This window comes from Podarcis melisellensis (genome assembly GCF_964234715.1).
Source record: "Podarcis melisellensis genome assembly, chromosome: 6".
NCBI classification, from domain to species: domain Eukaryota; kingdom Metazoa; phylum Chordata; class Lepidosauria; order Squamata; family Lacertidae; genus Podarcis; species Podarcis melisellensis.
Genome location: NC_138538.1, coordinates 97,143,139 through 97,285,583, shown reverse-complemented (window position 1 = coordinate 97,285,583; position 142,445 = coordinate 97,143,139). Strand labels below are relative to the sequence as shown.

General features: G+C 45.3%; 5 protein-coding genes and 1 long non-coding RNA gene across 24 annotated transcripts in view; 4 read left to right on the top strand and 2 right to left on the bottom strand.

Moving 5' to 3' along the window:
* RGS8 (regulator of G protein signaling 8) overlaps window positions 1–24,050 on the top strand; it is a 73,500-nt gene extending 49,450 nt beyond the window's left edge. For 4 of the 9 annotated variants that reach the window (XM_081915156.1, XM_081915155.1, XM_081915154.1 and 1 more), the window contains exons 2-6: window positions 1,349–1,407; window positions 9,385–9,486; window positions 11,169–11,233; window positions 21,054–21,220; window positions 22,765–24,050. In XM_081915156.1, coding sequence (XP_081771282.1) covers window positions 1,349–1,407; window positions 9,385–9,486; window positions 11,169–11,233; window positions 21,054–21,220; window positions 22,765–22,947 — 576 coding nt within the window. In that variant the 3' untranslated portion in view covers window positions 22,948–24,050. Of the gene's footprint in view, window positions 1–772; window positions 1,118–1,348; window positions 1,408–9,356; window positions 9,487–11,168; window positions 11,234–21,053; window positions 21,221–22,764 lie in introns of those variants that run through there. The other 5 variants (XM_081915158.1, XM_081915162.1, XM_081915157.1 and 2 more) reach the window with 4 other exon arrangements.
* Window positions 9,493–39,149, bottom strand: LOC309372030. Of its 4 annotated transcripts, none has more exons than XR_014169377.1 (4): window positions 36,544–39,149; window positions 18,335–18,482; window positions 10,852–10,985; window positions 9,493–9,607 (listed from the first exon to the last, which is right to left on the bottom strand). It is a non-coding gene; the product is annotated as an uncharacterized lncRNA (long non-coding RNA). The 4 variants fall into 4 exon arrangements; XR_014169378.1 differs by lacking the exon at window positions 36,544–39,149 and adding an exon at window positions 19,478–19,582; XR_014169379.1 differs by lacking the exon at window positions 36,544–39,149 and adding an exon at window positions 19,478–19,582 and having other exon boundaries at window positions 18,335–18,479.
* An 18,804-nt stretch (window positions 39,150–57,953) lies between these two features.
* Window positions 57,954–65,328, top strand: RGS16 (regulator of G protein signaling 16). The gene is made up of 5 exons (XM_081914355.1): window positions 57,954–58,228; window positions 61,314–61,406; window positions 62,423–62,484; window positions 63,245–63,411; window positions 64,035–65,328. The coding sequence occupies exons 1-5, from the start codon at window positions 57,969–57,971 to the stop codon at window positions 64,233–64,235; spliced, it is 783 nt and encodes a 260-aa protein (XP_081770481.1). The 5' UTR covers window positions 57,954–57,968; the 3' UTR covers window positions 64,236–65,328.
* Window positions 65,329–69,000: 3,672 nt separating this feature from the next.
* RNASEL (ribonuclease L) lies at window positions 69,001–79,968 on the top strand. Its single transcript, XM_081917489.1, has 7 exons — window positions 69,001–69,077; window positions 70,566–72,051; window positions 74,166–74,254; window positions 76,189–76,391; window positions 77,827–77,962; window positions 78,714–78,862; window positions 79,337–79,968. The coding sequence occupies exons 2-7, from the start codon at window positions 70,638–70,640 to the stop codon at window positions 79,473–79,475; spliced, it is 2,130 nt and encodes a 709-aa protein (XP_081773615.1). The 5' UTR covers window positions 69,001–69,077; window positions 70,566–70,637; the 3' UTR covers window positions 79,476–79,968.
* On the bottom strand, window positions 79,368–121,290 carry RGSL1 (regulator of G protein signaling like 1). 7 transcript variants are annotated; one of them, XM_081917486.1, is made up of 25 exons: window positions 121,152–121,290; window positions 120,830–120,970; window positions 115,323–115,477; window positions 110,897–110,979; window positions 110,397–110,471; window positions 108,941–109,070; window positions 108,471–108,575; window positions 106,818–106,979; window positions 104,698–105,680; window positions 102,835–102,897; window positions 99,095–99,317; window positions 97,737–97,844; window positions 96,298–96,406; window positions 95,382–95,575; window positions 94,195–94,312; window positions 92,350–92,443; window positions 91,129–91,258; window positions 90,408–90,576; window positions 88,362–88,500; window positions 87,122–87,246; window positions 86,489–86,604; window positions 84,752–84,844; window positions 83,060–83,123; window positions 82,063–82,184; window positions 79,368–79,930 (listed from the first exon to the last, which is right to left on the bottom strand). In XM_081917486.1, the coding sequence occupies exons 4-24, from the start codon at window positions 110,945–110,947 to the stop codon at window positions 82,148–82,150; spliced, it is 3,288 nt and encodes a 1,095-aa protein (XP_081773612.1). In that variant the 5' UTR covers window positions 110,948–110,979; window positions 115,323–115,477; window positions 120,830–120,970; window positions 121,152–121,290; the 3' UTR covers window positions 79,368–79,930; window positions 82,063–82,147. The 7 variants fall into 7 exon arrangements, with proteins under 7 accessions (XP_081773612.1, XP_081773609.1, XP_081773608.1 ...); XM_081917483.1 differs by lacking the exons at window positions 115,323–115,477; window positions 120,830–120,970; window positions 121,152–121,290 and adding an exon at window positions 112,782–112,903 and having other exon boundaries at window positions 79,368–79,732; window positions 79,883–79,930; XM_081917482.1 differs by lacking the exons at window positions 115,323–115,477; window positions 120,830–120,970; window positions 121,152–121,290 and adding an exon at window positions 112,782–112,903.
* GLUL (glutamate-ammonia ligase) lies at window positions 121,264–136,207 on the top strand. 2 transcript variants are annotated; one of them, XM_081917490.1, is made up of 7 exons: window positions 121,264–121,464; window positions 126,783–126,973; window positions 129,535–129,696; window positions 131,989–132,135; window positions 133,081–133,208; window positions 133,380–133,579; window positions 134,321–136,207. In XM_081917490.1, exons 1-7 carry the CDS (start codon window positions 121,328–121,330, stop codon window positions 134,637–134,639), a joined length of 1,284 nt encoding a protein of 427 aa, XP_081773616.1. In that variant the 5' UTR covers window positions 121,264–121,327; the 3' UTR covers window positions 134,640–136,207. The 2 variants fall into 2 exon arrangements, with proteins under 2 accessions (XP_081773616.1, XP_081773617.1); XM_081917491.1 differs by lacking the exon at window positions 121,264–121,464 and adding an exon at window positions 121,973–122,086.
* Window positions 136,208–142,445: the final 6,238 nt, after the last annotated feature.

Below are 142,445 nucleotides of genomic sequence, written 5' to 3'. Positions count from 1 at the left end.
TATAACTAGGTCTTGTCAGGCTGAAGCAATGGTCTGCCTGGGGGTGGAACCATTCTGAAGCCAATAGTACCCGTATGGTCCTTCACTATGCAACTCTGAATGGTTTCACAAGAGCCGGAAGATCTCGGTCAAGTTGTGGCTGACCCTGATGTTTGGCAAGGTGTCAATACAGGAATCCCGGATGTTTGCCTTTGCCTGATCAAGTATCCTCCTGCTTGCTACACTCCCAATCCTGGCAACAGTTCTGGCTTTAGAATTTAACCCCAGGGACCCTGGCCAAGAGGACATCTGCTGCAGGGCTGGTCCTGAGTGTGGCTATCCTTGGACCCAAGTTCACCACTCATTTATCGACCAATAAATATGTGACCACCAAGTTGAGACGGTGAGAAGCCCCAGGCGACGTCTGTTGGGCACGGGCTACAACTAGGGAAATCCCTTCATTGCACAGGGCGGCATGTGATGGCCTTCAAAGCTCCTTCCACCTCTAGAGGAAAAGAGCGTGAGAGGAAGTGAGACAGAGGTGTGCCTGAGCTGGCAGGAGATCTGGACTGATGATGGGAGTCAGGTGAGAGGAAGCATAAGAAAGTGTGAGATCACACCCAGGCTGATGAACGGAGGAGGAACTCACACATTTCTATTTAGTTGACTCTGAATCACATCTTTTATTTTTAAAAAATGGCTGTGTATTTATCACACGAGTGCTCCCAATAAGAAACCCGCCTTGCTGTTTAATAGATGCAATTTGACTTGACTGGCACTGGCGCTCTTTAATGAAACTCGCTGATGTTATTTTCCTCAACCCCACTCCACCAGCTGCCTTGCACAGAAACCTCCATGGATTTACCATCCTATCCTAAACCCACCAAGGACTCATTTAAATACTTATTTAAATACAGGCTAGTGCTTTGTTCTAACTGCTGAAACAAGGACCAAATGGATGTTTACGGGGGGGACGGGACTCCCATCTGAATCCTCCCAGCAAACGTTTTATCAGACATTTACTGCGTACCCTGAGTGGTGGATTACTTTAATTTAGTAGAAGCAAAGGGATTTGAATGCCATCAGGTTAACAAGGAGGAGCGGGATGAAGGAGGATGCTTCGAAATGCTCCGATCAGGTGGGCACTTCTCAAATCCTACCAATGGAAATGTTGTGAGCCAGCTCTGCAGTGCCAGCCAAACCTCAAGCCTGCTCAGTTAGGCTGCTTTAGTGTTTACTGGATGTGACATGCAGAGAGGTTTCAGCAGAAGCGTTGCTTAGGGAAATAGGGGGAGGGGGAGGCAGGGAGGTGTGTCGCTGTCTGTGGGTTTTGCTCCCAGCTTAAGAGATTGCTCTCTTCTCTCCATAGAGCCTCTCTGACCACACAATTGGCAAAGACCTCCAGAGCGCGAGGACAGGGCAAAGGCAGTGAGTATCTTTGCTTGGTCTCTAGGGTTGTCTGTCTGGGTGCACGATCCATGTTGAATGTCTCTGCTCTCTCCTGAATGTTTGTATTTGATGGGCATTCTTACTGTCATTGCCCCCTCCACCACCTTTTTTAGACAGACATTTCTGTTCTTCCGTTTTGTCCTTTGCTGTTGTTTCCCCCATAGTTTCCCCCATCCAAATATATTAAACGATGCCTTTGGTGATGGTGCAATAACCTCTTGTCCAAGTTGGGAGTCACATAATGGGGAGACTTCTCCCACCCCTTCCCCCATCCGAGACCTCAAAATCTGCACCTGGGTGCCCTTGAAAGAGTTGCCTTTGCACCTGCTCCCTTTATTGCAAAGGGAAAAGGAGATTCCTTCATGGGGGAAAGCAAATGCCTAATAGATGGGACCACCCAAGTCGTTTTCCCTACAAAATAAACAACCTCTTTTTATAAAACAACAACAACCACCCTTTGTGCCATCCCTGTTGTTGTTAAGAACAGCGGTGGAATGGGACAGATGGGAGACTTTGCCGCAAATGCTTTTGCCTGTTACTGTGAAATCATGAATAGACTAAAACCCTTTTGGAATCCAGGAGGAGGGGAAGAGAATTTAAAACAAACCCTGGAGCTGTTTCACCTGTGCCCTGAGCGACAGGAGGTGCCTTGGCGGATAGGATGGAGGCAGACTGTGGAGGGGAGTGGGTCAGATCAGATGCACCCAAAATGAGGTCAGATAACACCAGGACAAAACTTTGATGTGCTTGCAGGTTTATGGTTGTCTGAAAGCTGCTATATTCTCTGCCTACCACCCTGTCTGTCCCAAGATTTTGCGGCACAGGGAATGTCAAATTATTGGTCAGCCACAGAGGCCTGTGCATGCGCAAAGACAGGGAGGAACAGAGGACCCAGTTTCTCACATGGGCAGCTCTAGCCAGGGGAATCCAGGGAAAGCATCCTCACGTGCTGCAGCCTCATGTGGCAATGGGGTGGGCGGGCTGAGAGTGTGCTAATGAGGAAATTCAATAGGGCTTAGGGAATTACAGGGGTTGATTTCAGCAAAAATACAGAACAAGGCAGACGGTTGGGATAAGGATTAAAATGAATGCACTTGCTGGCATTTAATGCAATCCCTACTCCATTAGTTAGAAGAGAAGAGGCTGTGTGTGTGTGTGTGTGTGTGTGTGTGTGTGTGTACATAATCAGATTTTTACGTGCATGCTGAGATTGGTCCCTGCTTGCCTACTTTGGATTTCTGAAGACCTTCAGGCCCATCTCCTTGCCTCTGCACTGTCAGTCTTTTCTGTCTGCTTTATGTTTATCCTTCCTGCTGAAGCACAAAAGGAGAGTTGTTTTGCAGATGATTCCACTTGTGCAGTGCCAAGTAAGATCTACCTAATAACTGCATCCATTTTCCAGTCTCTATTAGTTTCCATGGGGTGTTAGGGGAGGGGTAGTACCTCTGGTGGGGGGCATGATATGCTCCTTCTGGGGTAGTTTGTCCACCTTTGATTCTCACTCTGCACTCACCTCTCACCTGTGGCTCCTAGAAGCTGTCAGCAGGTGACTGCAGCCACAGGTGAGGGTAGCCAATGGGTCTCAAACCGTCAGTGAATTAAGGACTTCTCCTGCATCTGGCGGATTGAATGGACAAGACCAAGAGTGGGTCCAATGGCCAAGAAGGAGGTTTCTGCAGGTGCTGTAGAAGGAAGTGAGGGCCAGATGGAGCTTGTCAACCTGGGAAGGCAGCCCCTCTAGAAGGACAATTCTGATCCGAAACCTCCACTGCCTTGCCATGCAAAACAATGTGGGAGGTTTGGAGGAAGGCAACTTGAGAATGGGCCTTTTCAGTGTTGGCCCCATGCTTATGGAATGCTCTCCCCAGGGAGGCACACCCAGCACCACCTTTATCCAGTTTTGGGCACAAGGCCTTGGCTTTTGGGCCTTTATTTGAAAGGTGGCATTGTGGCATCTTTTAACGCAGTGAGACATGCAATCCTGCCCTTTATCTGTCTAGTTGTGTTTTTAGGTTTTCACTGTTATTATTAACTGGTTGTAATGTCTCTTTGGGCTATTTTGTAAGAAAAGCAACTAACAAATATCATTCATTCATACACAGTTGTCCCACTCCATTTGCTCCATGTTCCTCTGCCAGTATCATTTAAGTAGCATTTAAGTCACACATTTCAAGGCTACACAGTGCTTTGTATATATCATTCCAAAGGTCCTAAGGACACCAGCCCTGTAAGATGGGCGAATATTACATCCATGTTATGAAATGCCAAGGCTCAGAGAAGAGCAACTTGCCTAAGGCCACTGAAAGAGTTTGAGGCAGAGATGACACCTGAGCCGGTGTCTTCCTGTTTCTTACTCTTGGCCTTGACATCACCTCTCCTTTCCATTAACCCCCATATTGCAGATAGGAGGCTGAGGCAGAGAGATAGACGAGGCTTATTTAGGATCACAGATGCAGTTGCCTTCAGAATGTGGGCTCCTCTTTAACTCCAACCTGTAGCATGAACCTAACTCTTAATTGGGGGTTTTTTGGCCCATGGGACTTCAGGTCTCATCAACGCTGATTATGCTGGCTGGGGCTGATAGGAATTGGAGCCCAGTAACCTGTGGAGCAGATTTCCAATCCCTGACAGGGGCCCAATGTTCTCCTCTTGAGCACTTTGGTAACCACATGCAAACAGGGGTGGGCCTTGCTAATCTTTGGTAATATAGTGCCTGGAGCAAGGCCAACATTTGGCGTCTCCAAATGGATCTTCTCAGTTCTGTACCCTCTCAGCTCAGTGCGCTGTTTGGGGCAACCACCCGCAGGGCTTTAAATCGAAGGAGATGAAAAGATGCGCTTGATAAAATCTCACTTCCACACAAATATAAAACATGAAGGTGCTCTGTGCTAGGTGTCTGGCTGAGACTCTCCTCCTTGCAACTCTCTCATTTTCTTATGTAGAAAAGTGTGGTGCTGCACTAAGAAGTTTGTGTGAGGCAAGATTTGAATTGGAAACTTCCAGCCTTGTTCTCTTAAGACAAAACAAGATGCTACAGGGGAGCTGAAGTGTAGGTGGTTCCCATGAAGCAAGACACAGTGATAACAGCAAGAACCTTTATTGAACTAACCAGGGCTTTTTTCTAAAAAAAAAAATTATATGTTTAGGGGTACTCTCATTTTGACTCAAGAAAATCACGATTTTATAGTTCAAATCGGGGGAAATAAATACAGTAAATGGACAAAAGTACAAAGAGTCACAAAATGTTTAGGGGTGTGCGTACCTCTGCATCCTCCCAGAAAAAAAAGCACTGGAACTAACAGAACTGGACAACAGGGGTAAAGCAACTGGGCCACTCCCACTCTCAACGTGATTGGCTGTCTAAACTTCCAAGCTGTGAATCATAACTCAGAGTTTAAGGGCCAATGGCAGTGACCCAAATACTGAAATATTCAGTGACTGGATATCATGTATTAAATCTGAACACAAGGGCTCATAATCCTTAGTCCAGATTCAAGATCAGGCAAAAAAAAAGACCACTGAATACATAAAAGGAGGCATGTTGTAAAAGTCATATGTGAACTGAAGGGGAGTATATTCAGGGGCGAATTGGCAGGTGGTCTCTATTTAGCATTGGCCTGCTACTCTTGCTCCAATCTCTTTCCCCTTGACCTTGTGTGTGTTCTGCATAAATGCCCCAGGAGGTGGGGGGCTTGCTGTCAGATTCCTCAGTGCATGCATATAAACAACTGAGGCTGTTAAAGGATCTGCATCCATTCATGTCACATCAAGTCCTCCTGTTATTTCATTCTCAGGCCAGTTCAAATGCCAGCCAGCTTCTCCATGTTCCTGCCCAGCAACCTCACCTTGATGTCAAGGAGTAGCAAGGGCATAGAATCATAGAATTGTGGAGTTGGGAGGGACCTTGAGGGCCATCTAGTCCAACCTCCTGGAGGGGCTCAAACCTGCAACCTTGGTGTTATCAGTACCATGCTCTAACCAACTCCTTATCCAGTTCAGTCCTGAGCTGAGACTGCCTTGCTTGCTGAACAACATTGCACTGCAACCCCTCGGCGTCTCCTCCACGGGCCACCCAGGGGCATGGGTGTAGTGGGGGGGGGGCAGGAAGGCACAGCTGCCCCCTAAATCAATAAAAATACATAGCAAAGTGAGGTTCTGCCCTCCCCTAGCAAAAGGCCTGCCCCTCCTAACAAAAATCCTGGCTCCACCCATGCTCAGGGGAAGGGATAACGGCTTGCTACGGTCCTTACCAATTCTGTGTTCTGAAAAGCTACAAGGAATGTCAGCTGTGGCTTCCAGGAGGTGAGAGAGTTTGCTGTGTTGAGGACAGTTGCCCTCCTTTTGCAAAAAATGCTACAATTTGCAGTATCAGAACCCAGCATGGTTACTCTTTCTTCCCTGAAGTACTGCCTCCTGGAAACTGTGTTTGCCACTCTCACAAGTCAGTCGGGGAAGGAATTAACAAACGGAGATGGCCTGCGGTGCAACACTTCTGATGCCACAAAGAAATAACCTCTCTGGAAAGTTTCTCCCCCCAGCCAGAGAGAGATCTGATCTATCTTCTCATTGATGTGGCACCTCACTACTTTTTAAAGAATATGACCAGCACCACCCCATTCTGCTACCTTAGGGCTCTACCATTTTACGCTGCTGGTAAAATGGGACAGCCTTATTTCCAGATAATTCTGAATGGAAGCATGTCAAGCTCATTTCCCCCTGCCTTGTGCTCCCTCCCCCCTTTGGCTCCCCACATTTTCCCTGCCTTTCCCCCATCTTGGACATTGCCAGCCATGCTCCTTCCACCATAAGGTCCCACACAAGCTCTGTTTTGTCGCAGTCTCCCTGTCTGCTGTGCATTGTCATTGCCTTTCTCTCAGCCACCCGAGGAGTTTAAGCAGCATTGCAGAGATACATGTCATGTGCCTCAACTGAGAGAGATCTGTGAGATTTTCACAGTGCTTGCTAGAATGGGCCTTGTGAGGAAGGGCGGTGGTTGAGGAGCTCTGGGCAGAAGATACCCAAAGCATCTCCAATTGTGGAACAAGCCCAGGTTTGGAGAAAAACTACCAGGTCTTCATAACATAAGCCGGCCATTTGTACTCATTGTGCTTGCATCACTGTGCCTTGGTGCCCGTTGGCCTTTTGGCCACAGCTGGCTTATTTGGATTAGGGAACCTTGGAGCGTTTCTTCTTATAAAGGAGGGGTAATGGCTAAAGTTCCAGACCATGACTGGGAAGGGAGACACAGGTTCAAATCCTGCCTTGGCCATGAAGTCTGCTGTGTAGTTACTATCTCAGCCTAGCCTACCTCACAGGGTTGTTGTGAGGACACCATGTATGGGGAACTGTGTGTGCTACTTTCTTGCCAAAGGGAACAGGATGCATTAAGCCAGCAAGAGTTATTCAGCTTACCTGCCTACTTGGCTAGCAATGGCTCTCATTACTTTCATGATTGCCACTAAATGTTAACACTCTGTAAATGTCTGTGTTATTTTGCAGGACGCTATGAATTCACATGAAAGGGTCAGACTGAGTATACTGATATGCAGAAAAGGACTGCACACTTTAATCAGTGGTTAATCAGCAGATTAATCCACTGAAGTTTTGGCTGACTGGAAACACAGTTTTCATTGGGAAAGGCAGGTTTTAGTTTGTGGCGACTGGAATTAAGGATTTTTATTTTTTTATTTTGGGAGGCTGTTATTTCAGTGGTAGGGAACTGAAATAAAAACAGAACGCCTGCTGTCAAGGATCGGTAGTGTTTGTTTGAGTATTAGTTATTTTATCCCCTACATGTTGTATACACTACACATTGCTAATATGCAAATATTAATGTTTTTAATTAAAAGGCAGATAACAAACATTCTTTTTCTGAATCTTTAAAATTATATACTCAGAAGAAATGAGCACAAAGCAATATCAAACTTAAGTAGTATAGGATCAATATAGCCATCTGCGTATGACAGCAAAATATTGAATAACCTAGACGATTTGTTGGGAAGTACAGAGAGGTCAGTTGGGTTAGACAGCAAATTGAAAACTACCATTTTGATTTGTTACTGGTTTGTGCACTGTTAGTTTGGTAAACTAAATATTATTCAATTAGTTGAGAACTCTAAAAATATGCTTTTGTGGCTGATGAGAAACAAATTCTTTTTAATTACTATTTCAAAATTCTTTAGTGGGAAAGTGGGCTCAGATTGCATTGCTCATTCACTTGGGTCACATATTGTAAAACACAGGTGTTTCTTTCCCTCCATCATATGCCAGGGTGTGCTAAAGCGTCACCTATTTTTCAACTGGAGCTAAATGCTCTGGGGCAGACTGCACAGTGCCAAGCAGATAATCATTTTAATCAGCTAACATTTAGATTTGCTCTAAAATTACATTTAAAATGTTCAATAAATAGAAATCATGCAGGAGTGTTTATAACAGAAGGGAGAAGTGGGCACAGTGAAATTATCTTGGAGACAGTGCCAAAGCTTTCTGTAGAGGCTTCCCATATGGCATCGAGAAAGGTTATTTTATATTTAACTGTGCAGTCATGAAAAGCTCTTGCAGGCTGTTTCACAGTGAAGTTTACAGAAGCAAATTCCTCTGAGGCTCAGGGGAGGGTTAAGAGTGCAGGGTGAATTTTCATTAAGATTTTGGAGTTTGAGAATCAGGATGGCGTTCGTGCAGTGGCTTTCAAGCTGTTTTCTTAGCGAGCCCTTAGAAAGGAATGAGGACTTACTGGCCAAGATGATTCTCCTTCTTGACTGTGTTTATTTACGTGAAGCTTTCCCACAGTGACCCTGTGCCCAAAGCAGCTGACAACCAACGCCCACTTGTTGTAGATACAAATGGATCTTCTCAATTTTGTACCCCCTTGGCTCAGCGCCCTGGGCAGGGGAACTGCCTGCACACCCCAAATCCAGCAGTGCTATAGGTAAATGGGCAAGTGCGTGTTTAATAAACATGCACACATCCAGTCTGGCTTTCAGTAGAAAACTGGAGCTTGCCTCTACATTCACAGGCATGAAATGGCCTAATGGTTGTGCATCCAGTAAACTTTTGCAATAATAAACTTCAAAAGGCCTGTACTAAAAAAAAAATTAAAAAGCAAAATTGTTTATTCATCTTCTTTACCAAAGGGAGATCTCTCTTATAGTCTTGGAAAGTTAAAAAAAGTCAGTTTTAATAAGTTCTAATTAGCTCTTAATTCGTTGAAAATAGGCATACATGCAAATTAGCTCTCTATTTTCTGGTATTCTGTGCCAAACTGTGCCCCCTTCAAGGTCGTTTCTGGAATCGCAAAGATTAGAGAGGTGTGCATTCAGTCTGAAATTCCTTTGACCTTATTTTTGTTATGATGCTCAAGGGATTCCCAGCATAGTGCCTGTGGGCACCAGCACATTCGCTAGCATGTCCTCTGGTGCCTGTGAAAGGGCTCAGTAAATATCCCCTCCCAAATCCACAATGCATGAGAGGCTGTTCCCTTTTCCTCTTTGCCCTGGCTCCACCTTCCTGACAATGAAGACCCCTCATAAACAGGCCACATTTCAGGTCGGATGCCTACTCTCTCATCTGTTCTGAACAGAGGAAAGGTGCAAATGGCTTCTCTCTGTGAGCAAATGTGGTGGAAGTGATGTAGGTGCCTGCATCACTTTGTGGCCCTGTCTTTCCCCGCTCTCTGCACTTTTGGATGTGGCAGCCACTATGCCTTTCTCCTACGGTTGCCATTTTGTGACTGGCGCTCATGGAAGTCTCTTGAAGTTCCAGATGTGCCCCATGGCCCCAAAGGTTGGAAACCCCTCCATTGCACCACCCTGGCTCTCTGGGTAGCATCTTGCTGGCCAAAGCTTGAAAGAGGATGTTGAGTCAGGTGGACCCAGGGTCTGATCCCGCTGGGTTGCTAATTGTTATCCCTTCTCCTTTTCTCCCATTTGCTCCCCTGCCTTGTATGACTGACTGCAGAAACAGAGGAATGAGGACTCGCCTGGGATGTCTGTCTCACAAATCAGACTCGTGCAGCGACTTCACGGCTATCCTTCCAGACAAACCCAACCGGGCTTTAAAGTGAGTAGTGGTGAGGCAATCCACCTTCTTCCTTTTCTGTGTTGTTCTCCCCTTTCCTTTGTGGTGATTTTATAAATCCTTCTGTTCTCAATTTATGCACCTGGCAGGATGGATTTCAAACCTGTAAGAAAATGAATTGCACAGATTTTCTTCCGAAGGACTAAGTGAGCCCGAATCTTCACGGATTGCCTTCTTCTACCGGAACCAACTTAAATCCATTCAACAATAATAGAAAGCCTTTTATAAAATACTGTAATTAGGACAGGGATCAGGAAACTTTTTCAGCAGGGGGCTGGTCCACTGTCCCTCAGATCTTGTTGGGGACCGGACTATTTTTTTTTGGGGGGGGGGAAGGGGAAATGAATTAATTCCTATGCCCCACAAATAACCCAAAGATGCATTTTAAATAAAAGGACACATTCTACTCATGTAAAAACATGCTGATTCCATGGGCGATTGGGCCGGATTTGGCCCCCAGGCCTTAGTTTGCCTACCTATGAATTAGGATGTGCCTCGGTTAGAATGTTCTCTATTAGAAGTGAGCCACGTACAGCTGCGAAACAGTATAAATGAGATGCAAACAGTGTAGTGCTTAATTTGAAGTAGACTCTGGAAACCTCCTTCAAAAGAAGGTGGCAGTTGTCCAGAGCCTCGACCTCCTTTGCATCCGTATATCTCCACTCACATTTTGCATTTCTTTATGCGTGTGCCTCTAAGCATGCTTGCACAGAATCTCCTTCTCTCCGCACACTGCCATATGTTCGGTATGCTCTGCTGCAAGTGCCATACCACAGTGGCTGGTGAGGCTTGCTCCAGAAGCACAAGCCATGGTAGAAGGATGCTGGAGTCAGGCCAGTTAGAAGTCAGCCTGGCTGGACAGAGTAAGGAACGCTGCCGGAGACGGGGGAAAGGCCAATAACTGGCTGGGAGCAGGAAGAGGAGCAGTCTGGGAGTGCAGAGAGGTGGCTTTGGGGCTTCTCTAAAGAACAAACTGGATGTGACATGGGACAGTCAGCGTTAGAACCTCCCACATAAAACCCCCCCAATATTAATTGCAGTCTTGCTTTAGCCAAGAGCAGATCAGAATTATAGTGCTGAGGAGAAAGACTAAGTTTTCTCCCCATGCTGTTTTTAGGATTAAAATCTCCCTACCCCAGCTGCTACTTTCCCCATGGGACCCATAGGTTTTCCTTCATGGGGCAAACAACAGAGGGGAGGAATTTTCCATTAAGAAAACAGTGGGTGGGCATACCCTTTGCCCTATTACTGTGGTCCTGATTTGATCCCCCTCCCTTTTTAAAGTATTTTTAACAAAAGCACACATATTCACAAGAATGCCTGCTTGCACACTTAACTACAAGTTACCTGGAGTAGGGGAGTGCACCACCAGCACAGTTACCCCACCAGGAGGAAGGACGTCTGGTCTAAGATATCTGTATTTTGTCCCTTTCGCCAATCTATTCCAACATTCAACATACTTTTTAAAAGAACTCTAACGTCTGTACAAAGAAGGTGATACAGAACAGAAAATTAGCTGCTCTGTAATTTTCCACAAGTTGTTTAAGCCATATAATATTGCAAATTCTGCCAGGTTTGGGGCTGCCTTGGTATACACTCCTCAATCCCCATTTCTCACTTGCAGCAATACTCACTGACCCTAACTGCCCCCTACTTTGTCACAGGAGATTATCAACAGAAGAAGCTACAAGATGGGCAGATTCTTTTGATGTCCTTCTGTCCCATAAATGTGAGTAGAACTGCATTCCTCCTGGTATCTATTCCTTGCCCTCCAACCTTATCAATTTACTAATTATTTAATGACTGACAAGGTTTACTTGTTAACTGCTTTGTAACAGGCCTCCAGTGGGAGTGAGATCCAGTTCTCTTAAGAGCAGTGCTTTTTTTCTAAAAAAATATTTAGGGGCACTCTCATTTTCCTACTCATAGAAATACTGCCCCTCAATGAGGTCAAACTTAGATTCACAAAATGTTTAGGGGTATGCGTACCCCTACATCCCCCCCCAGAAAAAGCACTGCTTAAGAGGTATCCTGGGTTGTACACCTGGATGATTTTCACAGGAGAGTCTTCAATTGGCTTTTCCTTAGATCAACTCTTGTTATGTGAATATAAAGCAAGAAAATAAGTTTGACATTTATTTTGTATTATGTCCCATGCTGGCAGCATCTCCAAGTGGCAAAAATTGTGCATCTCCCTTGTGCATCTTCAAAGGCCTTGCACACCCCAAAAGAAACATGAGTGTTGGAAGTGACCTCTCATGTGATATATATCTGCTATAGCACTGCTCTAGCATCCTTGGTAGGTCACCAACCAGCCTCTGCTTTAAAAACAACCCTAACCAAAGAGTCTCTGCCACCACCTTCCGAGGCAAGTGTGTCTTCCACTGTCAAGCAAATTGTACTTTTTGGATGCTCTTCCCAATGTTTAGTTCAAGCCTCCTTTCTTGTAATTTGAACTCACTGGATTGGGTCCTACTCTGGGGAGCAGACCTTCTCAACGTTGGGTCCCCAGATGTTGGACTATAACTTCCATCATTTCTGACCACTGGTCCAGCAAGCTAGGGATGATGTGAGTTGTAGTCCAACAACACCTGGGGACCCAAGATTGAGAAAGGTTGTTCTTCAGCAACAGGAAACTAATTTGCTCCACCATTTACATGATAGTCCTTCAAATATTTAGAGATGGCTATCATGTCATCTCTTCTCCAAGCGTCTTCATGTAGTGTTAGATCTCTGCATATCTCGGGGGAGGCATACTATATGTGACAGTGGCAGCCAGATGTGTTAGCTCATGTATCTTGTAAAGTCGAGGGTGGGGAGAAAATTCCTGGGTGCTAATTCTGACAGGCATTACGGTAAAGGGAGTGGATCCTTCCCCAACTCCCATGCTTTACTTTCCCACACTTTAGATGCAATCTTTGCTCCCTAACTCAGACTGCTGCAGCAAGGTAGATGGAGATGTCCCTCAGCTGGCTGTGGGGGTTCAGTGTCCATAGGTCCCCTCTGCACCCGTCAAAAGCATGGTTGGTCAGAAAGCTACTGCTGATAGCATTCCTTCTGGCAGCAGCCAGCCTAAGCCCCCCAAAGTGTGTCATTGTGGGATGGAAGGGCTTTGGATGCAGCGGTGGGTCTGCCACTCCGTTCTGCCCTACTGCTCACTGGCCAGAGTTAGGATTGCTCTGCCCATCACTCTGAGTACTTTTCTCCTCAGAACATGTTCATATCTGGTATGCAGTGACTCATACGCTGGAAAGGAAGGGGAGGGTTTGGTTCTTCTCACTATCATGCCCCTTTAGCTATAAAAATTAGATCCACACATCCCTGCCCTGATTTATAGGAGAATAGGGTGAAGATATGTCTACTTTGGCATTATTAACTCTGCCCTCCCTTGCATTAGGGCTGAGTGATATATGGCTTTGAACATCACAATCCATCACCGGCTAAACATTGTGATATACCAATATATCATGATGTCTGAAATAAGGATGGATCTGCGTAGAGGCATTGGCTGGTTTCACAGTTTTTCCCACATTGTGATTTTTGCATAGCACACACACACACATATCATGATATATTGCCAGGTCAAAAATTATGAAACTGATATCATGATATAGACTTCAAACTAGTTTTGGACGATATATTGATATATCACCTAGCCCTACCTTGCATCGTGTTTAGTGAAATTCATTGTGTGACAGACACTGTGCAAGGAGATTTTCTGTGCCTTTCCAGTTTCACAGCGATTGACAGGACAGGGTGGCTCACAACATGATGACACCATGATATGCAACCAGTTTTGCTGGCCATTACAGGGGAGAGTTAGAAACAGGGACATCTTTTTCGCAGCTGTCTCATATCTGCTGCTATATCTGGTGAGAGTGGGGATCCTCCTGCAACCTGAGTCTGGCTTTCTGCAACAGTCCCTTCAATTCCAGCTTTAACGATGAGCTTTGAGATTTTTCAAAACTGCCTAACAAGTTAATTAAAACGAATGGGAATTGGGCATTCAAGTCTCTAATGTAGGCTGCAGATCTCCGCCCACACTGCTCAGTAAGAAAAAGCTACTTATTTCAGTTGTTATACAATATAATTTATGTTGGGGTGGGGAACCCACAATCTGCAATTTTCATATAAACTTTATATAAAATCTCCAACACCATATAATCAACATGCTTTCTCTCACTTATAACCAAGGAATTATCCCAGCTCTAGTCATGAAAATATTATTCTGTTTCACTGACATATCACACTGGGAATGTTCAGATTTCTCCTAATACAGGATATATCCTGTAGCTTTTACCTTTCAGAGCTTGCAGTATGTTGCTCTAGCTAGCTGCAGGGATTGTTTCTATATCACGCCTCCTTTCCAAAGCACACCCACATAATGGGAGAGGTGGGACCTTGCTGCAGAACAAATGCCCCTGCTGCGTGTTTCAAATGCAAGAGGTACACACCCTAGTGCACAGTACAGAGTGAAATTCCAAAGAAAAGAAAAACGGCTAAAATAGTGGAGTATTGCTCTAGGGGAGGAGGATACTTTGAGGGATTAAATAATCTCATGTAGCCAGACTGCTGGAGGTGGGGATGGATTTATTTCCTGAAGCTTTGGAAAGCTACAACCACAGGGTTAGAGAACCAGTAGGATGATTCCGTCTAAGCTAGCTTCTTATGAATTTTGCATGACTACACTCTCTTCCAGTAGGCTGGTCCAGTGGGATGCAATCAGCCGCAAATGATTACCAAACAAATATCCATTAAAAATGCGTGTAAAAATCCAGAGTGGGAAGCTATGGCGCAGAAAATAGTGACATCACAACAATAAGTGTCTGTGACAGTGGTGCAAAAAATGGCATTGCAACAGAGATTCCCAGGGCAGTCCAACATTCCAGGGGAAAACCCTTGGAGACTAATGATTCAAAACACTAATTTAGAACATAACCAAGATGAGGCAGCATTCTAGGGAACAATGTTAGGAGCCTGGTGTGATTCAAATAGTCTTTTAAAATGCAACCTTCAGCTGTGCTGAAATCTGTCCTCCAGTTAATCAAAAGCTTTCTTCCTCTTTGAAAGAGGCCTCCATTTTTCTGCCTCGTTCTCACAGCACTTTAGAATTTCATGAGATGCAGGGTTTTGAGCTTAGTTTATCATTTCGAGGTGGCTGCTGGTGGATTGGGTGTCCCGGTAAATGTTCCCCCAGTACTCTGTCATCTTCCTGGCTCCTGTACTGAAACATCCCCCTGAGAGGACACACCTCACTATGCCTCCCCCTGGACTTGGCTGAAGTGTGGGCATCTGGGAGGACTGCAGAGTACAGACCACTGGTGAGACATCATAATGGCCAGTGTGGTGGGGCAAAGCCATGGATCTGCTCTTCCAACACTGGCACTGCTACAGCTTAACTGAACAGGGCTGGGGTGGGGTGGGCAGTGGTGGGAGCACCGGATTGTTTCTGCCAGTGAGTGAAAGAAAGAAAGAAAGAAAGAAAGAAAGAAAGACAGAAAGAAAGAAAGAAAGGGTACTCACAAACACCCCTCAGCCCTCTCAAAAGTAAAGTAAGTGCATCAAAAACCCTGCACCCCACCCATGAGAATGCCTCTGAGGTTTTCTCTCCCCTTTTATAATACCTTATTTGGATGCAATTTCTTTTCTCACTAATTGATGGAGAATGGTTTTTTTGGGGGTGGGGTGGGTGGGAGAGAGAAGCAGTACTATTTTCCAGCATACTTATTCTCCACCTACGCTCCACAGGAAGCAATAAAATGAGTTGCATTTTCAGGCAGAGAGTATCTGCAAAGGAGCCTTTAAAAACCTCAATAGTGCTTTGCCAGGTCCATCCACACTGGACAGGTCAGTGCTGCAATTACCCTTTATTTCTAAAAATTGCCACAAATCAGGCCTAAAGAAAACATGGGAGGATGACACAGAAACTAGTGGGATACAGCAGGCTGACAACAGCATCATCTAGATGCTCCGTAAAATGTAGGTGTGGAAAGGATGTCCATTCCAGAGAAAGGGGCTAGAAAGAAAATCTCTTTTTGCTTGGCACTGCTGGATAGCATGACCCAGAACAGAATTGCATTTGAACTGATGATAAAGGTCTGTCCTTGGGGGTTGGCTTGTAAAGGCTGTTTCACACATGCTGGTCATCACTTGCTGCTGCAGTCATCAAGATGATCACGTCTCTGTGAGTTTATTCTCATGCTGTAATTTGTTATCTGTTCTGTGTTCATACATCTGAGGACAAATAATAGCTTCTTGGATGCTAAATCCTGGTCTGAGGAGTAAGGAAGAGGTAGGGGAGAAGAAGAGAGGGAGGTGACCATGAACAGAGGGAGAGGACTTGTTCTCCCTGTATATTTCTTGCCCAGGAGAGATGGTCTGGCTAGACAGATGAAGATGCCTTTTGACAGAATGCTGGAAGAGACACAAAACAAGAACATGTCTTGCACTGCATCCCTCACAGGGCTGGGTATGTGGTTTATCATTTGTCCAACATCTAGCAGGGTGGACTGTCCTTAAATCCTCAGTCTGATTGCAACTGTCAAGACATGGAAAAACCCTGCGTGCTTTCAATTGCCTTGGCTTGCTTTGGGAAGATTTCCTCCCCTTGCCCTCCCTCTCTCCCTCTGTCTCTGATGTGTGTATACGTGTCATGCGACTCCTATTCCCTTTTGGCAATTCCACTTTCTCTCTCCCACCCGTCAGATTCATTACTAAATCTCCCCATTAAAAACATTATTGGAAATTCCCGTTTTAGCCACAGATCTGATGATGCTAAAACTTTGTTAGTTTTGAGTGGCTGCCAGGATTCAAAATACCAATGCAAGTGTCATTGAAAAGTCAAATACTCATCCCAGTTTTTAAAGCACTGACTGGTTTACATGCCACATCCAACTGCAAGCTCAACCACTGAATGTCTGGGCTTGCCAAGTCCGGAGCAAAATGTAGGTTCGCACAGCTCCCCTGCTCCCCAGAGCTACACCTCTGGGTGGAATCACCATGATATGATTCAGCACAATGACACTGCATTACACATTTTGGACTATTAGATGTCACTGCAGGAGAGAGGAGGAGGTAGTCATGTGTGTGATGGGACATGCAACAGAGAGAGAGAGAGAGAGAGAGAGAGACCCGGGAGTTGAATGTCTGGGGATTAGCACCCAAGCATCACTCCCTTTCCCACAATTTAGTTTCTTTGCACAGCTACTGGGTTAACTGAGAGCAGGAGGCTAGTCAGAGCTCTGTGTGAGATCTTTTACCTCCAGCTGCTTATCTTGCCCCCTGCTTCCTCTAGGTTGCTTTCTGGGGCAAAGAGGTCTTTCTCAGCATATCCATCATGAGAAAACGCTCTTCTTTCATAAGAGCTTCTGGCCAAGTCTGCTCAGTTTCTCACGTCCTCTGGCAAGCAGCCTGTTTCCGGAAAAGTCAGTGTAAATAGTGAGGATGTCTGAGAGCAGACATTGGAAGAGAAGGGAAAGGAACACATGTGAACACATGATAAAAAGCTGCTTACATTTATTATGGGGGGGGGGCTCATTCCCAAAAGGCAAATGCTAAGAAAGCTATGGGATTGGAAAAACCAAGGCTAGTGAATAGCATAGCTCCCTAATGAAGTGAGGTTCTTGCTACTTTCCAGGTTGCCTCTGTAAACATTCAATGTGTGGGCTTTGTTTGCAGTGGATAGACCTTGAGATAAAAAAATTGAGAACTTGGATCATATGTAGGAAGAAAGCACAGGACTTAATGTTGGTTCTAAACCACAGTGTCTCAGAATATTAAAAGTGACCCATACCTATAATATCTTACAAGGAGTCACGGAATCTCAAAACAAACCAGCGATTCCAAAACACGAAAGGTTGAAAGAGAATTGTGGGGCAGATGAAGGGAGCATTCTCATGTTATCTGCTTGTCTTAATGCACAAGGGCATGCTAGCCTGCTACTACCATTAACAAAACTCCACACTATTCAGGCCATCAGACACACTCTGTGCTATATTGAGCTCAAGGTCACTACGTCAGGGAGCAGACAAGTGTTGGCAAATGATTCAGCCTGGAGCGGCTCAGGAACATATTTGGCACTTCCTAAATATCCACCAAGACCTTCCTTGACCTAAGACAGTGCCTACAACAACATATGCAGATTCCGTTTCTGGCTCTCATCCAGCCCATTGCCACTTTGAGGCACTGATACAGCACCAGTCCAGCTTCACTGGGTCCAGATGGCATAGAGAGTGAGTGAGCCCAGTGTCATCCACATAACGATGACACCAAACCCCAAATCCATTGGTGACAGCACTCAACAGCTTCATATGGGTGTTAAGAAGCACTGGGCGCAGGATGGGGCATTTGCAGCCCTTGGTACTGAGCCTTAGTCACCCAATGCAATTCTCTAGAGAAGGTAGGAGCAGAACCACTGCATCACCACGGCTCCAACCCCAGTCTTCTGAGCCAGGAGGATACCATGGTTAATGGTATCAAAAGCCACTGAGACATCAAGGAGAATAAACAGGGACACCATCTCCTGATACGAGTAATCAAGAAGAGGAACCAAAGCCATCCTCGTGCCAAAAGCAGAGTGGAAGATAACTGGTTTAATCCTTCCTCCAATACTCTTAATAGTTGCACTGGCCAGACACAGATTTACTACCTCTCTGGGAACCAGAGCTAACTTTAATTGGATCAGGGTCATCATATTTAGTGACTGCTGTAAAGAGGACAACAATTTGCATAAAATTTGAATGTGCTTATTTTATGCATAGATGCAGATTCAGACATAATTATTATAATTTAAATAGAAATACAATACATTTTCCCATAGCGACATGCATACCTGTCTACCGATGGGAAACGTCAACACTCTCCTTCTTAGGTTTCATTATCTTAATATAAGCCTCGGACCGGACAGCTCTTCAGATAAGAGGATTCTTCCAGGGGACTGTTCTCTTACAGAAGATTGTTGCCTCCAAAGTACTCTCCTACTGAGCAGCAAAAGCAAACAATAGTGTTAGCCGGCCTTCTCTCTATTTATAACATATAACCCAAGATACCCTGGCACAGTTACTAAGCACCGAAGAGATAAGGGCACTTTCACTAACTACCTAAAGCCAGCAGCAAGCGCATTGTGCTCTCCTCTGCCAATCTTTATGAAAGTGGTAATGATTAGAAAGAGGATGATCACCCTCATGCATAAATAGAGATTACAAATGTGTCCTAAATAGCTGATGGGTTGCAAATGGTATACCTGGGCATAAACTCCCATTCAACCAGAAGCTCATTCAGAGGCCTTGGAGATGTGGCTGTTTAAATACAATGAGAAATGTGTCCTTTGTCATGAGCTTATTATGAGCAGGACAGTTTAGTTCTATGGAGTGCAGAGAGCTGCTTCCCCAGTCCTCTCCTATGCTGCATTTCCATTCAAACCTTGAGGGGCAGTCATGGTTGCCTGGGCCTGCACGTGCCACACAACGTGATGGGATGCTGTGGCGATGGAGTGGACTATACAGTTTCTGAATACAGATGGGGAGAAGCAGTGGCGTAGCATGGGGGCACAGGGGTGGTTGCCCTGGGCACAAAATTGTTAGGTAAAAAGGTAAAGGTACCCCTGCCCGTACGGGCCAGTCTTGACAGACTCTGGGGTTGTGCGCCCATCTCACTTAAGAGGCCGGGGGCCAGCGCTGTCCGGAGACACTTCCGGGTCACGTGGCCAGCGTGACATCGCTGCTCTGGCGAGCCAGAGCCGCACACGGAAACGCCGTTTACCTTCCCGCTGGTAAGCGGTCCCTATTTATCTACTTGCACCCAGGGGTGCTTTCGAACTGCTAGGTGGGCAGGCGCTGGGACCGAGCAGCAGGAGCGCACCCCGCCGCAGGGATTCGAACCGCCGACCTTTCGATCGGCAAGTCCTAGGCACTGAGGCTTTAACCCACAGCGCCACCTGCGTTAGGGGGCGCAAAATTTGAGCAGCCAGTTCCGCCTCAGCATAGCTGAGTGCTTCTGTAAGCCTGGGTCCATTGAAAATGGCTTCTCCATGCAAATCAGGAAGTGACTTCTCCAGGCAATGAAACGACTCTTCTTATCTCTGCAGCTGCTGGGTGATACAGACACTGTTAGGCAGTTGAATGTGCATGTATACTCCACCCGTTTTACTCTCTCCCACCCACCCACCCACCCACCTGCTCTGTGCGGCCCAAGGCACCGGCAACCCATGCTATGGCGCTTAGGAGGAGATACCTTTTCTAAACACTCCCTTATTAAACTCCCCCCTACAGCACAAAACCCCTCTTTAGATGCACCTGTATGAAAAGTTCTAGTCTTGATTAAATTCTAACACTTGCTGGATCCAGGGTTTAGACCAAGAATGAATGAAGCTATTCGGTTCGCCACCCTTGTTCTGTAACAACGTGGACTCAAGGCAGCTCAACAGGTTTCTTGGGAGTTCCTCGGTGAGGTAGTAAAAATGGCACACAAGTCTCCTTGAAAGAGAGCTACCCCATCATTACTGTTATTGGTGATGAGACCAAAAGCTTAGCCGGAAGCCATGGTGTGAACGGAGGGCTAAACTGGACACGACACTAATCTCACTTAAAAATGCTCTCTTTTTACAAAATACATATGCAGTAGTGAACAGGTATACTGCAAAAGGGACTTCAATCCTTTCCACCCTTGACCCAAGCGGGAGCTCTCCTTGGGCTAGTAATGGGGTCCTATCAAAACTGCAGTGGAGAATGAGAAGCTTAATCCCACCCCAACACATTACAGTCTCAGTGAGAAGACAGTGGGATGGGGGTGAGAAACACCTATTAACTGGGGGGGGGGGAATAAAAGACAATTCCAGTGACGCGTTTAGTTTCATGTCTGCTTTGGCCCAAGTGTGTGATTAGCAATCACAATAAAATATTTTGCAAGCTCTTCTGCAACACATATGGGAATTCCTCGGCAGACAAGTTGCCTTGATGAGTTAATTGAAGAAAGGTGAATTACAGATGTTTTAAATACATGAGTAAATAATAGAAAGGGTTCCCTGATGGTACAAAGTTTTAAAATTACTGCACTCCCAGCATTTATTGCATTTGGTATTTGCATCGGATATGAATTGTTTATATATACAACTGTTGGAACTCTTTTTATATATGCACTTGTTTTATATATGTTTTCACTGGACTGTGAAATTGCTTCAAGATGCTTCATAGGAACAACAGTACATAAAAAGCTGGACCTGAAGTGTAGCGCTAGAAGTAGGAGCTGAATGACACTACAGTTCCCCACTCTCATACCAAATTTAAGTGTGTGTGTCTCCAGAATGCTCACACACCAACTGGGATTTCCATGATGCATTTATCTTCTTAAAAATATGCTGCACAAAATGAAATATTGAGGGGGGAAGCCCAAACATCATTTTGTAGATGAATTGCAAAATGTTGGTACCCTACCTATGGTTGTTAGGTGGAACCTATGGTTCCATTTCATTCGAATGGAACAACAGCAACAAACCCCTAAAAATTGAAAATGGTTCACACATTCAAGCCTTCAACAGTTTCCCCCTTTTTCAGATGGAGTGGCTGCGTTTCGTGCATTCCTAAAGACTGAGTTCAGTGAAGAGAACCTGGAATTCTGGCTGGCTTGCGAGGAGTTCAAAAAGACACGGTCCACTGCCAAGCTGGCTTCCAAGGCACACAGAATTTTTGAAGAATTTATTGATGTGCAAGCACCACGAGAGGTTAGTAGATACAAGAAACTGTTATTCTGGCAGGATGAATCTTGGAAACAAGGGTGGTGGAGAGCAGCAGAGAACCCACCACTCACCACTCTTCCTGGGACTGGGGGCCACTTGTGGAACCTCAGTCTATTTGCTTGTTTGTTTGTATCTATTTCTATACCACCCTTCATCGGAGGATCACAGGCCAGTTTACAGAATAAAAACACAAAATACATAACATAGGGCCACAGTTTATAACCGGGGCGATCAGGCAATGTGTGCTCACCCCTGGAATGTTTGCACATACCACTAAGCCATGGCTGGATGGATGTAGAAGCTAACAGCTATTCAGGGATCCCTCTCTGCTGAGAAGAAGGCTGCCCACAGTCTTTTCCACATGGGCGCCGTTAGAGGAAGCATTGATTTGAGCTCTGCGTCAGTCGTGCGTTTTTTATTAATTTTATCAGCTATTTATTAGCTTTTATCAGTTCTAGTATTTTATCGCTTGGTATTTTTTTCTTAATTACTATAATCACAAAGTTTAGGCTAAAAGTTTTAGAGAAAGCCCTGGAAAGTCTCGGAGAAAGCCTTAATTAGCTCCAGCTCAACTCAACCTACCAGCTACTTATCAGCAGGAGAGGAGATCAAACGCCCTAATCTTGGAAGGACTCCGAGTTTCCTGATTTACAGCAGAAAATAGTAGCGGCTGAATCTCTGTGAAAATGTCTAAGAAAAAGAAGCGATCAGCTTCATCTCCACAAGCGAGCCCACAGCACATGTCTTTCCCACATGACTATATAGTTGCAAGAACATTTGACTTCCCATCTTCTGGTGCAGCATAATACAGTGGGCATGAGCTACAGCCACTTGGGTTTAGATATGCACTCAGACCTAAAACTTGATAGATGGCAAGTTCCAAAAGATATTTGTAAGGGATAGAATGGAATAACATGGACACAGCAGGACTTGCTTCGCAGCAAATATGCACCAACATGCACAGAAATATGGTTCATATTTCAAATATGCACAGAAATATGGTTCATGACATTACAATAAAGGTTAGGCAATTCAGAAATTACTGTAATTCGCTGATCCAGAGAAGGATCCTAAAACTTGGGTTACCAGATGTCCAATATTTTAATGATCCTACTGCCTGTTTGTCAGGTGATCAGTATTAAAATATGAGAAGCCAATGCATCTCAGAGGTTGTCCAGCCTTGGTTCTTTCATTGCCTACTTACTCATCCAGCTTGCTGCATCTTTCACCTGGCAAGTTCCATCACTGCACTTGGCCCAATATGTTTCACCCTTATTTTGCCCCCAAATCTACCTCACCCCTTGGCCAGTTTGGTTAAAATTAAAAGTTGACAATGCCAGCTGAAATTCTACATGGCTGCGCATGTGTCATTGAGCCAAATGTACTCCAGGTTTGCTTTTCAGCTCAAAAGTGATGAATTAAATTTGACAGTGTGACAAAAATGCTGTATTTGATTGTGGATGGAGGGCGGGGGAAGTTAAGAATTGCCCCTGCTGCCTCACACAAATTACTTTTGTGTTCTTTCTCAGGTGAACATAGACTTCCAGACCCGAGAGGTGACTAGACGGAACATACAGGAGCCCTCACCAACGTGCTTTGACCAGGCCCAGGGCAAAATTCACAGCCTTATGGAAAAAGACTCTTACCCCAGGTTCCTAAGGTCAAAAATGTATACAGACCTGCTGTCTCAAACCCAGAGGAGGCTCAGCTAGAGCAGAGATGGAGACTCCCCTCCTTAGATACCATGAGTTTCCTGCACCAGCCAAATCCATTTCCGTATGTGAAATTAAGTTCATTGGTGTTACAACAGCAGTAGAATGAGAGGGGGAGCGGAAGACGCATGAAGAGTTGGGCTGTATGTGTGTGTGTAAAACATTTCTCAGCATGAGTCCAGTGCTCTCTTTGGATCCTTGTGTGTGTGCGTGTGTGAGCAGACACATATATTTTTAACTTTAGCAAATGCACACACACAACACTGAAACACTTCGTAGGTGGTGCTGTTTTCAGGAACATAACATCTGAACTACATTTTATGCTGAATTCACTGGTCATGAAGCCAGGCTTCCTGATTCCTTTACTACACTAGGCTAGTCGGTAAATGGTCATCTGTGCTGGACCACAAAGCAGATCCAGAAAGAGCATCTGCAGGGTCAGAGGCTGGCCTTGTCAAGAAGCGCCAGAAGCAAGCGGCCAGAGGTGCAAGGCACCATGCAGAAAGGACAGTCAAATTGCAGTAACCGGTCAGCCAGAAGGACATAGACCAGCAGGTAGCAGATGTATGCCTCAGCAGATGTTTTAAAAAGGGAGAGGCAAGACAGACAAGGCTCTAGACTTGGCCTGGAGTGATTTACAGCCTGGCCAAATAAAACCAAATCTGTTTTAGGGTGGGGCAAAGTGGAGGCTTGAGATGGATGGTACAACTGGTTTCCCCTTCGCTTTACCGCCCGGAATAGCTTATCACAAGGGGCAACCAGCCTGTTGATAAGAAAGTTTTGAATTCAAATCCAGGCAAACCCTGACAAGAAGGTTCTACATCTCTTTTCCCCTGTATGTTCAGGCAGTTGATTTATTTTCCTTACCTTACTCAATAGGTTTTCAGACTGCTTTTAAGGCAAAACTGTATCCCAAAGAGGTTCGCAATTCATAGCCATAATAAAATCCAACAATGAAACCCATTCAAACATAATATCCAGTACCACCAAAAGTTATATAGGCCAACCTACCACAGAAAAAAGAAAAATAACTCAGCCCTAAAAAGCAGTGTCCTAGATTAGCCTCCAATGTCCATGATAAAAAGATGACCCAAGGTCTATTTAAAATTAAGGAGAGATGGGCTTGCCTGATTTCACTTGGAATCAAGTTCTGTGACTGGGAAGCCACCACTGAAAAAACCTTCTTTGACAACACTCTGATAGGATGTTGGAGCTGGAGCATACGAGAGAGTTAAAGCTGTGGTTTAATGCACAGGACTCAGGCTAGCTCCTATGTGAAAAGAGAACAACACAGCTCCTTTTTACTTGGATTTGTATTGATGTGATCTTGAAACAGTCTCTGCCCCTTTAGTGTTATCCCTTGCCCCTCTATATACAGCCAGGTGGCGCTGTGGGTTAAAGCCTCAGCGCCTAAGACTTGCCGATCGAAAGGTCGGCGGTTCGAATCCCTGCGGCGGGGTGCGCTCCCGCTGCTCGGTCCCAGCGCCTGCCAACCTAGCAGTTCGAAAGCACCTCCGGGTGCAAGTAGATAAATAGGGACCGCTTACCAGTGGGAAGGTAAACGGCGTTTCCGTGTGCGGCTCTGGCTCGCCAGAGCAGCGATGTCACGCTGGCCACGTGACCTGGAAGTGTCTCCGGACAGCGCTGGCCCCTGGCCTCTTAAGTGAGATGGGCGCACAACCCCAGAGTCTGTCATGACTGGCCCGTAACGGGCAGGGGTACCTTTACCTTTACTAAGTTATACTGTCATTGTAAGTCTCAGATATTTTGCATTTTAAGCTCCTGCTCCCACTTTGTTCTGAAGACTGGTGGGTGGGTTTGGGGTTTTTTGAACAGCATGCAGAGATGGGAAATAGAAGCAGGGAGTGGGTAGTGTACTCCTTCTGAAATCTACTTCTTCTTGCTTCTTTATTGCCTGGATGGCCCTTTCAAAGAACTGTGAATACACTTGTCATATTGCCAGTATAAAGAAGCAAAGGTCATTCTCCAAGAAGCCAAAAACATGAAACCTCCATATATGGGTTGGGGTCCTCCTGCCCTTGAGTAATACAACTAGTTCTACAACTAGATCTGTTAGGATGCTAAAACTTATTGGCACCCTCACATATTACCGTAGTTCTTAGGTTCCCTCTGGGAAAGTCATAATGGTTCAAGTGTTGTAGATACAATTATCAGTTTGTGCTGTAGGAGTACCCCTGTGATACTGGTGGTAAGAGAAAGAAATAAAAGGATGGCCAATCTCCTGGTAAGATCGCCATCTCAGTATGCAGAATGGATTTATATTTTGTGAAAAGCTCCAGCTTTAAGCAGACCCAAGACGAGCTCAGATGACCTGGTGCATCTCCTCACTCCATTCACAATCCCTTCCTCCCCAGCAACTGCACTATGCAATATGATGTCTCTCGCACCAAAGTGGGTAAGAGAAGGAGGTAAATAAAGTGGTGCAGGAATGAGTGTGAGAAACTGAACCTGCAAAGCTTCTCCTAAAGAAACCGGAAGCCCATCTAAGTTCCAAAGTGGCAGCTGTACAAAACATGCCAGAGAATTATCATTTTCCTGCTTCCATGCGCCAATGGATAAAGGTGGCACTGAACTCCACCATAATGCTATTTATCATCCTTACCACTGACTGTTATTTATTATTCACTGATTGATGTTGGTGCTGTGTGAACAATAAGAGGACATATGGACCCTCTTTGAAGGGGACCTGTTTAGAGGAGAAAATCTATCCCAGATGAAAATCCTAGTCTTGGAGAGCTGTTTATGTATGTGAGTATATAGATATTAGACATTATGCAGCATATATTTTTCTTCTTCCAATACAGCAGCATGCTCAGTTTTATGTGTATATGCAGATGTTGTATTCTATTACCTAAGAAATACAGCTTAAAATAGACTATGTAGACACCCGCTTTGTCATGATATTGCGCTCTGCAGTGAGCAAATATTTCAGGTCAAACTTTGTACTGGGGGCTGGGTGGGCATGTAAGGAAGAATAAGGAAACAAGGTACTAATGATAAAAAGGAGCAAGGCTGAAAATGCATTTGAATCCGTGGTATCATGGGGTGCTGTGTCCTTCAAACACTGTGCACAGTACACAGCCGATTGCAAGCTCTGATGTGATGCTGTGGTGGTAGAGGGCGGGGGTGGCTTCCTGCAGTAGCGTTTTTTGGATTAAAAAATCTGTACTCTCCTTGCGTTTCAAGGTTTGCACAGACTCACCTGACAATGTCTCTGTAAAGCATACACTGCATTAAAATGGCATTGAGCATCTAGCATTGACCATGACAACAAGTGAATCATAAAGTAGAATGGATTTTGTCGCATTTGCTTTTCCAGCTTAGTGACAAAGGGTGAGTACATATTGGTTCCTGAAGCTTTAACTTCAGCAGAGGCACACAGTAAACCAGATGTTTGATAGCACAAGACATTTGAGGCCAATCAGAGGCAAAATTAAAAAATAAAAACCCAAACAGCATTCCATACGGTGGCATAGCACCAAACTAAATATATGACAATTTGCTGCCCTTTAATGGTACTCCCAAATCTGCTGCCTGACTCCCTTGACTAATGGTAAACAGGCTGTGTGTGGAATGACAGGCAAAACTGGAGGCAGTCGATCAAGATGAAGCACTAAGCAAATATGGACTCCAGGGACTGGAATGGAAATGCACTGGGGGCCTGTCTGGTCTCCTCAGAAACCGCTGTGCAGATGTGCTCCAACATGATTTAGTCAATTTGCCAACTCCTAAGCAATTTCATTTAATGGCAGAGGCAGCTTCAGACAACTGATAAGGTGGCTGGCGTGCCTTCACAGCTGAACCACACATGCAGCAGAATATTTATTTAACAACCCATGAAGCAGTTTACAAAGGAAAATGGGCAACTATATTTAATAATATAAAACACTGTAACTGATAAAATAATAATTCTACTCTCTCATTACATTTCTGCTCCCTCAGCGTTGTGATCTAAACCACTGAGCCTCTTGGGCCAATTGGTAGGTCAGCAGTTCGAATCCCTGTGACTGGGTCAGCTCCCATTGCTCTGTCCCAGCTCCTGCAGCCTAGCAGTTCAAAAGCATACCAGCGCAAGTAGATAAATAGGTACCACTGGGGCAGGAAGGTAAATGGCATTTCTGTGCGCTCTGGCTTCCGTCACAGTGTCCTGTTGCACCAGAAGTGGTTTAGTCATGCTGGCCACATGACCTGGAAATCTGTCTGTGGACAAACGCCGGCTCCCTCAGCCTGAAAGCGAGATGAGCGCTGCACCCCATAGTCGCCTTTGACTGGACTTAACTGTCCAGGGGTCCTTTACCTTCCACCTTAGCTGCCGGAACTCACCATGAACACCTCCCTTGTTCTCTTATAATGGCAATGGCACACACCTGAGAGGTGCCAGAACTGAGTTCTGGCGAGTTCCAGCTGAAAAACGGCCCTGCTACAATCTATATGATGCAGCTTTCCTTGGACTTTTACCACATCAGAATGAAGGAGCAGGGTGTACAGAAAAATTGAAAACTAAAGCACACAGACAACTAGCAGGTCAAGGAAAAATGGCAATCTACAAACCTCCCCTCCCCAGCATGCACAGGACATATTTAGAGGGGGGACGATTCAGGATTAGGCAGTTTCCATATAAAAGTTTTTGTGGATGCCACATGTGTTGATTTGGGCGTTTGACACCTGCAAGCCGAATGGCGGCTGCCTAGCAAATGCTGAGCAAAGCATTCTGAAGCAAATTTTTCAACCACTTAGTCTACACTTACGGTAAGCAAGCAGACATGCAATTTGCTCTTTATTTTCTTCCAGACTGTCAACATGTACCACAAATAGCTAATTTAGGTACATGTTGGGAGGTAGGCCGGTAAAAGTTGTGGACCAGAAAATTTTGTGGACTTGTTTGCGAAGCTGTTCCATAAGGCCTGGTGCCTTCTTTTCCTTCAGTGCTCTTTAATCTTGCAGCATTAAGCAGCAATCCTTTAACACTTAAAGGGAATACCTAATGAAGTCAACCTAGAATGGTTCATCGTTCAGTATAGGCACAACATTCACACTGCTGTTCTGGTAATGTAAACTTTTTGACCAAAAATTGCAGAACTTCAGCACAAGTTTTCTGTCTGCATGCTATTATCTCTCTTAGTCCCAGAGAGTTAGTCCCATGGCTCTAATTACAGGAAGGAGATTCAGTAATATTGATAACGTATAATGAAAGGAAACTTCTCATCTGAAAGCATTATAATTATTTTGGGTGACTGCTTTTCTGCAAGCAGCATCTCTCTCTTGGGAATGAAAATAGCCTAACAACCATTCAGAGTCCATTTTTAATGGGGGGAAATTGGCATCCACTGTGGGCTGTCATGCCAAAAGCACCGCCTCATATGTACTAAAATAGGCCTGTGATTAATGCTTTCCCCCTTGTATTAATAAATCAAGAGAAATGGGAGTTCAATTATTGCAATATTCTCTAATTTTCCATATTTTGTAAGAGATAAGTATCCTTTCTTTCATTCAGCTCTTATGGGCAACCCAAGGAGAAAATATTCTCCCAAGGCTGCTGTTGCCTAAAGACATTAAAAGAAAGCAATTAGATTATATTACACTTGCGTGCGCATCAGCCTCTGGTGTCACATGCAAGAACAGGTGACAGCCAGTTTATATAAAATGTGGGGCACACAGAGAGCAATCAGCTGTTCAGAGTTCTCTATGGCCTGGCATGTGTTCACAACCAGGCCACATGAAAACAGAACATGAAGTGGGGTAAGTTGAAAACTCTTTTAGTGAGCTGCCGCACCACGTGGAACCCTGCAGGTGTGAAATGCTTCTCATACACCTTCTGTCTCACGGAATTGACCTCAAGAAATAGGACTTGGGATGTGGCTATTTAGATGTACATATCCGGCATATGACTATGCAGAATGTAGCTCTGTAGGGTCTTAGTGGCACCCATCGCCACCTGGTGAACCAGACTGAAGCTTGACACAGAGCCTGACTCCCACACAAGGTATCAGGGTGAGCAGAGACAGGAGGAAGAATTAGTCCCCACCCGTTTACAATTAAAAAGAAGAAGAAGTAAAAACATAGAAAGCAGTTATCAGAAAAACGTCAAATACTGCCAGTGAATAAACTGATCCTTCTTGGAAGAAATAATATCTTTTTAAGAATCCAAGAAAGAGAAATAATATCTTTTTAAGAATCCAAGAAAATAAACAGTGGGTGGAATTCCACATCATGCTATTACAGACATTGTCAGCTTGGCAGATGGAACGCTTCTCCCCTCTCCTCCCTGTTGCTCAAGCAGAAGCCCTTGCACAGAGCCAGCAGTGCGGACTTGGGCCCTTGAAGGTGGGTGCCCTGCGCACAGGCGCCACGCTACAACGTCATGACATCACGGCACGCTGTGCCATGATGATAGTGTGGCCTGGCACTATCATGATGGTGTGGCAGCTGCAGACGCACTATCATGGTGCCACAGTGGTGACGGGGCTGGAGCCTGCACCTCCACCACGCCTCTTGAGGCCCCCTGCTGCCGCGGACACACCCTGCAAGCACACCCGTGGCCACAGCAGGCCACAACAGAGGTCCCACGGCAGAGGGACAAGCCCCGGATCACTCATGCCACGGTGCCAGTGTACCAGAGGTAAGGTGATGGCAGGGGGTGGGGGTGGGGGAGTGGCAGCAGCTGGACAGCCACAGCCACAAAATTGTGGGTGCCTGGGCCCCAGGAGTTGGTGCCAGTGCACAGAGCTTTGGCTAATGGGAGTGCCTGTCACTGGAAAATGTGTGAGACAGGGCAAGTGCCCCTGCTTTGAAGGACCTGGTCCACACCACCATGGAACACCTACCAGACAGTCCTGGACTTACAGAAGCCATCCAGGATTTGGATTTGATTTGATCCTGGAATGTCTCACTTTTCCTTCCTCTTTTCTTCGGATAAATGTTGGAGGGTATGGAGTTACGCAACCCCCCAAGCCAGGGAGATAAGTAACTCTATAACCTTTAGAAGACATCTAAAGGCAGCCCTGTATAGGGAAGTTTTTTTAATGTTTTATTGTGTTCTTATATATGTCAGAAGCCACCCAGAGCGGCTGAGGCAACACAGCCAGATGGGTGGAATATTTATTATTATTATTATTATTATTATTATTATTATTATTATTATTATTATTGGAATAGGACATCCCTATTTTCATCAAAGAAATATTGGAATTCAGTGTGCCATCCAGTTATGCCATCTCATTAAATCTGCATACTTCATAAGACCGATAAATGTCATTGATCAATACTAGCTGGTCACAAATGGTCTTATAATTGCTGCTGTGGTATTTTCATAATCCCACACATATAACAGGAAGCTCCATTGTCAGATATATATGTGGCAGAAACAGTACTCATTGCAGTTTACAATAAAATATAAAAATAAATGCATCTAAAAACAGAAGTAAACCATCTAAAATGAACCATTTAAAACACACAAACAACAGAGCAGGTGTCCAGTATAAGCAATATAAGTACAGTGGTGCCCCGCAAGACAAATGCATCGCAAGACGGAAAACCCGCTAGACGAAAGGGTTTTCCGTTTTGGAGGTGCTTCGCAAAACGAATTTCCTATGGGCTTGCTTTGCAAGACGAAAATGCCTTGCGAGTTCCTGCAGGGTTTTTTTCCTCCCCCCCTTTTCCCCAAGCTGCTAAGCCGCTTATCAGCTGATCCACTAAGCCGCTTAACAGCTGATCCGCTAAGCCGCTTATCAGCTGATCCGCTAAACCGCTTAACAGCTGATCCGCTAAGCCGCTTATCAGCTGATCCGCTAAGCCGCTTATCAGCTGATCCGCTAAACCGCTAATCAGCTGATCCGCTAAGCCGCTTATCAGCTGATCCGCTAAGCCCGCTAAGCCGCTAATAGCACTAATCCGCTAATCCGCTAATGGGCTTGCTTCGCAAGACGAAGAAACCGCAAGACGAAGAGACTCGCGGAACGGATTCTTTTCGTCTTACGAGGCACCACTGTATGACCAATCTAGTTATCAGTACTCAAGGCCTCTTGGGTCAGCCCTTACGCTGCCTTCCCACCCAGCCCTTACGCTGCCTTCCCAAAGCCAGGTAAATGAGGCTCGAGGCTCTGGCAGGATCCTAGAGCCCTCTCACCTTCTTCCCAAGCTGAGAAATGCTAACTAGGCTTTGAGAAGGAGGATGTAGATCTCTAGGACTCTGTCAGAGCAGCTCACTTAGCTGGCTTTGGGAAGGCAGCTCGAGGGCTGGGTGGGAATCAGATTTGGGCCTTATCGTCCCGCCCCCCCCCCCATGACAGGGAAGTGTGAGGCCCACAGGTTCTGTGTCAAAAGTATTCTTGCGGCCCACTTGGTATGAAAAGTTGGACCACCCTGACTTAGAGCTTTAAAGGAGGTAACCTACACTTCGAACTGGGCTCAAGTATGTATCAGGAGCCAATAGATTTTGTGTAATATTGGGTTAATCTGCTTTGAATAATGGATCGCTAAGAGTACCCTGGCATTCTCTGCCAACAACAGCTTCCTTGCACCCTTCAAAGGCAACGCCAACACAAAACACAGAGAGTACCTGGATGTGACCAGAGCATTTGTGACTGTGACCACATCTGCATTCTTCAGATGATGCATTCCTAAACGATGCAAAATACCGGTAATTCCTGGCCAAAGCTACAACCCACTCTCCAGTTGCCACCATACCCAGAACAGGCTGAATATCCTTTCCCAGATGATTTTTCCTTATCATCTAGCCCAAGTCCCAATTTGTTAGTTCAGAAATTATCACGAAATGAATATATGTATTCATATAAGGCCTGCCTGCCTGAAGCATGGTGGCAGGGAGGGGTCAGAATGGTGAATGCATCAGCATCAAAATTGCTAGTACTGTTTTTAAATAGCAAAGTGCAGGGGGGACCTGGCTCACCCTACAAGAGAAAAACCACAGCAACTAATATTTCAGTTGTATGCAACCTAAAATACCTCAGAGACCTATTTCACTGCTGAAGCATGTTTTGGGTTTGTGGGTGGGGATTTAGAAGCCTGTTGCCCAGGTGGTTCTGCAGTGAAAGAGTGTGCTCTTCAGTTACAAATTTGCTATTTATTTACAATGCACTCTTAATCTGCAAGATACTTTAATAAGTCACAATTACTACCATTTTACAGATTTGGAACTGAGGTTGAGGGACAGAGAGGGTGCATGGCAGCAGTAGCATAGGAAGGGGGATGGAGGGGGCGGGCTGCCCTGGGTGCCACTCTGGGAGAGGTGACAAGATGGCCCCTGCCTCCCCCCAGCTGTAGAGCGGCCGAGGGCGCCTGCAGTCCATATGGGCACCACTCACGCGACATCCATACGGGTTGCTGCTCTCACGTGCGGCGGCCGTATGGGCTGCCGCCTGTGCGCAGTCCGTACGGGCTGCCACTCGCACGGCAGCCTATACGGTCGCTGCACAAGCAGCAGCCTATACGGCCGCCATGTGTGAGCGGCATATTCCGTATGGAGTGCGCACGTGTGGGAATGGCAGAGTTAGGACCTCATCACAGGCTTCCTGAATCCAAGGACAATTGCAGGTTGGACTGGAACCATCACCCCTGAGACCTGCAGGTATAGGGTGGTATAAAAATTTAATAAATGATAAATAATAATAATCCAGTTCATGGCAATCTGGCAAGGTGCCGGATGAAAGATGAAGATGGGAGTGGGAGGATGGATTCTGCCCCAAATTCTTTTCATATCTGCTACTGTTGGGCTCATTTAGTGAGTCACACAAACCCAACAGATCAATAGCGACTCATGCAATTCACATTTTGTATGGCTGATGATGTCTTTGACATCATCTCTGGAATTGCCTTGTAATTTAAACTGGAATGTTGCCATTTGACTCTTACAGTAAAGACGTAATAGACATAAAATGAAAACCTCTTTATCTCTCTTGTGTGGGTGGGAATCCCTAAGATAAGGTAGTGCATTATCAGAAGTATGTTATAGTGATATGTGGGAAAGAAAACAGGAACCACTCTTTTTAGAAAGAGAAGCAACCTGTAAACATCAAAACAACAGATCCTCCAGAACTGGATGGTTGCCTCCGTCTGACTTTAGCATAGGATGAATGCCAAACAGAAACAACCTTTAAAAAAAATGCAGCCAGGCTACCTGACAATCATATAAAACAATGGTTTTCGCACTGTCTGCTTAGTAACTCTGTAGAAGCCTATCAGGGACTTCTCAAGCTGCAAATCAGATGGTGAAAGGCAGCTTGTCCGCTATTTCCGTCTTTCTCCTTTTTGCAGCTGCAGGGAGTATATTGAAGAAGAAGCGTTTGGATGAAGAAGAGTTTGGATTTGATATCCCGCTTTATCACTACCCGAAGGAGTCTCAAAGTGGCTAACAATCTCCTTTCCCTTCCTCCCCCACAACAAACACTCTGTGAGGTGAGAGGGGCTGAGAGACTGCAGAGAAGTGTGACTGGCCCAAGGTCACCCAGCAGCTGCATGTGGAGGAGCGGAGACGCGAACGCGGTTCCCCAGATTACGAGTCCACCGCTCTTAACCACTACACCACACTGGCTCTCATGTGCAGAGTTCGTGCAGGATGACGGTGAGGATCCAGCATTCAAACCCTTCCTCTGTAACACCAGCTGTGATATCAGGCTCACAAGGCCTGAAGGTAGAAATCTGCAAGCCACTGCAGATGTAGAAGGTAACAACAGATCTTTTCCTCACCTCTGCCAGCCTTTAAAGGAAGCACGAGCCAATTCACAGAACAGCTGACAAGTGGCATTGGGTAAACCGATAAGCCCCTGGTTACATGTAAATCACTGCAAAGCCTACATTCTCAGCCACAAATCAAGGCCTCTAGGAAGCAGGGAAAACAACAGCCGGCACTTTGTTTGCTTAGCTATATTTCATACCACACTGTGGCACGAAAGCTTGCCCAAGCAGGTAGAATGGATGCTTCTCCCTGATGTGCTACCGTGGGGAGCCCAGCAGAAAAGGCTGGATGTTACTCCAGAGACAATAATCAGAGAAGCAAATGAGGTGTTCAGGGAGCAATCCACTTTCACGGGCGAGCTAGTTCAGTCAGACATGGGATGAAATTGCTCACCATCAGTGCAGAGCCACCAGCATTTCACATGATCGCTATATGAGTCTCTTTATAAATCTGTTTTATGGACTTCCGCAGTATAATACATGTGGTAGTGTAGAGCAGCCTACTGAAAACACATAGGCATGGTGCAGACAGCTGCCTGCATTTTTATGCCACCTCATGCCACCCTTCTCCCATAGTACAATGGAAAGCTGAATCTTTCTACTCCAAGCCTGAGACTCTTGCTCTCCTCACCCTGCTCATTCTCACATGTACAATACATGTACAATATGGGTCGGGCGCAACAGGAAAATAAGGGGTTCATTTAGACAAGTCCCATTGAAAATTGCAAACACTATAAACAGCTCATTGTTCTTTTCTAATCAAGCACTTTTGTTCTGCCATCAGCAACTGACTGCACTTTCTCTCTACACTTCAAAATTGCTTCTTTTGAAGCATTGCAGCCCTTTCTGCTTTCTTCAGTGGGTTTTGCCAGGCAAAATTATGTTTCTCTGTCCAACTGAAGCGACTTATCTTTGCCATTTTTGTAAGTGAAAATGGATGGGATTCTGAGTCATATTTGTTTGCGTAGTAAGATACTGGAGGAAGCAATGTTTCATGCAGAAATGACCAATTTGCAGATGTGCCCACCAAAACTGGCAGTAAAGAAGCTGCCTCATAGTCAGAAATGATCCCTCTAGCCATTTGCTGTCAGTCCTGACTAGCAGCCCCAATCCAAGACCTCAGATGGGAGTCTTTCCTACTACTGTATTTGTAACTTACAACTGTTTTCTCAAGGAAGCTTGAGACCTTTTACAAACACAAAGCACATACATCCTGCCTGCCCTGAGTTACCCAGGTCAGACGTTTGGGGCACTTCCATATGGCAATCTTGGCTGCACACCCACAATACATTTAAAACCCCAAGAATCCTGAGAACTGTAGTTTGTTAAGATGCTGGGAGGGGTAAACTATAGTTCCCATGATTCTTTGGGGAAGTGCTTTGTATGTATGGTGCATGTGCTTAGTGCTGCTGATGCATTTAAGTTCTGTACAACATCCACACAATGTCATGCTCATCAAATTGCTGCCCTATATTATTTCCCCATTTAATCTGGATTTCCCATTTCTGTGGAAAATCAATGATTATGTTTAAAAAACCCCAACAACAACACACCCAAACCTGTGGAAATGGTAAATCCAGATTAAAAGGGGATGGAGTGGGATTTTGAAGAGGACGTCATTGTGTGGACGCTGTAAAAAACTTGCATGCAAGAGCAGCACCAGCTCCACAGTAAGTGGCTGCTTATTGCACCCTCTACATCTTGGACTCACTGTGCACTCTGTGTTGCTCACAGGCAAGTCGATGAAGAGACAAGCACACAGGAAGGACAGCACTGTAGATTTATTGAAACATAAAGCTGCCTTTGAAAGCTGTAGCCTTCTGTTGCCTTCCTCCCTTCTCCCTCCAGAACCCCTGGAACAGGTGTGGGGGATCTGTTTCACCCCGAGGGTGCGGAACCTTCTGGGAGCTCCATGCCTGTGGCAGATGTGGCCAGAGGCAAAACAGCAACAACATCCCAGCCACGCAAAAGCCAGATCCCAGCCCCTGCATCTCCCCACACAAGAGGCACAATCATTCTTCATGAGCGTGGCCTGTGGAGAGGCTGTGTTCTGGGGCAGATAAAAGGGCGCAGAGAGCTGTGCTTGGCCTCCAGGCCTGAAGCTTCCCACACTCCTGCTGTTTCCAGTCCCTGCTCCACGTTATAAGGCTCATGATTCCTCCGCAGCAGGGGGTTGGACTAGAGGACCCTCAGGGTTCCCCACCTCTACAGTTCTAAGATTCTCGAAGGCTGCATACACACCATGCATTTAATGCAAGCCGCCAATAACAATGGGAACTGTAGTTTCCCCCTCACGGCACCAGAATTCCACCACTCACCAACAAACTACAGTTCCCAGGATTCTGGGGTGGGGGGCTATGCCAGCTAATGCCCTCGCGAAAGTGCAGGCAATGTAGGTGGGGAAGGACTGCGATAGGATGGCTGGAAGCTAAAAATGCATCAGGGCCTCAGGCAGAGTCCTCCTTTTGGGGAGCAGCCTCCATGTTAGTTGACTCCTGACACTGATAACCTTCCTTAAGCATCTGGGTGCACAGGCGGCTTCCTGCTGTTCTTCTCTGGGCAACCTGCGCGCTCTGCTTTGTTCTCTTTGCAAAGTTCCCCCTTGCTTCTCAGAGAAGCTGGTGGTGCCATTTAGTATTCAGTTCACACATTTTCTTTCCTGTTTTTCTCTGGACTGAAATCATTAAACCAGAATTGGCCTGTCAGTCTTCTGCGGTTTCCTCCCCTCCCTTCCGCACCCTCTTTCATCTGTCAATTCCCCTTCAATTTATTCTCCTTTTTTGTGAGTGCATGTCTCTCCACTCACCTTAGATGACAGTTCACTCCTCTCTAAAGCATGAAACAGAAATCTTCCCCTTACTGTTCCCTAATTTTGCTCCTTACCTCCTTCAGTCCTGCAGGTATATCTGTTATACTGAGCAAGGAACAAGAGGTGATGGTTCTGAATTTGCTGAACATGGTGGCAGCCATTTTGTCCTGTCCGGACTCCATTTTGGGGGCCAAAACTTGCTCTCAGTAAAGTAGCATGAACTGGAGTAAGTGTATTCAGTGCTTCCTTCCCAGTATACGCAGGTTCAGTTTGTCACTTGCTGGGAGCCAGTTTATGGGTTTTATCGGTCTACCTGCCTGTCCTTATGCTTAAATTCTAATATGAGGTTTACGAAATGGTTATTTCACTTTGGTGTGTGATATTTTTATTATTATTTATTAAAGTTATACATTCTGAAGGAAATCAGCCCTGAGTGCTCACTGGAAGGACAGATCCTGAAGCTGAGGCTCCAAGACTTTGGCCACCTCACGAGAAGAGAAGACTCCCTGGAAAAGACCCTGATGTTGGGAAAGATGGAGGGCACAAGGAGAAGGGGACGACAGAGGACGAGATGGTGGGACAGCGTTCTCAAAGCGACCAGCATGAGTTTGACCAAACTGCGGGAGGCAGTGGAAGACAGGAGTGCCTGGCGTGCTCTGGTCCAGGGGGTCACGAAGAGCCAGACACGACTAAACGACTAAACAACAACAAAAATTATATGCCACCTTTCATCTGAAGACCTCAGGCAGGTCACAGCATAAAAATACAAAATGAAAACACAAAACTCATAATAAAAACAAGAACAAAAACAAAGCAACCCCCAACACATTTCAAAGGGTACTTAATGGACCCAAGGCCTGTTTGAAGAGGAACGTTTTGACCTGGCGCCTAAAGGCGTATAATGAAAGGCATTCCACTTTACTCAACTCTAACTGGCCCAGATATATTATCTTACTATGAAGAAGGAATTTCAGAGTTTTAAAAAGAGATAAGGCAATGTCACTGATACTTGATGGCTGCATACAATACAGTATACGTGGGCCAGTGTGGTTGGAATCATTTTGGATTTGATGAAGTGAACTTTTCCTAATATACAGGTTTGTGGTGCTGCGCTTCATAAAATCCCAATGTACCCAAAAATGGAATAAAGGCATCTAGCTCAGGCCAAACTACATGTTATGTTATTCATACTTTTTTTTAGAGTATGCTTGAAATGTCCAGATTTATTTTTAAGAAAAAGCAGCTGTAGGGCCTTGATCTGGAATCATACACTCCAAGTGAGCTGTTTTAAGTGGGGCATACCGGATCACAGAAGGCTTCTGTTTGGATCCCGGAATGGTTTTTTGGTCTGGTGCTCTGGTGCAAGCACTCGCTCGAGCGCAAGTCTGCAGCGCCTTCCTGGCCAGCACTCCGGGACGACCCTGCTGACAACTGCCAGAGTGCCAGATCGGAAGGTGTGTCTCTCCTGACGTCCCATAGGAAAAGGATTCGTGTGATTTAAAATAGACATATACTGTACTGTAAACACACACACACAGAGTGAAATTGCCTTGAGATACTTGGAGAGTGATTCCCTGCCCCCACTTTCACAGGGCCACTCTCAGAAGGAAATGACATGGTGGGGGAATGAGGTGTTCCTTACCTTTTAAATACAAGTCAAAGTGTTTAAGTCAAAAGACAGGAGGGGGTGGAGGGAGTGTTTTGTGTGAATACACCTAGCTTAAAGGCATTAAAAACTACTAGAAAGGCTTACATGCACTTTTGAAGCTTTGTTTGTAATTCTAACTTCAGCAAAATCTTCCGGGGTACCACAATAAGGTGACAGGGCAGAAGGAGGCATCTGTCTCAGAGACATGCAGCTAGAGCGTGCTCTTTTGTTTTCCATCAGTCAAATGGACCATAATAGAGCCTGATGGGCAACACTGTCACATAACCAAAGCAGCTCTGCTTTTAGGTTTGATCCAGGAAAAGCTCCTCACTGTTCACTTCCCCAGGAGGTCTGTGTAATATTTCAACAGACACTGCAAGGCTTAGGGATGGGAGATCTTCCACTTTTGGTCTCCTCAAATCTCTTCTGATGAGAGCAGCTTTTGCATCTCATTTGGAAACCAAGGACCCAGAGTCTGAAGGAAGAATGGGGAGGCACACAATGCCAGATGCTTGAAGTCCAGTGTGAAGTTTCCACAGTCTGTGTTGATTTGGGGAGCCATGTCATCAGCTGGTGTTGGTCCACTGTGCTTCACGAAGTCCAGGGTCAACACAGCCGTCCACCAGGAGATTTTGGAGCACTTTATGCTTCCTTCCGCAGATGAGCTTTATGGGGATGCTGACTTCATTTTCCAGCAGGACTTTGGCAGCTGCCCACACTGCCAAAAGTACCAAAACCTGGTTCAATTCCCATGGGATTACTGTGCTTGATTGGCCAGCAACCTCGCCAGACCTTAACCCCATAGAGAATCTATGGGGCATTGCCAAGAGAAAGATGAGAGACATGAGACCGAGCAATGCAGAAGAGCTGAAGGCTGCTATTGAAGCTTCCTGGTCTTCCATAACACCTCAGCAGTGCCACATGCCACGCCGCATTGAGGCAGTAATTGATGCAAAAGGGGCCCAAACCAAGTACTGAGTACATATGCATGCTTCTACTTCTCAGAGGTCCAATATTGCTCTATGTGCAGTCCTTGTTTTGCTGGTTTCATTTAATACTAATTTTCTGAGATTGTTAATTTGGGGTTTTCATCAGCTGTACGCCATGATCATCACAATTATAACAAATAAAGGCTTGACATATCTCGCTTTGCATGTCATGAGTCTATCTCATATATTAGTTTCACCTTTTAAGTTGAATTACGATATTCTAATTTTCTGAGTTTCACCTGTATATGCATATTTGTACGTATTGCTTTGCTGAAGACCTGCTCTGCAAAATCAGGAAAAGTGTGATTTTTGAAAAATGACTGCATTTCAGTTTGCATATTGTTTTGGGACGTGAGAACTAGATAGATACACCTTTAGATGTGAAATGAATTGAATTCCTCCATCCTTAGTGGGAATGTCCAGGTTGGAGGCCAGGTAGAATTCTCTGCATGCACCTCTATACTTCCATGATTGTTAAAGCATGCGGCAGACACATGGCACACAGCACCCTCTAGCTCTTTCACATACATACATACATACATACATGCTGTCACACACCAGACATGCAGGCATGTGTGCATGCACACACATACACCCACAAAATCAACATTTCCAGACCTCTCCATTCCCTCCCTAGGATCTCTAATGAGTAGGCAGAGTGATCTCTCATCTCCAGTCTGAGCGCTAAGCACCACAGCACTAAGATCAGACATGCCTGCTTTTTAGAGAAAGATCAGGCAGAGAGCTTATCTTTGATCTTAGCGCTGCTGTTGTACATAATGCTAAGATTAAAGATAAAGAGATCCATCTGCCTCCTCTTTAAGGGTAAAAGTCAGCATTTCAGCTCACACCCACCCCAGTGCTGGCTGGCGTGCAGGTGGGGAGGAAAGCCTCCCGGTGATCAGATGAAAAGGAGAGAAATAGTTGGGTCATCAACTTACTGATGTCCCCAACAGCCGGATCTCAGAATGACTTCATCTCACTTGATTCACTTGGATATTAAATAGCATGAGGGACATGGTGTTAACTGTGCAGATCTTTGGAGGTCATTGACTTAGTCAGTTTGTATGGGTCTTATGTTCAGAGTATGTCTCTTCAGTCACAAAAGTCTCTGTGAGAGGGAAAAGATCCTGGCTTCCTAAATACCTATTCATAGCAACAATATCCTTGCTCTGCTAGGGACCATTGGCTCCCTATGGCAACGGAACTATGTACTCAGCATGGAAGGAGAAATATGCTGGGGAGGGTCAATAGGACAAATACCCGTGAAAAAGCTACCTACCTCCTGAAGGATGAGGGACTCCATTAATTCCAGCAAGTTAATGTCAGGAACATAGAGAAATGAACCTCCTACTGTTATTTATACCCATCTCCTTTACCTATGTTTTTCTCATATTTTCCTTACATCCAGGATAGGATATTTCCACCTCTTCTGCCAGATGACATTCTCCTTCAAATCCCACAGTCGTTCTTCACACAATTTACCTTATATACCCCTGACTTTTGCTTACCCTGTCTCCCTTCTCCCAGTTCATTTCTACCTTGTGTAGCTTACTTTAAAGAGGAATTACCAGGACTTGCGTCACTTGATCTATAATATCATATCTCACATAATAAGATTCCCCCCCCCCACCTCCTCACTGCCCCGTCCTTGCTAACTCCTTCGCCTGCTTGGCTGGAAAGCTAGTGTGGCGCTGCTGATAACAGTATTTGCAGAAATAGTACCTCGGATTAAGAACTTTGCTTCAGGATGAGAACAGAAATCTTGCTGCGGTGGCGCGGTGGCAGCGAGAGGCCCCATTAGCTAAAGTGGTGCTTCAGGTTAGGAAGAGTTTCAGGTTAAGAACGGACCTCCGGAACGAATTAAGTTCTTAACCCAAGGTACCACTGTATATGAATGCAAACACACACACACACACACACACACACACACACACACAACCTTCCGGTTATTTCTATAATCAGATTTTCATTACAGCAACTGCCCAAAAAAGTTCAGTAAATCATGCCTCAAAGCATTTACCCTCTGAAAAAGATTATCTAAATCAAAGAAAGGGGTTGGAATAGATGATCCTTGGGCCCTTCCAACTCTGCAATTCTATGGTTCCATGATAAGATTAAAGCCCTGCCCAAGTTGGTTAACACACTGTTTTCCCTCTCATTTGTTTTCAACACTCCCCACACTTCAAGTCTATTGACACCAAATGATTAAACGTCTATTTTTGATCCTTTTTATTCTTTACACCATCTGTGCTGTCTTTCCCCGCCCCCCTCTAAAGCCCACACTTTCTCTCTTCTCCCTTCAGACTACTTTTTAAAGCCCCCTTGAAAGCTCTGGGCTGTCCTGCCAAGGGGAGTCGGCTGCCTCAGGCAGATGGATGTTTGGGGTGGTGGTGCGGCACCAGCTGCTCCCAGGACGTACGCCCAGTCTGAACCCTCTCAGCTACCTTCCTTGCACTCCCTAAGCGACACAGCTGCCTTCAGGCATGGTGAAGGATGCTGTCCCTCTTGCCAGAATACCAGAATAAGACTCAGTTGCCAGTCTGGTCAGAGGCTGTAAGTGGAAGGGGGACAGGAGCGCCATATTGCCCTTTGCCTGAGGATGCAAAATGTCTTAAGCCAATGCTGTGCCAAAATAACCCAAACTCTGAAGAAAGAAGTTCCAGCTTCTGATATCAGAATAAGCAATGTATGTGAATCAAACATATTTGAATATATTTGTGCTTGTTTTCGAGTCATCATTTGAAAAAGAACCTGGAATATTTTTGCTCTGAGACCAACAGACATATTAGTTTAGTATCCATAGCATGAAAAACCCAGACTCTACAACTACCAAATGACTAGGACTGCAATTGTATACCTGGGAGTAAGCCCCATTTATTTCAGTACTTGTGCATGGACATGTCTAGGCATTTGTGCTGTAAATTTTTAAAAACCACAAATTTGTATTCTGCGCTTCATTCAAAAATCAAAGCGTGCTTCACAGCATAAAAATACAAAATGGCAACACTAAATACATAATAAAAACAAGCAGACAAAAACCCTCCCCACAAGCACATTTAAAAGGCCACAGACAGTTTAATCATTCTGACAGTTTCCCTCAGCTGGCTCTCTTTTTGGTGTGAGAGGGGAAATGAATGGCAAAGCCTCCTGCCCTTGGCTGAAAATAGCCTCCCCTCAGAATCCATGTTGAAGCCTCTCTATTAGCTGCAGGAAGGTGAAACAAAGAATATGCACTCCCTGCTTGCTTCTTGAGGAATTATCTAATTTCTCTTCTAACCCTTTCCCCCTCCAAGATTGAAGAAAATTATAAATATGATGGAAGGCGGCCTGATCCTGAATCATGAACCTCTTGAGCTTCTCTGGGAACTAGATAGTAGTACTTGCTGTCAGCTACTGAAGCCCAATCCATGTTTATTTTGATATTCTAGCCCACTTATCTGTGTTAAAGACATACTCAAGTGGGCATACAGAATAAAAATATAACAACAAAGGGTAGCTAAGCTACCATTCTAAAAGCAGCAGCAAGAAATCCACAGCGGCAGCAGAACAGCACAACACACCAGGATAAACACACTCAGGATCAGTAGCGTAGCGTGGGTTGTCAGAACCCAGGGCAAGGCAAGTAATTTGCGCCCCCTAACCTATGGATTTGCACCCCCCAAACCCGTGGATTTGCGCCCCCTAACCCTAACCCCCAGGTGTTGCGCCCGGTGCGGCCAGCCCCCACTGCACCCCCCACGCTACGCCACTGCTCAGGATATATATATATATATATATATATATATATATATATATATATATATATATATATATATATATATATATATGTATGCATACCCTCCAACATTCCTCAGGTGAAAATAGGGACATTTCTCACTCCCCCCCCAACTGACCCTCCTTGAATCCCCATTTTTGTCCCAACCCCCCACCCCCGCATTTCCTACCCAAAGAACAGCGAGTGCCACAACCACTTCACCAGTGGGACATAGCACACATGCTCTCCGCCGTTCTGAGGAAACCCCTCAATCCTATTTTTATTTTATAATAGATTTTTTAAAAAAAATAATACACACTAACAAACACATTTTAGAAAGGGGCAAGATTGGAAGTGGACACACAAAGTATTTTTTTAAATCATGACTTCTTGCACTCCACTCCCCCTTTCGTCCTGCCCTCTGCCTGCCCCTCAGAGCTGGCACATCATGCAGGGCTGGGCCTCGGGGGCAGGATCTCTCCTCCTCCCCACCCACTCTCCAGCAGCCACTATGAGCTGCCCAAGTGAGGAGAGGCAACAGGATGCTTCCTCACTGCTGCCATCACTCAGGACACCGAATTTGGTGGTGGAAACACTGGCAGGGGAAATAGGGACATTCCAGGATAAAACCAGAAGCTGGGATGGCTTTCATAATTCCAGGACTCTCCCTGGAAAATCAGAACACTTGGAGGGTATGCTTATGTGTATGTATGTTAAGTTGTGGGTGAACATATCAGACGACACAGCGATTCTTCAAACAGCTCTTGTTTATTCACAGGCCAGAACAGAACAGAAGAGAACTGAAGGGTTCAGCCAGCCTGCTTATATGGAGCTCCACTAGAACGCAACAGTAACCATTTTCTGTAACTATCCGATCACTGAACGTCACTTTTGATCCCTTATTTGCATATGTGGACCTGAACTGTCTACAGTATCCCCCTGCTGGCCCAGGGTGAGAACTTCAGTACATAACAATGTATGTACAGTGATGCCCCGCAAGACGAATGCCTCGCAAGATGGAAAACTCGCTAGACGAAAGGATTTTCCGTTTTTTGAGCTGCTTCGCAAGACGAATTTCCCTATGGGCTTGCTTTGCAAGACGAAAAATTCGCTAGACGAAAAAATTCATGGAACGAATTAATTTCGTCTTGCGAGGCACCACTGTATTTATATATACACCACCATTCTGAGAAACAGTATATGAAGCAGCTAATAGCAAATTGAAATAGAAAAAGTACAGTGGATGCTTGGCTTGTGAACGTGATCCATGCGGGAGGTACGTTCGCAACCCGCAGTGTCCACAACTCGCAGCGGCGTGTCTGCACACATGCAGGTTGCAATTTGGCACTTCTGTGCATGCGCAAAGTGCGATTTAGCGCTTCTGCGCATGCACAACCCCCCAAACCCGGAAGTAACCCGTTCTGGTGCTTCCAGGTTTCAGCGGTCTGCAACCCGAAAAAACGCAACCTGAAGCGTCTGTAACCCGAGGTAAGACTGTATTGTGAAATCCATTAATCAATAGCAGATTGCAAAACTGTGGCGCTCAGAGCACATCTCAGCAAATGGGCAAATTAATATGGGATTCATAAGGGACTGCCAGTAGGAGCTGTATAGTTACTGTTTTTAGCTGGCTCCTATGCTGCTACAGTAATATTTGAATAGCATCGAGCTTACGTGATATGGCGTCTACTAAAACCAACTTTAGCACCCTCATTTTTGAGGAGAAGAAAGAAAGGCAGTGCTGTTGCTACCTACAAGATTTTCTGGCCCAATATCCCTTGTAGAATGTGATCCCATCTTTCAGACACCACCAGACAAGTGGTTTGGACCAGCCACTGGTGAAAAAGCAACCACAATGTTATAGCAACAAATTAAATCAGACTCAGATACAACATAAGCTACCTGGAGCCACCGCAGACATCTGTACAGCCTCTGTACACCAGCCTGGTTTGGCTAGAAAGGCTGGATCTCTGCCATCTGAACAATGGCTGAGGACCTGGATCCAGATCTACTTCCTGGCCCCGTATATCATTTTGTGGAAATCCTATTATGCTTGTTCGCCTGAACAGACCAAATTAAGGTTCACCAAGTGCTCCGATAGTAGAACCCTGTGCACTTGCATAACAGCCATTATCATCTCTTTCCCTCTGAACCTCCTTTAGCAGCCATTACTCAGAAATTATGAGGGTTATTATGGTTGTGGTAGTGGAGCAGTGCTTCTGAAAAGTTCAAAGAGTATCTCTGGGACACTCTGTGCATACAATCTTAAAAAAAGAAAGAAAAATATTGGAAAAATAACTCCCTAGCATTTCAGTGCTTAAAATCTTTCATTGCTTGTCACCACAAGAGACTGTTGCCCCAGTGTTGTCAAGGAAGAGCTTAAGGGAAGGGAACGTGGCCAGGAAATGTGAAATGCAAAACAACCTCTCTGCTCCAAATCTGCTATCAATAATGGATGGAGCGGCTAAGTGGGCGAGCAGATCTTGCCTGCTAGCACCAGGGCGCAGTAAACAGGCTGCTAAAAAAACAAGGCCTGGAGCAGCGCAAAGAGGTGTAGAGGGTACACAAAAGCAGGCAAACTTGGTGACATGGTGTAAACAGAGATTCGTAAGGGGAAAGGGTTGAACCAGATATAGGTCAGGCAGCAGAGAATGGTGGTCTTCCAACCCCTGTTTTTCCTTTAATGCTGCATCTGCTTTAATGTCAGAGCGCAGGATTAAAGTGTCTCTGGGAACAACTACATTTTGGTCAGTGGGGTGCAGCTTTCCTACCAGCCGTCAGACAGTGTGAGATTTTGGGTATTTTGTCTCCTCGTAAAGCACTGGCTAATTTCCAAAGAGAGAGGTGTCAGAGAACAGATGAGAGAGAGAGAGAGAGAGAGAGAGAGAGAGAGAGAGAGAGAGAGAGAGTCTATATGGGGTGGCGGTGATGTCCCCTCACTGCTGTCCTGATGAAAATCTCCCTCCATCAAGCGCATAGCTGTCAACTTTTATCTTGCAAGGAATCCTATTTGGAATGACAGCTATGATCAAGCAGCTATTTATCCTGGGAGGAAAGCTTCCATTGGCACAGGGTAAATTCCAGTGGCAAAGTGAATTTTCACAGGGACCACAGCAGAGACGGTGGGGGAGGGAAAGTAAAAAATTCTAGGCTTGGGAAGAGTTTTGAGGGAGCTGCGGGGCGGGGGGGGGGGAGAGGCACATCCAGCACTCAGGTCTAAGATCCCCCACCCCTAACCCACGGGCTCCCAAATCTCTTTGTACAAAGCAGGCAATACTGAGAAGTCAGCATGGTGGTAAGAGGCACATTTCTGAACTTCTGGCTGACAAAGAAGCTGGCAGTTGAACTTTGGTTGATGGGATGCTGGAGTCTATTAGTGTGTTTATGTTGCTCCCACAGTAGAGTCCGTTAGTACTACTAAGGCATTGCTTTTCACGACTAGCTAGAAGTGGACCTGAAATGGAGATTCCATGCAGGAACTTGATTTATTTCTGTCTTATCTAGCAATGTCCTTCCCCTCTGCCAAGATCCATCTTTAATGACTTCTCATAATTAAGTGCCATTCAGAAAATACAAGATGGGTGACACCTGGCTTGAGAGCAGTACATGTGAAAAGGATCTAGGAGTCTTGGTTGACCACAAACTTGACATGAGCCAACAGTGTGACGCGGCAGCTAAAAAAGCCAATGCAATTTTGGGCTGCATCAATAGGAGTATAGCATCTAGATCAAGGGAAGTAATAGTGCCACTGTATTCTGGTTCCTCTTCATCCTGGAGAAGAGTGACTAGTGGGGTGCCACAGGGTTCTGTCTTGTGCCCGGTCTTATTCAACATCTTTATCAACGACTTGGATGATGGACTCAAGGGCATCCTGATCAAATTTGCAGATGACACCAAACTGGGGTGGGGTGGCTAACACCCCAGAGGACAGGATCACACTTCAAAACGACCTTGACAGATTAGAGAACTGGGCCAAAACAAACAAGATGAATTTTAACAGGGAGAAATGTAAAGTATTGCACTTGGGCAAAAAAAAATGAGAGGCACAAATACAAGATGGGTGACACCTGGCTTGAGGGCAGTACATGTGAAAAGGATCTAGGAGTCTTGGTTGACCACAAACTTGACATGAGCCAACAGTGTGACATGGCAGCTAAAAAAGCCAATGCAATTATGGGCTGCATCAATAGGAGTATAGCATCTAGATCAAGGGAAATAATAGTGCCACTGTATTCTGCTCTGGTCAGACCTCACCTGGAGTACTGTGTCCAGTTCTGGGCACCACAGTTCAAGAAGGACACTGACAAACTGGAACGTGTCCAGAGGAGGGCAACCAAAATGGTCAAAGGCCTGGAAACGATGCCTTATGAGGAACGGCTAAGGGAGCTGGACATGTTTAGCCTGGAGAAGAGGAGGTTAAGGGGTGATATGATAGCCATGTTCAAATATATAAAAGGATGTCCCATAGAGGAGGGAGAAAGGTTGTTTTCTGCTGCTCCAGAGAAGCGGACACGGAGCAATGGATCCAAATTACAAGAAAGAAGATTCCACCTAAACATTAGGAAGAACTTCCTGACAGTAAGATCTGTTTGACAGTGGAATTTGCTGCCAAGGTGTGGTGGAGTCTCCTTCTTTGGAGGTCTTTAAGCAGAGGCTTGACAACCATATGTCAGGAGTGCTCTGATGGTGTTTCCTGCTTGGCAGGGGGTTGGACTCGATGGCCCTTGTGGTCTCTTTCAACTCTATGATTCTATGATTCATTGGAGATTCAGCCCACCCATTGCTTCCCTGCTGCAACCTGACTAGGAGATTAATGCTGAACTGACACTTCTGCTTGTCCTGCCGCTTTCCCCCCGGAAGTGGAACGAAGGTCAATAGGTTTTTTCTGCTAATTGATGTTCTGATTCAGCAGTAATGGGACGATGGGACAGCAATGAGTGGTCAGAGGGAGAAGACTGGGAAGAGGAGGTGACAGAAGCTGAAGAGGTAACAGGGTTTTGAACTGCTAGGTGGGCAGGAGCTGGAACCAAACAATGGGAGCTCACCCATCACGGGGATTCGAACCGAGAGCAGTCCAGAAGCAGAAACAGGAGAGGAGGGAGGCCAAGAGGCAGAGATGAGTCAGGCTGGTGAAGTGTCACAGTGTCTTCCCCTCCCGCTGCAACAAGCTCCCCTCCCCTCTTGTCTCCCAGAACCAGGAGAGGCATGAAAAGGGCGGAGGAGAGGTTGATTGCATGCAGCCACTCTTGCTTTCAGTCTCAGCCACTGATCCATGGGCCAAGACTTACCAGGGATGAGGTGCTGTGCTCATTAGGCCTGACACTCTGCCAAACCTGGGCTAATAAAGAGTTAACTCCAATTTGAAGAGTGCAATTTATTGCCGGTTTGCTCCTGTCAGCCTATAAAGCAGAAGACCTCTCGGAGCCATGCTTTGTAGCCATGGGACAAGTAGAAGTGTGGATGAGCCCTTATTCAGTTTAGACAAAAGTAAAAAGGATGGGCAGATAAACGACTAGTTTATTTTCAACTCCCCATCGCTTTGTAGAAGAATAGTGCTAGAATAGTACATTAGGCTGCCATGATTTGGACATCTACATCATCATGTGGATTCAGTGTTAAAACGTGAATGAATGACTGTTCCGGGGGGAAAGGGGCTATTATAGAAACAAGCTTAGCTGGAGGATGCTGAACAGCATCTGTGGAAGGGGGATGTATCCCAAAACATAACTGAAACAACAAAATCACTCCCCAAATCTCTCTTTCCCAACTCCTTCCTTCTAGCAACTGGATATGACAGAACCTGGTGTAGGGAAGGAAACTCTCCTCATCCAGTCCCCACTGAAGTCTCAAGGCAAAGCTCCTCACCTTCCCCTAACACTGAGGTCGGTCGCCTGCACAAGCTTTTACAATATCTCCTAAATGGGAATGCCACCTTGTGGGAAGATATTTGGGGTCCACATTACAGATTAGAAGCAAATGTACTGTGTACCTAAAATGTTATCTGAAAAGGCAACTAGATTATCCAGGTCTGCTGTGTTTTGGCCATTAAGCAGGAAAAGACACTCTGTGCATGTTCAGAGACACATGTACTCCTGGGGCATGGAACAGGGAGCTTCTTTGAGTGCTTCAATGGAACATCTAGTTCCAAAAAAAATCCCATTATTAAATTAAGTACTGGGATGGGGGGTGGTGGGAAGCATCAGCACAGAACATGTGTTTGACTGCCAACTGGAGTTTTCTCATCACTGAGCAACCATCCCCACCCCCATGTTTCTGGGATTAGGAAACGAGATTTCCAGTCATGCATAAGCCTTGTGCCCCTTTTCTTAGAAATTAACCACTAGATGCACCCAAAGGTGGACACCCTCTCACTAGAAGCAGGAAATCCTCAAGGACAATGTGATTAGCTGATGAGTAGGTAGCAGATGAGCCTTGCAAAATACAAACAGGTATGTAACTTGAGATGTCAGCAGCAGCCGCCCTTGGAGGCCTGTGGCCCCAAACAGCATTTGCAGAGCTGTTCATTGATGGTTTGGAAAGAAGCTATGTTAGGGTTTATAAGGGTAAGGTGGCCCCTGCTCCAGTGCCAACCTGCAGGGTAGCTTAGTAGCACCAGACATCCTGTAATTTTGTTCTCTCACTTTTGTTTCACCTAGGGCTAGGTGTGTGGGATTTCCACAGCCTTACAGTAGAGTGGTCTCCTCCAGAGTAGGGGAACAGCCAGCTAAATTCCCTCTAAATCTCCTGCTTGGCGACTTCAGTCCGCCTCCCCTCTGCTCTCTCAGGCACTTCAACAATTAGCAGCTTAGCTCCAAGCAGCCTAAGCCACATGGGAGGTTAACCAACCCTTGAGTCTGTTCAGAAACCAGTACAGCCCAGTACAACCCACTTCATAGCTATTCAGCAGCTCTGACAGAACCATGTACTATGGCCTCCTAAGGGCTTTCTAACCCTTTAGAAAGGATTAGATGAGATTCAGCTGACATCCTGTTTAGCCACACTATTTCTATCAAGGTAAATTCTCAATATATACACCCTTTCTTTGTCTATGTCACATGTAGATTAGACCAGATTTATTTCTCCCAGTTTTGCTCCTTTGTTCTGCTAGGAATCTGACTTTCTTCTATGTTTTGCCAACCACAGTTTCTTTGTATCTGCCTAATAAGCCTTATAATGTTGCCTCCACAATTTGCTTTCTAACTCTTTTCTAATTCTTCCAGCAGTAATTTGCTTCTATTTCTCTGTAGAATGAATGAGGGAGAGAGAGAACAACATGGCTCAGTTTATTGAAATAGTGTATGTTGGGACATGCTAATATGCCATGAGGAATAATATAATGAAATAATTAGCAGTCTTTCAAGAGCCCACCCACTGCAAATTTGAACCCTTACTCTACCCCAGGGGTCAGCAACCTTTTCCAGCCGTGGGCCAGTCCACTGTCCCTCAGACCTTGTGGGGGGGGCAGACTATTTTTTTTGGGGGGGGATGACCCAATTCCTATGCCCCACAAATAACCCTGAGATGCATTTTAAATAAAAGGACACATTTTACTCATGTAAAAACACACTGATTCCTGGACGGTCTGTGGGCCGGATTGAGAAGGTGATTGGGCCGCATCCGGCCCCCGGGCCTTAGGTTGTCTACCCCTGCCTCTGTATGAGTCTCACTGCATCTTCTGGGTTTACCCCTAGATGGGGTTCAGGCTTAATCAGCTCCTGAGCACACAATAATAATTACTACTTTAGTCTGACACAGCAATGGAAATGGCAACTGAAACATGTTAGGTGCTTTACCAGTACTTAACATTTCTACTGCCTTTACAACTCTGAGGAGGATGTCGGGGTTGAAGTGAAGATACCTTGGTGAGTCAGGCATCTGTGGACAAATGGCATGCAAAGTGTTGAATCAAAGGCTGCTGCTCTTGCAGCTGCTGACAATAGGCTGGATGATGTGGAAATGAGCTTTCCCTGTCATGTAAGCCCCAACTGTTGATCTTCTGTGCTAGGCTATTTGCCCACACAGGTTAGCAGTCATATGGTTGTATATATAACAGAGCTTCCCACATGTGCCCACATGTGAACGGATCTGTCACAAAGACGCCAGCTAGTGTCTCTCGGAGGCGCGCACACTCTCACACAGGAATAGTTCACAGAGCAATTTTTAGCACACTCAGCCATAAAAGCAAGATCAGATCTGAACAAGTGATCCTTGAGAATGCACACACCTTAAGCACACGTGTGAATGACTATATAAATAGTATTCCCTTGAGCGTTCATGAAACCTCCCTCCCTTTGCACGCTCACACACACACAGCATTTGTGCCTCGTGTCTGTAATCAGTGCTGTGCTGTCTTCAGCAGTTGCTCCTGTTTAGTTTCAGTGCTTATTTTCAATGATGGCCAGAAAGGAAAGAACACAAGAAGAACACACAAGTTATTGGGAACAAACATTACCATTTCAGATCCGGTGCTTTGGTTTTTTTCTAGTTCACCAGTGCAGAGGGGGGAGAGAGAAAGGAAAGCACCACACATTTACCTCCAATACAAACCCACATTTGTATTCACATTCTTCTTCAATCCCCTACATTTCACCTCCCCACTTTGCTATTCTCCTGAATTCCAGGCACTCAGTTCAGAACAGGAGACTTTTGACTACAGTATTTACAGCCTCCCCGACCCAATTTCACATGACCCAAGGGCTCACACACAGGTTATATAGGAGGTGACATTCTAATTGTTTGAAGGCTCCAAATGACCTATGAGATTAGCTAAATTGAAGAGGGCTGCAAGCAAAGTATCAGTGGAGGCTCCTCTGTTGGGCAGTTTTGCTATCAATCCATCAGTTCCTGGGAGCACAGAACTGAAACATTTCGACTGGAGACGTGTCCACATTTCCAGTGACCGAAAGGCCTCCTGGATGCTTCAGCGCATCTCCTCTGCTTAGCCAATCAATGTACTGCACTTTTCCATGTATAAGAGTAGGGTTTTTTTACTAATAAATAATGATAAAAGGGGGGGTGCTTGGCTTATACACTGGGCAATCTCCCCCCATTTTCTTAATTTTGAGTCCCCCAAAATAGGGGGTGTCTTATATTCCATCTGAAGAATGTGTATCTGAAGAAGTGTGCATGCACACGAAAGCTCATACCAAGAACTAACTTAGTTGGTCTTTAAGGTGCTACTGGAAGGAATTTTTTTTTTGTTTTTATATTCCATGTTATGCATGGAAAAATATGGTAATCACTATCAGCAGGTCCCTCCCTGGTCATTCCCCCTAGAAATGACTTGATTACCGTATTGGCCAGAATATAAGATGCACCCACAAATAAGCCACACTCTGAAAATTGAAGGGGGGGGAGAAAAAACACACAATACCAGGGCTGCTTCCTGGGGGGGGGGGGGGGAGTTGCACTGCTTTGCCAGCAGCATAAGGTGGTGAATATAAGCCACACTTTAACTTTTTACTGTCAGAACTTGGGGGGAAAGTGTGGCTTATGTTTGGGTCAGTACGGTAGGTGGTGGATTCTATTATCCTTTTCCTCCCTGTTTTTCTTTGCAAGAAGCCTTGGAGGAATTAAGCAAGCTGGAACAATAGAAGCAGCAGGTGAGAGTGAGGTTGCCCACCATGTCAATCTGCCAACCCGAGCCATGCATTCTTCCCGTGGGTGTTCATCTTTCTAAGCCTGCATTGTGTGTGAGGGGCAGAGAGAGAAAAATAAATTTTCCTCACAGTTAGATTGGAAAAGAAAAAGTGTTTTATATGTGTTGTATATGTGATGTAATGCTGTAACAGCAGATGGCGCTGTGGAGTCCCACCATTCCCAACCGGATTTCCCTGTATGAGTTACAACGTGTTTAACTGAAACTCTTCTTGGGTGTCTAGAGCAGCTTCCGTAGGAGAAACCAGGGAGCCAAGCTTGCAGCAGGAGGAGCAGTGTGTGTAGGTCAGCCTTTCTTTCTTTGCTAGAATCCTTCATTTCTCTCCACTCTGCCTTCCTCCAGGAAGCCTGCTCAGCTCCTCCCTCCCACTTTCTTGGGATCTTTCTCTCTGATAGCATTTTCACTCCCCTCAATTTTCAAACACCACAGCTCAAGCTAAAAAGCCCACCTCAGATTCTTTCCATGTTGTCTTAGGTTAAAGTTTACCCCTCCCTCATAGAGTTGCAATGCCCAGCACCCTGACCAAACCACAGCTGCCAGTTATTCCTTGGGGAAAGCTGTATGTTTTGTGTATGGTGTGAATGTGATGTGACACTGCTGAGGCATCTAATCATAGCCTGCATTTTTATCAAGGCTTATATTTTGATGAGGATCTGTATTTTAAAATGAGCTTAAAGATTTTCAAATGTTTTATGCCAGGCAGAAGACCAGCTGCCTAAGTACTTTGGCAAGATGTTTATCCTCCTGGACAAGGGGGCCCCCTGATTTATAGCAGAAAACAATTCTCAAAGTCGTAAAAAGGGAATTACAGGCTGAGAGCAAGGTTACACTGACCCTACATATTACAGAATATAAAAAAGCTGAGAAAAAACATAATTAAGAGTTGGTAAATAGTAAAATAAAACCATGTGCCTCCCATTAAACTTGAGCCATATCTTCCTAAGGTTAAAGGCCAAGAGCAAAGAAAGCAACTGGCTGGAGAAGGGGAGTGTAAACAGAAGAAGAGGCTTTTTTCCTATTTTATTTTGAGGCTGTAAACTGTTCCTTCCTTTTTACTTTGAGAAGGTTTATTCTTCTAAAAAGCTATCTATGATAATGTATGAAATATATTGGCTTAAATGTAATTATGCAAAGGATCTAAAAGAAAGAAATGTTAAATTCTTATTTCATAGAGTCATATTGCTGTAGGAGACCAGAGGGGCAAACGAGCCCAGCCCCCTGCCAGACAGGAGACGCCATCGAGCACTCCTGACATATGGTTGTCAGGCCTTTGTTTAAAGACCTCCAAAAAGGAGATCTTTCATTGATGATACATGAGAATGTGAACCCAAGATCTCTGACATCTGTTAAAGATAAAAATTTAAAACTATTAACCATCTGTTTTGGAGGGCAATAGGGCAAGGAGGGCAAGAGGTGAGCTGGTATTTAAGGTTCCTTGTTGAGACAAATGTAAGATATATGACTACTTATTTGTCATTTATAGATAGAAGAATATATAGCTTTTTGTTTCCCATAAAAGGCAATAGGAAATGGGTGTATCTTTTAGGATTGGTTCTAGCAAACAGCCAATGGGAATTTCAACCAGGCTGATTGGACAGAGGCAGCCAAAGGAGGAGCAAGGAGGCTGGGCTGAGGGAATATAAGTGCTGGCCATAATGGCAGGAGCCCAGGCCAGAGCTTGGTAACCATATACCACTGTGCCTCTCATTTATTTGTCTGACAAATAAATTATTATTTTAATTTCTCTATTGCTGCGTTGAATATTTCATTCCAGCTAAGCGTTAACCACAAGCGGGGTGCTACACTGCCAACTACAAACCACACTCTCAGTTTCCTCAGATAGACGTATCCTGTATGCTTTTTTATTCCCAATCCTCTTCTGTCTGATTTGGATCATTATATGAGCAGCCATTGGTCATATCCCTGTCCCATTCACTTTATTTGTTCAGTTGAAATATTCTGTGTTTGTTTTTAGTATGTATTGTGTATAAAATAAACAAGCAAATGGCACTCTGATGAGAGGAATTTTATAGCTAAAACTCTCCCGGGCAGCATTAACAACCATAGGAGCCGTGTCCTACATGGAAGCAATAACGAAACAGTCATCTTGTTCTCTGATACATTCAAGCCTCACTTACAGGACACACTCATCTCTTCTGGCCCCTTTTCTCTGGCTCATCTTGTTACTGGTATACCTTTCCCTGCAAATGACAGCCACTCTCCACAGCTGTTTCCTGCTTGCCTTTCTCCCTGCCTCCCACTCCAGCAGGATTTCACTGCCTCTGAGCCACATCTGTCACTGTGTCAGAAGGAGCGCCTTTGTTATGCGTTTGCTGGTTCAACACAGCTTCCCGTAGTTCTCAGGGAAGGTGTATCCCCCTCCCTGCATCTTCAGCTGTAGTGGAAATGTCATGCAAGCCTCAAGTGGAAGTGGGAGACACCTGCAGCCGGGGGGGGGGGACGGGGGGACCAGCACCTTTGCCCTCCTCCAGCCCACCCATCACTGCATCACAGGGTTGTTGCTGTTTTTGAAAAAGAGCAAATGAGTTTCCTTACTGGAAACGCCCCACAGCTGTGGAGCTGTGCCCTGCACAGGGCAGCAGAATGAGGCAGTCGTTCAGGGTTGGTAGAAGTGGCTGAACTGCCACAGGGTGGGGAAGTCCAGGACTGAGGTATCACCCCATCCACTGCAATACCACACTTTCTTCAAAGCTTGAGGCAGCTGTCAAAATATAAAATCAGTTAATAAAACACAAAAAATAAATAGGCACAGCTGGGAGAGGATGGGGGGGGGAGTAGCACGATGCTCCAAAAGCCAATCTAAAAAATGTGAGTTTTATACCTTCAACAGGGAAGTGCCCCAATTCACACCTAATCCTACAGCTTTGGAGCTCCACATGGGGGAGGGAGAGGCAAGCGGATCCCCAAGGTAGTTATTTTGATTATTTGAAGGAAAGGCACTATTCACATGCAAACGGTTGTTGGCATCCATCTGTCTCGGGAGACCGTGGTGGAGTGTGCCTTCGAGGGTGAAGTCAAACTATTGCATTAGCACTGAAGTGACTTCCCTGGGGTGCAAGCCTGGGCAGTGTGCTGTGGCTGATACAGGAGAGACATGCTTTGTTGCAGCTGGGGCAGATGAAGGTGCCTTGTTTCACCACAACAGTCACACCATGACATTTCTCTCTCTGCACTCCTCCAGAAGAAGCCTCTGAGGGGAGTAGAATTATCTGCCTTATTGGCTATCAGTAATTGAGGTATGGATGAAAGTAGAAGCTGCAGAGCTGTGCCAGACAAGGAATCTCTGGACTGGCTTATGCAAACCAGCCTGGCTGGCAAATATGCTAAGGTGGCAAAGGGGACTGATGGGCCATCTGAGAGAAATCCTTTGGCCTGGGAAGACAGATGTTGCCAAGGTGATGGGGTGTGTGAAGTGATGGGAAAAGAGAATTTTTAGCAACATGTTCTGAGAAGAATGGGAGGGGGGGAAAGACTGGAATCCATATCAGGCAGGCTGGCTGAAGGCAGGCTAGGAGCATAGCTGTCAACTTTTCTCTTTTCTTGTGAGGAATCCTATTCAGAATAAGGGAATTTCCTATTTCAGAATAAGGGAATTTCCCTTTAAAAAAAGGAAACCTTGACAGCTATGGCTGGGAGAGAGGCCTTGAACTGCATGGCTGCCCTGATGCAGGGTACAAGCTCCTCTTGAAATGGCCACGCTGTGAGATCTCGACTCCTTCCATGCAAACTGAAGGTGTAAATAGGTAAGTAAGCCATATTTCTTAAAGCTACGACAGTCTCTGCTGTCTCTTATTCCTCCAAAGGAACACAGAAATGGATCATGCCTATTTCAGAGTAACATTCCTGATATAAAAATTACCCCACCCCTTCATCCATCAACCCAGTTTCTTACAGTCCTGTAGCCCTTAAAATGGGTTGGTTGATGCCATCCTGAGGGATTAAACGAGGTATGCTTTTTAGATAGATATACAGTGCTATTTTTCTAGAAAAAGAGGTGCCGGAACTCACATGAACTAGGTTACATTCTAAATAGTGCACAGTAGATACGCATACAGACAACTTATTGGGAAGGTACAATGATCACCCATCATGTTTTGTAAATGCTGGGCAGATGGCAAATGGATTACAGATTTCATGGGGCAGGGATGGGGAACCCATGGCCCTTCAGATATTCCTGAACGACAATCCTGGCATTGGTCATGGTGGATGGGCTGATGGGAGCTGGAGTCCAGCAACATCTGGAGAACTCGAATCTCCATCTCTGTCCTAGGTAAAAAATGCTCATTATTATCCCTCAGGGGAAAGGTTGAAGGGGAGAGTGGAAGGAAATTTACCAGTCAGGTGTGCCAAGGTTGCCTGGGTAGGATATTATTTCTTTAGCTGGAACATGACATGTTTCAACACACACATGGAGGATGTTGGACAATTAATGCTTTTCCTACCTGGGAAGATGGGAGAAAAAGATGTGAACTGGGAGATATTTCCCCTCTACTCAAAGCAGACATGCCCCATGGGGGTGTGGGGTGTCCATCCTGTGTATCTACCTGCAAGATGCTTGCAGTATGCGACAGGAAAGATGCTCTGCTGTGGAAATCCTAGGTCAGAAGTGAGGGAGTTATGGCCGCCAGATGTTGGGCTCCACCGCCCATCAGCCCCAGCTGCATGACCTGTGGCAGTAAACATCTGGAGGGCTACCACTTCCCCATTTCCTGTTGGACCAGAGAGCATTAAAAAATAAATACTACATATAAATAAAAGCATTTTATCATTGGGCTTTATCCACAGTCACATATTTAAGAATTCACAGTGCAGCTCCCAGGACTGCACTAAACCTGCACAATATGGACACCAACTTTCTCTGGCCTCGTGGTCTGAAGCAGGTTCACTTGGAATACAGTCCTGCCACTTTTAATGAAACTTGTTTCTTGCTGGGCAGGCTTGGAACCATCACGTATAAAGTACAGCAAACAGCATTTGTGACAATTTTTTTCACCATACACTAGGGCCGGATTTAGGCCCTTTATATGTCCAGCTGTCCTTTGTCAACAACAAATTGTCACTGTTTTTTGTGTTGAATATATGCTATATGGTAATTTATGGACCTAATAGGTATCTAAAGCCATTTTATTAGTTTTTTATCTTATATTTTGGAAATGTACATCCAGTTTTCCCCCTTTAATTTTTTTGGGGGCCCCCAAGAGAGTGGAGCCCCAAGCTATAGCTTGTTTAGCTTATACGTAAATCCGGCACTGCCATACACTCAGTACTGAAGTGTTTATTTAATTGTGAACCTAGTCACAAAACGTGTTCCTTGCGTCTCTCTGTATGCCCTTCAAATCAACAAATGCTAAGGCACCACAGCAACAGAAGGCGGCATATTTTATAATGCAGAATTGGTCTGCTTGTTCTCCTGCCGGGAACTGTTCATGACTGCGACGCTCAAGGACAGTTCCAGTTCTTCTTGTCTGGCGGCAGGAGCTGTGCACTTGATTCCTGCTCCCTCCCATTTCCCATCAGATATAAAAGCTCCGCTTCCAGACACCAGCGCACAGAGCGCTCAACAGCAAAAGGTGCTGCTGGAGCTGCCCACTGCTTCTCTTTCCTGCACAGCTTCAGGCAAAGCGTCTGTCTGCTTCCTCACCATGTGTCGGGGGTTAGCTTCCCTTCCTACAAGCTGCTTGGAAAGGTAAGAGGCTGGAAAATATTTGGGGCTCTTAGCAAACAACTGCTGAGTTGATAAAAGAGGAGTGTGCTTTGCTTCAACATCTGTACTGATCGGGGTAACATTTGTGTACAACCATAGCTCATACTCCTATAGTATATTCTAAAGAATGGAAAAACTTTTGTTTGTTAGATGAGCAAGATCTATCACTGGCAAGGGCAGGAAGTGTGTGTGGGGGGGATAATTCAAACAAACAAACAAACAAACAAACAAAATAACAGCATTTATCCTGAATTTCTGTTACTCTTGTTGAGGGATGCTTCCTGGTCCGTACATACTTTTGTTTTCACTCAAAAGGAAGGCTTTTAAATGTTATAATGAAATCTTTTTCTCCAAACGATCACCTGTTTTTGCAATGCGGTTCTACTTCTGCAAGCAGCACTCTGCACAATTAGCATTCCTGCCACACACCACCCAGAGGGGGGTGAGCTAAGAATAGAAAGTGGCGCGCCAGGCATCATCTACAAACTGTCGCAGTGATGCACCAAGCGGGGAGGCACCTCGGTGTGGCTGGTTGCAGACGCACTACAGCAGGCAGGCAGCTGTCATAAGAACTCTAAAAACGGGAGACCGTGTCCGCATTGTTATGGCTAGCGCAGCAGCAAGTAAATCTGGGTCACTGAGAAGTGGTGCAAAGGAAGTTCAGGAGAGATGGTATGGAAGAAGCTCAGCTTCATGCAGTTTTGAAGAAGGAATGTGATTGTTGTCATTAGTAGCAGTAGTGATGTAACATTTTACTTAACCGAATAATAGTGTTCACAGTTTATATTTTGACACTGGGGGAGACAACAAGAGGGGGAGGAAATAAGGAGAAATCATAAATAGGATGTTTCTCTTGAGCTTAGTTTCAGCTGAGCATGACAATAGAGTACAGTGTTGAATGTCTACCTGAAAAGCAGCACAGTGAGCAATTTCAGTTGTGACCTTCTTGAGGCAGGGACCTATCCTTTCCCCTAGGAATTGTAGAAACTCTGGCTTACTGTACTATCCGCCCAAATGAGGCAGACATATCAGTCCTTTTAATAGCAAAGAAAGAATAATACTATTGCAGCCATGCTCTTCCTGGTTTCTATACTTTGTCCAAGAATGTGGGGTTGTTGTTTTATACCTGTGAACAAACACTCTTTCCTGGAAAGCTTGAGGCATGGAAATAGAGACCTCTTTATGCACTGGTGACGGTGTTCATCCCCCCACCCCACCATCATCTATGGTCAAGCTGTTGTGGTGCTTTAAAGCGTCAGAGACAGTGGCACAGGAAAAAGAGTGAATGTGTTAAATCTCTGGACCTTAAATATTCCAGTTCTCTGACAGATGCATTCAACAACATAGAGCTGTGAGGAATAAGAGAGACTATCAGAGGATGCATGAACAGGAAGAGCAATCTTGCAGGGAAACATAAGAGTAGAGGAAGAGACTAAAAGGACAGCAGATGCTCTAAGCGGAAATGATTTGGTCTTTACAAAAAGTGGTTAACAAACAGTTCCATCTGCATGTTGTGATATTCCAGTCCTTTTGCATCTGAAGAGCAGGTGCCACATAACAAAATGTACCAAACAAGTGAAGAAACTGTGTCCATCAAAAATGGAGATCTTAGGTTGCACTTGCATCCTACCTGAGAGGGGCATCTGGCTGGCCACTGGGCAAACAGAATTTTGGTTCCTTTGTGTAACCTTTGGATCACTTGTTGGAGCCATAGCTGGGCACCATATGTGACAATCAGTGGCGTAGTGTGGGTTGTCAGCACCCGGGGCAAGGCAAGTAATTTGCGCCCCCTAACCCATGGATTTGTGCCTCCTAACCCTACCCCCCAGATGTTGCGCCCAGTGCGGCCCCCCTGCACCCCTATGCTACGCCACTGGTGACAATCATGACAGACTTTCCAAGAGTCATGACAGACTTTCCTGGCACAGAGGGCGAGGGATTAATGATGCTAGGGATGAAGGTTCCAGTTTATTAAACAGGAAGGGCACTAGTGAATCCTTAATGTTGTAAAGGTTACACAGTTCAGATATTAACCACTGAATCTGAAAGCTAAAAATAAGCTAGCTTTGCTGCCAGCTAGATCCCATTGTCCATAAAAGTGGGAACTAGGTGGGAAATAAAAATCTTTTTTTAAAAAGGGGAATTCAGGGAAAGTTGTGTAGTCATGAAAGCATGATTAACACACAGAGCACAATAAAGACAATACACAATTGCTGTATTAGAGGCCTGGAAACAGTACAGCAGTCGTTGAAGGACCAAATGGCCACCCATCTGTCAAAGATGATTAAATTACTTGCATGTGTAATCCTGCCTTGCCTTCTGCATTAATGGGAATTACAGCTTGATTAGGAATACTACATTACTGAAATGCTTGCATGCCCTCACACAACAGAAATTAGTATTGTTTCTCCCCCCCCCTCTCTCTCCCCATCATATATCTCCTACATTTATTTGAACAAACATGCAACAACTCTTCTCTCCAGCCAGGGGCATAGGAAGGGGGCCGGTGGGAGTGGTCTGCCCCGGGTGCCCTCACTGAGGGGGGTGACATGCAGATCCCAAGTCTACTCCGAGCCGTTGGGGTAAGAGGAGGAGCTGCACCGCCTTGCCAGCGGCACCCCCCCCCCCCTTTGCCCTTTGTTTTGACAGCTTGGGGGAGGCTTGGGAGTGGCGGGCAGCAGTGTGCCAAATGTCCGCCATGGGTGGGTGGCTTGCTCCGCCCCGTGAACAGCTCGCTCCGCCCCTGGCTGCAGGTCGCTCACACCGCTCCGGGCACCCAAGTGGCTGTCCCACGCCTGGGAGGGCACCCTCCGCGCCACGCCCCCCTCGGGAGCGCGTCTGCCCTGGGCAGAGCGGATATATGCTCCCTCGCTGTCTCCAGCTCCCAATGTATAGCTCTGCAAATCCACACCAAAAGCCAACAGCCAGTTTGGAACCAGACATAGGGTGGTTCTCCCTTGAAGCAGCTCTCTTCTTTTTAAGGAACACACACTGCTGCCCCCTCGTGGCCACTTCTTGTTTTACCTTAAATACATTTTGACATTCTTCCATTCGTCTCATTCTGCAGAGCAAAGGAATTCAAGACCCGCTTGGGGATCCTGCTTCATAAACCAGATCTGGGATATAAAATTGGGAGCCTGAGCCGAAGCACAAAGCAGAGGTAAGTCATGTGCTGAAGGCAGCCTAAAAAAACACCTGGTGCAACCTAGAGCACTGCTGCAGCTACTTAAGAGGGACCGGTCCTGAAAGGTGCAATGGAGCAGTGCAACATTAAATATATATATTAGCTCCTAAGGAATTCAGTGAGAGGGAAGAATCGTAACTAGCTGTCTATGGAAGAAAACTGTTCTTCAGCCATGACCTGCCCTCCTGAGTCTGAGCTGTTGCCATCCATCTGTCTCAAGAGACAACGGCATGCACCTCTGGGCATGAGGTCAAACTGCTGTGTCAGTAGCACCCAGGTCACTTCCCCCAGGAACAAGCCTGGGCAGTGTGTCTGGAGGTCCTGGGCTGCCCAGACAACAAGACCTCGCTGAAGTGGTCCAAAGGAAAGCAGAGCAATACGTTTAGCACCAACTTGGCTGCAGAAGTTGCTGGAAGGAGGCGTGCAAGACGCCGTCCAACCATCTTAGGGATTCCACTCCAGATTTGTGCAGGGCTCACTCTTTAGCCTTTTCTTCTCCTGAAGATATCCCACAAGGCAGCGGAGGTTTAGGATCATAGTTTTCCTTCTCTTAGATGGACTATCTTCCCAGGTTGATGAGCCCCATCTGCCCCTCACTTCCCTTTTCAGCACGTGCAGAAACCACCGCTCAACCCATGTAGTAAATTCCAGTGATCCAGTGGGGTGGCTTCTGTGTGCTCAAGCTAGAAGCCACCTTGTTCTCTGCAAGAACAGGGACCCATGTTTTCCCATACAGCTAACAAGAAATAGGAGAACTGAAGACCTTGCTTCAGCTGTTTTCTAAATACTGTAACCACACCATGGAAACCATGCAAGGTGAAATTAAGAGACAGATATATCCTTCTGCCTCCCCCCCCCCAAGTGGTGATGAGGGTGTTCGCTTTAGTTTAGGATCTCTGGGCTTCTTGTCTTGTCTGCTCCTCTGCCTAAACTCTTCACCCCAACATTCCTATTGGCACCACCATGATTTTTACATTTATTCTCCTCTCCAGATACGCCTTAGAAGAGGTGCTCGGATGGAAGGAGTCTTTTGACCACCTTCTGAGAAGCAAAAGTGAGTACGTCTTTTCACAGTCCCCAACACGTCAAAGGGAGCAGAGAGTTTTTCCAAAACTTGTTTTAGGAAAACACATTCCTTCCCCCCATAGCTACCAAATGCATGCCTTGATTGTTCCATAATTCCTTCAAGTGTGATATGTCCTACAGTGTACTGTGCCTCAGAAAGGTTCACTTCTGGGTCAGATTAATGTATGATTAAACATGCCCTTGAATGCAACGCTTGGTTTCCCCTGTCTTTTTAAAAAAACGAATGCCAGCCACAGGCAGCTCCATTTCATATAAGGACTACAGTATGCGGGGAGGCGTTTAACTCCCCCCCCCCCCGTGCCATTTCCCCACTGCATATCTCCCCACACATTCCCAGTCCAAGCTGCTAGATCCTGCAGCTAGAGACAGATAAATAACACAGAGCAGAGAGTGTTCTTTTAAACAACAATTCAATCCTCAGAGAAGGCCATGTGGTGGTTTAAATAACATATATACTATAGAAAAGTTAGCTGCCTATCAGTTTGCTCCAAACATGCTGATTTGGATATATTTATAAAATATTTCCTGCCTATGCCCCAGTTCTCCCAAAATAATTTTTCTACCAATGTTCTGACCCTTGTTCCGCACAAGGGTTTTATTCCTATGTCTTTTCTTTCTAAAAAATAAATAAATCCCATAGCATTGTGTTAATGTCTGTAAGAAAAAGTGCATCCTTCTGTTCCCGTCACCCTCCTTCCAAACTAAACATTCCCTGTCCTCCTTCACAGGTGGCCTGGCAGCATTTCATGGCTTCCTCAAAACAGAGTTCAGTGAAGAGAACCTGGAGTTCTGGCTGGCCTGTGAGGAGTATAAGAAAACCCACTCAAAAGCCAAACTAGCAGCCAAAGCCAACAGGATCTTTGAAGATTTTGTTCAAAATGAGGCCCCCAAAGAGGTGAGTAAAATTTCTCAGTATGATGCAATCCTTTTTTTAAAAAAATACTACTGCATTTGCACCCTATATTTCCTCTAAGGTTTTCAAGACAGTATACATGTTTCCTTCCCCACGATCACTCTATTTTATCGTCACAACGAGCTTGTGAAGTAGGTTAGACTGAGAAATAGCCCAGGACACTTTGCTGCTTGAAGCAAAATGCCTGGCTGCCACCCCCTGGCCATTGCCCCCCCCCCCCCCCGCCACCACTGCAGTCTTGCCTTGGGGTGGGGGGGCGGCATGAGGCTCTGCAATGACTTTTCCTAGAGGAAATTTTTGTTTTTATTTGTTAAATTTGTATACCGTCCTATGTCTGTAGATAAAGCTTCACCGTCCGGAGGGAGGGGTGAGGCTCTGCAAGGAGCAAATCTGCCACCTCTCTGGAGTCTGCTGGGCTGAGGCAACTGCCTCCCTTTGCTTCATGGGCCAGCCAGCCTGTGAGGGTTGTGGGTCTCCCCAGTCCTCCTTCCATACTCCTCACTGCTTCACACTGGCTCTGCTAGAATGCATACAATACCTGTTGCTTTTCCTCACTGTTAAGAAGCATATTGGCATAGAATTAATTGCTGCTGTGTTCCTTACAGGTGAACCTTGACCATGAAACCAGAGAGGCGACCAGGAGGAACCTCACCATTGCCAATTCTGCTTGCTTTGAAGAAGCCCAAGCAAAAACCCACACCTTGATGGAGAAGGACTCCTATCCCAGATTTCTGAAATCTGCCTATTACAGGGACCTGACAGAGCAAGCGACCAGCCACAGGACAGGCAAGCCCACACACACCTGAACCTGCTCATGGTCACTGCTAGGACTTGTGTTGGGGGAGCAGAGACAAAGAATGAACCAGGAGAGGCAGGAGCCTCAGAGGGAGGTGATAAGAGCTTTCCGGTGGTGGAGTTTAGGCTGGGCCTTTACATTGGCCAGGATGCCTGGGACCTCATATGCTTCCATACACCCAGGAGCTATAGCAAGAAAAGGCCCTCCCTGGCATCCAGGAAGGGCAGAAAACAGGCGAAAAGCACCGGAGAAAATTGTGTAAGAAAGAACCTGCACTCCAAGTAGGACGAAGAAAGCAGAAGGGAAGGCGAGAATTGAGGGGCAGAGAACTAGAAAGGTTGAATTCCTCTCTAAAACTGTGTATCCTCCTCGTGTTCAATGTTATGCACCTGTGCACCCATCCGCATGCATCAGTCTGTATCTGCTTTCAGAATCCAGTATCTGCACTTGCAAAACACAGACGACAAACTGTATCTAGCACACAGGGGTTTGAAATCTCCAGCTACTGCATGACAGTTCCAGAAGCACACAGCTCTCTGCATGTCTGTACACCAACCAGCTGAACAGTCAAGACTTAGCATCCTTAACAGTGCAGGTGTTGCTTTGCCTTTGTAGCCAGAGGAATGCTGCGTCTGCTTTGATCCAACTGCATATCTGCCTTTTGCCATGATGGGCAAACTTTCTTCCAGTGACATTTGCAGAAGCCAACAAACTCTGTGAACATTATAAACAACCTTGGGTGACATGCCCCATTTTTTAATGGTTTCCCATTTATTGTTAATTATTACAGTGATTATTAATAATTATTTATTTAGATAGGGCATTTAATGAGCACAGCACTTTCGACACAGGTACAAGTCACTGCAGCAAGGGGCCTGCAACTAATGTCTCCGCTGATTTCACGATACCTATAAGACTACATTGACAGGTGGCATCAGCAGAGAGGTGAAGAAAAAGAGAGAGTGGGAAACAAGACTAGATTGGCCTTGCAAATATAAGTCTGCAAAAGTTATTAATTCCTCACCCCTCCATGAAAAAAACAACTACTACCCTGGTGGTCCAAACAAAACGTGTTACAGAGCATTCTACGCCTGTTTACTTGAAAGAAAGTCCCGCTTTTTTAAATGGGACTTGCTCCCAAATAAGTGTGCATGTGTATAGGTTTGCTGTCTCCATCATGTGCAGCACATCTGACAGCTTGAAAGGGCAGGGGGGGGAGAAACTTTCCCTGCCTGAAGATTATTTTCTTTTATAAATTGTATTTTTGCATTTTCAATTTTACAAGAATAAACAAAAGAAAGATACACACTCAAACAGAAACATACTGTAAAATCCCCATTGATTTCCCTCCCGCCCTTTGTGAATCCTCATAAGATTTTCCCCCTGCATCTCTTCCATAACTCTATTCTTATAAGTCCTTTATCAATCCATAGCTCAAATTTTTACTACAAGTTTTCTGTCAATCCTACCAATGAATTTGTTTACAATAGTTTTTCAAATAGATTATATACTTTCCCCATTCCTTCCTGGTTTCTAATTCTTCCTGTAAATTTTGCCATCTCGGCATAGTTCATCCATTTTATCTGCCATTCTTCATTGGTCAGAGTTGTACCATCTTTCCATCTCTGGGCTACCAGAATCCTTGCAGCCGTGGTCGCGAACATAAATAATTTCATCTGGTCCTTCAGAATCTCGGCACCTAGTGAATTGTGCCCGTAGACTGACAGGTTTGGAGGAAGGACATTTTGAAAAAGGAGACAAGGAAAAACCTGGTAAAGGAAGAATGATGTGAATGGGCAAACAAAGGCAAATTCTGCTGCTAAAGCAGTACACACAGAACAAAGATATATGGTTAAATCATGTTAGCAAGTTAGTAGGTCCATCGTAGCTTAATGCATATTGGAAGGTGGGTGCAGGAGTGGCCCAGTCATTCAGCAGGGCAGACACTATGAGACTTTACTGGTCCAACTTGTGTAATGGATAGACAGGATCCTAGATTGCAACTGAGAAGGGGCACAGGCTCACAGTCATTGAATCCCTGCTCATTTGTACTTTCATACATCTTGTAATGTACACCAGCTAGGATTGTACGCGCAAGATAACGCTGGCAGCAACAGAATGTGCCACACCTGGCTGAACAATTGTACACCAGGTAGTTTGTTAAAATCAGCCCTGACGCCCTGCCTTGCTCATTTGACAAACTGCAAAATACCAAGCAGAGTATTTGTTCACAACAGAAACCTATCTAGACTTATGTGAATTCAGTACTGGAAGTAGCTGAGAAAATAAACAGTCAAACTGCAACTACTGAGCAATTTACAGTGCTGTTTCTGCTGCTGCTGCTGCTGCTAGTAAAGCTTTCAAATACCAGTAAGATCAGTTTATGCTTTTCTTTCATTTATCCACAAGCAACATTTCCCAAAGCAGATGCACCCTGAGCCAATAGCAAAAGCCTCTTGCATGCTGCAACTCATTTGGCAGAGACCATATCCTGAGGTTCTTATTCTGGTTTTGATTAACCTTATTCAGACAAACTCCTGTTGACTTCTGTGAAGTGTTGTCTGAAAAAGGAGGCATGATGCAGTTTTCCTTCTGAAGTCTATGGTTAAAACCTCCCTCCATGGACTTCACTGGTGAAAGAAGAGTATATATATATATATATAGTTACCGGTATATAAGCCAAACCATGTTTACACAAACTTTTCTTTTTCTAAAAAAACCCCCAATGCTACGTTTGTGGGTCTACTTGGGGTGAACTCTTTACTGCTGCAGTGTTTGCATGCCATTGTGCTTTAACCATCGATCTGCCTGCATGCCAAAATAAATATTCTTCAGCAGCAAAGGAGGGTGGAGGATATATAATTTGAAAAAATGTGCTCTACCCAGTTCTTTGCATTATTCTGTTTCGCACAGCTGCCATGCTGCCCCTTTATTGTTGGTTTTCTTGAGAAGTTCTACAAAATAAAAAGCATTTCTTAATGCTGAACCACCGATGAGAAATTGTGAGATGCCCGTCTAGTGGTAGGTGATTCCATCATCAAACCAGCAATGAAGTGACCACGCCTTTGCAGCCCAGTTTAAAACCTCAGGATGAAATGTACTGTCCTATTGCTGAAGTTAGCCTGGCCAGAAGTCTAAGAGAAGATGAACTGGAATTCTCCCCAAGGCCAGAGCTGCTTTAATATTTATTATTTATTTACAACTGGAACTTATTCCGGTTCTTTCAGTGTGAATGACTGAGATACTACGTTGTGGATTCAAGAATGTTATAATGTTGTTGTTATAATATTATTTGAAAATAAATCAGTTATAAAACCAGTGCAATGGAAATCTGTTTCATATTGGCCAGGGAGGTGGAAGGGGGGGAGGAAAGGGGGGGACAGCATCTGCATGATATAATTTGGTAGAAACATTTATTCAAACATAAATAAAACTAATATTTACTGTATTTCAGAGTAAGGAAAGCTGGTTAGGGTAAGGAAAGATGGAAAGGCAACGCCATGAAAAGTAAGGTTCATCTATGTGCACTCCAGCAACCAGGTGGTGGATGCCACCAATCCTGATTTATCAGGTGAGAGATAAGCTGTGCTCATGAGGAACTGTGAGGCCAGAGCGAATCTGGCTTCAAGAGGAATGAGGCTGGCCTGATTCATGAAGACTTCAGGGACATCCCTTTTGAAGAAGAAAGAGAAACACTTCTCTTTCCTTTTCCATTACAATGCATATTTATTTGCATACAAATTATACCCCAAAAATCCTCAAAGCAGGGAAAAAACCAGCTGGTCATCCTTGGAGAACCACAACAAATTTTAAACTTCCTTTACTCATCGTTGTGCTTGCTCACTTCCTCCCCAGGCCCAGGGAAGTATTTGGAGCCCGCTTCAGTTGCTGCGCAGCAGAAGGCGATGCAGTTTTATGAGTCATGGGGTGGGGAGAGCCTGTGTATGAATTCAACAGCGCTAGGCTTATTTTTTGGTTGCTGCTTTGTTAATGTCAATACTGTTTTATAGATTATGAACGCTGTAGTACTTTATGAATCCTATAATATGACTGTTGTATAAAATGACTTTCTCGTAATAAGCTGTTTAGCTTATTTTTTTAGCTGTGTTGTTAATAGTGATTTATAGATTAAAAGGTAAAGGGACCCCTGACCATTAGGTCCAGTCGTGGCCGACTCTGGGGTTGCGGCGCTCATCTCGCTTTATTGGCTTGTGGGAGCCGGCGTACAGCTTCCTGGTCATGAGGCCAGCATGACTAAGCCGCTTCTGACGAACCAGAAACACCGTTTACCTTCCCGCCAGAGCGGTACCCGTTGATCTACTTGCACTTTGAGGTGCTTTCGAACTGCTAGGTGGGCAGGAGGTTTTATAGATTACCATTGTTTTACTGGAGATTTATATTCTTTATCAACATTTCTGTGACGTCCTATTATCCTGTAATTTATATTTTTGTAAGCCGCTTTGTGATTCATGTGAGAGAGAGAGAGAGAGAGAGAGAGAGAGAGAGAGAGAGGCGTCTCCTCAGCCTCCGTGCCAGCCGCGCCTTGATTGTGAGGCAAAAAAAGGCACGCAAATATTTCCTTTCCCGCCACGAAGAACAAACTTCTCATTTTCTTTTCCTTAGCAAACTTTATTCGGCGTTAAAAGAAAATAACCCCGCGACGCCTCCCCTTCTGAGGCGACAAGAGCCTCGCCCCGTCTCGCCTTCTCCCTCCCCCGAAACTCCTTTCCGTCTCCACCTCCTCGGGCGGCCTTGGCCCCGCCGGACTCAACACTTTCTTGTGGCGAGAAGTTCCTCCGCCCCTCACAAAAACTTCTCCGAGCGAAGGAGGCGAGAGATCCTCCGCCGGGAGGTAAGGGCGGGCGGGCCGGGAGGCGGCTGGCCTGAGGGTCTTTCTGGCCCCGCAGGCGAGGGAGGAAAAAGCGGCCGGGAAAGGAAGGCCGTCTGGGCGGGGCCAGGATTTGGGGGGGGAGGCCCACCTGCCCCCATTTCTGGGGGGGGGGGGAATGACTCCGCGCGCCCCTGGAAATCTGCCTTCTTTAAGCGAACAGACAGAAAGATGCAGTGACATATTATATTCAGTCTTTGGTGTCTCTCTTTTTCTACCTACGTCCTACAACATCGTAAAGAAAGATGTTGTAAATAGGACACGTGGAAGCTTGAAATTATAAAATGACTCATTAAAACCAACCACAGTAACATCCGCATTGCACACAGAAAATTAAGATAACAAAGGATTACGTTAAAATAAAAGATAGGTAGCCGTGTTGGTCTGCCATAGTCAAAACAAAAAAATTCCTTCCAGTAGCACCTTAAAGACCAACTAAGTTAGTTCTTGGTATGAGCTTTCGTGTGCATGCACACTGCTTCAGATACCATGCACACGAAAGCTCATACCAAGAACTAACTTAGTTGGTCTTTAAGGTGCTACTGGAAGGAATTTTTTTGTTAAAATAAAAATTACAAATAATCCTAATGAGAAGGATGAACCTGGTGTGCTGCTATCGATTTATTAATGTTTGGCTCTTTTTTTGGCAGCAGCAGCATCGTTAAATCACCTGATTAACTATTTGCAGTTTGTTGCCTTTTTTTTGTTAAGAGACCTCGGGGATGTGACCTCGGGGAACCCACGTTCCACTAAATACGATGAAGGAAACATGGGTATAGCCAAGGGGGGGGGGGACAGCTCTTCGCCCACATCAAGTAAAACAATAAAAATACTTGACTAACTAACTAATCATGTCAGTTTTGCTGCCCTAACAAAAATCCTGGCTATGCCCATGGAAGAAAATGCAATTAAAATTGTACTACTGTATAGTCCAGGGGAGGAGACGTCACTGTCCCACAACAGCACCTGGATAACAGAAAAATCTGTCAAAATCTTCAGTAGGAAGTTAAATAAAATATTAAAATCATACCAGCATCTTCACCTTATCTTGGTGGTGACAGATGGGCACAGCAGCAGCAAAAAGAAAAAACACAAGCTGGTATAGCTAAGAAATGCTGTTGCTGGTTCCTGCCCTTTTAATCTTTCCACAATACCTCTCTGCCCCAGTGTAACATTGCTGTGGATTAACCCTACACTGAGGCACAGAAGATATTGTGGGGGGAATCAACACGATGGGCACCAGCCACAACCACTCAGGATCCATGTGACAAAGGCAGTGTGACTAACTTTTCGCTATGTAGCACCTCTGTTATTTGAGCCTTCACTATCCAAAACCACTGAATCAAGAGACGCTATGTCTTGCATCCAGCCCTGTGGCACCATAACTCTTTGTGTGAATAGCTCTTCCATTATTAAGTTGATAATGTCATAGCTGCTGCTTTTGTCTTGCAGTAGAAATATATTCGCAGAAAGCTAATGTAATCACGACTACTGGGAGAAGCGTCAGAACCCTACAGAAAAGAAATGGCAGCTGATAAAGCCCTTCAGCTAAATAATGCAGTAAGAAGAGGATCGATCGAGACTGTCCGGCAGTTGATAGAAGAAGGTAATGATATCAATTCAAAGGTGAATGATGGATGGACAGCCCTTCACAGTGCTGTACAAATGAACGAAGAGGCAATTGCCCGCCTTCTGCTGGACAGAGGAGCCGATCCACTTGTTAGGAAGGACAACGGAGCTACCCCCTTTATTCTAGCAGGGATAACAGGCAATGTTGAACTTTTAAAGCTCTTCCTTCAGAAGGGGTCGGCCATCAATGAGTGTGATTTGAATGGTTTCACGGCATTCATAGAGACTGCTGGGTATGGGCGAGAAGAGGCCCTGAGGTTTTTGTATAAGTGTGGGGCAGATGTTAACTTGCCCAGAAATGTGACTGATGAGGTTAAAAGGGCCCTGAATAAAGGTGGAGAAACAGCCCTGATGGATGCTGCCCGGTATGGTCACTGCTCTGTTGTCAAAGTCCTAGTTGAAGAATTGGGTGCTGATGTGAACATCTGCGACAACTGGGAGAGAAATGCATTGGTCCATGCTCTCTCAGAGACTAAAAAGGATGAGTCCCAAGGCAAAGAGGCAGCTGCCCTTTTCCTCTTAAAACATGGGGCTGATGTGAATAAGAGAGATGAAGTTGGGAAAACTACTTTGATGCTGGCAGCTGAAAGGCAAAGCCTAGACCTGGTGAAGGCTATATTGGAAAAAGAAGAAGTGGACGTGAACGACGCTGACAAAAACAACAAAACAGCCCTTATGACAGCAGTGGAAATGGAAAATTATGAAATAGCGAAGACATTATGTGAAAAGGGAGCAAGAACAGACATTGGGAACTTGATAGATATGGCCAGCCTGAATTACAACAACAGAATGATAAAGCTTCTTCGCCAGTATGGAGCATTGTCTCGTCTAAGGCAGCCAGAAATACAGTGGACCTCTGCTAGCAGACACTGGCAATCCAAGCTCCGAGATCTTTATGGAAAGTATCGTCCTATGATTGGAAAACTCAAGATCTTCATGTTTCCAGATTTCCGAATTCAGACAAGTTCCCACGGAGGTGTCTACCTAGGATTCTACAATGGGGAAGAGGTGGCTGTGAAGATATTCCCCACCACTGCAGAAAATGCTAAACGAGAGAAAACCTGCCTTGAGAAGTGCCGTACCAGCAAACATCTGGTGAAGTTCTGTGGATGGGAAGAGCAGAACGCCTGTCTCTACCTGTGTCTTTCCCTATGTGAGAAAAACCTTGAGGAGTACTTCAGGACAGCAGAGACTGAGAATGGAACTATGAGAAGTAATGTTATTATTGAAACAATATTTCAGGCAGTGAAGGAACTGCACTCATTTGGATTTGGGCATCAAGATCTGCACCCAAGTAACGTTTTGATAGGTTTGTATTCTTTCTTATATGGCTGTCTGTCGAGTGGAACCCAAGCCATTACCCAAGTGTAGTTGAAAGAATTTTATGAAAGAAATATGGAGTAGCAAGTTTTCAATTTTATGGTGTAAACCAAGGATGGGGAATCTGTGTCCTTTAAGATACTGTTGGCTAGCAAGTCCCATAATCTCGGAACATGGAGCTGATGGGATTTGGAGTCCAGCACTAACTGGAGCACCACAGGTTCCCCACACCTGGGGTGGGGGGTGGGAATTGGCTAGCCAATCATCTGCAAGGGGTCAGAAATTCAGATCCAACAGTAAGCATGTGAGCAGCATAGAAGAATAGTTTCACACACAAGCTGAAAGAAAACAGCAGCAGATATTGGAGATTTATTACAGGGAGTGATATGGGATTGACTCTCTGGTGACATACCAAACCCTTGGATATTCTAAGCTGTAGTGATCATAGTGCCCTGCATTTTCCTCTTCTAACCAGCAGCCTCACTGGTGCAAGGCACAGTCTGACCCCCTGCTTTGGTAATCCTCATAGAACGCTAGCCCAATGGTTGCCATTAATTTGATCCTGAATTGATTTTAGAATGAATTGATTTTAGAATGTATTTCAATTAATTGATTGTGATTTTATGTAAACTGTGTTACTTTTATTGTTGTTAGCCACTCTGAGCCCGGCTTCGGCTGGGGAGGGCGGGATATAAAATTATTATTATTATTATTATTATTATTATTATTATTATTATTATTATTATTATTATTGAAGGAGAGATTCCAGCTCAGGAATAGAATATCTGCTTTTCAGGCAAAAAGTTAATTATGTTCAACCCCCAGCATCTCCAGGCAGGGTTGGGAGAGACTCCTGTGTGGCCCTGTGGAGAGCCACTGCCAATCTGAGGATAAACAATGTTGAGTGCAGAGGGACCAATGGTCTGACTAGATATAAGGTAGCTTCCTGTGATCCTAGTCTGCACTCTACTCACCCAGCTCCCAGATCAAGCCGTCTGGAAGCTGACACCACCATCCTAAATTTTGAGAATAATTTCACTACACCTTTTTACTGCTTCAGAAATGTGGCCCGCCCCTCCAATAGATCTCCATTGTTTACTTACTTATTATGCACTAATACTTTGAATATTATGATTTCTCCTCTGCATTATATCCCCTCAACAAATCTGGAACGTAGGACTAAGCAGATGGATGGATGGTTTCAGACAGAAGTCATTCTGGTTCTACCTGGAGAACAACCTACACCAGGCATCCCCAAACTTGGCCCTCCAAAAGTTTTGGGACCAAAACTCCCACCATCCCTGACCACTGGTCCTGTTAGCTAGAGATGATGGGAGTTGTAGTCCGCAAACATCTGGAGACCAAGTTTGGAGGTGTCTGACCTACATATTCAGATAAAAAATTAAGTTCTGTTGGCATCTACATTAGGGTGGCAAATCTTTTTAGGATCAAAAGTCACATAACCATGTTGTGACTTCCAGTACCTGAGCGTGGGGGTGGGGGTGGGAGGGGAGTCCCCAAAGTGATAGTAGTGCTTGAAGTGAATATTTATTTATCATACTTCTGTGCTGCCTCAACATCAGAAATCTAAAAACAATACATTTCAAATAAAATGTATAAGCTAAAAGCAGCAGAGATAAAGTGAAACTAGTCAACAATACCATAAAAATGTTCATGACACAGACACATCTTTGATGTTTTAAAATAAGAAAGTGTCAAAATCTCAAAAATCCACAGAAATCAAAAGCCCCTAAAAAGCCTTGGGAAATGAAAATGTCTTCATTTGACCATAACAGCAATACAAAGTAGGCATCAGGTAGACTCTCTGGGGAGGCCATTCTATAACTGGGTATAACAGCTGAGAAAGCCTTCTCCCTAGCAACCACCAGCTGGCTCTCATTAGGCAGGGACATGCAGAGAAGAGCCTCAGGCGCTGACCTCAAGTTTCAAGTAGGTTTGCATGTGAGCAGGTGAATTGGCTGCTCTTGTTGAATCTTGAAAGTTTCCAATATGTGCTCTTTCCCCACAAAGCATTCAATACACAAAGATGTGAAGACCATTCCGCTTCATTGCTTCCACTTATGTATTTATTTATTTTGCTAGATGTCACAGGCAAGGTTTTTCTAGCAGATTTTGATAAGACCAGAAAATTAGATGATAAAAAAGATCTTACCATCACAGAAGATCTGCAGGTAAGTTGCCTCTGCAGTTGCCTCCCCAGCCTTCTATATTTGCAGAATGATTATCCCCAACCATTAAGGCAATGTATTGTGTGTTTGTGCACAATATACTTTTATGCTTAACCATAACATAGAGTTGGGTTGAATGTTCGTCCTACTCAGAGTAGCCCCATTGAAATCTGGCTAACCTAAGATCAATAATTCCAATGAGTTTACCCAAACTTTGCCTGGTTCAATTTGTATTTATTTATTTGATGTCTTACTAGCCCTTCACCAAAAGGTGCCAGAGTGGAGTACAACAGTTTTAAATACAATACTGTATTATTGGAAACATTTTAAAACAAATTAAAGTCACGTGAATATGGTAGATCCTGAAAATGAGTATACAGTGGTGCCCCGCAAGACGAACGCCTCGCAAGACGAAAAACCCGCTAGTTGAAAGGGTTTTCCGTTTTGGAGGCGCTTCGCAAAACGAATTTCCCTATGGGCTTGCTTCGCAAGAAGAAAGCCCATAGGGAAATCTCCGGGGACCTCTTTTAAATGCTAGCGGTGGGGAGCAAAGCCTTTCCCCCCCCCTCCGGCCTTCAGAAGAGGCCCAGGAAGGCCGGCGGGGGCCGAAAGGCTTTGCTCCCCACCGCCAGCATTTTAAAAGCAGTCCGGGATAGCAGGGAAGCACTTCCCGCTATCCCGGATGGCTTTTGAAGGCAGGTGGGGGGGAGCAAAGACTTTTGCCCCCCGCCCGCCTTCAGAAGAGGTCCTGGACCTCTTCTGAAGGCCGGCGGGGGGCAAAAGTCTTTGCTCCCCCTTGCCTGCCTTCCCGGGAGAGCGGAGAAACGCAGTGCTGCGTTTCTCCGCTCTCCCGGGAAGGCAGGTGGGGGGGGAAGCAAAGACTTTCGCCCCCTGCCGGCCTTCAGAAGAGGTTGGGGGACAGACTGTCCCCGGACCTGGTCTGAAGGCGGTTTCCATAGGAACGCATTAATTGATTTTTAATGCATTCCTATGGGAAACCGTGCTTCGCAAGACGAAAAACTCGCAAGACAAAAAGACTTGCGGAACGAATTAATTTCGTCTTGCGAGGCACCACTGTATCAGGTGTATGGTTCAAATTTATTCAAGATTAAATTGACATCAGTAAGAATGTTAATTGCTAGTTCTGGTCCCAGGAGTTCTTTCTGGTAACAGTGTCATTGTTTTTGTGAAATTTTTAATTTCCTGTATAACCCCAGTATAGTTGTAACCTGGAAGTTGAATGGAATCCGTTCCGGAAGTCCATCCGACTTCCAAAATGTTCGGAAACCAAAGCACAGCTTCTGATTAGCTGCAGGAAGCTCCTACAGCCAATCAGAAGCTGCGGAAGCCCCATCGGACATTCGGGTTCCAAAGAATGTTCGCAAACTGGAACACTTACTTCCAGGTTTGCGGCATTTGGGAGCCAAAATGTCCCAAGTACCAAGGCGTTCAAGATCCAAAGTACGACTGTAGATTAGAGAATTTAATAACCTGTCAGTGCAGCCCTGTGTTTCTAAGGGCCAAATTTGATTCCAGTTGTGGTGGTGGGAATCTGATCAGGACCATAGTGGTGAAGAACCAGTGTGTGCCGGGGAATGGTATCTAAACATTCCTCCAACATTTTTCCCCCAGGTTGAAATTACCTCCATCTGCTATTTAGTCTATAGGGCAAAACATAGAGATACTGAACAAGCTGTAGTATAATCCTATTCTCTAACATTTTAGGGAGATTTCTACATGCAAGGGGTGTGTTTGTGTGTAGAAACATTATGTCATGTGATTGCATCACTTGCAATTTAAACTGACACAGCCCAGACACAGATTTTTAGCATCTCGGCAAGAACTAAGCCCAGGCACAAAAGTGTGATTCCAGTCTACTTGCCCAAGAATGACATTCTGTGTTGTGAAATCGTATTGCCATTTGTTCTCACATGTAGGCTCTCAGAAGTCTATCCCTGTATGTTGCTATGAGGGGGACAATCTGCTTTGAAGCCTTGCCTGCGCAGTGTCCGAAGGATGTAGATGATTACTTTGAAATAGAAGACCTTAGAGCAAGACTGGAATCTCCTGATGAAAACATCCCAGTCCCTGAGCAACTGGGACAGTTGATCTACCATCCTTATTTCTGGAGCAAGAAGGTGTAAGTACTAAATAAATATAGGAAACTTAGCAACTATCCATTCTTATCATTCTACCTTCCTCAGTTTGATTTGCCCTGTTACTACAACAGCATGGAAGAATAAACTTTGCAAGTAGGATTAGAATGACATTTTGGGGAAATGTTTTAATCCATTCATTTCTATTTTTTGAAATCTTAAGTTTTGCCTTCAGAATTGAAGCTCAGAATTAGATTACGCTGCTTTAGATGTCTTTGTTGCTTATAGACTGTCATGTGCTTTGTCATGTTGTTTAAAATATAATGAATGTTCAGGCTGGCTTGTTGTCCCTCATGTGAAAACCACGTGGCTAATCATTAATGTAAGATAAAAATAATGCAGTCAAACCTCGGTTGTTAAATGTAATCCATTCTGGTTACAGGTAGGTAGCCGTGTTGGTCTGCCGTAGTCGAAACAAAATTAAAAAATACCTTCCAGTAGCACCTTAAAGACCAACTAAGTTTGTTATTGGTATGAGCTTTCGTGTGCATCCGTTCTGGAAGACTATTCGACTTCCGAAATGTTTGACAGCCAAGTTGCAGCTTCCGTTTGGTTGCAAGAGCTTTTTGCACTCAAACAGAAGCTGCGTTTGACGTTCAAGTTCCAAGGAACATTCGAAAACAGGAGCATTTCCTTCTGGGTTTTTGGCATTAGGGAGCCGAAACGTTTGAATATGGAGCCATTCGAGAACCGAGGTTTGACTGTATATATATTTCAGTAAATAATTGCAGTGAACTTTGGATAGTGAGTTTGCTGCAGATATGACAGCACATTGATGCAGTATTGATATTATTTGTCATTGCTAGCCATCAGATACCAAATGTTGAATATGAACTATGGGACGTGCAATTGGCACTGAAATCCATGCACTAAAATTTAAGGGATCAATGTCTGATTCTACACTACTATTTAGGGCTCTGAAAATCCACCCTCATGCCTAACAAAAAATCTCAAGAGACTTTAACAGGCAGAAACACACATTTCAAATTGGTTTTGCACAGCCACAGTAATAATGCCACATCTGGAGAGCCACAGATTAGCTACACTGCATTTAGATGGTAATGTTTCAGGGAGAGGAAAGGCAAAATCAGAGTTTTGTTAAAAAAGGCAGCTTGCAGAGCAAGGATGCCCCTTCCTTGCATATGACAGGAGTTAATGGGTGCAGTATACCTGCCCCAGGAGAACAGAGGAAGCTGCTGTATTCTAGGTCCGACTATTTGTCTATGTCTTGGTGTTGTCTACTCTGCCTGGCTGCCACCAGGGTCTCATTACCTGCTACTGGGTCCTTTTAACTGGCGATGGCAGGTGTTGAAGCTGGGACCAAGTGTGTGCTCTGTCCTTTCCCAGTCTCTGAGACCAGCCTTACCATATGGTCACCTTGGCTCTTTGGGTTCTTAGTAAATGCCTTTTGTTTGCCAGGAGATACAGGGTCTTAAGAGACATTGGGAATGAGAGCGATATAAAGACACGCAACACTCGGCACCATAACAGCACTAGTGAAATTCTGAAGGCTCTGAATAGTGAGGAAGATCCTTTCAAGGACTGGACTGAAAAGGTAAGTGATCTCTTGCAACTCCATATGAAAGCTTCAGCTGTGTTGATTTGAACCGCCACATTTGACCTCTTTTCCTTCTGCATTGTCAGTGCCAGTGCTTCATCACTTCTCAAAGGCATGAGGGCAACTTAAGTGCAAAACAAACAGCTTAGGTCTGATTCACATCTTTACAATATGTATACCTGGTCCTGGGCAAGTATCTGTTTGCCCCTGCAAAACCATTCCTATGTCTGTGAAATGATTTGCCGTTAGGTCAGATTTTAAACACAGTTGTACCTCGGAAGTCAAACAGAATCTGTTCCGGCAGTCCATTCAACTTCTGAAGTGCGGCTTCTGATTGGCTGCAGGAAGCTCCTGAAGCCAATTGGAAGCTGCAGAAGCCCTGCTGGACATTTGGCTTCCAAAAGAAGGTTCGAAAACTGAAACACTCACTTTTGGTTTTCGATCATTTGGGTGCTGGAATGTTCAACTCCCAAGGTGTTCGGGAGCCAAGGTATGACTGTATTGCAAAATCTGCCAAGCAATATAAATGGAAACTGTTGCAATAAATTAACCAGTATAGTATTATAATAACCAATATACGTCATACTTCATGCCATTCTGTCAAATGTATATTTTTGTATATATTTTTGTATACTGTATATTTTTGTGACTTGGAATCTGCCAGCTTGCAGGTCTACATGGAAACTGTATTGTGAGGAGTGGGTTTCGTGGACCCAGATTAATGACAGGGGACATGTGTTTTTTTCAGATTGATAAAGATGTATTGGACTGTATGGTTGGTCCCTTTAATGACAAGAAAAAGAATAAGAAAAACAATAAAGATTATGAAAACTGTGTGACAGATTTACTGAAGCTGATCAGGAATATGGGGGAGCACTTCAGTGAGAAGGATGAGAAGTAAGTGAGAGTTGTTTTTTCTAGATTTGCAGAGGAGTCACTGAGTGGCCATTTCTGTGCAGTGTACTTCCTCTTCTATAAACCAGTACTATGTGAATCCGGACTTAGATAATCACATCTTTGAAAAGGCCTCCCAGTGGTCAAGTGGAGCTTTGCACCTCAGCTACCAGCTTCAAGTCAAAGGGCTAAACTGAGGACTCATTCGTGTTTCCTTTTGTGCTGCATTTTTTAGGCACAAAAACATGGCTTTAAAGCGCTGTGTTTGAGTGCATTTGTTTTATCCCAGCAGTATGCCCAGGAAAACCCATGCTTTGATGTTGGATCAGAGCAAACAGCAAAAGGGTTTTTCGTGGATTGGCATTTGCTCCAATTCAGAGACCAGCATTCACATTCTATTTAAAAAAAAATACAAATCGAAACTACTGCTTGCTTACATACTGGTATTAAAAGGATTCACATTTCCTTCTATTTCAGGGTGAAGGAAATAATCAAGGAGCCAGAAGACTATTTTCTGAACCTTTTTCCAAATTTAACAACTTATGTCTACCGGACTTTGCATAATATAAAATATGATAAACATTTTCCAAATGCACAGAATTCTTCTCAGCTATAATGGGGACCAAAAGACCGAGATTCTTCATGAGTTCTCTTCTGTTTCAAGGTGTAAGGATAATTAAGAGGCAAGCAACATGTCCCTCTTTTTCTGAGCCTCTTTCCAGAATTAATCATTTTCACCTTGCCAGAATTTGTGTAACACAGGATGATCAATATTCTCCAAGTGCTCAGAACCCTTCTCAGTTGCGATGAGAATCGGCAGCAGTTGATTCTTGCACACGACTCTTCTGCCTTTCTTCAGTTTGCCCCATTCAGCTAAGATACCAGATAAAGTCAAATAAGAAAGCTGCAGCACGCGTAATATAAAGAGACAGAAAGGAAGGTTGTGGCTGGCAGAAGGGAGCTTTAGTTGTCTATGCATTTGCGAAGCTTGTTTGCTTGAAATTGAGGCTTTCTCTCACCTACCAGCAAAACATCAATCCAGATGTTGTATAATTTCCTGAATTTTATGCTCTGCCAGGGGAAAGAGAAAATAAATACTTTCTATTACATTCTGCAGTTGCTTGATCTTGGATTGCTTAACAAATGCAAATGAAACTGCAGTCAGACTACAGCAGTTCTCTTTAGTGTGCTTGCCCAGAAATGTTGCTACTTCAGATCTCCATGCATTTCCATACTGCAGAGCTGCAACAAGGCAGTCTACAACTTCAAGTTTGGTATCAACCATGTCAAATGCAACTTATGGTGGGCTTAGATTCTTGGCAATATAGCTGCAACTAATGGGGCTTTCATTGCCATTGCACAAAAACAAGGTGGAAGCAAAAGGCCCCCCTTGGGTCTGACACAGATCCCTGCCAAAGAAAACTACATTCTGCATTCATGTTGAACTACAGAAAGGACCATGGCTGTCATGGTGGACTTTGGAGTTTAAAATTTCAATGGCACCCTGGGCAACACCAAAATTTGCCCCTCCCTGCCTCTCATCTTTCATTGTTTTATCATTGCTGCAACACCCCTCTTGGATCAGTGCCCAGTGCAGGCGAACCAGTCATGCTCCCCTAAATCCACTTCTGGTGGCTGGCCTAAAGCCTGTTCCAGGAAATGAGGGTGGCAGAGTTGGGGTATAAGTTAGATGTCTTGGCATCTTCAGAGGACTCCAATTTGCTGCCCTTCAGAATAACACTAGGTTAGCTTGATAAGTGTCTGATCTCTGTGTAATTACAAGGGCCCCTGAGATGATGGGTGGCACCCTCCCTCCTCCCTCCCTCCTCCCTCTGAGGGCTCTAATGGGCTTTCCTGGTGGCAACAGTGGGCTGCATCCGTGCTCGGAGAAGGACCAGACAGATGTGTGCCTGGGTGGCCCTTTTAATTTCCCACAATGTAGCACAGCTGTGGGGTTGGGAATCAAAATGACAGCTAGAAATTTAAAGGGAGGTTCATACCACACATTGTAAGTTAGGGTTCTGGGACCCTAACAGTTGCCCAAGAATGCCGGTCCTGGCATATGCTCTGATGAACAGCAAACATTAAAAACGTCCCTAAACAGGGCTGCCTTCAGATGTCTTCTAAAAGTCAGATAGTTGTTTATTTCCTTGACATCTGATGGGTGTTCCACAGAGCGGGAGCCACTAGCAAGAAGGCCCTCTGCCTGGTTCCCTATAACCTCACTTCTCACAGTGAGGGAACCATCAGAAGGCCCTTGGAGCTGGACCTCAGTGTCCAGGTATACTGGGCTGAGGCCATTTAAGGTTTTAAAGGTCAGGGCCAACACTTTGAATTGTTGCCTATCTGACAGCTTTGGAACACTGGGCAAGGACAATCAGTTTATGTCACTCAAGATTAGTTCTGAGGTACTTCAAAAGAGTAAGGTGAGCGATGGAATGACGGGCATTGGCAGTGGGTGTGACAGGGTGAAGGAAGAAATTCTGAGAGGGAAGGCACCCAGGCTGAGAAGGCAAAACTCCCATTAAGTGAGTGTGCAAAATTAGGACTCCCCTGGTACACAAAGGGGGGGGTACTATTGGACAGTGTGGATGGTTTATTCCCTGGGAGCACCTGTTTTGAACCAATTTACTGGGATCTACACACTGAATTACTTGTTATAAACAATTTAAGGGATTAAAAAAAAACTGTATTGGCAACATTGCTATTACAGATATTCAAAAATGCCCTTAAAATAACACTTTTCTTTGCAATTCAAGCTTAAATCCATGAAGATTGGGCCTTAGATGCTTGTTCTAATTCATACATATAAACTCTGAAACCTCTCCACTTGATCTAAGGGGATCTAAAATCTAAGGTTTCTTTTACTTAAATGGAAGGAGAAAAACTTCACCATTACAAATTGCATATTTTACTAGAACAGGCAAAGAAATTTAAAAGTTCTTGTGTAAACCTCTACTGGTTGATACCAACCCACACCAACCCCACACACTGCTCTGCTGATAGGAAATTATAGAAGCAATAGGGAAATGGCTGGGGCTAGATTTGGAAGTCCATCAGGCCAGAGGTCCTCATCTCTGCTTTAGGGACATAAGAAGATTGCTGATCCCTTCATCGACAAATATGGAGAACCTCTCCCATCTCACCCAACAGAACCCCGTGACCTAGTGAATGCAGTTTTGTTAAAGGACTTCAGTCCTGACCTGCAGTGAAGTCTTGTCATCCAGCAAGAAATGCCTGGAATAATCTTTTCCATGATGCCCAGACAAGGAACAGTGTGAGATCAAGTTATATCAATTTATTTCCAGCACCTACAGATGAGGTCCTGTGCAGAAGAATATAAATAAGAAGAGTCTTCATAAACTGCAATCTGAAACAACAGCTTAGAAGTCTTTTTGGTATATATGCAGTCAATCAATTAATTGCAATTACATGCAAACATGACCTCCTGGCTGTACAGCAGTATTAAACGTGTAACTGAGGTCATACACTCAGTTTTATTTAGATATTTATTTAATTTATATACCACTCTTCATCTAAGGATCATAGGGCAGTTTAAAGTATAAAAACATATAAGACAGTAACAAACCAAACAATATCCAACACTATAAAGCACATTTGAAACACATTATCACAGTTTCAAACACCCAGAACTCTTTGAAAGAATTTCCTTTAAAGGTATGTTGTAAACACAGCTTAAGAGCACTCTCGTATATCGCTTTAACTGTCATGACTTCCCACAGAGTGTCCTGGGAAGTGTAGTTTAATATCAGCTCTGTGAGTTCTAACAACTCTCAGCACCCAAACTACAATTCCCAGGAATCTTTGGAGGAAGCCATAACTGTTAAAGTGGCATAAGAGTGCTTTAAAGGTATATAGTGGATGTAACCTGAAATAGCCAGTTCGTTGCCAATAATTTACTTTAGCTTGTGTGCCACAATCCTCTCTAATCATGGTGTTATGTCAAGCATATGTGACTGTTCTTGACACAAACAATTTAATATTGCAATCAACATAAAATCAGTTCATGCTTCTCATTTTTTTGTTTTGCTCTTGAGTGGGTATAATTCTGCACAAGTTAAGCACTTGGGTCCCATTCATTTCAGCAGGAGGATTAAACTTGGTATTCCAAATGTGACTTAAACATCTCTAATTTTGACTTGCTAGTGCCCTAAGATTTTAGTTTCCCTGGGTACCTACCGTCTCTGGGGCACACTTATGGTTGTTGAAGACTTTCTTAATGCTTCTAAACTTCCCACTGAAGCTGAGGGTAGAAAAAGAGACAGCATATTGTATCTGACGCAGTCGTATGAGGCAGCTGAACTGTTCTAAGACTGTTTTTTCATCCTTCCACTCCAACCAAGGAAGGAACTATCTAGACAACCATCAGGCATTTTGTCTGTTTATAATTCTGCAATTCCTCGTTGAGCTATTTTATTGGGTGGTAGTGGTGACTCAATGGGTGGAATTAAGCTGTGACTGGATAGGGTCAGGGTCAGGCCCTTTGGCTGGATCTTTGCCCCTCCAGACTGGTGGTTTATTACGACTAAATGACTAAAAAAACCCAACAAATTCTGCAACATCTGCTTGACACAGTATCAGTGCACTATTGGCAGATTTCTTCTGCTTTGGTTTGTTCCGCTTGCATAATGCTACCACATTATTGCTATTCTGAGAGGCTATAGCACAACAAAAGGAGGACAAAAATAAACTGGAGCATTTGTGGTATAAAAAGTTCCAGGCAAAAAAGAAAGAAAGCATGGAATATGCGCTGATTGGCTCTGAAGCCAAATGATGGCCCCCAAAGTGGATTCACATGTGATCTTCCCAATACATACCCCGATTTGAGTGGGACATCCCAGAATTACAGAGGCTATCCTAGGTTCTGAATGCATCTTGGAATGCCCCATTTTTTGGTCTGGTGCTGTTGCACGAACCAGTGGCTTGCACCAGTGAGCTGGACCAAAAGATGCTCATTCTTTGCTCTCGCGCTCTTGCACAAGTCATCTGGCTCCTGCATCTGATTTTGTGTGGTGTTAGAGGGCAAGCCAACGCTTTCATGAGCACAAATCATCATTGTTGCACAATAAAATAATAATGTTCGGAGGGGCCCTAGTGTCTCAGCTCATATACTGTTTCCTGACCAGCTGCAGTCCGGAAGCTGAGAGAATTTAGTAAGGGACCCCATCCCTGCCACTCTGTCCACCAGCCTTACTTCACCTTGGAGAAGAGTTAGACTTTGAGTACCAATCTTAGCTTGAGTGTCCAAAGTTCTTGGAAATGCAGGTTACAAAGATGGCTGGGTTTCTGTTGGGAATTCCAGTGTCTGGGTAGACTTGTCTTGGGTTCAGTTCCTGAGGCTAATTCTGTCAATGAGGCTGAGTCATGCCAGCATGTCCCTGGCACCGAACTATCTCTAACATGTAACCCAGCCAATTCTGGGTCAAACTGGAAGCGGTAGATAATGTATATCCTGAAGTGCTGAGGTAATTCAACAACTTTTGTTTTATCCCCCAACACTTGCAGCATGGCTGCAAGATTGCTCATAAGGATAAATTATACACAAAGATTGTGGTGCATGTATCTTGGGCAATTGATCTGGCCATGAGGGTCCTTAGGTGTCCCCAAGGTGGCAGCTCTGCGAGAACTCCCCTGCCCCACCACCATTGCCACAGAAGGGGCACTAGTATCAGCCCAAATCACACCTGAAATCACTCTACCAGTGGCGGAAGTGGTCAGGCAGGCAGAGAAGTGGTGCCAGTGGCAGCAGGGCAGGGCAAGGTGGCACTTCCCATTTTGCCTCGAGCAGCAAAACAGGACACCCCACCCTGGTTCTTGGGCCCCTGTGGGAGATCTGACCAGCTCCCACACCGCACTCCTGCAGCAACTTACACTTCTCGGCAGGCAGTTCTTCTGCTTCTTCCTTTGGCTGCGGCAGAAGTAGCTCAATGCCTCTGAGTATAGTATACCTGATGACTGGATAATCTTTTTGAAATTGCAATAATAAAAAAGACAAAACATAATATTACACCAGAGGATTCCCAATCTCACCAATCACCTTTCTGAAGGTCCGGTTACCCCAGATAGGATAGATGTAAATCTCTGTGGTTGTTAAAAGCACAGAGAATACTTTAAAGAAAACGGTTCAGAAGCCAGAATTCCATTCCCTTAATGGAATAGACACTTAATAATTACTTGACATGTGCTCAAGGCATTTTTGGCTGGCTAACTTCTCAATTAATGCTTATGTGGCATCATCATGCATCTTAAGCCTCAAGACTTGAGCTATGTGTAACTTCTCAGCGAGCCTGAAACTGCTCAACAAACTAATTGCACAAGATTGCCAGCTTGAAGACTCCTGGAGAAAAAATTATTTTGATTTCAATATAATAATGATAATAATAATAATAATAATAATAATAATAATAATAATAATAATACAAGTTACATTTGTTAGTCACATTATCTTGCTCAAGGCAACCCAAAGCAACTTACAGAGCAATGGGCAAAGGGCGCTAGAAAGGTGAGATAAGATTCTGTGGAATATCATAGCACCCATTAGCTTGTTGTGGCCAGGATGGGAGGCTCAGAAGGTGGCTTTCCTTCTTTTTCCCTTTCCCTTCCTTTCCTTCCCTTTACTCTCCCTACTGCCCCTGCCCCTCACGCTGACCACATCAGCTCCAGGACCTGTTTAGTGGCCTGTCAGGGCAGGGAGGGGCTTAGGGATCAAGGAGAACCATGACCCTGACATGTCCCAATTCATCCCACACCATCCAAGGAACATCAGCCGTGGGTCACCAACAGTGATGGAGCTTTCCACTCCCATAGGGGGGAGGAAGAAACCTTTGCCAGCAGACCTCCCTCTCTGCTGACAGGGGTTGTGGGTCCTTCCACTGCCTTGTCTGCTGCCTCAGCCACTCTCCCACAAGGTTGTCATCCAATTTTCAAAGAACTTAGAATTTTTAACCATGGATTCTGACTTAGTCATAACTGGGCAACTGTGTATTGGAAGAGACTGTATATTGAAACTATGGAGCTAAGCAAATTCAACAAGAGAGTATTTCAGATACTTTGAAATAATTCATAATAGTGTTGTGAGTTTGGGTTGTGTGCCTGGGTCCCTTCGGATTCCTGTATCCTCCAAGGATTGGTAATGGCCCCCTAAGTATGGGTAGTGAAGCCAGAGAGCAAATGGGTGGGCCCTCCTCCCTCAATCGACCAGTAGTTTTTGGGACGAGCGCAGAAAGAATAAATGCCATGGTGCATCTGCAGCAGCACAGCTGGATGCACTCATCTGCCCCGGCTGCAACAAAACATGTCTCTCCCCTATCGGTCTCTACAGCCACAGCAGACACTGTAACTCTCCAACTTCACCTCCAAAGGTTCACTCTTCCATTGTCTTGTGAGACGAGTCTCACTCTGCTCAGAGTGGGGAGGCATGCAACAATATAATTAAATATGAAATGATCTAAAATGTCAAGAGATGGTATTTATTCTGCATTATTGGAATATATGGGCACATGAAGACAAACATGCAAAAACACTCACACACACTTTCTGGTCAGATACATATGTCATGAGGTGTAACAGATGCAACAGAGTGCATAGAATCTGCACATTCTTGCTTACCACCAGTGTAACAGCTGGGCCTCCGAGATAGTTTTGTTATAACTACTGGAGGAGAAGGTTCTGTTTTCTCTGACTTGGGTTTTCTGAAGCCCCTCATTGCCTTCCAAGTGCAATATCTGCAAGGATAGTGTTGACATTGGCATACTGTATTTAACTGAGACAACCAAAGGCATTGTTACTGGCTGGGACAGTCACAAAAGATGGGACTGCACGACAAAAATAGTTGCCAAACCAGCTATAGCTTTATTGAGCCCCTGCTGATTTGGCCCCAGAGCCATTCTTCCAGCCCTGGTGTCGCCGCAGCTTGCAATGGCTGAATAATAGCTGTTTGTCTTTGCATGGCCGCGCCATCACCGATTAATTTATCACATGAAACACACACTTGCAAAATGGCCATGATAAGCTTAGCAAATTATAACCACACCTATTGTTTTAACCCAATTAAATCCTCATCCTCCGATATCTGCTCCCTAATTTGGCTCCTCTTGAATTTGATTTTTTTAATTTTGTTGTTAAGTTGCAAAGGCAACTTTGGGTCAGATTCAATGAATCTGTTTATAATCTACACGCAATGGCTTCATCCATTACCATTATAACAATAATGCACACACTTTGCCTTTCTAATCTACTTACTTCTTCCAGTAGAATAATAAAACTGGAAAGATACTCATAAAAGCAGAATGATAAAGAGTCCTGTTCAGCACACCTTCAGCAATAAAATTTCGGATCTGAAGGACCTGTGAATCTGTGAGGTTGACCTGGACACAGAAGAAGAGGCCATATCAGGAAGCAGATGACAACTACATCAACCTTCAATTAAAAACATTTCATAGCACAGCTGATGTCACTGGATCCTTTGGGATCCTACCTTTCAACTGAGGGTTGAATGCAAGAACCTGCATGTGAGGCTTTCTTTGGGGGAAACAGACGCACAATACTAGGGAGGTCATAGTTGACATTTTATCGTCAGTGTGAATCTGGTTTCACAGCTTCCCTCCCACATCCACATACCAGCAATTTAAGCAGTGGCTCATCCCTCAGTCTTGCTCTGTGTCATGCCTCTGTCAAGACCAGCCTGGAGTCCAATGAAGCCTCCTTAAAAGAGGGCCCCATTTTCAAGCCTAGCTCTCATGAGATTCTAGGAAACTCAGTGGACACTGACAACCCTCTTGAGACCATCTCCCAGGAAGATGCCTCACTTGAGGAAGCTATCCCTGCCCACTCAAAATGGTGCCACTGCCACAGAACACTGCCAACACTATCAGAGATCACCTCTGTTGCTATCAAACTTGGTGATTAAGCAGTATGCATAGAAATAGCTAAAACAAACATATATCTAGCTGAGTGCATATACTGTTGGAAGTGCTGGGATGCAGCTCAGCTTGCACTGAAGGCTGATGTATCTCCATGAGAAAGGGGAGATGGGGAGAGGAGCCTCCAGACTTTCCGGTCTGTCCTTCTGATCTTCCTGCAGGGTTAGACTACCGGTATACACTGTACTCTTAGCACTGCTGAGTTCACTTCCTGTGTCCATTCCCTTTCTTCTTCTTATGTGTGTTCCTCATGACAATAGGCATGATTTGATGTCTACTCCTGAGATACAAGAGCAAGAATGGCTTACTGCATCTCCATCTTAGCCAGAGAGAACTAGGGATCTTTCCTATCAACATGTATTTCCAATAACAAATACTACCTTTCTTTCCCCTCAAAAATCCGGAGTCTCAGCATGATTGTATCCAGGGGAGTCTGTCTCCATTCAGCTTCTGCCAGCATTTTACTCCAAATGCTACCATTCACTATGGCGTTTAGCAGAAGTCCCAGTGGCTTCATTTTGTGCCCAACTGTCTTAGAAAACTTGGCTCCAGCCTCTTACCCTCAGTTTAGGTGGGATATCTGAATTCAAAAAGAGCTTGTTGATGGTGGACACTTTGCTCTTCAGAAAGGCAATATCTTTCTCGGTATATAACCCAAGGGAAGACAGGACGACCACAGAGTCAGAGAGGTAAAAAAACCTGCAGCAATAAAAGACAGACACAGAGCAGAAGATGGAGAGATGGGTGGGCAGTGGGAATGGGGGTATGTTGGAAACAACACAAAACCTGAGGCAGGATCTCATCATCACAACTGGTGGCTGGAATCTGGACACTGGGCCGTACAGGCAATATCTGGGGTCACTGAGAAGGATCTTTATCAGGGTCATTCTCATGCTGATAAGAGGAAAGCAGGCATATAAACTCAGGACTAATTCCAAGATGGACCCTGCTCATCATGTAGACCAATGAGAAACCAGTGCAATTAGAGCTCTTCCATTGTCACCATTAAGCACCTGATGGTACATGGCTGGTAGGAAGCATTCAGTAAACAAACAAACAAACAAACAAACAAACCCAACAACATAAGCAATATTTCTTGATCAGGAGCTGGCTGAATTGCAGGAAGCAGAGAGAGTAAGAATAAATGGACGGTTATCCCAATGGAAGGGTGCAGAAAGTGGAGTCCCACAAGGACTGGTGCTGGGACCTGTCCTTTTAACTTGGCGAGGTTGCCAAGTTTGCTGATGATATGAACTTGCTCAGTGTGCTTATATCTAAAAAGGATTGTGATGGGCTCCAAGCGGATCTCTTCAAACTGCATGAATAGGCAGTAAAATGGCAAAAGCAATTTAATGCAAGCAAGTGTAAAGCGATGCACATTGGGACAAAAGAAAATTCCTAATTTCACATGTGTGCTCATGAGATCTGGACTGGCAATGCCTGACTTGGAAGGAAACCTTGTGGTCATAGGGAAAATGTTGACCTTGTGTGTGGCAGCTGTTAAAACAGCAAATACCAAACTAGGTATTGTTAGGAAAGGGATTGAAAATTAAACTGCTGATATCGTAATACAAATTTATGGTGTGACCACACCTGGAGTACTGTAGAATACCATTTCAGTTGCCTTCCCTCAAAAAGCTATTACAGTGGTACCTCGGGTTAAGTACTTAATTCGTTGTGGAGGTCTGTTCTTAACCTGAAACTGTTCTTAACCTGAAACACCACTTTAGCTAATGGGGCTTCCTGCTGCTGCTGCTGCGCCGCCAGAGCACGATTTCTGTTCTCATCCTGAAGCAAAGTTCTTAACCCGAGGTACTATTTCTGGGTTAGAGGAGTCTGTAACCTGAAGCGTCTGTAACCTGAAGTGTATGTAACCCAGGGTACCACTGTATCGAAAAGAGCAACCAAAACATTTGGGACTTTTTAGTTAAGAGAAAAGGCAAGTAAGGGGAGGCATGAGATATCTGCATAAGATTATTTGTGGTATGAAGAATTGGGGGTATAAGAAAGTTTTTCTCCCTCTCATAATACCAGAATTCATCCAACAAAGTGGAGCCTTGGAATATTCAGGACAGACAAAAGAAAGAACTTCTTCACATACCACATAGGTTAATTTGCAAAATATAGTGATGGCCACCAAATTGAATGATTTAATTTTTTAAAAAGATTAAAAGTGGAGGATAGGCTATCATGGCTGCTAGCAATGATTGGCTATGTTCTCCCTCCGCTGCCCGAGGCCCTGGGCCTGTGAATGCTGTGAGTCGCTGGTGGAGAGAGGGCTTTTGGGCCCAGGTCCCAGCTGGTGGGCTTCCCATAGGTAACTAGCTGGCCATGTCAAGTATAGGCTGCCGAACCAGATGGGCCTTTACCTGATCCAGCAGGACTAGTTTTCATATTCTTAATATAATCCAAACTGGCATTTTTACCAGATGACCCTATATGGTGATACTTACAGCACCTTGCTATGTGAGGGCCAATTTAGATGTGACTATGACAAATGCTTCTGTTCAGAGATTTGCCCCGTTAAATGTCTGCTCTGTTCACCCATGGAGTCCAAGAGGTGTGCAAGGCATGGCGGGAGAAATAACAGAGGTTTGCTCACTCACTTCTCCATCTCCAGGTAAAAATAGAGATCGTTGACCAGGAAGTTGACTGAGATGAGGCGGCCAAAGATCTTGCGCCTCACTTGCGGCACTTCAGCGTCTTCTGACGTGGAGCCGTAACGCCCACTCACTCCACTGAAGCTCCCACGGGTCTGAGGCGAGGATTGAATATCTGTGAAAGAAAAGGGAGGCCCCAGTCACAGCACCTCCCACAACCACCTGCAGGCCACCAGGCATATTAAAAAACGCAACTCGTATGTTCCACATAAGTTAATCTGCTTTGATACTTGGGAGTTGGGCAGAGTTTCACTGGGCTTGCAGAAAAATATCACTCAGCCTTGACTTTATATACCTGATCTTAGTTCTCTGGGAAGTGGAGTTCCTGGTTTTTGGAGCAGTACATTCCTGATACTAGAGTTAGAAGCAAGGCACAAGAACAGGGCTGGGCTGGGTGGAGTCATGCAAACACTGCAACTTTTTACACAGGACTCTGTGAGCAAAGTGACAAGACTTGAGCCTTTTTAGTTTAGAGGAAAGATGAGCAAGAGGAGACATGAGAGGGGTGTATACAATTCTGAAAGGTGTGGGGAAACTGCACTGGGAAATGTTTTTCCTCCTACTCTCATGACACTAAGTAAGCACAGGAAATAAAACCAAGGAGGTGACTCCTGTCACCTGCCCAAAGGCCAGTCATGTGGGAACAAGAGACTTTAAAAGCACGCACTTTCCTTCTCGTTTTTCACTTCCCGGTGGAGGAAATCTTCAAAGCGTTTGCGCTGCCCTACGTAACTCATTGCCTTTCGGAACTTGCAGACAGTCCTGATGAAAGTACCAAGAATATTCCAGTACCTTCTCTGTAGAAGAGAACAATGTTACGTACAGCCCATGGTAGTCACAGTAGTCTCTCGTAACAACAACAACATGAAGAAAAAGAACCTTAAAGACCAACAGATAGATTGCAGTCTGTTTCATCAGGTGCACAAAGCATTAGCAAAGGGGAATGTTAATATCAGGACAGATAGAATGCAGTGCCATGGAAAGCTCTGAAAAGGAACTGAAGGGGACACATGTGGGCGAGGAGAGGGAGGGAAAGGGGCTGTGGAGTGCAGAGTTCTGAAACTGGCAATGGGCAGGTCCGCAGTGCAGCAGTCCATGTGGATGTGCAGCTGCAAGTCTCCCCGTGAGCGTGGGGTTGTTCACATGACGTCTTCCCCATCCCAGTGTTTTCACAGACCTTTCCCCACTTTAAATGCACATTTAAAGGATCAACATGCACACACTCTGCAGTTAAAGGGGGGAAGTGTCCAATAAAACACTGAGGGGTGCATCATGTCCCTACATTAATGGGGGGGGGCGGAAGGCAGGTGCAAATCCACATTTGCTCTTCTGTGGACTAGTCAAATGTTAGATTTGCACAGTTCAAAAGGTGCTTGTGTGCTCTCCAGGGACTGCTGTTTGGGGAAGGAGTGAACACCCTCCGTACCACATGCAACCACAAGTCCCTTTGCACCTAAGATCTGGAGCTCCCCCCAGCCCTATTTTCTCCATGATTGGAGCACATCCAGTTTTAGACACATGCATTTGATTCTTTGACAGATCGAATCAAAAGCAACCTCCAGTTTCAATGGTTCACCTCCAAATATGTCTCAGTTTCATAGCCAGTAATTCCAGGCCCAGCAATGAATGGGGTGAACATGGGGATGGATGAGATCAGGAAATTCCTTTTAGCAAATTGTGTCTTCTCCAACATGTAGTCAATGTTTCACTATCACAAACAATCAGCTTTGATTAGTTAACAGAATTCCCAGCGTATTGTGAGCTGGGCAAAAGGACACAAGCCTTTAGACTGCCAGCTCAGGAGCTCACAAGAGTTTCACATCAAACATGGTCTGAATCTTTGGCAGGAGGAGACACATCCTAATCCTGCTCCACATTCACCACTCACCATCTTTTCTTTCATCAGGGAGCCCCTTCTTCCCCTCCCACCTGCGGTAATGGAAAGGTCACTTTCAGGATATAAGCCTTGATACATTTGGAACCTGCCAGGACGCAACAAAAAGGAGAGAGAGAGATAGGTGAGGCAGTGGCTTTGCTCCCCTTATAAGCATAGTCCTCCGTATTCCGCTCATCTGTTTATCTCCATGGGATATTTAAAGTGCAGTCAAGCCAACAATTCATGTTTTGCTAGATAGGCACATGACAGAAATTTCACAGACTTTTCCTGTAAACTCTGTGAGAGACAGCCCCACTGTGCCCTGAGAGGGGGAGGGCAGAGCTATTATTTTCTCCTACCTGCCTGGACACACTCTTTCCATCTCTTTCTGCTCTGCCAGCAATGTGAGAACTTCTGCCTGTCTGAGCTCCGTTGCTCAGACTTCATTTTAAACTAGACTACAATATGTCTTTGTAACTGGATTACCATTTTAAGCCTGCCTGAACAAAGCTGCTGTATCTGTTTCTCTTCAACAAGTATTCAGAGCGAGTAAATCTTGTTTTTACCTTCTACATCTACAAGACTTTGTTGTTGTTATTTTAAGGGGGAGAAAAGAAAGAAAGGGGGGAAATGCCAGGAAAATCCAGTTTGCCTTGAAGCATCATGGATTACTTAAACTAAAAGACTAAAACTAGCCTATCTGATCTTCCCTTATGGGAAGGAATGGCACTCTGCTGAACATCTAACTTAAATCCATCTTTAATTTTTGTTTTAATTTGGTAATTTATATAGATTATATTATATATCAATATAATATAATCTATATAATTATATTATATTATATAGATTGTATTTGACTAAACTGCGGGAGGCAGTGGAAGACAGGAGTGCCTGGCGTGCTCTGGTCCAGGGGGTCACGACTAAACGACTAAACAACAACAATAGATTATATAAACTGGACACCATTGTTTGGAAAGGCAATATAGATGTAAACAAGAAATAAATAATGAATTTGATAAACCAATGCACATGGTGATTCACAGAGTTGGATATGGGGAAGGGATGCTCCTTGGCCAAAGAAGCTTTGTAATTCTTGGTGCAAAATATCTATATAAGCAGGAGAATTCCTGGGTCCCAAGATCCAAGTTTGGGACAAGTACTCTTTGGTGGGAGAAGTCCAGCAGGTATCTAAAGTCACATAATATGCAGCCAAGTAAAGTGTGGAAATATAGGTTGCTAGACATTTAAAATATGCCCTTTAAAGTGAGTTCCAAAATGTCCCCTTAAAAAGTCTCTTTCCAAAGTTTCCCTTTTCCCACAGCATAGGAAAAGACCATACATTTGGTAACTTAAAAAATGATTTACTTACAGTTCTCCAAAGGTCAGATCCATGTGCTTCAGAATAGTTACAAATGCAGAAAAACTTAGCTTAGTTTCCAAGTTGATGAAAGATTCTAAATTATTTGTACAGGAACTCAAGAGAGCCATGTGAGAGCCTTGCAGCTGAGCTGGAGCAACCAGCTCAAACGCTGAGCTTCTCAGGTAGACTGGGGGAGAACAAAGGCTTGATTACCTAGTTCTTCCCAAGGTGAGGGGAAGTGGACATAGCTAAGCCTGGCAGGACAGTTTACTCTATGGTATTAACCCCTTAATGTGTCAACTGAACTTAAACATATTGGTTATATGAGGCTGGTTATACCACAGTAATCACTACCACACTCCAGGCCATAAATGTGATGGAATCGTTCTGTTTTGATAATATTAGAACAGAACATTTCATTGCCAGCTGCCGCCTTGTCAGTTGTATCATTGCCCATTCCACTTTGCTGGTCATATTTGTGCTTCCAGTTTACTCACCATTTCTCTTCCAAGGCCTTCATGACCAAAAATTGTGCTGTGACCAACATGGGAACAGTCACATTAGCTGCCCTTGGAATCTCTCTGATAATATCTGCATCACAATCCAACAGCTTTTCTGGGTGGGTAAAACAGAAAAAGGGGGGGGGGACAGGAAGACATACTTTCCAAAAGAGTCTTCTATTTATTTTTGCCTTTGAGCAATACTGAGTAAACTTGGGCCAATACATTAAGATCATTAAGAAGTGGTAATTGATACAAAGAGGAGGGCCACCTGTCTGTGTTTTCCAGCCAAAATTACCAGGAGAGCTTCACCACACATGTATGACAAAATGCTTTTTTTGAATGCTTGTTTGCTTTCTAAGCAGGGAATCTAATGCCCAAACTGAATTTTCACTCATGAAGACCTTCAGAGTGGCTTAATTTGAGGAGACAAAAATAATCCGAGTTGGGGAGGGAGGGTCCTTCTGATTCGTTGGTCATTTTTGGAGGTGTTAGCAGCCCGGGCCCAATTTATTAGTGTTCCTTGCTTTTTCATTATGTGATCCCAGCCAAGCAGGGACCACATCAGAAGCATGATGATGTGACAGGGAGGCTTATCTTGACAAGTGACATCGGAATGCACAATGGATCAAGCATTTGAGCAACACAGCTGCACCTGGAGCTGCATGCCAACGCTCATTCCGATGCGCATTCAAGGGCGCATGTGAGCTGATGCTCCTGCTTCAAATCCACTTCCCTTTGCTGCCACATATAGTGCAGCAATCAGGGAGCATCAACCTGGACATCTCTTTGATCAAGGCTAGGGAGTTCCACAAACAGGGGCAGAGCCTAGCTGCTCCTTAGGCAGACCCTGGGCTGGCCTGACCTGAAAGTATTAAGCAGATGAGATCCAGAGGCACCAAGGAACTACCTGGGATAGGGGTGGTTGGCAGAGCCAGGCGGGGACCTGGGACAGGAATGCTGCCCTTGCTTCCTCCACCTGCAGCCTCAAGGGTCCTGGTGCACAGACCAGGAGTCTCCAAGGTGGGTAGGGCTGGTGCACAAGGCAGGTGGAAGCTCCTGTCATTGACAGGTCAGGGGAAGCTCACACACCTTGCAATTCAAGGGGGTATCTATAGCCTGCGAGTTGATGTGTTGGGTCTTGTGGGCAAGAGTGAGGTGCAATTGGAGCCTGGCTTGCATACCGGGTGGGATACTGTGGAAGAAGAAAGTCCTGACACAGTCATTGACCTGAAGGCGCTGGATCCTGGGATTCCCCTCGTTTTTGAGTTCTTCCACGGCCATCCAGAAAAGGAGTGGGGCTTCAGCGTTGTGCATCTTGAGAAACTGCCTGAAGTAATCCAAGTGGATGGGGTTCTGCAGCACTTCTGAGAGCGTCCTATAATGGTAAGGAGACATTAGGCGCTGCTGAGGCCATCAGCTCTTTCACCTAAATCACATATTTTTGTACACAGGTCCCAGGTTGTGAATGATGATGGGAAATAGAGGCAGAGAGACCCTTCCCTGTCCTCCGAGACACTGAATCCTAAGAACTGTCAGCATTGCCTGAAGAACCCAACCCCAAAGGGACCTGCAAAATTCTGTTTAAGAAAATCTCCACTTCATGAAAGACAGTGTGATATAGTTCTCTTATCATTTCTTGTATACCACTTTCTCCTGATTTAAACAGTCTTGCAGGTTTCTGAAGTATTGCAATCTTTGCAGTGTAGCCCTTTGCATGTTTTCACAGAAATAAGTGCTGTTGTGCTCAAGATGACATTATTCCATCCTGGATAAGTGTCTAAAGAACCACAGCCTTAAACCTCTCAAATCTATTTGACAAGAGAGGATGTTCTGGATAATGTGCAGACCATTGGCCTATACTGCACTCTGCCTCAACTCTCTGAAAAATCTCTTGTTTGTTCTCAGTCTATGAACAAACTGGAAGATGGTCTTGGTAGCCGAGAATCGGCAGTTAATGGGGGCCAAACCAGACATGACATTGACAGCATGAATTTGTAGGCAATAACAGCGTCCCCATAATGAACCTCCTGTCTGACTTGGCCCTGAGTGTTGGAGCTAAGTGGCAGGTCGTATCTCTAAGGCACGATGATGTCCTACCTGGGCCTCAGAGGGGGCTTTCTTGAGGCAGGCCCCTTCCTCATGAAGGACAAGCTTGATCGGGTCCAGTGGAGATTCCTTCTCATAGATAACGGACGACTGAACACGCCTGCAGGGGAAAAGAAGCGCTGCCTCCTTACAATTAGCCACGGGAGGCGGTCTTCTGCGAGCCAGCGGTGCTCCACTCAAGACCACCACCACAGTCACCTCATGAAGACCACCACAACAGCACCTTGCAAGATCTCAGCACAATGAAATTCTCCTGCATGAAAACATTCTTTCTTCACCCTTATTCCTTCTCAGAGCACAACCAGACGACAGCCAGACTCAGAACTGCCACTGCTCCATAATCTTCTTCACTCCAAGCTCTGTTCTCTTCCGATGGAGGCGAGTCGGGCACTGCCCCATGAACCTCAGCCTGCCTCAGCCAGGCCCCACCTGCCAGCCTTCTTACTTAAACAACCAGTCCAGATTTGTAGAACTAACTAGAATCACAGAACCGTAGAGTTGGAAGGGACCCCGAGGGTCATCTAGTCCAACCTCCTGCAACGCAGGAATCTCAGCAAAAGCACCCATGACAGGTGGCCACTGCTTAAAAACCTCCCATGAAGGAGAGTCCACCACCTTTTGGGGAGTCTGTTCCACTGTCAAACAGCTCCTACTGCCAGAAAGTTTTTCCTGATGTTTAGTTGGAATCTCCTTCCTTGTAACTTGAAGTCATTGGTTCAGGTCCTTCCCTCCAGAGTAGGAGAAAACAATCCTGCTCCATCTTCCATGAGACAGCCCTTGAGATATCTGAAGATGGCTATCACATCTCCTCTGTAATGGTAATGGTAATGGTACCCCTGCCCATACGGGCCAGTCTTGACAGACTCTGGGGTTGTGCGCCCATCTCACTTAAGAGGCCAGGGGCCAGCGCTGTCCAGAGACACTTCCGGGTCACATGGCCAGTGTGACATCGCTGCTCTGGCGAGCCAGAGCCGCACACGGAAACGCCGTTTACCTTCCCGCTGGTAAGCGGTCCCTATTTATCTACTTGCACCCGGAGGTGCTTTCGAACTGCTAGGTTGGCAGGCGCTGGGACCGAGCAGCGGGAGCGCACCCCGCAGCAGGGATTCGAACCGCCGACCTTTCGATCAGCAAGTCCTAGGCGCTGAGGCTTTAACCCACAGCGCCACCTGTGGACCTCCACATCTCCTCTAAACATACCCAACTCCCTCAACTGTTCCTCCTGGCGCTTGGTTTGCCTCTTTGCTTCCTTTCCTTCGTCCCAGTGCTGCCCTCAGTGCGGAGGAAGGATCAACTGGCTCTCTGCCTGTCATTGGCTCCGGCTCCACTTCCTGCCACCCCCGCCAGTCCCAACAGGCACCAGCCCCCACTGGTCTCTGCTACTCCAGCTGGACAAATCCTGCCCTGGCCCCAATCCCCCAGGGACTCACCACTTGATGGGGAACTTGTGCAGAACGCCTTGAAGTTATTGCTGAGAAGTTCCACAGCCATCTTGGGGTTCAGCCGGGCCAGCTCCTCAAACGTCATGCTGCTGTAATCTGTCTCCAGGGAGGAGAAGAAGGTCAGAAGCACTCTTTGGTCCCCTACAGCCAGGACAAGGGATCATGCAAGGAGAGCGCCACCATGGAGCACATGATGTGCAATTCTATGTGGCGGCACATTGCCAAAGGTTTTGTTAAAAACAGCTGAGACAGGTCCAAGGTTTTATGTCATTTCAGTTAAATGCAAACACTCCCTACATGCCACCTATGAAACAGAAGCACTTTGGTCTCCTTCGACTTCCTGCCGCCTGGACTAGGAGACTAACAGTGCAATCCTAACCACTGCTACTCAGAAATAAGTTCCACTGAATTCATGGGGCATGCACCCAGGTCAATGGCGTTAGCACTGCAGCCTAAGTGAAAAGTTAGTCATAGCAGCCTTATCGTTTTCCATAGGAACTGAGCCCCCCCTGCAAGCCCCTCTGCACTCTGGCCTTGCACATGGCCAAAGGCTCTTCTCTGCATCTTGCACACAAAGATGCATGCCAACCCCCTCTAATCCCTGGATCCAGCAGTTGTTAAAAGCTAATCAAGTCCTCTAATTCCAGGAATAGCCAAGCTAGCTTCTTGGTGAGGTGATGGGGGATTAAATGGAATTGAAGGCAGAGAGCTGCAGTGATGTGACCCAGAAGTAAAGCAGCGAGCTGGAGAGAGAATGAGAGAGCAATGTTTGATGTCTGCTGGAATGCAAGGCTGCACCTATGGGGAAAACAAGGTTCCTTTGGGGTGGGGTAATGCTGTGGACCTCTCCATCGTATGCTCAGGTTGTATGCATGTGTGAATAAACCAAATATCATAATGACCCCATAGTCTCCACTGTGCTTCGTTTCTAAAAGGAAACACAAACTCTGGGTAAGCGCCCGGAATCTCGCCCTTGCTCAGAGAGTGGGGTAGGATGCAACACTATGCCTTCTTTTGAGTCAGTTGCTTCCTTCATCTGCCAGTATGAGCTGCCAACAGAATTTTATCCTCTGTGAAGTAAAAACGTTTCAGGAGAGAATTACTTGAAGAAAACTGGCTGTGGGAATTTCACCTCCACCCCACCCCCAAATATTTAGCAAAATATCTTCCTGATTTGCACTGCCCTGTAAAAGAGCAGGGGGGATTTGGGCAGGGAGACCATCTCTGCTCAGCCCTAAATCCCCGTGAGAATGCAGCACCTGTGGCAACTTAAACCTTGCCTTCAGCCAGAGGAAATAAAAAACATTGCTCTTGAGTGAGTCCTGCAGGGCAGGTCTTCTCCTCACCCATCTTGCGCACCACAGGCTCTGCCTCCATGAAGATGGAGCCCCCCAGGCCCAGGTCCTGAGTGCCCATCATCTGCCAGTGCTCCCCCATGAGCAGCTCAAAGTCTCTCATGCCAGCCAAGGTCTGGCACAGGTGCAAGGCCTCCGTGATTCTCCTGGCCAAGCGGCGATTCTCATCCTTCTCGTAAGGCTCTTCAGCACTGAGTTTCTTTTCCTTGCCGCTCTGCAGTGACAGACAGATGGACAAGGTGCATCACGCAGGTGAAGAATGAGAGAGCAGGATTAAAGGCCAATGAGCGTTCAATTACAGATCCATAGTGGTGGGACTATGCCTTTCCGACCTCCACATTTCCTCCTTTAACTTTGTTTGTGCTTTGGGAAAGTTGCTGAACTGCAGGCAAAGGTCACATACATTTTGAACACTCTTATAACCACTTTAACAGCCATGGCTCCCCACCTCACCCCAAAGACCTCTGGGAACTGCAATTTGTTAAGAGTGCTGGGAACTGTAGCTCAGTGAGGGGCCTCCTCAGCACCTCTTAATAAACAACAGTTCCCAGGATTCTTTAGGGGAAGCCATGGTGGTTAAAGGGGTGTTGTTGACATCCATCTGTCTCAAGAGACAATGAAGTGTAGCTATGGGGGTGAAGTCAAGCCACTGCATTAGGGTGCAAGACTGGGCAGTGTCTGTCGGGAGATGCAGCACAGAATCCAGGGTCATTCGACCAGCTGTCATGTTATAGATTAGAAACTGGAAACTTTGTTGCAGTCAAATCCAGCTAGCAAGCATAGGGCTAGTTAGTGCCACAGCGTGTAGTTCCTAGACTTTCCTCCAGAAAAGGAGGGTGTGTTCTGGGAATTTATGTTAAAGAATTTAGAACATATGGATGTGGGCCAATCTTTTTTGAGTGGTATACAGGCGATATATTCAGAACAGAGAGCAAAACTAATTGTAAACAATGTTATAACAGAAAATATTGCCATCACGAAGGGTACAAGACAGGGATGTCCGTTGTCACCGCTGTTATTCATATTGGTCCTGGAGGTTTTTCTAAGAACAATAAGAAACAATGAAAAGATAAAAGGTGTAACAGTGGGTGGCAATCAATATAAGGTTAAGGCCTTTGCTGATGACTTAGTCATAACTATAGAAGATCCCATACAGAGTGTTCAAGAGGTGTTAGAAGAAATTGAACATTTTGGTCAGGTGTCAGGCTTTAAATTAAATAGGAAAAAAACCAAAATAATGGTTAAAAACTTAGATCAAGAAGTGATAGAAGAAATACAGCAACAAACAGAAATGAAAGTGGTTAAAAAAGTAAAATATTTAGGGATTACTTTAACTCCCAGGAATATTGACCTATTTCAAAATAACTATGTACCTACTTGGAACAAAATCAAATGTGATCTAGATGTATGGACAAGGATGAGATTATCGTTATGGGGAAGAATTGCAACGATAAAAATGAGTGTGCTACCGTAAATGTTGTTTTTGTTTCAAACAATACCAATAATTAAAGGTGTGAAAATATTTAAAGAATGGCAAAGAACAGTGTCAAGATATATCTGGCAGGGCAAAAAGCCCAGAATTAAATTTAAGATATTGACAGATACAAAAGAAAGAGGAGGCTTTGCCCTGCCAGATCTAAAGTTATATTATGAAGCTTCGTGTCTTTGCTGGTTGAAAGAATGGATAAAATTAGAGAACACAGAATTGTTGGATTTAGAAGGATATGACAATAGATTCGGGTGGCATGCGTATTTATGGTGTGATAAGAACAGAATGCATAAAGGTTTTGGAAATCATATTTTTAGAGGAACGTTAATTGAAGTGTGGAATAGGTACAAAAATCTATTAGAGCCTAAAACTCCAATGTGGCTATCGCCATTGGAAATAATGAGTATGAAAAAAGTCAATATGACAGGGAATTGGGCCACATATGAAAATTTGATAATTAAAGAAGGAGATAAGTGGAATCTGAAACCACATGAAGAGGTTAAAGAAAAGGTGAATGATTGGTTGCAATATTTCCAATTGAATGCAATGTTTAAAAAAGAGATGCGAGAAAAAGGTTTTTTAGGGAAAAAATCAAGGTTTCATCAAGAAATCTTGAATAGTGATGTAAAAATATTGTCAAAAATGTATAAATTATTACTTGAATGGCACACAAAAGATGAAGAAGTAAAAACGGTTATGATTCAATGGGCCAAAGATTTTGGTTATAATATACAATTAGAGGAATGGATAAAACTTTGGAAAGAGGGAATGAAATTCACCGCATGCACTACGATAAAGGAAAATGTTATGAAAATGATATACAGATGGTATATAACTCCTGTGAAACTTGGAAAGATGTTTAAAGTTAGTAATAAATGTTGGAAGTGTCAAGAGAAAGAAGGAACATTTTATCACATGTGGTGGGAATGTAAGAAAGTGAAATGCTTTTGGGAAATGATTTATAATGAGATGAAAAAAATGTTGAGATATACTTTTGTAAAGAAACCAGAAGCATTTTTACTTGGTATAGTAGGGAATGATGTTGAAAAGAAAGATGTGAAGTTATTTAGATACGCAGTAATAGCAGCCAGAATTTTGTTGGCCCAAAGGTGGAAACAGGAAGAAATGCCAACGAGGGAAGAATGGAGAACGAAACTGATGGAGTACGCAGAAATGGACAAATTAACTGGGAAAATTCGAAACCAACGCAATCAGAGATTCACCGAGGACTGGAACAAATTTACAGAGTATATGAAAACTGTGTGTGATCAGGAAATAACGCTTGTTGGATTTCAAGAAGCTCTGTGAAAAAATAAACTGAAATGTCGCTTAAAAGAGAAGATAAAATAGGGATTGTCAAAGTGCAACATAAATGTATGAAATGTGAGAAGTTGTGATAAATATGAAAATTGTCAGATAGGCTGATGGAAGTCTAAAAGAATGTATAAGTTAAGTTAAATTGGATGTTTAATTATAAATGGATTGGTTATTGGAAATTTGAATAAAAATTAATTTCAGAAAAGGAGGATGTGAACCCTTGTCTTACTGTTTCTCTCTCATTCTCTGCATCATATAAAGACAGACATGCTTAAGTTAGCTCTGAGCTTAGAGCACATGTACAAAACTCTCTTTCCTCTATTTTCTACCCAAGACTTTTTTGCCTGTATTATCCATGCTTCTGCATGGAATAATGCATGGCTGAGGCCTTGAAACTGTAAGTAAAGCATTTTAAACTTACTTAACAGTGTGTGATCTGCTCACAGCAGAAGGGGGTAGGGAGAGAAGTGCTGTGAGTACCTCAGAATGGGATAAAAAGGTTTAACAACCTATATTCCTAACACTATAGTGCTGGTTAACTTTTGTGAGTTTAATCTCTGCTACAGGGGCTCTCTACCTGCAGGAGAGTGTGCAAAACCCACTGTTCTGAATCCAGGCATCCAGGCATTTTCTTTTGTTGTTCACCTCACCAACACACATGGGTCCCAGAGATTCATATTATATTCCCTCACAAACTTGTGGCCCTCCAGAAGCTGTTGGACAGCAGCTCACATCATCCTTGACCACAGGCCACGCTGGGGGGCTAATGGGCGCTAGGAATCCACCAACACTTGGAGGGCCACAGGTTCCATATCTCTCTTATAGGTGAACACCCAGCATATTCTAAACTGTGGGGGAAACATGACCCTTTGATCACACCCTGACACCTCATGAGCCCCTCACTGCCCTGGTGGTTCCAGCTTACCACATAATACAGGAACATTTTATCGTCGTGCTGAAGGAAATCCTCATAAAGGAAGCTGAGTATCTAAACGGAAAGCGAGAATAGAGTCTTATGTAGGTACTCTTTCCATTTCAGGCAAAAGGCAACAGCTTTCGAGCTTCCTGCAAGCAAGCTCTTTAAATCAATTAAACCACTTTGCAGTGAGAGAGAGAACTTTACTGTATCTTCTTCGACAAATCCTATGCCACACAAGCCTTGGAAAGACATCTAGGTAAAAAGCGGTGCTGCTTTGCTACTGAAAAGGTTGGGCAGCATGGCTGACTTCACTCTACTGCAGCAGGTCTGGGGAACCAGGTGTTGCTGGACTCCAACTCCCAGCTTCCCCAGCAAGCCTGGCCGGTGGGCAGGGGTGATGGGAGCTATAGTCCAACAACATCTGGAGGGCCACAGCTCCACACACACCCCCGGCTGTGTGTGCACTTCGCCTCTAAAGCACATTCTTTCCCTCAAAGAATCCTGGGTGCTGAAGTTTGCTGCTGGGAACTGTAACTCTGTGAGAGTTAAACTACAGTGCCCAGAATCCTTTGAGAGAATGAATGTACTTTGGAATGCGTTTTAAAGGTATAGTGCTTACACAGCCTCTTATTAAATTAGCCTCTTCTCTTGGCACTGCAGAGTGTGAGTTCTGCCTCTTCCTCTGCACCATCACAGGATTGCACTTGTCTTTGGTACCCCGGCTGCTTTTCTATTCCAACATCCACAAAGTCCCATCTCTCAGTTGTCCTCAGCGTCTTCTTTCTGTGCTTCCATTCCATGTTATCTCCTGTTTCCCTATCCTAAGGCCTCTCTGCACTTCCTCCTCTCAATCCCTTCTCTTTCTTTCTTTCTTTCTTTCTTTCTTTCTTTCTTTCTTTCTTTCTTTCTTTCTTTCTTTCTTTCTTTCTTTCTCCCTCCCTCCCCCCTCCCTCTCCTTCTTCCACTGTCCTGTTCCTTCTCACAGAGTTCACTGGCAACAGCTCACAAGGCTTTTACACCCTCAACAGTTTGCGCCAGTTCAGGATTCTCAGATACCACTAAGGCACGTGGTGTGTTAGGGACCTGCAGGGTGCGCCAGGGGAAGGGGGGCTGGAGTTTGACTTAGGAGAGGGGGGCTGTGATTTGTGGGAACCTGTACCAGCCAGGAAGCAAGAATCAGAGGCAGAGGGAGCTCCAGAGCTGGAAGGTGGAGCGCAGGATGGTTTGGAAGAAGAAGAGGAGGCGAAGGCAAGTCAGGCAAGTGAAGGGCCCCCCTCTCCCACAGCTCTGTCTCCCAGAACCATGAGAGGACTGAAGAGGGGTGAGCAGAGGAAGCTTCCATGCAGGCATTATCTCCAGTTGCAGCTGCACAGCCCACCAGGGGAAGGTACCTAAACTGGTAAGGGGGGAGTGGTCCCCTGTTGCTGCAACTGCTCCCTAGAGTCTGGGCCTGGCAATAGCTGCCTAGATGCTAGGTTGGTGTGCGTGGCCATTCAGAGCCATAGAAACGACTGTAAGTGTCCACTTTTGACAATAAAGAGTTAACTATGTGCTGCATGCATTCCTGACATGGTGTGCCTGGCTGCCTACAGCAGGCTAGAAAAACCAGCGGCAACTCTGCCACACATCTCTGGATACAGGAAAGGAGGGGTTATGGGCTTACGAGGGGCATCTATGTTTCCCACAAAGAAGTGGGGAAGCCAGGGCCACAAAGAATGGATATTTGGAATTCCTCCTTGTTTTGGGGAGGGGGGTGCAGGGCATGTTGTCTCTGCTAGACCCTGATTACAATACGCCTACTTTACTGGGTGAAATCTCAAGTATGCCTCCCGCTATTAATTTTCACGGAGAGAAAACAAGCTTTCCCACCTTACAGATTTCTTTCTGTGCCTTTAGTACCCAGGGTATAACATGTCCAGAAGGAAGGAGATTTTGTAAGTTCCTGAGAGTTGTCAGTTTCAAGGGGAGGTGCCAGTTGCTGTTCTGGGTCAGGTACAGCTCACAAATCCTTTCTCCCATGACATGGCGCAGAAGGATGTTCCCTTCGCCAAGGGAGCAGAGCATCATGCGCAAAAAGTCCTCCAGGTCATGCCACAGGTCTAGGAGATGCACCTCCAGGCCATAGTCCCTGCGCAGCAAAAACTCCCGGAAGGGGCGCCCTGCACATTTGTCGGCAGTGAGTGCCCAAGGAAGGAAATCTAAGCACATGGGAGACTTGACCAGGGTTTTTAAGGCAAGCAGCGAAGGGAACTGGACCACAGGAGTGGAAGAGCGCAGCTTATTATAGGTGATTGCGTTAGCAAGCTCATTTGCCAGAGGAGAGGACATGAATTCGCTTGGGCTGCTTTTGAAGCTTGGCGATTCATCAGAAACGCCCATTGCTGAATCCCGGATCTGATCTGCTGGAGAAGGACTGGAACTGGCAGAATGTCTTGCAGAATGACGGTGCTTCTTGTGTGCCGGACTGCTTCTGCGTGACTTCTTCTTCTTGCGGCTTTCTTTGTGCTTCCCTCCTTCAGAGTAGCCTTGGCCTGTTACTTGGTCCCAGACCATCCTCTTGCTTTCCAAGCTGCAATAGGACTGCGTTTCGCTGCTGCTTTGCCTGATGCTCATGGGCGGCCGAGGAGACACCGCCGGCTTCGGCAAACCTGCCCTGTGCAGCCTTTCCTCATACTGCTCAAGGAGATGGCGGCACGCTGGCTCCTTCTCCATCTTCAACTTGCAGTGGATGTAGAAGTTTGGGAGCCAGTAGCTTTCGATCTTGAACAGGGCCACTTTCTGCATCTCGGACAGGATTTCCCTCCGAGAGCGGACGTGTTGGGGGTGGTAGGGAGTCATTTTCAGAAGGGATTCTGCAAATGTTACAAAGCATTGGGGGAAAGAGGAGTTAATGGTTCATAGAGTTGTGAAAGAAGAAAATGGTCTTTCTGCTGACTGGCTGGGCTTCTTTTTAATCCTGTGTCCACTTCTGGGAGGACTGCTCTTTTAGGCTGCAGTCAGATGGCAAGTGTGATGGAGGGCACCATATTAGCTATCCGTTGCCTGGAGGGTGCTCAGACACTCCCCACCCCCACATAATGGGATGCATTAAGGGAAAAAGGCACCAGTCACCCAAAAATATTAATGTTTTCATTTGGCGTCTTGTATCAAAGAGGGAGTCTGAATAGCCAGTGGCGGAATCATAGAATTGTAGTGTTGGAAGGGACCCCAAGGGTCATCTAGTCCAGTGTTTCCCAACCTTGTGCCTCCAGATGTTTTTGGCCTACAACTCCCATCATCCCTAGCTAGCAAGACCAGTGGTCAGGGATGATGGGAATTGTAGTTCAAAAACAGCTGGAGGCCCAAGGTTGGGAAACACTGAATTCTAGTCCAACTCCTTGCAATGCAGGAACCTCAGCTAAAGCATCTGTGCATGCCATCAATGGTCTCACAAGTTGTCACACTTCCAATGGCTGAGGCAACGTTTTTCTCTGACTTACACGTCAATCATATGCATGAATAGATTTTTTTTTAAAGCATGTAGGGGTAAAAGTTATCTGTCCTCTGAGAAATCTATGCTCTGTGTTCCAGGGTGAGTGGAGTCACTGTTGTGGCCATGCCTTCTGATAGTCATGAAGGATAGCCCTATCAACAGCTATCAGCCATTGTGGCTAAAAGGAACTTCTGGGTTCAGAAGCAGGAAAAAAGAAGAGATGTTGCCTGCAAGCTCTCTTTGCGGGCTTCCTGGGAGCATGTGGCAGGCCTTTTTAGGGAGCAGTGTGCTAGACTCAATGGACTTTTTTGAAGGAAACTAGCCAAGCAGTATCACATGCAGAGACACAACAGGTGACTTCAGTTTCCTCCACAGGCAGGTGACTCTGTGGGGAATCATGGAAAGATGCAGTGGGGAGTCACTGATTTAGAAAGGGGCACTTGGGGTTCCCAGGAACCTTTAATTATATAATTAGTTCTCTTGCAGCATCACAACACTATGAGAGTGTGTCTCTTACCAATGGTTGTGTTGCAGAGGATGACAACGGTGGAGCCCTCCTGCAAGTGAGTAGCCGTCAACACCTGGATCAGGGACTCGTAGAGATCTTGCTGGGATTCATCCGTCTCGTCAATCCCAAGTATCCTTTCCGTAGCAAGCCAGAACTTGGTCAGCTCTTCCCCTGTAGATTAGACCTAAAGTTAGGACTATGCATTCCAGGCAATATCTGTAATGTCCTGCTGGGAAGGAATAGGATTTTCAGCTAATTATTGTGGGGGGTTTGGTTGTGAAACTTGGATTGCAAAATGGTTGCTTTCTGCTTTAAAGGCTCTCCCCACTGAAGGGGCAAAAGCTCACAGGGAGGTTAAAAGTATACAGGGATGGTTTGCTTAGGAGGGGCGTGGAAGGTTAAAAACATTCCTCTCCCTGCAATCCCCCTTGTGGGGACCAGCTGAGAGCAGTGAGAAGGAGGCTGGACTTCAGGGGCAGGGGAATTATTCTTTATCTGGAGGCCTAGTCCTTTCTGTTGTTCAGCTGATCAGTGGGAAGGTGTGTTGTGGGCCACATAAGATTAATAAGGTAAGGACCCCCTGGACAGTTAAGTCCAGTCAAATTTGACTATGGGGTGCAGCACTCATCTCACTTTCAGGCCGAGGGAGCCGGCGTTTGTCCACAGACAGCTTTCCAGGTCATGTGGCCAGAATGACTAAACCGCTTCTGGCACAACAGGACACTGTGACGCAAGCCAGAGCGCACGGAAACGCCATTTACCTTCCTGCAACAGTGGCTATTTATCTACTTGCACTGGCATGCTTTCGAACTGCTAGGATGGCAGGAGCTGGGACAGAGAAATGGGAGCTCACTCCATCACAGGAATTTGAACCACTGACCTTCCGATACGCAAGCTCAGTGGCTTAGACCACAGTGCCACTGCACCAACTTAACCACAGTGCCACCTTAACCACATAAGTTAAGGCGACAAGCAGCCCAGGGGGTACAGACTGCACACTTCTGAGGAAGATAGAAAAGGGGGCATATTTTCTGACATACTGACTGGAGAATATGCACATGTTGGCTGGAGAATGTACAAAATTCATGTGAAATCTGCACATTTCCCAAAGCCTGTTGCGTATTATACATAATGGCCAGATAATGTACAAAATTCATTTGATTCATGCAAATTACCCAAGGTCTCTTGGAGATTATGTATCTTGACCAGGAAATGTGCACATTCTCCAGGAGGTCTGATGAATGTACACAATGGCTGTTTGTTATGTACATTAACCATTCAACTTGCATTCTCCTAAAAATATCAGGATGGAGGCTATCAATTAATAGGGCAGGCTACCCACCTGCAGCATGAGGGAAGACAGCAAGACAAACAACTGAGCCAGAAGGTGATTTGCTATTGCAAACATATATATGTATCATGCAAGTTGCAGAAGTAAACGGAATCGAGGCTCCCACCACAGCTAAAGAGTTTGCTGTTAAGCCTTTTTAAATTGTGATATCTTTACCCTTAGAGAATGATAGAGTGTGCAGAGGCAGGTTTTTATCAGATAGAAGGAGCTGGACAGATGTTCAGCCCCACGGATCAGAGAGAGGAGAGTCTGGGGTTGCCATTTGTTCCCCGCTGTGTAATTTCTGTGTGCTGCGCTTCCCCTTTTCTTACCTGCCATTCCTTGCATGAAGGCGCGGAAGCGCCACATCCCCCGGCTGCCACCAATGCACTTCTCAAGGAGCCACTGGTCAGCCTTGATCCACCGCAGCATCTCCGCTGTAGAGCAAAAGCAAAGCGACACACTGAAAAGGTGTGTTGGCAGGGCACCAGAAAGTGTATTGGTGTCACCAGCTTGGCTGCAAGAGTTGCCAGAAGGAGGCGCACAAGACACCATCCAACTTGTGCAGCCTTTTCTTCTCCCAAAGACATCCTGCAAGGCAGCAGAGGCTTAGTCTCAGAGTTTTCCTTCTCCTGGATGGGCTCCCTTCCCAGGTGGATGAGGAATCTGCTCATGGTTGGATACTGGGGATTTTTTGTGGGTTCTACATTAGTTTGAACAATCAATCAGTTTCCCTGGTTGTTGTTTTTTCTGGCAGATACTGTTTGGAATGTTTCTTTTAGTGTTTCACGTCAACTCTTACCTGCCTCTGGAGACCGGATGAAACTCAGGAGCTCTTCACAGAGAAGGTAGTGCAGGCACAAGTTGGTTTTGCAGAAGTAAGGCAGTCGGTGTTTTTCCATCCAGTTCATCAAGCCTTTGTGCTTTGATACCTGTATTGGCCCAAAATGATGTGCTTAACTGAGACCAGATATATGGGAGAAAGTCACCAGTTCACATTTAAAGGTGAACCTCCCTAACTTGCACTTTCTGAAACAAGGCAAGAACCAAAACACAACCACCCTTCAGAATTCTCAGTGCTCCAAATTTTGCAGTGCAGTTTTCCAGCCTAGTAACATGCACAAGAATGCATATACTGGGCTAAATGTACAGTATATAAAAATGCATGTATTAGTGAAAGTAACATACAAAAATGCATTATATTACATTTAGGCATTTTATGAGGGTTTTGTGGTTTTTTTAAGGGAATGGATGTGGAAATGTGGAGAACTGAAGATTGGAAAAAGAGGGAGAGACAAAAACTGACAGATTCACCCATCCCTAAAGAAAAAATGGTATTAATGAGCAATAAAAGCGTGTGTGGAGGGGGTCACATCTGCAAAATCCTGGCATCCAAGAAATTTGTGGTTTATCATTTTCTTTACAAGGAGGTAAAAGACAGCTTACTTGACTGGCACTACCTTGCAGATAGGATTACTGGCTGTATCACAACACCCCACAGCCACCCCAAATTCAGTGTCAAGGAAACTCAACAGCAAAGACAGAGATGAACGGTTTCAAGCAGAAGTAACCAACACAGTTGCCCTCAAGACAAGGTTGTACTACAAGTCCCATCTGCCCCAACCAGTTTGGCCAGTGGCCAAGAATGATGGGAGCTGTGGTCCACTAACATCTGGTGGGCGCCTCGTTGACTATCCTTGGTTTAGAGGCTGAGATAGATTAAAAAGGGAGATGAGGGACAGAGAATAATAGCTATGTGAAAAGGACAGGAATGTGATCAGCTTTATAGCCCATCCACTAGAAGTCTTGTCCCTTCTGGTCCTCTTTGATGTCTCAGTACCAGACAGAGCTCTCTTATTCATGCATTGGTCCTGCTCACGCTCTTCAGAGAGAGGCAAGCACTTCAGCAAGTCGTCTTTGTCATTCCGCATGGACACAGCAAGGCAGTTGTGCGCCTGCTTTTGCATGCATGAAAGTCTGAATTCCGCTCATATTATGCCTTGGTGGAAATTAGGTTGTCCAGACACACAAACAGCAAATTGCAGGATGATGGAAAACGGACTAGCATGAGAGATTCCAATCATCACTCCTACCACAGACCAAACACCAATAGTTGCATTTTGGACACCACACATTGAAGAAGTCTATTTGATTCTGTGCCAGATTCCTGGGACTTCAAGCTAATATCAGCAATACCATCAATGCCACTCATCCCCATGTGCAGAAGGCTGCCAGCTTTGGAAAATATCAACATTTACCAGGTTGCATGGTAATTCTGGCCAAAGATACCATTGACGAGTGCTGTGCATGAAAATAGGGGTCTGACCAAACACCTGTGGAGTGAGAGAGAAAGAGAGGGAGATGGAGAGAAAGATACAGAAAAAGATGGTGAATGAAGTCTCTACTTTCATCTCCAGCTCTAGTTTCTACTGGGATAAAGTCATTGCTTTTTAAAATGATAGTACTGTTACACACCACCCCAATCTCTGAACAAGGTGAGACTCCAGGGGTTCCAAGCGCTGACCCAGGATTTGTTTCTTCCTTGAATAGGAGCTTGGGGAGGGGTGTTGCAAGCACTGGAAAACAAAGCAGGTAATGCACAACAGGTGAAGGCATCCCTGCTCACTCTCTGGTTTGTGCAGCAACGTGTAAACACATCTTGAAATGTAGCGGGGCAGGGGACAACCTCACTGCATTTTAAGTCACTAATGTGTAATATGTACATAGCCAAATATACTGAGCATTAGAGGGAACTTACAGGAAGATTCAGGAATGTGTTGAAGAAGTCAGCAAAGATTTCATTTTGCATCAGAACTGTCAAGTGCTTCTTGGCAATCAGTTCTGCAAAGATGAAGAGCAGGCTTGTGGTGAAAACGGAAGTTTGGGTTTGAAACAGTAAAGTTATCCACTCATCCTTACTGCAAAAAAGTTGACTTTTGAGGAAGCAGGTTTGTTGGGTAACACCTCCCAATTGCAACACATGAATTTTGCAGAACATCATATATGGTATATCATAACAACAACAACAACAACAACAACCAGTAACTCCCTCCCACAAGTACATTTTAAAGGCCAAAGGCCTGGTTGTAGAGGAACATTATTGCCGGCACCTAAATATACTCTATTTAGTGAAGGTGCCAGGTGAGCCTCCCGGGGGAGAGCATTCCATAAGCAGGGAGTCACCACAGAAAAGGCCTGTTCTCCTGTTGCCACCTTCCAGAGCTCTTGTGGAGGAGGCAAATGAAGAAGGGCCTCAGATGACAGTCTCAGGGTATGGATTGGTTCATATGGAGAGAGATGGTCCTTGATTATTGTGTTGGAACTGGTAGGAAGCGAGTCTCATCCACTGAAAAAATTATGAAGAGATATTGGTGTAGAAGAGCCAGCACTGACAGCATAGTGTTTTGAGTCCTGGGCTTGGCTGTGAAAATCCCAGTTTCACATCCACGAGGGCTTCTCTGAGAGCCTTTGGGCGCACCATGGCCATCTATCTGCCCAACCTATCCCAGGGTTGTTGTGAGGATGGCTGGGCTAACGTCAGTTACACCACCACCCTGAGCTTCTTGATGGAAAGGTATGATAAAAAAATACAGTGAACAAATGATACGCGCGCACACACACACACCAACTCTTACTCATTCTATTCATGATGAGTCTGGGTTGAGGATGCTTTCACTGTTGCAGCATTTCAAGGCAGTTTTTGCTGAGCTCTGTTCTGTTATGATGCGTTAGAACAGTTGCTGCTCCAGCAGGTTCCACATTCCACCAAGGCAGCTCTTAGCTGATCATGATTTTTCTCCACATTGGTTGCACATAACACGAAAAATTATATTGTTTTACAAATTTCCTCCTAACTATCAAAGATCTCCTTAGAATGTCCTGGCGCTGTTCATAGACTCAGCAGAGTCCAGGGGTGAAGTTTCCCCCTGAACGGTAGCACCTCAGGTTCCTGGTAGGGCTGCTGCATGTGTGAACTTGCTCTGTCCTCCCTTCCCAAAATAACCTCTCTGCACATAGAAAAAAAGCAGCAAGTCGGCCAGGAAGAACTCCTGTTCTTTGTGGGTGGGTGTATGCGTGACTGTGTGCAGGGAAATTCAAACATACAAACATTCATTCCCACTTGTACCCTAAAGTGGAACAGTCCAGGAAATGTTCTGCCATTTAGTTCATTATTAAGAGGCCTTTGCATATCCCAAAACACACATTTCCCTAGCATGCATGTTGTACATGTGATCATGGAGTTATGATATTTGGACATTAATTGGAAATTGTTTCACACCAGCCCCACCGCAAGCCCACCACATACCTCTAGAGGTATATAGCACCACCCTTCCCTTGTTGCCACCCTCTGGTTGCATAGGGGAGCAACCAAGATGATCAAGGGTTTGGGAACCAAGCCTTATGAGGAACGGTTGAGGGATCTGGGTATGTCTAGCCTTGAAAAGAGGAGACTGAGAGGAGAAGTGATAGTCATCTTCAAATATCTGAAGAGCTGTCACATGGAAGATGGAGCAAGCTTGTCTTCTCCTACTCCAGAGGGTAGGAATCAGTCCAATACAACTAAGTATAAGGAAGAATTTTTGACAGTAAGAGTTGCTTGACAGTGGAACAGAATCCCAAAAAAAGGTGGCAGACTCTCCTACCTTGGAGGTTTTTAAGCAGGGATTGGATGGTCATCTATCATTGATGCTTTAACTGAGATTCCTGCATTGCACAGTCAGGGGTTGGACTAGATGGTCCTTGGGTCCCTTCCAATTCTAAGGTTCTAAATTTCTATTATTCTCTTCCTTAACAGCCTGGGGAAAATAATTAGGAACAACCACTAATTCCCGGTCCATGAAAGGATAACATTGTTAGTTATGCAGATGATAGGATAAAATTATTAGTTATGTACACAAACATAATGGCAGCCAATAGAGTAAAACTGACTTTGCAGCTTGAGATGATAAATGCATCATTCACATTGCTAGTGTAACAGAATCTTGTGGCACCTTAAAGACTGTCTGAAACCAGTGGAGAGCCATCATTGTCAATGATACGGAAGCAGGCGGAGAGCAATGGCGTAAGGCAGATTTCCATGTTCCTATGTAGCGCATGCATTCTAACAGCAGGTGGCAGAATGAGATCAGAAACCGTGCATTCTAATCCCAGAGTTTGTGGAAAGTGCAGCAGGAAATCCCAGTGGCATGCTAAGAATTGTTAATACAATGGATTTTCTTCCCAAATCTGGATTACTGCTGCTTATCATCTCTGACTTAGATGTTGCAATAACTCCCAATTACTGCCACACAGTTTCTGACGTATGCGGATTAAGTGCAGGGCCAGCACTCCAGGAACCGGCAATCCTGATTCCAGAGACACCAGTCTCCCCGCCCTGCACAGCTTTGCACAGAGACTTTGAAGCATTAGATGACCAGGACATCTGAAGGCCCAGTCAGGGCCTGATATTGTAAGCAAGGAAGAGCCGTTTTATGCAGGGTCCCCCTAAGATGCCACTTGGCGGCTGCTGCTGCTGCCAAACAATGACTTGCTTCCTCAGTCTCCACAACCACCCTGATGAGGGCCAATGGCTGGCACAAGATCACCCAGTGAGCTTCACGGCTGAGCGGGGATTTGAGCGCTGGTCTCCCAGGTCCTAATTCAACACTCTTCCCACCAGGCAGGCTCCGGAATTGTGTTCTCTGCTATATGCAGTCATTCTAGCTACCGTGCGAATGGCGCCAGGCGAAGCCTCATGTCATGAAGTTCAAGTGACCAAGAGAAAATGTTCCCCTTTCTAGACTTTCATGTGAACCAGGATGTCTTGGGCAACACATGTACCAAATCTCAGCTTGCTGTTCAGTGTAGCACAAGTCTGCTGGCAATTGCAATGGCCTGTGAGTTGCAGAAGCCGTTTCAAGTCTATTATTTTCACAGAGTATAAGCACTTGCTCCTTGCAGGCATGTACCATGCAGCCCCAGCCTGTGGAATGCAGGACTAGTATTCCTTTCCTTTCATTTCTTATATTTCTACGCCACTTTTCACTCCCCCAAGTCACAAATCGGCTTACAAACCCTGGAGAAGCAGTAACACACACACACACCCCCCTCCTGGCGTTCCCTCCCCCCCTACCATTGGCCCTGCTGGCTGGGGCTGATGGGACTCAGAGTAAAACAGCATCTGGAGGGCTAAAGATTAGGCAGCCCTGGCCTAGGGAGAACATGGGGGAGAAAATTAAATCTGCACTGATACTAGAGAGAACACGGTAAGGACCCTGCCTTCTGCTTGCCTATGATTTGCCTGGTCTTGTCCTCTGCCCACAGGCCTCTGGGCCAATCAGAGGGTGGGGAAGCACAGTGGGCAGATTAACCTTGCAATGCTTGGCCAATATCCCACTATCATACTATGCAGGCTGTGTTTTCACCAGTATGGTAGTCACACCACACCTGGACTCAAATGCACCTGGACTCGATGGGGTGGAGAAAACTCCAAAACGTCACTCTGTGGCATCCTGTGGTTTTTTTGTCCTTCAATGAGACATCAATGTGTTTCATCCTGGATCACTTTAGACTGACGTTCTCCTCAGCTTCAGGATAGCTGAGGCACACACTCGTCTGTCTACTGAATTAAAATGGGGCATTCATCATTCTCACAGCCAGAACACCTTTTTATTAGAGCATATAAAAGTGAGACTTAACTGCCCTACTGCTCCTGATTCTGCAGGAGTCCTTGATCAGAACATGGCCTCTGATTAGAAGTAGGCAAGTCCTATGCAATGCTGCACGCAGAGATATAACAGGCCACCTCCTCTGAAGGTTAAGTCATTCTGCAGATCCAGATACTGATCCAGATACGTCACAGGGCACAATCCCTCACACACCCGGGGAGGGGGGTGTTGATTGGAAGAAGGCATGGCCTTGGTAGCAAATCATGTAGAGCTGGAGCTGAGAGGTCATTCCCACCCCCATGTGTGTGTGTCCCCACACACTGAGAATTTGCACCCCAAATAGAAGCTTGCAAAAGGTGTGCATGCTTGCATGGAAGTAAGTTTCAATGAAATGTCAATAAATCAGTTTCAATAAATGTGAGAGCTGAGCTTGGTGGCCCAGGATCTTCCTTTGCATGCAGAAGGTCCCAGGTTCAGTCCCGAGGGGGGGCTGGGAAACCCTGGAGAGCAGCCTACTCAGGTAAGTGTGGAAATTACCTGCTCCTTGGTAAGTGAGCGCAGGACTGACGCTTGCTGCCTCAGTCCTCTTTCCTCCCCATCTGCCTTCTGAGGCCACGGCCTCTGCATTGCCCCAGATGCATTGCAGACACACGTCATAGTCAAGCCTATCAGTGCCAGATGGAGCTCCTTTTCTGGGGGGGGGGGGAACAGAAGAAAAAAGAAGAAAGCTTTCCAGTGCTACCTAGATAACCCCCTGACCTTCGCTACACACACACACACATTTTGAAACCAGCGACCATCTACCCCTGACCTGGCAGCTTCATCAAAGGCAGCAGGGACCTTTTGTGAATCTTTCAATATTGATTTGTTATAAAAGCAAATTGAGCACGTAGGCTTCTGTGCGTGAGAATTTCATCAGTCCTGCTACCTGGAAGCCAGAGGCTGTAAATCTGCTAGTAGATGAGCACAGCTGAAGCATTCTGCACCAGTTCAAATCACGAACATGAACCTGAGACACAGGGAGGGGAAGGCCAGGATATTATCAGCAGAATCCAATGCAAAAGCTCTTGCTGGGCCGTATTCTGCAAGCAGGAGCTGCACAACTGAATGCTCCGTCCGAGTGAAATATCCCTCCATGTGGAAGAGCAGCATGCTGTGGGAAAGGCATCGCTTTTCTCAAACATGCTTTTTTGCTGTATCCAGAGAGATGCTTTTTTAGCAGGGCTCAGAAAAAAGCTTTCCACCCCGCAGACGGCATAAGCTGACTTCCAGGGCTGAATTAGATTGGCAGGGGATGTCACCCACCCACAGCTGCTGCCAACCCCAGGATAGTTGACCAAGGTCCTCCTGGCAGATGACGTAGGACCTGACATCCTCATGCTCAGAGTTTCTGGCTCTGATCCACTCCGTGGGTGCTGCTGCTGCAGGCGCAAGTTGCAGGCAGTCATGTGCCTTTCTTCACAGTTGATGCTTCTCTCTTTGAAGGACCCAAAGATTAAGGACAAGCAGGGGGCCTTAGCGCCCAGAGAGCCCACTAAGCAGGCATTCTCCAGAGGTCACCTAGTCACCGACTTCCCCATAGGGTGAGGTCTGCTGTAAGGTAAAGGGACCCCTGACCGTTAGGTCCAGTCACGAACGACTCTGGGATTGTGGCGCTCATCTCACTTTACTGGCTGACGTTTGCCGGCAGTTTGTCTGGGTCATGTGGCCAGCATGACTAAGACGCTTCTGGCGAAACCAGAGCAGCACACGGAAACGCTGTTTACCTTCCCGCCAGAGAAAAATACCTATTTATCTACTTGTACTTTGACGTGCTTTCAAACTGCTAGGTGGGCAGGAGCTGGGACCAAGCAACGGGATCTCACCCCGTCGTGGGGATTTGAAACACTTACCTTCTGATTGGCAAGTCCTAGGCTCAGTGGTTTGGACCACAGCGCCACCTGCATCCCTTTTTGAGGTCTGCTGTACTCCTGTTTAAATCATACTTGCAGTTTCTAAGTTTGCATCTCTACATACAAATCAGCACATGCAAATTATATGCAGATCTGGGTCCTCTTTCGCCTTTTTTTTAGGGGTGCCTTTCCTCTCTTTTTTTGCTTTTGTACGTGCCCCCCCCCCCCGCAGCCTGAGCATCCCATGCATTGTCAATCTCTGGAGCAGTGGTGGGGGAACCTGTGGACCTCCAGACACTGTTAGCTACACTGCTCCACCAACCCACTTGCAGCATGGCAAGGGAGAGGGACGATGGCCATCCAGAGGACCTCACAGTCTCCAGCTCTGGCTCTGAACATTGGCAGGGAGAGGTGGTAGCTATGCATCTTCTGTAACACTGAGGCTGTGCAAACACTAGCAACTTAAAAGGCAGCAAGGTGTCTTTCAAGTCACCTTACTGGAAACATCAGAGGGAGGGCTAAGATGTCACCCTTCTTGATGTGCCTCTTCCACGAGAGGTCTGGAGGGTGGCAACACAAGAACGGGGCTTTTCTGCAGTGGCCCCCTGTTTGTAGAATGATCTCTCCAGGGAGGCTCCCCTGGTGCCTTCATTAGACATTTTTAGGTGCCAGACAAAAACCAGGCTTCTGGCTGATTGACATCTGATGCCCTTGCAAATGTGTTGTGGGAGGGGGATTATTGGGTTGTCTTTTCTTCTGTGATATATATACATATATATATATATATAATGCTGTGCACCTCCTGAGATCTGCAGATGGAGGCCTGTATACAAATTAATTAATTAATTAATTGTGTTTACTTTCACTGCCCCTGCACATGCCAGAGCTCCTATTTGGGAAGCTGTCATCTGCATATGGGCAGCGGCTCTCTCCAATGCACACACCTGGCTTAACTGCAAAGTGAATGTGCCTTAAGTTCTCTAATTGGATGGAAGCTGGTTTGAGGGGAAATGTATCAAACGGCAATATTTCTCAAGGAACTAAAACATGTGAATGTAAATACTTTACATATACTGTATTCTTCTTTAGCTATGTGTTCTGCAAGCAAAAGCTTTTGAATATTTTAACTAGTGTTTGGACACTGTTTTAAATGCAATAAATGTCAGTATTGCACATGACATTGGCTTCTTAGCAATTTAGCTACTCTGCCAACATAAAAGCCCCAGTGACCTTTCAGCGGACTCAGAACAATCAAGTCTCTTAAATTCCAGTGCAGAGATAGATATTTAGACACAACCCTGTGTCTAAAATTGAGCCCTGTATAATTATGACAAAAGGAGAGGTGGCTTGTGCGGGTAGGAGTGACGCACAAGATGCCTCTGGTCCCTCCAGGTGTGATTGGCCAACCTGTGGCCAAAGCCAAAGAACAGAGTACAGTATGCTAGTAGGTCTCTCTTCTCTTTGGTGATCCCTCGTAGCTGAGTAAGATTGTCTTCCATAAACGCGGATTGAACAATGAGTCCGTAAGTGACTGTGGAGGCCGATTCTGGATCCACACATCCTTCTACAGTGGGGACCTTGGTTTCTGGACGGGAGTTTATCACGGTTTGGATTTGCCAAGCGTGCCTTCCTCTTAGCACATTTCTCCCTTGTGTCCTGAGTTCGAGTGTCTTCAAAGCCCATGACACCTTTAGTAAAGACTGTTCTCCAACTAGAGCACTCGCAGGCAAGTGTTCCCCAGTTGTCCGTGTTTATACTACATTTTTTTGCCTTGAGACAGTCTTTAAATCTCTGCTAGTAAGTAAACATGTTTGGAGCTAAGGGAAGTGGATTTCTCCAAGTTCCCTCGCTAGAGGGGGCTCATCTCACACTGGCTTCAAGTCACCCAGCCTCCTGCTGTAGCTTTAGTTGGTAAACAACCTTTGAAAATAGCTTGGGGTGGGGGGAGTATGAATTCTGAACAAGGGCAGCCTCCAAGACACCTAAGCACCTTTGAAGAATCTTTGTTCTGACATGCAATGAGCAGGGGGTGAGGCAAGAGAGCGAGGAAGGGACAAAAGCTGACCCCTTCTGCAATTTCCTTGCTTTGCAACACAGAGAAAGGGAAGATTGGTACCAAGAAAAACTGGTTAATACTGTACTGGGAGAACATTAGCAATGGAGAAAATGGATTTTTAGCAGGCGCAGCTTGTCATCTAGGAGTCAGGAAAACCGTGGCAGCCCAAATTCTCTCTTCCATGGGTGTTCCCAAACAGGGCCTTAATATTGCAACTGAGTCAAGTCTGAGGAGCACATGTCTGGAGGCACCTGACATACACCTGACATACCTAAGAAACTCTGAATGTCAAAGAAACAGATGTTGGACTAGGGACACCATCAACTTGGTCTACCGTCTCCACACCGAGTTATCTGGAGCGTGTTCTGCAACAGGCAGTTGACAAACACAGGGGGCCGCTTTCTACCAGAGCACGGGTCAACCGGACAGGAGGCAGCTCTCCTGGGCTTTAGGCAAGAAACCTTCCCATACGTACCTGGGGAAAGGAGACCTAATAAAAGCAGGGGTGGGGTGGGCAGGGCTCCTCCTTGCCAGTTGCCTAGAAGAGGGAATTTCAGTTGGCTAGCTATGCTTGCAGAAATCCCCTTTATTAAAGGTGCAGGATCTGCAGCCTCTTTTTCAGAGATGAATCTGAGAACTTTTGTGGGCAAAGTACATGCTCTACCACAGACTAATTAATTTGCAATGCCATTTTAAAGATGATAATCGTAATAATTAATTTGTGTGCCCCCTCTCTCTGTCCCTAGCCCAGTTTCTCCCCTAGCTGAGCAATTAGGTTCAAGTGACCAGATACGAACTTGTCTGAATAATTGGAGGTTTGTCTCCACTGTGAAATAACCGACCACTTGATGGGATCCCAAACCATGGCATCAGACAATGCACTGTCTGATGGAAGGGCTTGGAGAGTTGAAGAAGAGGCAGGGGGAGCCCAGGTGACTCAAGGTGAATGGAAGCCGAATCTGCATTAGGACTTGCCTTCCCCCATCAACTGATCCAGCTCCTCAAAGAACAGGCAGTAACGGTAGCAGCAAGACACAGCCGCCATTTGAGGGGGAAGGCTCTGTCCAGCCCAAGGCCTTCCAGATGCTGTGAGGCTCCAAGTCCCATCATCCCTGACCACTGGCTGTGCTGGATGGGGTTGGTGGCAGTTGGGAGTCCCATGGCACATGCTGGGCGCCCTGAGCTAGCCTTGATGGCTAACAGTCTCCATGAATTGGTGCAAACCTTTCTACAAAGCCGTCTAAGGCAGGGGCCATCACTACATTTTGTAGTGAACTGTGTAAGCTAATGAGAGACTGAACAGAGAAGTGCTTGTCTTTTGTTTGACCCAAACCCACTACCAGTTGATGCCCCACACACTAGCATTATCATGTACAAAAGCAGCACAGGGTGGTATACAATCAAGTTTTACTCAAAGCACGCTAGTGGAATTAAGGCACTTAACTGAGAGCTCATGCGGACTTCCTTTCATGCCGTTTTACTGCTGAATCGAACCTGCTCAGCTTCAATTCTGCGCATTCACACTGTTTTCTGGGCTACTTGCCTCTTGGTTCCCACACAGCTCCTTCTGCTGTCAAGCAAAGTCTTTAATCCCTCATTCCCACTTGCCCAGAACCATCATATGAGGTTCATGAGAGAAGTGCTCTCTCTCTCTCTCTCTCTCTCTCTCTCTCTGCCCCTCCATCTCCACAAAGTATAAAGTGAGTGTACACTTAAATATTAGGCCTTTCAAAGGGGGGATGTAAGACGTGAAATCGCTTTGAGATGTTTTATGGAATGTAATTAATAAATGCAATTAAATAATATATAAAATGTAAGAGTTGGGACTAAAGGCATGACAATCTCTTGGCTAGGAAATGGCAGTAATAATGCAAAAAGTAGAATCATAGAATCATAGAGTTGGAAGAGACCACAAGGGCCATCGAGTCCAACCCCCTGCCAAGCAGGAAACAGTAGTTGGGGTGGAGGACAGGACTGTCTCAGTGGTGGCCCCAAATCTTTGGAATTCCCTCCCTGAGAAGGCGTATTAGGCCCCCTCATTGGCACTTTTAAAGCGGGGTTTTTTAGAAAGAAAGAAAAGAAGAAACTGCACCTGCCCACCACTCAGCTTTTTGTCCGACACTTATTTGGCTTTTGCTTTAGGAGTTGTGATTGTTGCCACTGTGAATCTGTAAGGGGTTTTTTCTTTCTTTCTGATCACAAGTTTTATTACCTGATGGGTTGCATTTTCTTAACTGCTGCAAAAAGTGGGTTGAAACAAACGCCTTGTTTAAAATTCATTAAAGACCAATCCACCCAAACAAAACAACGCAGCCCCCAGTCACCACAGCAAAATGCAAACACGAAAAACCCCCCCAAGCAACCCGACTCCTTTCCCCTGCCTCTTGGAGCTGTTTGCGACGCTAAGATTACATGTACCAGCGTGCAAGTTCCTATGTTGTTTCAGCGAGCGCGGAGAAAGTTGCGCAAAGGCAGTTCCCGAGGGGTCAACATTTCGGAGAAAGCTGCTCCGGGAGCTGCCCGTCCTCGCTGTCCAGGACCTGCTTCTTGGAAGGAACACCCCCATCCTGAAAATCGGGGCATTTTTCGTTTGCATGGCCCTTGCAGCGAGACTACACAGATGCATGAAGTGCTACAGGGAGACTGGGCTGCAATTGTCAAACCTTTGCTACCAAAAATTGAGCCCCCAGGAACTCACTGGGCTTGACTTCCAAGCAAGCACGGCTAAGTGGTGAGAGAGACCCCGGCAAGGTGCGGGAGGGAAGCCGGAGCAACTGGTGCCAGGAAGCGGCTCCCGCTTTCCCTCTTGTCATCCAATTTTCTTTTTCAGACCGCCCCCTCCCCTTTTTTTGCACGCGCCTTGCTTCGCCTCGCACGACTCAAGCGCGGCGGCTCCTGAGGGGGAGTCCGGCCTCGCCCTCCCGCCCCCGCCCTGGCGACCCCGGGCATGAGCGCCCCCATTCCCTGCCCCCCCCCCGCTTCCTCGCGAGTCGGCCTGCCTGCAGGGCTGCCCAAAAGGTAAAGGCAGCACGTGCGGGAAAGGGGAGTGGAGACCCCCCCCGTCGGGGCAATGGCTTCGCTAGAGGGGCTTGCTTGGCAGGCGGGGGGGGGGCTGCTGCCTGGCGGCCCCTCCCCCCTCCCCCCTCCGCGTCAGCTGATCCCGCCCCGCCCGCGCCGGGCCAATCCGGAGGCGGGGCTGGCGCCGGGCAGCGCTTAAAGGGGGCGACCGGCGGCGCTGCTGCTCTAGAGCCCAGCATGGCAGCGCCCCGACTCCACTGACCAGCAGCGCAGCCGCCGCCGCCTCCTCCGCCGCCGCCCACCGCGCATCCTCCGCCGCCGCCGCCGTCGCCAAGGTAAAGCCCGGCTGCGAGGGACGCCCAGCAGGGGCCGCCTTGCCCCGGGACGCGCCCCGCTCTCCCCTCCAGCTGCCTGCCTGGGAGGGATTGGGGAGCCGCGCTCCTTTGGGGTCTGCCACGATGCTGTTCACAGGGGTCGAGGGCGGAGGGGAGGTTCGGTGTGTCCTTCGCCCACCCGCGCAGGGATAAGGGGGGGGGACTTGGGGGGGGAGGATGTCTGGAAGCATTTGCCCCCCTGGCTTTTCGCATCTGCCTCTCCCGCCCCTTCCCTTTTCTCTCCCGATGGGCCAGCTGAGCAGGTCTGGTTCCGCTTGCATTTCTCCTCGACCGATGACATCCGCTTCTGCCTGTGCCTGTTTCGGGAGGGACAATGGGCGCTGTGTGCCCGGCGGGGGGGGGGGGGACAGGAGGTTCCCTTCTTCTTCTTGCTCTTTTCCTCGGAGACACGAAAAGCAGGTTTCTCCAACCCTGATCTCCTTGTAATCGGGAAGCAGAAGGAATTTTTCATGCCTGTGTTTGAGGAACGTGGGGGCAGGGAAAGGGATGAGCTTGAAAGAAACTTCTTTTATCTTGCATTTCTTCCGCAATCCCTTTTTACTTTCCACCTTTCAAAGGCATGGTAATCTCCAATCTGGTTGCTTTTTGAATTTCCAGGATCTGTAAAAGCAAGGGTGTAAGTGGCTCCTGGGAGCCTGTGGAAATGCTCCTCAGCCCAGTTGTGTTTGGGGTGGGGTCGGGGGGGGGCGTGGGCAGGCATCGCATTTCATCACCTACAGGCCTACAGAAGAAGCGAACACCCCCTTCCCTCACAGCTAGCAGGGAAGAAGCCTCTGCCCTGGAAGCTCTCCAAGGGACCCACCCGGAGGGTCTCTGGGGGGCTTGTCTTTGAAGAGGATGCCTGGAGCAGAGGAGGACACAGTGGAAGGACCGAGGGGGGGGGGTCAGATCCACTTGGAAAACAAATCCTAAAGTAAACACAGGTGCCATCATAGGATAATATGTCTGTAAGGTCCAACTAAAATGCCACATAACTACGAAAGTTTGTTCATTCTCTCTCAAGAGGTTTTTGCAGTGTGGCTGTGACAACCACCAGCCTTGTACGCTCAGTGGGGAGCTGGGCTTGGACTCCCGCCTCCTTATCAGTCTTTGGAGTGCAGCAAACCTGGCTTTGCCTCCGTGGCAGATGGGAAATGGCTCTTCAGTTGGAGAGCACAGGAAATAAAACCTCCCGAGAGAATTTAGGCACCTCAAGATAAACAGCCTGGAAAGAGTCGAGGGTGGAAATGGGGGGGGGGGGGCTTTGCAAAGGTGTCGCCACTGCCTTTCCTAGAAGGGGGCAGTTGGACTTCACCAAGGGTAACCAATGGGGTGCCATTCAGATGTTGCTGAACTGTAACTCCCATCATCCCTGGCTGGGGCTGATGGGAATTGTAGCCCAACAAGCACTTTGGGTGTCTTTGGACAAGTTTGCCATTTGTATGTACTGCGTATGGCTCAGGGTGCGTAGATGATCCAGACCTGCTCAGTGGAAGCACTCATTTGTAGCAGTTTTTTCATGTGGAGCTACTTCATAATAAGTTTTTTGGGGGGGAAATCAGTAGAAGAGCATACAGACATGTCTACCACTACATAGAATTTTCCACACAACAAAGAGTTCTGTGTGAACTCAAAAGCTTGCATAGTATCCTGGGTAGTGGAGCTATACAGTCAGTCAGCCTCTCGATGAATATATCTGTAATATATTCTTGTTATATTTCATCTTCTGCATTTTTAAGGAGTAGGCATAAAAGCCTTAACACTAAAAGGAAGGTGGGAAGTTATTTTTCAATGGAAATTCATTACAGATATAGCTAACACTTTTCAGCATAAAATAACTCTAGTCCCCAAAAGATTATACCATGATGTATTAATCTTCAAGCTGCTACAGGACTCTTTGTTCCCTCATTAAGGGAAAGTTGGATGGATGCAGAAGATAAAAGGGGAAATGCATAACAATTCAAAGAAATTGTCTAATGAAGCATTGGAATGTTGTTTAATTGTGTTATTTTGCCATGCTTTTTATCACATACTAGCAGCCTTACTAGGCTGCTAATGCACATAAATTGACAATACAAATTCCTGTGTTTGGAGGAACATTAGGTTTCCAGTGTTTCAATGTCAATTTTTTGTAGCTACCAGAAAAGTACTTTTTGTGCATCCCAAACTCTAGAGATTATTAGTGGAGTTCCTGTTTAACATCAACTAGGGCCCCACAGCCTTCACAAAAGGGGACCTTTATCCACTGCAAAAGTAGCTGGAAGTGTGTGATCCCATTACAGTATGAGCCTCTGTGTCTACTCAGAAGTAAGCCTCATTTATTTCAGTGATACAGGGGAAGTGTGTGTACTGTACATTGTACAAGAAGATTGCAGCCCTAGTTTCTCTTGAGAAAACAGCAAGTTACTGGATAAGTATTGCAAGTTCATGATCTGTTTGATTAAAGAGCAGCATACAAGCTCCCATTGGGAAGAACTTGAGGCAGAGTGGTCAAGTGCTGCAGAGTGCTGGGAACCCATCTGTGCTGTCCAGTGTAAATTCAGTACAGTGGAAAATATGCCATGCATATTTAAATCACACTTCCCAACTTGAGAAAGTTTCAGAGCTGGTCCAGGCCTTCCTGAAATCTCCTTTATACAATAGGTATCGGTTTCATGTATATCATGTTACAAGTATGGGAACAACACATTGCTGGATGGGATTCTCAGATGCTAAATATAGTATAAATAGCAGTACCCAGTTTACAGCAGGATGGTGCAGTTGAGTTCATTTTTTTTAGCTTGCTGCGGAATTGAGTTGTTCGAAATGTATATCTGGGAATCACGAGCTCATCTGGAATCTGGGAGTTTTGTTGTTGAAGCGGCCCCCCTGGAAGGACCTCCACATGCTCAATTATGCCATTACAAAAGTGTCTGGAACATAGGCAATGCCATGTTCACCACTGGCTTTCCTATCATGCACAATACGTATGTCTTACACGCATGTTTCCATTCACTCAAGGTAGGAGAGATTGTGTACAGGTTCTAATGGATTTGAAAAGTCTTAAGTAGATCGTTGAGACTGCCTTTTAATATAGTTTCACCAGTAAAATATATTACTTACACTGGTTTGTTGTAGTTTTCCAGGCATGATTCAAAGTGCTGGTTATTGCATACTCGTAAAATGCTTATAACTATGGCTGGGGAGGTGCGTGCAAAGGAAGGGCCTGTAGCTTGCAAGGGCCTTTAAATGGATGTGTGTGCATGGAATACTTTGCAGAATCCCTGTCAGTACTGGAGAGCACATTTTACCCTTATTGTTGTATTGTACCCAAGTACAGCACTTAAGTATCCCTCCAATTAATTAGTAGCATTTTGCTTATATGGGAGAAATGATATCTCGTTGGGACAGGTGCATGTTAAATCTTCACAGAACTATCCAGGCTGATCTGCCCCTGATCTATTCAGAATGAAGTTTGCCCCAGCCTGGGTTTTGCTTCATGGTCATGGGGTGGAATGCTGAGAATAGGCTTAGGTTACACAGAGCCTGGGCTCAAAGTACCATCAGATGCTGTTATGTTCATGAGAACACCCTTCAAGGCCTTCATAACTCCTACCCCCTAACTCATCATAGCTTAGGAAACTAAATTACGATAGTTTCTTTAGGAGACAGATGAAAACTTTCCTGTTCAGGCATGCTTTGCGGATGTGAGATTTAATATTTGATGCTTAAGATTTTGCTTTGTACAATGTTTTCATGGACTGGTTTTTATGGAGGATCTTTATTGTGTGTTACTTCGGGCAGTTAATTTGGAAAGACAGTGACACATTTCTTAAAACATACATTTTCTCACCTGGTCTAAAGGGTTTTTTTTTGGGGGGGGGTTGCAGCTTGTGCAATTTCTTGGCATGAGTTTGTAGTAACAGCTGTTTTCAGTTGTTAGCAAACAACTGATAGAACAGCAAGATACTGATATGACTTTAGAACAATGTACCGTAGATTCCTTATTTTAAAAACGGAAAGTGCAAGAAGCAGACACATTAAAGATGGCAGTGACACGCAGATTCCAGTATTAAATTGAAAAGCACCACTGGATATGACACCCTGTGCTCTCTGGATTCCAGAGTGGGCATCACTCTCTACCGGTTTTTTATATGACGAAAGTCCTAAACGCCTAACATTGCAATACTGGAAGTGCCAATAAGGGCTGAATTATTTGGGACTGAGTGCTTCTTTTGTATAACAGTGTCCCAAGTTAGATTTTGGAATTCAGGCAATACTGCCAGCTCCTCGTTCTTTAACAGCATCGTTGCTCAACCCACAACTGCGTATAACATCCTGACATACAGTAACTTATTTTGATTAACCCAACTGTGTTGACTGTGCAGTGTGGTCATATGTGTATATACCAGCAAAAGTGTAGCTTTCAGGTCACATGAAGGTGATGCAAGTTGCCACTTCAAAGCATGGCTGTCTTTAGATTCCATTTGCCCATCCATGGCCTGATTTTCAGCCAGTGTGAATAGCTGGCAGCGCTCCACAGCTGGACTCTGAACTTGACTGGCACACTCTGCCTGGGTTACCAGAGAGCATTGATTGCAACTAGGAAAGTGTCCCTCCTTGCTTGTTGGCAGGACTCCCTTTCATGGACTCCTCCCCACCCCACTTTGCTTTACAGGCCTTCAGAAACAGCTTCTGTAGCCATGGCTACCTCTGCAAGCTCCCACCTGAGCAAAGCCATAAAGCAGATGTACATGAAGCTGCCTCAGGGTGACAAGGTGCAAGCGATGTACATCTGGATTGATGGGACTGGCGAGTTCCTGCGCTGTAAAACCCGGACCCTGGAGCAAGAGCCCAAGAACGTTGAAGGTAGGCAGGCGGGTTGGCGTGTGCTTCTGTCCTACCTGTGAAAAAGGACTGCAAGCCATGTTGTTGTTATTGAATTTATATACCGTCCTATACCCGGAGGTCTCAGGGCGGTTCACAGAGAGGATCAACATAAAAATATGTATATAATCAAAAATATGTATATAATCAAAATAAAAACAACTCTTCACACACACACCCTGGTCTATTTGTGATGCCAGCTTCTTGCTCTGGCCACCCTGTTTCTGGGCAAGAGCTGCCAGCCTAGCTAGGGACTGCCTGGTGACTAGGCAGCCCTGTTCAGGGAGGTTTTTAATGTTTGATGTTTTATCGTGTTTTTAATATTCTGTTGAGCCACCCAGAATGACTGGGGAAACCCAGCCAGATGGGCGGGGTATAATTTATTTATTTATTTATTTTCTGCATTGAAGAAGAACCTGGCTCTTTCCCTGGTCTGAAACATTTTCCCATTGGGTAAAAGACTGAAAACCAGCATGATGGTGGTGTTTTTATGAGTTTATAGTGCATTCCAGCTCCCCCACCCCAGCCAACAATGTCTAATACAGTTCTTTTCACACTTACTTGGGAGTAAGGCCCGTTGAACACAATGGGACTTGCATTTGAGTAAACATGTGCACACCAGGAAAATGTCAAAGTTGTCTAGTGGGATAAATGGATTGTCTGCCAAAGTTCAGTTCCTTTTTGTGCCAGATGAACCGAACGTTGGTGGAGGAGAACAGGTGGGGAAGAGGTTTGTCTACATTTCACAAAGAAGGCAAAGTCATATATTTTTCCTTTTAATTCCCTCTAAGACAAGTAGAGCCAAAGTGACTTCAAAAAATTGATAAACTTGAACTTCAGCCTAGGCCTTACGCCCCATTGATCAGAACCATTATCCAGTGATTCACTGTTTACTCAAAGCTTGGGTGGGTTGGTCACCAGTGTGCAGTGTAATCCGATAGATTTCTGCTCAGAAGGACACACCACTGAATCTCATAGGACATCATAGGACATGATTCCCCTCAGATCTGCAACTTTTGTGCTAAGCTTTTTCCCCAGACTCAAAACAGCTGAGCTGTCCATCCCCCTTCTGCCCCCAGGACAGGGAGCCTGGGACCCTCCAGATGTTGTTGGATGGCAGCGCCTCCCATTCCTGACAGTGGACCGAGTTGGTTGGCGCTGATGTGAATCTCCACAGCATCTGGAGGGGGCATCCCATCCTCAGTGAGGTCTGTCCTCTTGCAGGATGTGCTGTGATTCTGAAATAAGCCCAACGTGTTACACCTTTAGAGGATCCTGGGAGGGTAGTTTGTTTCGGTTGCTGGGAAATGTAACTCTGCAAGCCACCATTCCGGGGTTGTGGGGGCTTCCTGATCATGCCGCTTGCTTTGGTGTGCCAGTATTCACCCCTGATCTTGTGAAGGTGGCAGGAAGCAAGGGGGGGAGGGGGGGAGAGCCATAAAAATTTCCACTGCGCACAATGAGTTGGCCTTTTGTTTGCCCCTCCGAACAAAGCGGCTCCCCAACACAATAAACAGCATTAGGATTTCTTCACATGTTGCCATGGAGCTGGCCAGAGATGGTTATGAAACCCGCAGAGCATGTATGGCCAATTAGAAGTATTTAGTCGAGTGCTTTGTTTTCATTCTGAGGAGCGAGCGGCTGGCACTGCTTGGTTTAAATCATTTCGCCACCTCAAGCATATGAAAGGGATCAAGCTGGCTGGATTAACCACTTTAATGCCAATTCAAATATGATTATACTATTTGCTCATTCTCTCTCCCGCCAGCTCTGAGTGCCTGTACCTGGGCCCACTCTCACGCACACATCCTGCCCTGGAGGGAACGCTTTGAAACAGAGCAAAACCAGATTCCTCGCATAAGGAACGCTGTGGGGTCAAGATCTGGGAGAGTGTGGGGAGCAGAGGAGCCTGGGGCAGGATCTGAAGCCCTGGATTATTTGCAAGCACAGCTGCCCAATGTTTTGAATCAAGCTTCTCTATAAACCTGAGGATGTGGGGCTTCCGCTTTTAATATAATGGGTTCTGGAGCATCCTAGCTCTGTGCTGAATGGCACACGCTCTGCTTGGATTCTCTGATAATTGTTGCAACAAGCTGTTGGCATGAAATGGTAGCATAGGAACATTGTCACAGACACATGGACTACCCACCAGTGGCAAGTTGGACTTCTAGTTTTTCTGTTTTGCGGGGGGGGGGGTGTTCCAAGCTGCCGCCACCTTGGGCTTGTAACAGATCTTCAGTATTTCCCCTGTTAGGTGGAAAACCAACTGAAACTGTTTCCTGCATTGATGCAGAAAATCCCTTGTGTGCCAAGTTTTGTACACATTGCAGGCTTCTGTTTAAAACAAACAAAATTTCCTTCCTAAACAGCTGCTCCAGAACATAAATCCCAAATGCACATTTATTCTGGATGCAACTTTCCTACTCCTCACAAGCAGGCCTCATTTCAGCTATAGCGGCAGCAGCACAGCCAGTTAGCATAGATTCTTTTTCTGGGAAGTAGCCGGAGTTTATCGCTAAGGCAGCCTATGCTTCTGCTTCCAGATCTGCCAGAGTGGAATTTTGATGGCTCTAGCACCTACCAGTCTGAGGGCTCCAACAGCGACATGTACCTGGTGCCATCTGCCATGTTCCGGGACCCCTTCCGCAAAGACCCCAACAAGCTGGTGCTCTGTGAGGTCCTGAAGTACAACCGCAAGCCGGCAGGTATGTCCAGCGCTGCTCCTTTCCCCTTCCGCTCTGCTCTTGATAGGAAAAAGAGAGTGCAGAAAAGGCCACGCTTGGGAGAAATGAGGAACGAGTCGTGGTAATACTTAGGAAGTTCAGGCCCCGTCAACCTGAGAATGGGAGCGAGGAGATACGGTGCTTGTTCTTTTTTTAAAGGAGAAAACAAATTCACAGAGGTTGGTATCTGGTGTCGACAGCTGCTAGCTAAGATGAATAAGGAAACCTCTGTGTTTAGGGGGCAGCAGAACAGAGGACAGGATTCCTGGAACATAGGAACTTACTTCCCATGAGACATTAAGCAGCACTTTCAGGCTGTGACAAAAGATTTACTGTACAAATTAAGGATAAGCAATCTGTTTGTTTTCAATAAGATTTGCCCATAATACAATAAGATACCTGAGAGATAAAATGAGAAAAAGAAGCAAATGAAAAAGAGAAAGGGAAAATAGAGAAATAGAAGAAGGAAAAAAATAAATAAAGCAGAAACAGAGAAACATTAGCAAAAATTACAAAAGAGGGACTTCTGATTTTCCATCTGCTGGTCACATACTAGAAGAAAATAGAATTATTTAAAACAATCAGTCAATTCAAGCAACTGTCTACTCCACTTTCTGATAAACAATATTTCCTCTAAGTTACAAGTGTCCCATAGTCATTCATTTCCTTTTCTCACGGAAAGTCCAAAATAAGCAATTTGATTGTGGTGTGTAAGTATCCCCTTCTTCTCAAAGCAAACATTTTGATCCTCTTTCGTTTTCATGCTTTTCTATGTCCAAGAGTACATAACACTGTCAGAGGAGAACTTGATCTGCGTTGATTGCAAGTGTTTTATGCTGTAAGCAGCCCAGAGTGGCTGGGGCAACCCAGTCAGATGGGTGGGGTATAAGTAAAATAATAATAATAATAATAATAATTAACCCTAGCATCCCTATATAAATGCAACAGGTAGTCTTACACCTTTTTGAAAGAGAGAAATTGAACATTTCCTTCATGGATCAAACCAAAGATCTGTCTAGTCACCAAACTGGTCCCTCCAGATGAGGATTTGGACTATAGATGGTGCTGGGTTTGTCTGATGAGAGTTGCAGTCCAAAACATCATCCAGAGGGCACCAAGTTGGGGAAGGCTGATCTAGACCAACCTTCTGTGTCCAGTAACCGCAGCCATTTGCCTCCGGAAGCTGACAGTGCTGGCGTAATGTTGGCAGAAAAGCCAGTAAACATCAGATGCCACTTTCAATCCACAAGACATTCATTCTTCCAGCTGCGTCAGCTGATCTGTTGAATGCATGCATAGCTCCCCCCATGCTTCTTTCTCACAACATATTGAACACAGTCATTCCTCTCTTTTAACCACTGCCTCGCCTTCCTGCAGAATTCATTTGCAGCTTGAAGCCATGACACTGTAGTTACCATGGTGATAACACCGTTGCCAAGGTGACATTTCAAGCACTCCGTTAAACATAACTGTTTGGGTTTGATGCCAGTGTTCAAGATAGTTTAGCTGCAAAGTTTAGATCCCAGTTTAGCTAGAAGCTTTTTGAATGGAATTGGGCAATCTGTCTCCCAGCTTCCATTCTTAATATGGGAAATGAGCCTAGTGATCCACTTTCCAGGATGACTTTGTGGTCTAATTGGAAAGAACCACAAGACGCTCTGGCCTTTCCTGATAGATTGCAACACTTTCTACAGTTCTGAATGGTGTTATTATGTTTTGCTGATCTATGTTGCCCTGATGTCTTACAATATGGTGAGGGATGCAGGTGGCGCTGTGGTCTAACCCACTGAGCCTCTTGGGTTTGCCAATCAGTAGGTTGGTGGTTCAAATCCCCATGATGGGGTGAGCTCCCAGTGCAAGGAGGTAAATAGGTACCACTGTAGTGGGAAGGTAAACAGCATTTCCGTGTGCTCTGGTTTCCATCACGGTGTCCCAGTGCACCAGAAGCGGTTTAGTTATTCTGGCCACATGACCTGGAAAGCTGTCTGTGGACAACGCTGGCTCCCTCTGCCTGAAAACGAGATGAGCGCCACAACCCTATAGTCGCCTTTGGCGGGACTTAACCATCCACGGGTCCTTTACCTACCTTTTATCTATGATATGGTGGTATATATTCTTAAACTCTTTTGTGAAGACTCTTGATTAACCCTCACCTGCTAGCATTTCCCCCATGCAGCAGAGAGGCATGAGAAAACTACCTGCAAGTTCCTTCAGGCAGAGCTTGTGGTGTGGTACAAGTAATACTAAGTTGCCTTACACACCTTTTTCTCCCAGAAACAAATTTAAGGTCCACTTGTAAAAGGATTATGGACATGGTGTCTAACCAGAACCCCTGGTTTGGGATGGAGCAAGAATATACTCTTCTGGGAACAGATGGACATCCCTTTGGCTGGCCTTCCAATGGCTTTCCCGGACCACAAGGTAAAGATGCTACAAAGGAAAACCACGGATGGTCTTGAGTTCCCAAGAGCAAATTGCAACCTGCCGCAGCATAGCAACAGAATTTGTGCTCTGTCTGCACAAATGATGGGGGTTTTAAGTGGCAGTTGGTGCTGAGCTGGGTGGAACATTGGCCTATCTTGGCAGAAGGATATTCACTACTGCAAAGTGTGGATGCTAAAATTGTAAGGCCTTTGTTCACATGCTAATAGTGGGACTTTGAAGTTGCTCCACGTTGCATTTTCCTCTTACACTTGCATGTGTACAGCATTGCTAGTGACACATCACCTCTAGGCTGAGCACTTTCAGTGCAGTGCAGAATTACAGTGGTACCTTGGTTTATGAACTTAATCCATTCCGGAAGTCCATTCTTAAACCAAGGCGTGCTTTCCCATAGCAGCAGGGGACTCGATTTACACTCAACAGGAAGCAGAACATGTTCTCATTCCAAGGCAATGTTCACAAACCAAAACACCTACTTCCGGGTTTGCAGCGTTCTTAGTCCAAGTTGTTCATAAACTAAACTGTTCTTAAAGCAAGGTACCACTGTATTAATTCCATGGTTTATGTGCCACCTTTCAAGGCAAGGCCATCAGTTTGCATAAAATAGTAACTGCACAGTTTGCCTGACTGCAGGGCTGGATGTGAGTGGTAGAGACACAGTTCTTAAGGCTGCACCCACCACATCCCTCCAGGGAAGAGTCTGAGGCTACATTTGATGCAGGATTCAAAGATGGCATGTAGAAACATTTACAAAAGAAAAGAACAGTGACCGGCTTTCGCTCCACCAAATATATGAGCCGGATGAATGCCTGTCATGATTCCTGTAAGGATATTACAGGAGCACCCTTTGCAAAAATGTACTGAACATGGTGGTTAGAGATGCTGACTCACCTGTGGACTCCTCTTTCTTCTGGCATTCTGCAGGGCCATACTACTGTGGTGTTGGAGCAGACAAGGCCTACGGCCGAGACATTGTGGAAGCCCATTATCGAGCCTGCCTATATGCCGGTGTGAATATTGGAGGCACAAATGCAGAAGTGATGCCAGCACAGGTAGATATTGGAGCCAAAATCCCGAAACGAATGTTGGTCTTTCTGCATTGGGGTTCTTTGCAGGCGTAGTAGTGTGCAAGGTGAAGGCTGTGAACAGCATCGTGCAGACCAGTTTGCGCCTCCCTTTCTCTGTGCCAATCCTGATTTGAAACTGTCTTCTCTCTTCTGTAGTGGGAGTTCCAGGTGGGCCCTTGTGAAGCAATTGATATGGGAGACCACCTCTGGATTGCTCGATTCATCCTTCATAGAATATGTGAAGACTTTGGAGTCATTGTGTCTTTTGACCCCAAGCCCATCCCTGGGAACTGGAACGGAGCTGGGTGCCACACCAACTTCAGCACGAAGCTCATGCGAGAGGAGGGAGGCCTCAAGTGAGTGTGTCTTCAGACCTGGGGAGTTTTTTCTTAGGAGAGGATTGGAAAGACAGATCTTTACACCTTCAGGCCGTACACCTTAAACAACATAGTGCAGCCACTGGTTCCAAAAAGAGCCTTCCAAATTCTGCAGGAATTTAAAATACCCAAGCATGCAGATATATCATGACAATATACAAAACAGAAAGGAGATCGGTACATTTTAATGTGCCTGTATTTTTCCTCTTCTGGTACAGAATATGACTAGGCAATAGAGGGAAATGCATCATTTTGCAATAGCCTACTGCTCTGATATTATCGGCTTTCTTGAGCTGCTGTTGTTGAGAAATATCTTTGTGGTTTGGAGGCTCAAAAAGAAAATCTATTAAAGAATTAACTGAGCACGTGTCAAGAATTGGGCTGTGTGCATGCTGCAGTTCTATGGGTCTGGAGAGGTGCCAAATGCAGCAGTGAGCACAACATCCAGTTTCCCTTTTAAATGCACACATGCTATTTTATTTTATTTTTTAGAATAGGTGGACTTCAGCCACCAAATACTAGATTTGCTTTCTGTGCTTCTAAGGAATTGCAGCACACACACACACACACACACACACACACCCTAACTCCAATAATAGTGACCTGTGGCCTTGAGCAAAAGTTGACTCTCCCGATGACGTGCTAATGCTGTCCTGCAAGTAAAGAGATTTGGAGGCCCCTCTGGGGATCTCAGCATCCTGCCTCTTCTCCTTTCCACAGGCACATTGAAGAAGCCATTGAGAAGCTGGGCAAGCGTCACCAGTACCACATCCGTGCCTACGACCCCAAAGGGGGGCTGGACAACGCCAGGCGCCTGACCGGCTTCCATGAGACATCCAACATCAATGAGTTCTCTGCTGGGGTAGCCAACCGTGGGGCCAGCATCCGCATTCCCAGGAAAGTGGGCCAAGATAAGATGGGCTATTTTGAAGACCGCCGGCCCTCCGCCAACTGCGACCCCTACGCTGTGACCGAAGCCCTCGTCCGCACTTGTCTCCTCAACGAAACTGGGGACGAGCCCTTTGAGTACAAGAACTAAGTGAACTCTGTCCCACACAGGAACCCACCCATTCCCTTCCCCCTTCTGCATTCTCTAGATGTTAATTCTGAGGGCATGAGATAATACCATGTCTGTGCCTCCCCCCAATTTACCCTCTTGTTTCTTCTGGGTGGAAGAGGGAAGTCTTAGTCTCTTTCAGTGTTTATTCTGTCGTTTGAGAGGCCAGGAAAAGGAAGAGTAGGCATTAGAGGAAACAGTCCCCAGTTAACCACTATTTTTGTCTAATCCATCTGTATGTCTTGACAGGATTTCGGGCACTTCCAGGGACAGACAGCACAGTGGGGGGGGGGATGCTTAAGAAAAATATGTGCAAGGCCCATTTGTTGTGCTCCTCGCCCAAATGTGCCCTTTGTGAGCCCTGCTGAAAGGAACAGGAGAGAGGCAGAGTGAGGGAGGCCCTTGGTGCACCATTTGGTCACTTCAGTGGCACTTGAAAATTGAGGCGTTCCGCAGCCCACCATGGAAAATAGGAAGGTGGCTTAACCCATACATAGCCTGGGTCCACACCCAATCTCTCTCATAGGCAGAAGGGTGTTTTAATAGCCCCTTATTATGAGATGGAGGGGCATTATGGCATGCCAACCGTGGGGCAGTGTTGGGCATTCTTGCAACCTGTGGTCAGTTGTCGTCCCCACAAGACCAAGTCTTATTCAAAAGCTGTTGCAACATGTTTGATCTGTTTTGGAAGCTGTCTTGACTTTTCTGTTTCTAACACAGAGTGAAGTAGTATTTTTATATTTTAATGCCTGAAAAGGAAAAAAAAGTTTGTGTTTCTTTTCTTTCAAAAAGGTCCACTCAATCAGCCATTTGCAAAAAGGCTGAGTTTGCTACAGGTGTCTGTTGGTTAAGACTTGCGTACAGGATCGAGGAAGGGGGTAAGGAGAAAAGATGGGGAGGGGAGAGAGAGAGAAAGAAAAAAGAGCTGCATGTTTCACCTTCAAGAGCAGCTTTGATGGCTTGTTATAAGCAAGGGGTATCCGTTTACAAGTTTATAAGTGGAAATAGGTATTAATTTTTAAATTTAAACTGGAGCCACCGGGGTTGTCTCAGCAAGGCCACGTGCAGCTAGTTGTGGCAACAAGATGCAACCGTGCTTCAGATAAAAGGAGTTGGCTGGTCAACTTGAACCATGTTATTTGACGAGTATTTGGCGGGGGGTGGGGGTGCGGGAGCAGGGTCAAGGAGTGTGTTAAAATCTCCAGTAGGATTTGCATGTTGGCTTTTGATGACTGCACCAATGAAGAAGAACAGGTGGGAAGCGAGGTTTTTTGAGATTTTTAAATAACATGTTTTTAGGGGTATCTAAAGTTGTACAGTTTGGCAGAGGCCACCGCTGCTCCTGTTAGGTACATCCTGGTACATCCAGAAATGCTTCTGCCAGGACTCCACTAATAAAACAATAGTTGCGCTCAGAGGTAATAATGCTAGCGGGTTCAAACGTTCCGGGATTTTGTACGTTGGTATCTTGGATGGTGCCAATCATCTTCCGCTGCATTTGGACTTGAAAATAGGGTGGGGGTTTTTGTAATAAAAATTTAAAAATCAAACCCAGTTGCAATTTTCTGCCTCCCTCTTTTCCCTGTCTGCCTGTGTGTACTTGGCTTAATTCCTACTGGGGGTGGGAAACCTCAGCTGCCAGGGGCATTCATGGCTGCTGCCCCTGCGCACAGCAGCACTTTTCTCACCAGACAGAGTACTTGCCCCAAACCTGGATCTAGGCATCCAAGGATTATCCTTTTTTTGTGTGTGTCTACAGTTTTCCTTTAACCAAACAAAATCAACATTTTTGTCACCGAGGAGAATCCACTGAGCAATATGCAGAAAAAAATTCCTCCCTGCTGAGTAACATACACTCATCCATCAGGTTATGATTAGTCATCATGACTTTGAAGAGCAAAGAGACTCCCCACAGAGATGTGTCTGGCCCCATGCAATTTTTACCAGTGCTGAAGATGCACCTCTTTAGTCTTTTATGATTTAAATTTATTTTAAACTGTTTTTAATGTTGCATTATAGATTATTGTAATCCAACCTGGGACCTTAGAGTGAAGGGTGGGTAATAATAATAATAATAATAATAATAATAATAATAATAATGGTAATAATAGTTTAATAATACAGATTATTATAGGCCAAAGTGTGCTTGTCCTCACTTTCTCATACAATTTGATGGCCTAAGAATGCCCAGATCAGGCTAATGTTCTTAAAATGTGGTGCTCAGTGTTGGGATACTGCCAGGGAGATAAAGCCAATCACGGCCCCCACGCCGTCTCTGGACGATCCATCGATCTCCCGTAGAAACGCAGTATCAGCAATTAGCGACACGAGCTCCAGAAATAGCTTGCCACATTCCAGAGCTGATGCACGCTCTATCAGCAGAATTCGTACAGCGAAAGATGCACGCAGGAGAGCATTATTTAGAAGTTTATTCAGCGTTGGTCAGAACAAAGGAAAAAACATGACTGCCTGCTTGCGTGTTCAGGCACAGAGAGAGAAACGAAAGCATAGACACAACAGAAACGTCCTGTGAACAGGAAATATGCAGGCTGTGACACAAACATCCTGCTCCCTTTTAAGGTGGAACGGAAATCTCCTAACACTCAGAACTGGACACAGTACTTCAGTTGTGACCTGACAAGTACATAATGGAGTGGATCTATTACTTCTTGTGATCTGGGCTCTATGCTTCTGTTAATACAGCCCAAGGCAGTGATAGCTGTTAAAAGCATGCACATTTCATTGCTGGTTCCTTGACGCACAGTTTGTGATCAACTAAGATGCCAAGATCCTCTTCATATGTGCTGCTGCTAAACCAGGTCTCCATCATCCTATACTTCTGCCCTTGATTTAAAAAAACAACAACAAAGAAAACCCCCAATGGTACCTAACTTCAGATCTTTACATTTATCACTGTTGAATGTCATCATCTTGGTTTCAGCCCAGTGTTCCCACTTGCCAAAATCATTTTTAATTTTGGTTCTCTCCTCCATGGTGTTAGCTATGCCCTTGTGCCACCTGCCTCTTTGAATTAGCATTGCCCTCTTGTCATTTATAAAAAGGCTGAACATCACAGAGCCTGGGATAGCAACCTGTAGCACGCCACTCAATGCAGGGATCCCCAGCCTGCAGCCCTCCAGATGTTTGGCCTACAACTCCCATGATCCCTAGCTAACAGGACCAGTGTTTAAGGATGATGGGAATTGTAGTCCAAACAACTGGAGGGCCAAAGGTTGGGGATGCCTGACTCAAGCATCTCCCCCATGTTGACACAGAGCCATTGATGAGCACTTGCTGGGTATGGCTGTATGAATCCACTTATCAATAGTCTCATACAACCCACATTTTACCATCTTTTCAACAATTATCCTTTGGGAGACTGTCAAACGTTTTGTTGAAATCAAGACGGCGACAGCATTTCCATGACTGGTAACTTTTTTTTTTTTAAGGGAGACAAGGTTGGTCTGGCATACTTTATGCTAGATAAACCAATGATGTTTCCTAGTGATCAATGTTCACAGACTTACAGTTTAATCACCTGTTCTAGAATTTTACCCAGTGTTGACATCAGGGAGGTTGGTTTCTGGTTTCAAGAGAGCAAGACTGTCTAGTGTGGTAGCACTTTGCACTTTCTCCAAGAATTCCCAAAGATTACAGGCAGCAACTCCAGAATAAAAATCTAAAAAGCGCTTCAGTACCCTGGGATGAAATTCATAAAAAGGCACCCTCAAAGGTTAAAGTGGGGGCACTGCAAGGCTGGAATAGGGCACTTTATCTTCCCTCCTAAAACCAGCCAAGCCGGGGAGGGAGCAGTAGAGGGCAGGAATTGCTGCAGGCAAAAACTCCCACATATTCCCTGACTGCAACTTTTTGAGGTGGCACCACATGAACCATCTGCTCTCCTGGAACTAGCCTTCCTCACACATAGTCTGAGAACCACTACAATGAGAAACTTCCAAGGAACCCCAGAGTTACCTTGAAAACAGTTTGAAAACCACTGCTACATTCCATTCCAGTAACAACAATACAACAACTTACACGAAGTCAGAAAGGATAGGGAGTGAGCAGTGGAAGTAAAATATATCTGTCTGACTGAAAATGGAAATGTATGCTTAGAAGTGTTTTGGAAGCTCTTACAGTTGGAGATGGACAATTCATAAATTGGGTGGACTTTGACACAATGTTTTTTGCAGAGTTCCACAAGTGCGTTTGGGGGTTTGCACCATGCACAATATAACCAGATATTTCAAATGCAGACGTTCTAATCTTGGGAGCGTTGTGAACCAGTTAAATAATTCTTAGCTGATAAGTTGTCTTTAGACCAACTGGTTAACGGATAGTATGCAGCTTCTAATTTAATCTATCACCTAAATCTCTATGGATGCCTTTCTGAGATACTGAAAGAACCAAAAGGCAACTAATAAGCAATAATAAGCAAAAGGCTATCTTTCAGCAAAACAGTAGGACCAAAACATCACACAAAAGCACCATCAATCAATCAACTAACCAGCTGAAACTTTAATGGATTAATCTATTGGTCCAGAATTGCAACTTTTTTTAAAAAAATGTATTTCCAGAAGCTAGGTTATTTAAAAACAAATTTGGATACTGCAAGATTAAAGCCAAAAAACCAAAAACATTCTGCAAGATTGGAACAGCAAACAAAAGCATTCTACACTACAACATTTTGTTGCAGATTCTACTTAACAGCTCCTAATCATCTTCACCTTAGTATAATCTTCCGTATTTTCTTCTGTTGCATCTAAGGTGTTGCTTTTTCCATATTTTTCCTTCTTTTTTTCTTGATTGGGCTTGTGGGAATGGAAGTTTAGCAACATCTGGAGGGCCAAACATTCCCCATCCCTGCTCTAATAATCCATAGTTTCCTGTTTAATCTGAACTGGGAAACTATGGTCACCAGCTTTGGAACAAGCCAGGATATCTAGCCAGCATCAAAGGATGGCTTAATACCCCGGCTTTTTCCAAAGCAGCTAACCACAGTTTTTTTGGTTCTGATGAAGAAGGAAATATTGGTTGATTAGAGGTTTCCAGGTTTGTCTACTCAACTAATGAAGGGGCTGCATGTTTGTTTTGTTAAGCTGAGAAGCATGATCATCTGAAGATCGATCATCTTTGTGTTTTAGGCAACAGGAAAACTCTGTATGTGGTGGTTGACCTGTGATGGCACATTCACACCTGCAAATAATCATTTGGCACTGCAATTCTCGAGTGATGAACATGTGTGTGAACCAGCCATGAAGATTATCGCTAGGCACTTACACATCCCAATGCACGGGTGGCGCTGTGATCTAAACCACTGAGCCTCTTAAGGGGCTTGCCAATTGGAAGGTTGGCAGTTCAAATCTGTGTGATGGGGTGAATTCCCGTTGCTCTGTCCTAGCTTCTGCTAACCTAGCAGTTAAAAAGTCTACCAGTGCAAGTAGATAAATAGGTACTGTGGCGGCGGGAAGGAAAACAGAGTTTCTGTGTGCTCTGGCACTTGTCACGGTCCTCTGTGTTTAGTCACATGGCCCAGAAAGCTGTCTGTGGGCAAATGCCGGCTCCCTTGGCCTGAAGTGAGATGAGCGTCGCACCACTTTGACCGGACTTTGACTGGACTTAACCATCCAGGGGTCCTTTACCTTTTCTACCTAGGCACTTCTATATAACCAGAGGCAAGACAGTTAAATATTTTCAGCGTTTGAGCATTAAACACTTGTCCTCTGTTGTGACAAAACAAAGGCCTACATTAGTCCTTGATGTGATCTTGATCTTCTTAATCCTACCAAAACTGACATTTATCAAACAGTTTGGGTAACACAAGGATTTTGCACTATAAGCACCACACAAGAAATACATATACAACCACTGAGGGATTAGGTTCCCGCCAAACAATGCAGTTTTGCTGCTCATTATGTAACCCACTTAGGTGCAGCAAATTATGTAAATTATGCCCACACAAGAGATTGAAATCAAGAAGCAAAGCACTTAACACACTGTGTAGCTCTTGCCTAACAATAAATGGCCACTGCTCTGTGTCTCTTACAAATACCTACACTCTTTGCAGCTATAAACGAAGCATTTTGGTTCCTATATTTATGCCGTTATACAGCATCCTGAAAAGGTTTTCAGTGAGGCAAAGGTATACACTAAATCAGGGGTCAGCAAACTTTTTCAGCAGGGGCCGGTCCACTGTCCCTCAGACCTTGTGGGTAGCCGGACTATATTTTTGGGGGGTTGGGAATGGATGAATTTCTATGCCCCACAAATAACCCAGAGATGCATTTTAAATAAAAGGAAACATTCTACTCATGTAAAAACACACTGATTCCCAGACCATTTGGGGGCCGGATTTAGAAAGCGATTGGGCCGGATTGGTAGTTTGCCTACCAATGCACTAAATAAATAAATCTTGCTTCCACAAAGCAACTTTTTACATGACGCCCATTCTTTAATTCCTAAGTTTTCATCTCCAATTGAAATAAATCTGAAGTGTGTGTTAACTTATTTTTCTTACTTTTGTCCCTTGTTATCCTTGCCTCTTCATCCCCTCCCTCAGTAGGGAAATTTAGATCATAAAAAGCTGGGGGCAGAGACCTGTCTTTTTATATTTTATAGTAAAACATCATATACAGTGAGGGAACCCCCTCCTCCTCATCTCCCCCCTTTTTTCTTTTTATTTTCTTCTTCTTCTTCTTCTTCTTCTTCTTCTTCTTCTTCTTCTTCTTCTTCTTCTTCTTCTTCTTCTTAATTGTTTAAACCAACTTATAAACCAAGAACTTATACATTGACCACTAATAATGAAACATATGCTGCAGATATTTTTCCACATTATGCTATTTTTGTGATATACAAATGACATGAGAAAACTTGGTATACTTGTTTGTATGATATTATTCTTGTTTATACCCCCCCCACACACACACACACAGAGTGAGGGAAGTGTTGTTGTTTTCCCTGGGGTGCTCACCAACACCTTTTTCCCAGAAGAAAAGGACTGAGGATATTGTTGAACTGATCTGAAGCTGTGTACACACTGGACCTTTAATTCAGACATTCCCAATTAGCAGACCCTCTGTTTTTCACAAGCCAAGCCATGGACCCCCTACTTTTGAAAATGTTGATATTGTTCTGTGAATGGTGCCATGAACATCCCGGGTGGGTGACACAGACTCCCTGGAATCCAGGGACCACCAGCTGGGCACCACTACTTTAAAGCATATTCAAGCACATTCTTTCCCTCAAATGATTTTGGGCTCTGTAGTTTACCTCTTCAGAGTTACAGGATCCCTGAACAAACTTGGCTCAGCTTGGTCTGCACTACAGGTGGCTTCACAGAGCTATGAACTGGCAGTTTTGTGAGAGAGGTTACCAACTGCATGCTCTCTCGCTCTCTGCCATATATTCCACGAACCAATTACAGCCATCCATATTTCTTCTCTGAAGCTAAAACAGAGGCCATGGTAATGCAGCTACTTTCTAGAACCTAGAAATACGAACTTTTATTCTCCCTTTTGCCCAAACCTTGTGTTGACGTCCACGTGCCCTGCTTGCAACAGACAATGCAGCGTCCTCTCTCTCTCTCTTTCACACACACCTTCCAGGATTTCAGGTTAAGGTCTTTCTCTGTGCATTTTCTAATCTTCTATGTTTGTGCTAAGTAGGCTGGAAAATGCTGCCAGTTTGATTGCACTGACATCTGCTTTTGCAAGAAAAGAATGTCCTGGCCTTTAGGGGAAGTTTAAACATTTGGTTAACGTGGTTCATTGTGTTACGAAACTTTAAATG

Coding starts and splice junctions, on each gene's coding strand:
- RGSL1 (XM_081917482.1), bottom strand. CDS start 112,815: ATGACCATCCAATCCCTGCTTAAAAACCTCCAAG. Junction 95,576..96,297: donor AAGCCCCCTCTGAGGCCCAG/GTAGGACATCAT, acceptor TTACCATTATAG/GACGCTCTCAGAAGTGCTGC. Junction 83,124..84,751: donor AGAACTGCCTGCCGAGAAGT/GTAAGTTGCTGC, acceptor TTCTACCCTCAG/CTTCAGTGGGAAGTTTAGAA.
- GLUL (XM_081917490.1), top strand. CDS start 121,328: ATGGCCCTTGCAGCGAGACTACACAGATGCATGAAGTGCTACAGGGAG. Junction 129,697..131,988: donor GTACAACCGCAAGCCGGCAG/GTATGTCCAGCG, acceptor TTTTTCTCCCAG/AAACAAATTTAAGGTCCACT. Junction 133,209..133,379: donor CAGAAGTGATGCCAGCACAG/GTAGATATTGGA, acceptor TCTCTTCTGTAG/TGGGAGTTCCAGGTGGGCCC.
- RNASEL (XM_081917489.1), top strand. CDS start 70,638: ATGGCAGCTGATAAAGCCCTTCAGCTAAATAATGCAGTAAGAAGAGGA. Junction 76,392..77,826: donor TATTTCTGGAGCAAGAAGGT/GTAAGTACTAAA, acceptor TTTGTTTGCCAG/GAGATACAGGGTCTTAAGAG. Junction 77,963..78,713: donor TCAAGGACTGGACTGAAAAG/GTAAGTGATCTC, acceptor TGTTTTTTTCAG/ATTGATAAAGATGTATTGGA.
- RGS16 (XM_081914355.1), top strand. CDS start 57,969: ATGACTGCGACGCTCAAGGACAGTTCCAGTTCTTCTTGTCTGGCGGCA. Junction 61,407..62,422: donor AGCCGAAGCACAAAGCAGAG/GTAAGTCATGTG, acceptor TCTCCTCTCCAG/ATACGCCTTAGAAGAGGTGC. Junction 63,412..64,034: donor AAAATGAGGCCCCCAAAGAG/GTGAGTAAAATT, acceptor TGTTCCTTACAG/GTGAACCTTGACCATGAAAC.